The 143625-nt window shown below is 39.2% G+C and overlaps 8 protein-coding genes across 14 annotated transcripts; 5 read left to right on the top strand and 3 right to left on the bottom strand.

Moving 5' to 3' along the window:
• Positions 1-31297: 31297 nt before the first annotated feature.
• Positions 31298-39649, top strand: LOC122020128 (CLP protease regulatory subunit CLPX1, mitochondrial-like). The gene is made up of 13 exons (XM_042577891.1): positions 31298-32231; positions 34139-34200; positions 34381-34481; positions 34619-34698; positions 36168-36218; positions 36806-36880; positions 36956-37033; positions 37601-37657; positions 38481-38551; positions 38634-38733; positions 38837-39004; positions 39072-39194; positions 39290-39649. Exons 1-13 carry the CDS (start codon positions 31386-31388, stop codon positions 39512-39514), a joined length of 2037 nt encoding a protein of 678 aa, XP_042433825.1. The 5' UTR covers positions 31298-31385; the 3' UTR covers positions 39515-39649.
• A 100-nt stretch (positions 39650-39749) lies between these two features.
• LOC122020129 lies at positions 39750-63162 on the bottom strand. Its single transcript, XM_042577892.1, has 2 exons — positions 63012-63162; positions 39750-40197 (listed from the first exon to the last, which is right to left on the bottom strand). Exons 1-2 carry the CDS (start codon positions 63095-63097, stop codon positions 39990-39992), a joined length of 294 nt encoding a protein of 97 aa, XP_042433826.1. The 5' UTR covers positions 63098-63162; the 3' UTR covers positions 39750-39989.
• Positions 63163-89638: 26476 nt separating this feature from the next.
• LOC122018504 (uncharacterized protein ycf45-like) lies at positions 89639-94878 on the bottom strand. 2 transcript variants are annotated; one of them, XM_042575841.1, is made up of 10 exons: positions 94618-94877; positions 93758-93820; positions 93529-93606; positions 93343-93418; positions 93198-93264; positions 91649-91721; positions 91269-91553; positions 90604-90747; positions 90032-90082; positions 89639-89919 (listed from the first exon to the last, which is right to left on the bottom strand). In XM_042575841.1, exons 1-10 carry the CDS (start codon positions 94816-94818, stop codon positions 89848-89850), a joined length of 1110 nt encoding a protein of 369 aa, XP_042431775.1. In that variant the 5' UTR covers positions 94819-94877; the 3' UTR covers positions 89639-89847. The 2 variants fall into 2 exon arrangements, with proteins under 2 accessions (XP_042431775.1, XP_042431774.1); XM_042575840.1 differs by having other exon boundaries at positions 93198-93418; positions 94618-94878.
• A 167-nt stretch (positions 94879-95045) lies between these two features.
• LOC122018503 (protein FAR1-RELATED SEQUENCE 5-like) lies at positions 95046-99976 on the top strand. 5 transcript variants are annotated; one of them, XR_006121795.1, is made up of 5 exons: positions 95046-95270; positions 95969-98211; positions 98288-98369; positions 99291-99421; positions 99541-99976. XR_006121795.1 is itself a non-coding variant. In XM_042575838.1 (5 exons), exons 2-4 carry the CDS (start codon positions 95997-95999, stop codon positions 99395-99397), a joined length of 2457 nt encoding a protein of 818 aa, XP_042431772.1. In that variant the 5' UTR covers positions 95046-95270; positions 95969-95996; the 3' UTR covers positions 99398-99421; positions 99541-99976. The 5 variants fall into 5 exon arrangements, 4 of the variants coding, with proteins under 4 accessions (XP_042431772.1, XP_042431768.1, XP_042431769.1 ...); XM_042575838.1 differs by having other exon boundaries at positions 98288-98422; XM_042575834.1 differs by having other exon boundaries at positions 98288-98427.
• A 368-nt stretch (positions 99977-100344) lies between these two features.
• LOC122020429 lies at positions 100345-104208 on the top strand. The gene is made up of 5 exons (XM_042578352.1): positions 100345-100583; positions 101681-102465; positions 103095-103435; positions 103733-103802; positions 103870-104208. Exons 2-5 carry the CDS (start codon positions 101813-101815, stop codon positions 103931-103933), a joined length of 1128 nt encoding a protein of 375 aa, XP_042434286.1. The 5' UTR covers positions 100345-100583; positions 101681-101812; the 3' UTR covers positions 103934-104208.
• A 783-nt stretch (positions 104209-104991) lies between these two features.
• On the top strand, positions 104992-110498 carry LOC122020706 (auxin response factor 7-like). 2 transcript variants are annotated; one of them, XM_042578713.1, is made up of 15 exons: positions 104992-105178; positions 105277-105951; positions 106467-106582; positions 106666-106761; positions 106862-106918; positions 107106-107258; positions 107339-107423; positions 107723-107813; positions 107917-108081; positions 108385-108504; positions 108574-108649; positions 108786-108954; positions 109155-109651; positions 109799-109989; positions 110066-110498. In XM_042578713.1, the coding sequence occupies exons 2-15, from the start codon at positions 105915-105917 to the stop codon at positions 110259-110261; spliced, it is 2049 nt and encodes a 682-aa protein (XP_042434647.1). In that variant the 5' UTR covers positions 104992-105178; positions 105277-105914; the 3' UTR covers positions 110262-110498. The 2 variants fall into 2 exon arrangements, with proteins under 2 accessions (XP_042434647.1, XP_042434648.1); XM_042578714.1 differs by lacking the exon at positions 104992-105178 and having other exon boundaries at positions 105918-105951; positions 106467-106568.
• On the bottom strand, positions 110483-111493 carry LOC122019360 (phytolongin Phyl1.2-like). The gene is made up of 2 exons (XM_042576833.1): positions 110931-111493; positions 110483-110576 (listed from the first exon to the last, which is right to left on the bottom strand). Exons 1-2 carry the CDS (start codon positions 111491-111493, stop codon positions 110483-110485), a joined length of 657 nt encoding a protein of 218 aa, XP_042432767.1.
• An 11478-nt stretch (positions 111494-122971) lies between these two features.
• LOC122020576 (beta-1,2-xylosyltransferase XYXT1-like) lies at positions 122972-124938 on the top strand. Its single transcript, XM_042578551.1, has 4 exons — positions 122972-123195; positions 123273-123329; positions 123414-123470; positions 123585-124938. Exons 1-4 carry the CDS (start codon positions 123030-123032, stop codon positions 124760-124762), a joined length of 1458 nt encoding a protein of 485 aa, XP_042434485.1. The 5' UTR covers positions 122972-123029; the 3' UTR covers positions 124763-124938.
• Positions 124939-143625: the final 18687 nt, after the last annotated feature.

Genomic DNA, 143625 nt, shown 5'->3' with positions numbered 1-143625 from the left:
CTCAACTAAAGACTCCAAATGAATCATTTCAGACTCCCTTTCTTGGTAAAATGTAAAAAACTCTTTCACCTAAACGTATTCTGCAACATATTCCTGAGCTTCCGCCTATTCAGGAAATTGCTCAGGAACTTGTTTAGGAATTTTCTTAGAAATTGATTATATAAATCCCTCAGTAATTTGTTGATCTATATGCTCTACAACATCTTCTAGGGAAGCATTTGAGAGCAGATATGTCTCTAGATCCAATGGACTTAAATCAATAGTTATTTGCACTGCATGTAGTTTTGCAATCCTAGACTTTATTGTCCCCACATGCATGGGAGCCTGACCACTTCCATCTGCATATTCGTGGAAGGGGATGTTGTCTGTAAGGATCCATTATTCTAACATGCTCATGCATCCATACCTGCAATATAATAAAAATGGTTAAATTTAAAATTTTATGCATAGAATATATAAATCTATCATCAAATTTAAGAACTTACAGCAAGGAGATGTGCAAACCCTTTAAGGATGGAAGCTTGATTTCCCTCAAGGCCCTTTGACTTCAGCCTCTGTAAAAGCATCACACCAATGATCCCCAATTGTGGGCTCATATAGTCATATATAGCCTTACACTAATTACACCTATATAAATTCTCAAAATCATCTAGACAATTAATTAGTAATTGTACTAGTAATCTAAATATACTGTTAGTAGTAGTAAATAAAACACAAATAAAGAAATACAATATTAAAACTTGACAACAGAGAGTATCAGTTCAACAAATGAAGGTTGTTTGCTAATGTTGATCATCTTATTCTGTAGCTCCTTCTGTGAACACTCCACATTGTTGGTGCAATATTCCTAGGCTAGAATCTTGATGTTTGAATTTTGATGTTTGACAATACATGGAGATTGCAAATGCAATCGTCCATTTGGAAAGATTGTTGATATAATTCCCCTCTAGTCAAGGTTGACCAGTTAGATGTGAAGAAGAGTCAAGTAAGTCAAAGGGTTGACTGGATACTTGACTGGGAAAGTCCTAATTGGAGGTTAGGAAGTTGAAAAATCCTGGTGAGTGAAGCCAGGTAGTTGAGAAATCTTGGTGAGTGAAGTCAAGTGAAAGACCTAGTGAGTAAAGCTAGGTAGTTAGAAAATCCTAGTAGGTGAAGCTAGGTGAAAGTCCCAAGTGAAGCTGGGCATTGGGAAAATCCTGGTTAGTGAAGCCAGGTGAAAACCCTAGTAAGTGAAGCTAGGTGAAAGTCCTGGTGAGTGAAGTCAGGTAAATGGGAAGTCCTAGTAAGTGAAGCTAGGCAAATGGAAAGACCTGATGAGTGAAGCCAAACACGTGGAAATTCTAGTGAGTCAAGGTTGACCTGACACCTGGTATTGAGAAGTCCAAGTAAGTCAAAGGATTAATCGGATACTTGGCACAAGGAAAACCAGATGAGTCAAGGGTGACCGAACATCTGGTGAAAGGAAATACAAGTGGGTCATGGAGGACCGAACACTTGGCACGAGACGGTAAATCTAAGTGGGTCAAGGAGGACCTCACTTAGTGATCAGAAGTCCAACGAGAAGTTGGCAAAGAGAAAGTCCAGATGGGTCAAAAGTTGACCAAACACTTAGCGATCGTAAGTCCAATAGGGAGTTGGCATGGAACTAGGAAGTTCGGGCGTAATAAACTTCCGAATGCCATAACTTTTGACCCAAATATCGGATTGTTAGAATGTATACTAAAAGCCTAGCTTTTGGTATAAAACATTTATCTAGAAATAAGAATCACATTGGTCAAATGTCTACATTTGTGATAAATGTAATTGTTCAATTAATATATATTGTAGATAACATGGTGTGTGGTGTCACACATAGAAGATCATGCTATCAGTACCTTATAAATTATAAACAGTAGCTCACGACCAAGATGGAAAGGAACAAACCATTGGAAGGTCGTAGTGTAATTAGATATTAGTTTATCTTAACTATATAATTACACTAGTACACTTAGAGTGTATTGAGTAAGACCATTTGAGGTCGTTCCTTTTATACTGACTTTATAAAGGAACAAAGACCTCAGTTATTATGAAAGTGTGTGCTCTTAATCCTAATATAATAACAAGCACATATATTTGATATTTATTTCTTTAATTTATCAATGGGTGAGATTTAGTTCAATAAATCAATAAGCCCGATAAGTTGGGAAATGATATCACTTATAGTGTGTGTTGTTGATTATAGAAGGAAACTGTGTCCTAGTGATCTAGGTTGAGAATGTCCCCAAGAGGAGCTCATAAAGATTGTCATGTTAAACCCTGCAGGTGGACTTAGTCCGACATGACGATGAAGTTGAGTGGTACTACTCTTGGAGCTAGATATTAATTAAGTGATTTGTCAGTAACTTACTTAATTAGTGGACATTTGTTATCTTAAACACAGGGAGACTAACACACTCATAATAAGAAGGAGCCCAAAATATAATTTGGGATTCGTGCGGTAGTTCAATAATAGTTCTTTAGTGGAATGAATTATTATTGATAAAATTAAGTTGTGTGTTCGGGGTGAACACGGGATGCTTAATTTTATCAGGAGACCAAAACCAATTCCTCCTCTCGATCCCTATCGTAGTCTCTAGTATATAGAGATTTATACCCACCGCATACCCACCTTCTTACCCATCCAATGGGGTCGGCCAAGCTAGCTTGGAACCCAAGCTAGGGTCGGCCAAGACCAAGTGGATGAGCCATGTAGGTGGCCGGCCAAAGCTTGGGTCCCAAGCTTAGGTGGCCGGCAACTAGAATATTAAAAGAATTTTTTTATTAAAATTATTTCTTATGTGGATATCATGATTTAAAAGAGAGTTTAAAAATTAAAATTTCCTTTTATAACTTTCTACAAAAGATTAAGAGAAGAGATTAATCTCTTTCCTTATTTCTAGATTAAAAGGATGGTTTTAATTTTTATTAAAAACTTTTCTTATTTGTAAATCATCCACATGTTTAAAAGAGAGTTTAAAATTTTGAAATCTTTCCTTATTTGTTGATTAAAAGGTGGATTTTAAATTTTAAGAAAACTTTAATTTTTAAACATGTTCATTATTTAAAAGAGAGTTTAAAAATTAAATAATCTCTTTTATAAGTTTCTACAAAAGATTAAGAAAAGATTTGATATCTTTCCTTATTTGTAGATTGAAAGAGATTTTAATTTTTAGAGATAACTTTCTTTTTATCCACATATTTAAAAGAATGATTTTAATTTATAAAATTTCTTTTTATTAACCAATCATGAAAGGATAAAATTATTGGAAAAATTTTATAAATTTCCGGAAGCAAATAAGGAAGTTTTAATTTGTGTTTAAAATTTTATTTGCTTGGAGATTTGTATAATGGCCGGCCATTGTAAATTGAGAAGAGAAAAATTATTTTTAATTAAATTAATTTTCCTTTTCATGGCAAAAGAATTAAGGAAGTTTTTATTTAAATTTTCTTATTTGCCAAGACCAAGGATTATAAAAGAGGGGGTAGAGGTGCCTTCATGGATGAACAACTCTATTATTTTTCTCTCTCTTTTCTTCCTTGGGTGTGGCCGGCCCTTTCTTTCCTCTCCTCTCCTTTGTGTGGCCGAAACCTTCTCATGGTGGAGATAGCTTTGGTGGCCGGAACTAAGAAGGAGAAGAAGGAGAGAAAAGAAGCCTCTTTTCTAGCATCCCTTGGAGCATGGTGGTGGTGGCCGAACCTCTTCATCCTAGGAGAAGTTTTGATGGCCGAAACTTGTAAGGAAGAAGAAGGTGCTAGGTGGTTCTCATCTCGGAAGATCGTTGCCCACACAACGTCCGAGGATAGAAGAGGAATACGGTAGAAGATCAAGAGGTCTTTCTAAAAGGTATAACTAGTAATTTTTCTTTCCGCATCATACTAGTTATTTTTGGAAATAATACTAAATACAAGAGGCATACGATTCTAGTGTTTCGAATTTGTTTTCGATATAGTGTTCTTTTGTTTTTCTTTTCCTTGTGATTTGATTGTTCTTTTCGGTTGACCTAAAGTTATTTTAGGAAATTAAATATTAGCTTTCCTTAAAAGGTTTTGTCTAGTCGGTGGTGGTTGCTCCCATATCCAAGAAGGCCATGTGCCTCGCCACGTCAGTACTGGGAACCAATTTTGGAAATTAATATTTAATGGAATTAATAACTTAGGTGATTTGGATCAAACGTGTTAAGTTCCGCAGGAGATCCAAGTCAAAACCTAAAAGAACAAATAGATTAAGTTTTGGATCAAACGTGTTAAGTTCCGCAGGCCATTCAAAAATTTAATTTAAAAAACACATGGTAGCTAGGAAAAGGTTCAGACCTTTGTACAAAATTTTTGTACAGTGGAACCTCTAGGTTTTCCGAGTAGCAACCAACAATTAGTATCAGAGCTAGGATTTTGCCTCTGTGTATTTGGTATTAGTTTAATTATGCACATGTCATACATAATTTAGGCAGGATAATAGTAGGATGTGCTAACTTTGTGGATGCAGGATCCAACTATTATGGCTTATAGTTATTATGTGTGTGATTGGACCCTTGGACATGTCAAGGGCATTTATTGTGTGTGCATGATTGTATTATAAAATACAGCAGGAGCTGTATTTAGTTTTATTAGGATTTTATTTTTGATCTAGTTATATGTACATTCCTTTTATGGAATATAGGATCGATGGATGTAAATTTTATTTTATGTTCGATCTAGTTTACATGTACATTCCTTCGAGGAATATAGGGTCAAAATGTAAAATTCTATTTATGTCGCGGATCGAATCTTGCAAAGCGTGGAACCTTCTAAGGACCAGAGGCGTAGCAGAACTAGGAGCAAGATGGATGCGACAGCTAGACCCGGTGGCAGTGGCCAAATATGGCAGCAGCTTGGGATGACAACACACGGAGGCAACAAGAAATAAAAGCCATAATAGTTGAAAATTAGATTTTCTATTTATTACTTTTATATTGTGCTGTGTGTGCATGTTAGTTTACATATTTAGTAGGCTAGCATAGTTAAAATTCCTCATTTATAAATAACTAAGTGGGAGAGGGATTTTTAAGTAAATCCCATGGTCTCCATTACTGGTTTGTAAGTGATGCAAATAAGCTTGCGCGTTGGCTCTGAGTGCCTTCCTCCATAACGGATGAGCTTGTTTGTGGATCACTAGAACAGACTTCCATTTTTGGATGACTATAGGAAGTTAATTAAGAGCGTGTGATCTTCCCCAACGGAAGGGCATAATCTTATTAATGGACTTAGTGTCAAGTAATGGTATACACTTAGACACATCTAATAGTATCCTCCCCATCGGAGTCACTGCTATTATTTGTGTGACCAAATGATACCAACTATTAATTTTATTTGTCAAAAAGTTAGGTTGACAAGATAATAAAATTAATGGGTTAAAACCCTCCTTTTACAAATGTTGAATTTGTATACGTCCACACTAACGTGGCATGCAAAATTCACGGTGTTTGAGGTGTTGGTGAATTTAAATAATATTGTTTGAGGAATCAATGTTATTTTAAATTCAAAAAGTTTTGACCAAATATTTGATCAAAGACAGATCAACTATTAATTTTATTCGTCATAAAGTAAAGTTGACGAGATAATAAAATTAATGAATAAAATCTCCTCTTCAATTTTGTATACGTTCACACTATCGTGGCATACAAAATTCATGGGGATTTTTAGAAGTTAATCTTGACCAAATATTTTTGTGATTCTTAGGATTTAAAATGTTTGTCAATCACCTAGTAGTCATACTATAGAAAAGAATTAGTAGTCCCAATTGTAATGATTGGAAATAGGACTTGGACATTAAGGTAGACTGTCTTCTTAGAATTAAGAACAATATAGGTGTATTTAATTCATTAGTTGAAACATGTTTAGTTGTATTATCTACCAAAACCTGGAGTGTAGATACAGATGCCATTAATCATGTTCGTAATTCATTGCAGGGTTCCAGGAAACCCAGCAACTAAATGAAAATTAAAACACCGTCCACATGGGCACTACTGTAAAAATGGTAGCTGTTGTAGTGGGAGATGTTTATCTTTTGATAAGAATAAAACATGGATTTTTGAGTAATTGTCTTTACGCACCAAGTTTAGAAAGAACTAGTTTTCAGTTTCTAAACTATTCAAAGAACTTGATATTCTGTCTCTTTTAATAACAAAGTTGTTATTAAGAAAGAGAGGGAAGTTATCTGTTCTGGTACGTTGGTTGGAAATTTATAAATCCAATAACTCTCATGATGCAACAAATGGAAATTAGTAACACATCATTAAGAGAAAGTAACCTATGGAAATGAACCAATTATATCTTTGGCATCTAAGGCTAGGTTATATTAACTTGAGTAGGATTCATTGGTAGCTGATGAACTTTTGGGTTCATTAGTAGTGGAAATTTTTCCAACTTGCGAGTCTTACTTGGAAGGAAAAATAACCAAGAAGCTTTTAAGTCTAAGGGGTATGGAGTCAAAGATATGTTGAAATTGGTTCATTCTGATTTGTGTGATCCTATGACTATCCAGACAAGAGGTAGTATTGAATATTTCGTCTATTTTATAGATAACTATTCAAGATACAAATAAATTTACTTAATGTACCGTAAGACTAAGTACTTTGATTAGTTCAAAGAGTACAAGACTGATGCGCAGAAATGTTAAAGTAAAAGTCACTATGGTAAGATCGTAGTGGCAAGTACCTCTTGGGAGAATTTAGGAGTCACTTATCAGAAGTAGGGATTCAATCCCAACTAACTGCACCTGGTACACCCCTACAGAATGGTGTAGTAGAAAGAAGGTATAAGACTCTTATAGAAATAAGGAGATTGATGATGAATTACCAAATTCATTTTAAGGATATGCTCTGGAAACGGAAGTGAACATAGTACCTTCCAAAGTCATAACTCTCTACTCATATAGAATTGCTGAATAAGCGTAAGCCTATTTTGAAGCATATTCGGATTCAGGTAGTCCAGCACATATGCTGAAGAGAGACAATGATAAGTTGGACAGGAATTCACTTGTTTGTGGGTTATCCTAGAGAAATGAAAGTAGGTTTATAGTCTTAAAAATCATAAGGTCATTATTAGCATCAATGATCGATTTTTAGAAAAGGACTATGTAATAAATCACGTGCCCATAAGAAAATTTGTTCTTAAGGAAATAATAAAAGACATGTCTAATCTAGTACCAACTGTACAAGATGAGATGCCACAAGAAAACTGCATCACGTATCACAAATGATACACAATTGCAGATAGTGCCTCGTCATAGTGGGAGGGTTGTTAGGCAACCTAAAAAGATTCATGTTTTGGGAGAGTTTTTGGACTCGATCCCTGGAGGACATGAACCTGATCTCCGGATATATGACGAAGCACTTCAAGATAAAGATGCAGCATCTTGGCAAAGAGTAATGAATAAAAGAATTAGAATATATGTATTCTAATAAAATCTGGAAGCTTGTAGAACCACCAAATGGTGTAAAAGCCTTTGGGTGTAAAAAGGTCTATATTAGGAAAAGAGGGATAGACAGGAAGGTAAAAACTTTCAAAGCAATGCTTGATGAAAAAGGAAACTTTTTCACTGGTAGCCATGCTTAAGTCTATCTGGATTCTTTTATCTATTTGGCAAGTGGATGTCAAGACAGTATTCCTTAATGGAAGTCTTGAAGAAAGCATCCATATAAAGCAGCCAGAAGGGTTCATTGCAAAGGGCTAAGAGCATCTTGTGTGCAAGCTCAATCAGTCTATGGACTGAGGCAAAGCTTCAAGGTCTTGGAACATCCGGTTTATCAAAGTAATCCAGATCTATGGATTTAGTAACCGGATAAGTCTTGTGTATACAAAAGATGTGATGGAAATGTGGTGGTATTTCTTGTACTATACTTAGATAATATTTTTGGTAGTTGGAAACAATATCAAAATGTTGTTAGAAGTAAGGGTATGGTTGTCCAAACAATTCGATATAAAGGACTTGGGAGAATGTATATATTCTTGAGATCAAAGTAATAAGGGATCGCAAAAAAAGAATATTTTACTTATCCCAAGCTTCATACATTGGAAAAATCCTTACTCGTTTTAAGCATACAAAACTCCAAGAAAGGTTTCTTACCTTTTCAGGATGGAGTAACTTTATCTAAAGATATGTCTATGTAGACATCAAAGGAGATAAAGGAAATAAAGGCAGTTCTTTATGCTACGGTTGTTGGAAGCCTAATGTATGCTATGCACGAGATCATAAATCTGTTTTGCCAAGGGCATAGTTAGCAGATATCAAAGAAACCCTGGACAAGGACAGTGAACTGCAGTAAAGCATATATTGTAGTACCTTAGAGGCACTAGAGATTATATGCTAGCTTACAAGGCAGTTAATTTAGTCCTTGTGGGTTGCATGGATTTTGACTTTCAATCGGATAGGGACAATAATAAGTCAACCTCGGGGTTTTGTGTTTACTTTAGGAGGAAAAGTCATAACTATGGAAGAGTGATAAGCATAGGTGTTTTTCTGGACTCCACCATAGAAGTTGAGTATATGGCAAGCCTCTGAGGTAGCCATAAAAGCTGAATGACTCAATAACCTCAAGATAGACTTAGATATAATTTCTGGTTTGTCCAAAGATTATTACAATTTATTGTAATAATATTGGTATAGTAGCAAACTCGAAGAAACCATAAGTCTATAACGCAAGTAAACACAATAGAGCGTAAGTACCACCCAATACGAGAAATCGTATAAACGAGAAGAAGTTGTTGCCGCCTAGATTGCATCAGATGATAACCTAAGGTCCTTAAGGCAAGAGCTTTTTGAAAGGCATGGGAATCAGATGTATGGCAGCAAATATGACAGCTTAGTCTTTTAGTATAAGTGGGAGATTGTTAGAATGTATACTAAAAGCCTAGCTTTTGGTATAAAACATTTATCTAGAAATAAGAATCACATTGGTCAAATGTCTACATTTGTGATAAATGTAGTTGTTCAATTAATTTATATTGTAGATAACATGGTGTGTGGTGTCACACATAGAAGATCATGTTATCAGTACCTTATAAATTATAAACAGTAGCTCACGACCAAGATGGAAAGGAACAAACCATTGGAAGGTCGTAGTGTAATTAGATATTAGTTTATCTTAACTATATAATTACACTAGTACACTTAGAGTGTATTGAGTAGGACCATTTGAGGTCGTTCCTTTTATACTGACTTTATAAAGGAACAAAGACCTCAGTTATTATGGAAGTGTGTGCTCTTAATCCTAATATAATAACAAGCACATATATTTGATATTTATTTCTTTAATTTATCAATGGGTGAGATTTAGTTCAATAAATCAATAAGCCCGATAAGTTGGGAAATGATATCACTTATAGTGTGTGTTGTTGATTATAGAAGGAAACTGTGTCCTAGTGATCTAGGTTGAGAATGTCCCCAAGAGGAGCTCATAAGGATTGTCATGTTAAACCATGCAGGTGGACTTAGTCCGACATGACGATGAAGTTGAGTGGTACTACTCTTGGAGCTAGATATTAATTAAGTGATTTGTCAGTAACTTACTTAATTAGTGGACATTTGTTATCTTAAACACAGGGAGACTAACACACTCATAATAAGAAGGAGCCCAAAATGTAATTTGGGATTCGTGCGGTAGTTCAATAATAGTTCTTTAGTGGAATGAATTATTATTGATAAAATTAAGTTGTGTGTTCGGGGTGAACACGGGATGCTTAATTTTATCAGGAGACCAAAACCAATTCCTCCTCTCGGTCCCTATCGTAGCCTCTAGTATATAGAGATTTATACCCACCGCATACCCACCTTCTTACCCATCCAATGGGGCCGGACAAGCTAGCTTGGAACCCAAGCTAGGGCCGGCCAAGACTAAGTGGATGAGTCATGTAGGAGGCCGGCCAAAGCTTGGGTCCCAAGCTTAGGTGGCCGGCCACGAGAATATTAAAAGAGTTTTTTTTATTAAAATTATTTCTTATGTGGATATCATGATTTAAAAGAGAGTTTAAAAATTAAAATTTCCTTTTATAGCTTTCTACAAAAGAATAAGAGAAGAGATTAATCTCTTTCCTTATTTGTAGATTAAAAGAATGGTTTTAATTTTTATTAAAAACTTTTCTTATTTGTAAATCATCCACATGTTTAAAAGAGAGTTTAAAAATTTGAAATCTTTCCTTATTTGTTGATTAAAAGGTGGATTTTAAATATTAAGAAAACTTTACTTTTTAAACATGTTCATTATTTAAAAGAGAGTTTAAAAATTAAATAATCTCTTTTATAAGTTTCTACAAAAGATTAAGAAAAGATTTGATATCTTTCCTTATTTGTAGATTAAAAGAGATTTTAATTTTTAGAGATAACTTTCTTTTTATCCACATGTTTAAAAGAAAGATTTTAATTTATAAAATTTCTTTTTATTAACCAATCATGAAGGGATAAAATTATTGGAAAAATTTTATAAATTTCCGGAAGCAAATAAGGAAGTTTTAATTTGTGTTTAAAATTTTATTTGCTTGGAGATTTGTATAATGGCCGGCCATTGTAAATTGAGAAGAGAAAAATTATTTTTAATTAAATTAATTTTCCTTTTCATGGCAAAAGAATTAAGGAAGTTTTTATTTAAATTTTCTTATTTGCCAAGATCAAGGATTATAAAAGAGGGGGTAGAGGTGCCTTCATGGATGAACAACTCTATTATTTTTCTCTCTCTTTTCTTCCTTGGGTGTGGCCGGCCCTTTCTTTCCTCTCCTCTCCTTTGTGTGGCGGAAACCTTCTCATGGTGGAGATAGCTTTGGTGGCCGGAACTAATAAGGAGAAGAAGGAGAGAAAAGAAGCCTCTTTTCTAGCATCCCTTGGAGCATGGTGGTGGTGGCTGAACCTCTTCATCCTAGGAGAAGTTTTAATGGCCGAAACTTGTAAGGAAAAAGAAGGTGCTAGGTGGTTCTCATCTCGAAAAATCGTTGCTCACACAACGTCCGAGGATAGAAGAGGAATACGGTAGAAGATCAAGAGGTCTTTCTAAAAGGTATAACTAGTAATTTTTCTTTCCGCATCATACTAGTTATTTTTGGAAATAATACTAAATACAAGAGGCATACGATTCTAGTGTTTCGAATTTGTTTTCGATATAGTGTTCTTTTGTTTTTCTTTTCCTTGTGATTTGATTATTCTTTTCGGTTGACCTAAAGTTATTTTAGGAAATTAAATATTAGCTTTCCTTAAAAGGTTTGTCTAGTCGGTGGTGGTTGCTCCCATATCCAAGAAGGCCATGTGCCTCGCCATGTCAGTACTGGGAACCAATTTTAGAAATTAATATTTAATGGAATTAATAACTTAGGTGATTTGAATCAAACGTGTTAAGTTCCGCAGGAGATCCAAGTCAAAACCTAAAAGAACAAATAGATTAAGTTTTGGATCAAACGTGTTAAGTTCCGCAGGCGATCCAAAATTTAATTTAAAAGAACATATGGTAACTAGGAAAAGGTTCAGACCTTTGTACAAAATTTTTGTACAGTGGAACCTCTAGGTTTTCCGAGTAGCAACCAACAGTAATGAGGTGATTTCAGATGCGAAACGAAACTCATTTCAAGCTCTATACATTTTTCTACTTGCCAATCGATTGACTAATCAATTAGGGGGTTCAATCGATCAGCCAATTGATTGGTTGGCGTGATTTCGTACAGAAACTATCTTGATTGATTGAGTAATCGATCAAAACTTTCCTGATCAATTAGTTAATCAATTGGGAGAGTTTCTAAGTGAACAGTGAGCTTTTGAATCGATCAATTGATCGATTAGGGGGCAGGAAATCACACGATAAAGGTTGAATCGATCGGGCGATCGATTTAGGCGTTTTCCAGAGAGCACAGAGGAGCTCTGAATCAATCAGTCGATCGATTCAGAGGCTCCCCAATCGATTGAGAGCTATTCAATCGATTGAGATCCTACTGTTGCGTAGGTTATAACCGTTGGCGAGCGTCTTCTTCGGGTGCTTCTTCTCTAGCATAAAAAAGCGATGATTCACGAGCTTCTCCACACTTTCATAGCCAATTCTTGAAGGCTCTTGGAAACAAGTGTAGTTACACTTCCAAGGTTCAACAGGCAACAACAAGTAAGCAAGAAGAAAGAGTTTTCATTTGTATCTTTTTATTTTCTTCTTGTGGGTGTTGTATATTGTTATGTGAGTTTGTACGAGGCTTCTCCGCCTCCGGCTGTGACTGAGAATGAGTGTTATGATTAGTGGAGTGTGTGTCGCGTGTGGATCCTTGGATTAGTCACCTCTTCTTGAAGTGAATACCAAGTAAATCTCATGTGTTAGCGTTGTAAGTTTGTTTCTTGTTCATTCCGCTGCACATCATCACCAAGAAGCAAGCAACGAGATGCGCGATGAGCTATTCACCCCCCCCCCCCCTCTAGCACCAAAACGATCCTAACACACATTACTAAAGTGTTGAAGAAATAGTTGGGTAGCAGCTGCATGCTATTACAAATTAACTTCGTCACCTTGGTATGGGAGTCCTAGAATCAGTGAAACATCTTTTCTTGTGAAGCTAATCTCCTTATTATGAAAGATAAAACATTTCACTTTAATGTCCCAATTATTAAACATATTTTGTATAATGCTTCGGATATTTACAATTTCAGCCATGGTTATGGCCCAAGCAAATGGACTTACATTTATCGACTCCATCCGTTGGTCGTTTACATCTAGTGATGATAAAAAAAAGTCTTAAAGTGAGGGTAATTACTTTTCCAATACACTTTGTTATGATATGCACGGGAAGTAGAAGTTCTCTGGCTCGCCATTTAATTTTGTCAAACAAATACAACATATCTTAGTGATAATCATTTGGCTTTATTACAATGTTGTTAGTTTTCAACAATAATATGATACATTACAATGTTATTTTTTAACTATAATATGATACATTACAATGTCTATTAGTTGGCTAGTTGCTACAATGTGATTACTAGCTACTACGACTTGGTTACTGATCACATTATAGCAGTTATGGTCAAGTAATTGCTGTAATAATGAGAAGTTAGTATGGACTATAGGGTTTACCCACGTTGCAACAACCATTAGAGTTTAACTACATTATAGCACCTACTGTTGAGCATTTGCTACAACGTTATAACCTTTTTTAAAAAAACCTCTATTCCCTAAAAGTAAATCTTCAATCTGAAGACCTATAATCATTCAACACCATTGTAGCAGCTAGGAGATGAATCAAAATTCTAAAAAATCAAAACCCTAAACAAGAGGAGAAGAATCAAAACACTAAACCCTAATGAAATATTTATGATGGAGGCGAAGCTTCGGAGGAGAAAATGAGTCGTCGTAGTGAGGTTGATAAATAAAGACATTGTAGGCCACCAATCTACTTTAAATGAGAATCTTTTGAAATATTTGTCTCACTCCCGGTTTAGGGGTTAAAACTTTTGCCAAAACCATGAGGGTAAAATGGTAATTGCATAATATAATTTTGCTTTCACACCATGTATGATAATATATATTAGGATTTTAGGGAATTGGTATTTAAATTAAAATGACTTATCATCGAATAAATTATGAGAAATGATGTTTGGCAAGTTTCCTGTAAATTATATAACCAAAAAAATGGTAAGAAAATTTTGTTTGGAGTGTTAAAGTAGCTGCTACAATGTATAGCAGCTAGTTGTCAAAGTAGCTGCTACACGTTGTAGCAGCTAATTGTCGAAATAACTGCTACACGTTGTAGCAGTTAGGGATTTTATATGGTAGTATAAATCCTAATAATATATATTAGGATTAGAGAGAATGACAACTTAAATTGAAATGACTTACCATCGAATGAATTGTGGAAAGTTGAAACTATAGGATCGAAAGCGCTAGAGGGGGGAGGGGGTGAATAGCGCTCGTGGCTTTCATGTCGTTTTAAAACTATCAAGTAATACGCAGCGGGAAAAAAACAATGCAAACACCAAGATTTACTTAGTTCGGAGTCTATGGCGAATCATACTACAAGGCCCGTGATCGTTAATCGCTTTCGGTGGACAATCACTATAAGTTCAAAAATTCTTTACAATTTGAAGTATAATATTAAAGCAGTAATAAAAATTATACCAATAATGGAAAACAGTAGACTTAAAGCTTCTGGTCGTCAGAGTCTTGTTACAGATTTGTCGGATCAATTTTTTAGCAGAGCATGGAAGGAAGATTGTGATTTCGAGTTTTGTCGAAGCTGCTGCTCAAATCTACCTTAAGTAGGTTGTTAAGGGCGCCTCCAACCGCATGGAGGGTGCCCTCAACCCCGAGTCAAGCACACGTGGATAAGCTCCGTACTACCCGCTGTTTATCCACCCGAGGGTGCCTCCAAGCACCATGGAGGGCGCCCTCCACCCAGCGTTGAGGGCGCCTCCTGCTTTGCTACGCGTACTCTTCAAGCATCACACCCGAGGTGCCAGCTCCTCGGGTACTATTCATCCTAGGTTTTAAGGTTTTTTCACTCCCTGCAAGATGTGTTAGTTCAAAATATAAAACATATCCTACGAAACAGAGTTTAGCACAATAATATAGAAATAATAAGTCATTTTGACAGCCTCTGGACTGTCCGGTTCTGACTTTGATTTCTATCCGGAAATCCTAAGTCGAACCGAAACTACTCTTTCCTCACCGGCTAACGCGTCCTCACCTACTCCACTCAGGAGAGTTTACCTGTTGCCAGATAGGTCCTCCAGACTGACTGGACTTTTGTTCAGCGCCCGAGACTACAGGATTTTCTGCTGGGTGTTCGCTCCATGACCCATCCAGTCTTTTCACCTGATCCGCAACCACCAAGACTTTCCACCTAGAGTCCCCGACCCTAGGGTTTTTGCCCGAAGTCTTCGACCCGCCAAGACTTTCTGCCTAGGGTTACCACCCCCCTAGGTTTTCCATCTGTCTAACCGCAGTTAGGATTTTTGCCTAATTACACTTAGGACTTTCCTGCAAACTCATTCAAACACATTAAACCACAAATAACCTTAACTTTAAACTCTTTTCCATTATCAAAACTTACGTTCGATCGTCGACTGCTTTCCGCACTAACAATCTCCCCCTTTTTGATTATGACAACAAAGTTCAAAGTTAAGTAAAACACAATAAGAGTATAAATGCGTACAAATTAAAAGGATGTAATATTAATCAAGTAATTACCACAAATTGAACAAATTAAACAAATTTTTAACTCAGGATGTAATTACTTAACTTTCACTTTCCTACCCCTTGTCATATATAAAAAATATTAAATAGAGAAAAGGATGTAAAGATAGGAAATTTGTAGCTCCCCCTGAAAGGTAGCTCTTTACTTGAAAGGTATAGTTTTGCAAGAAGAAGCAAAAAATTTGAAAAAGACTTTAACTAAATATTAAAAATAACTTAGTTTAAAGGAATTTAAACTTAGGTAAGTACAAGCTTTAAAAGAAGTTGATTAAAAAACTTAGCTTTAAAAGTACTTTAGTACTTAGCTTTAAAGGTTTTGACAAAACTTAGTTAGAAGTACTCAACTTAAATAAAGATTCTGATAAAAGCTTTAGCTTAGTCAAGTATTTAGTAAAAAAACTTTTGATAAAAATACTTTTGATAAACACTAAGCTTAAAAACTAATTTTAATTCAACATTAAGTTTAAAAATAATTTTAATTCAAAAATTGATATTAATTCAACATTAAGCTTCAAAATAATTTTAATTTCAAATAAACACTAAGTATAATAATAATTTTGTTTGAACATCAAGTTTAAAAAAAAAACTCAGCTTAAATTTGTACTAAGCTTAAAAAATAATTTGTTTAAACACGAAAAATAATTTCATTTTAACACCAAGTTTGAAAATAATTTAATTCTAACACCAAGTTTAAAAATGACCAAGTTTTAAAAATAATTTTAACAAAAACACTTTTTTTTGAAAAATACTTTTAAAAACATGAACTTGGCTTAATTTGAAAATTTTCTTTTACTCCCCCTTGATTAATGCCAGTCAATTTTTAAAAAAAAAAATTAAAGTCCTAGATGTTGGTGCAATATCCCTTAGGTCAAGGTTGACTGAGTTGACCAAGCTTGAGTCTTGGTCACAGTTTCGATGTTTGACAATATATATAGACACAATGGACAATGTCGGTGCGGTTGTTCATGTGAGGAGATTCTGATCAGGGACTGATCAGTGTGGATGAAGAAGAGTCAAGTAGGTCAAGGATGACTGGATACTTGACTGGGAAGTCCTAACTGGAATATTAGGTAGAATAAAATCCTGGTGAGTGAAGCCAGGTGAAAATCCTAGTGAGTGAAGCTAGGTGAAAGACCTGGTGAGTGAAGCCAGGCAGAAGAGAAATCCTAGTGAGTGAAGCTAGGTGAAAGTCCTGGTGAGTGAAGCCAGAAGGAAATCCTGGTGAGTGAAGCCAGGTGAAAATCCTAGTGAGTGAAGCTAGGTGAAAGTCCTAGTGAGTGAAGCTAGGCAGATTGAAAGTCCTGGTGAGTGAAGTCAGGCAGAAGAAAGACCTGGTGAGTGAAGCCAGGCACGGAGAAATCCAGATGGGTCAAGATCGACCAGACATCTGGTGGAAGTCCAAGTAGGTCAAGGGAGTGACCGGATACTTGGCACGAAGAGAAAAGTCCAAGTGGGTCAAAGGGACTGACTGGACACTTGGTGGGGAGTCCTGGCAGGTCAAGGGAGTGACCAGATGCTAGGCATGATATACCAACAGGTCAAGGTTGACCGAATGTTGGTTTGAGAGGCTTGGGACTTGGTTTTAAGGTAAAAACCAAGGGCTGGATCGATCAGTGGATCGATCCAGGAGCTGGATCGATCAGTGGATCGATCCAGGCTTTTCCCAGCGAACAGAAAGCCTCTGGATCGATCCAGATGTCCCAATCGATCATGGATCGATCAGTGGATCGATCCAGAGGTCCCAATCGATCAGCCGATCGATTGGGACGCTGATGGTTCGCGCGATAAGCGCTGGATCGATCCGTGGATCGATCCAGGTGTTTTCCCAGAGCACAGAGGCGCTCTAGATCGATCCGTGGATCGATCCAAAGCCTCCCCGATCGATTGGGAGTTTTCGAATCGATCGGGATCCGACCGTTGCGTCGTATTTGAGCTGCAGGCGTGCGATGGCTACGGCATCTCTTCACCGATTCATTTCAGATCTTCACCAGCTTCTCCACAGCTCTTCTCAAGCTCGAGATCGCCAATTCTTGAAGGCTCTTGGAGGTTCTTCCAAGTCAAGAGGCGGATCAAAGCAAGAAGAAGAAACTAGGGTTAGGGTTTTTGCTCTCATTGTAAGCTTGTATTTCATTACCTTTCCCTTTCTTCTTGTATTGAGTCTTGTAGGGCTTCTCCGCCCTTGGTAGTTACCATAGAGGAGAGTTTTATTAGTGGAGGATGTGTGTGTAGGTGTGGATCCTTGGACTAGTCACTTCTTGTGAGGTGGATACCAAGTAAACCAACCTTGTTAGCGTTGTGTGGTTTGTTTCTGTATTTTCCGCTGCGCATCTTTGAAGAAACAAGCAACGCCGAGCAATGAGCCAACGACGAGCTATTCACCCCCCCCCCTCTAGCTACTTTTCGGTCCTAACAAGTGGTATCAGAGCGAGGACGCTCTTCACCGGAATCATCGTCGGAAGGGTCAAGCATAACAAGAAGAGCTAGAGGGTGAAGAAGTTGAAGCAAATTCATCAAAAGTCAAAGATTTCAAGAAGCTCAACTTCAAGATGCAATTCCAAGATAGACTTGGATTTGACACAAGGGTGGCTCCACCGTACACATCCACAAGCTTCGATTCTTGGAAATCAAGAATCGAAAATTTTCTTATGATGGAGATAGAGCAATGGTTTGCTCTAATGGAAGGCTTCAAAGCTCCAACAAACTCCAAGGGCAAGCTTCTCAAGAAAAGAAAATGGAGCTTGGAGCAAATTCAAAGGAGCGAGGCCAATGACAAAGTGACCAAGCTTTTGGTCAATTTATTGCCAAGCACCATCCTTTGCAAAATTGGAGAATTTGAAGATGCAAAAGAATTATGGAGTAAATTGGCCAAGCTTCATGAAGAGATCCCCTCCACTGTACAAGAGCAAGAAGAATCCAGAGAGGGTGACTCTTTGGAGCAAGACCAAGAGGAGGACTCCGAGGTTGAGAGATGCTCAATCTCCGAAGAAGAAGTCCAAGAAAGAGCTTCATCTTCAAGGGAGTGCAATGAAGAGAATAAGGAGGGAGCATACTCCTTGTTCCATATACAAGATGATGAAGCCTCCACCTCTAGGATTGAGGGGGAGTGTAGATCAATGAACCCGGAGCAAGAAGAGGCCTCCACATCCGGGTCAAGTGAAGAAGAAGAAGACGATGCCACCTCCACAAGTCAAGTCAAATCTATTGGAGGAGTATCATCTTCGGTTCAAGAGGAAGCTTCTACCTCCGGATCCAAAGGAGAAAGTGTCATCCCTACACAAAAAGGTATAAACATTTCAATTAATAATAAAAATCATATTATATGCTTTGAATGTAGGGAACATGGGCACTACAAGAGCAAGTGCCCCAAATTGGCCAAGAAGAAGGGTCAAGTGACACAAAAGGGCAAGGAGAAGCCCAAGGAGACCATCCCCGGAACAAAGAAGAACAAGGAGCACATTGTGTGCTTCTCTTGCAATCAAAAGGGGCATTACCGAAGTCAATGCCCCAAGGGGAAGAAGATGGTCAAGGCTCATGGAGGAAGCTCAAGTCAAGGGGGAGCCCCCAAGGTAAAAAGAAAGGTAACTTTCATTGAGTCTACTCCTTTAAATTATGGTAAAAAGCATGATAGTTCTAATTTATATCATTTTAATGCTATTTACCATGAAAATAGGAAGCATGATAGCATTAAGGAAAAACATATAGCTTTTCATGCTAAAACTACTACACCTAAGGCTAGGAATGTAGGTAAAAGTATAGGCAAGAACTCTAAGGATTTTAGCTACAAGCCTAGAAACAAAAATGCTCATGGATGTAATAAAAATTCAAAATCTAAGGATTTAATGATAGAAAATCAAGTCTTGAGGTCAAGGCTTGATAAAATGGAAAAGACCCTAAAAAGGATGGAAAATACCCTAAAAAGATGGAAAATATCCTAAAAGGGCAAAATGAGCATAACCTAGGTTTAGGGGTACAAAAGCCATCCAATGACCATAGAGGTTTGGGATACAAACCCAAAGCTAAAAAGGATGTGCCTAGTTATCATAGGGTTCCATATAGTTATGGAACAAACCCTAAGTCTAGAGGTCAAGTCAAGGATACAAGGGAAGATATCCCTAGAAGTATCTTTGCAACCAAAGTGACTAAGACTTCTAAGAAGTCTAAGAAAGTCACTAACAAGGTCACAAGGAGGCTATCCCTAGAGTTGACCTAGAAAATGTGACCAAGGCTTCTAAGAAGCCCAACAAGGTCACTAGGAAGGTATCTAGGGAAGTTATCCCTAGTGAGTACCTAGAGCATCCAAGGAGCACCAATAGGTATTGGGTTCCTAGGAGCATCTTCTCTACCCCATAGAGGGGTTAGAGAGTGTCAACTCCGATTAAAAGGGTAGTTAACCCAACTTTGAGGAAATTGACACTCAAGAAGCATTTTCAAAGTTTTTGTTAGCCTTTAAAAATGAAATGGAATTATTATTTACTCCTTGAAAGAGTAAAATGTGCCTATTGGGTGAAAATTTGATTCTATCTTAAAATGACATAAATTGGGAAAATCTAGAGAAATATCAAGTTGGGATTTTGGTATTCTCTTAGAAATTTAAGGCAATCCGGGCCTTGATTTATGTGATTATTCTTGAGGAAAAATGGAATATGCCAACATTTGAGAAATATGCTTAATTTTAAGTGGCATAAACAAATCAAGAGAAATAGAAATGTCAATTTAGGTTTTGGTATTTCTTTGAAGCATTTAGGGCAATCTAGATTTAACATTTTAAGTTAAAACAAGTGATATATTTTGGGTTAGCTAAGTGGTTAAGGATACTTAGATAGGTAATCTAGGTATATTTTATTTATGCTAAACCTTGCCATGATTATTTGCCCATCATATGTCATGACATCATGTCTATTTTTGCATTTATGTTTTATTATGAAAAATCCAAAAATACCATGTCATGACATTCATACATCATGTAGTCATAGGAATCTTTCTTTTGATGTATGTCATAACATCATCATGCATTATTTTATTTCCCTAAAATTAAGGATAAAAGGCATTAATCAACATTTGGTTACCAACAAATGGTACCAACAAATTGATTATTAACAAGTGACATCCTAGGTGGATGTTTAATATTTTTAAAATGCCTAGATAGATATGCATGATCCCTAGAATAGGGTAAAACCAAAATCTCACATCTCACAAAGACCTATAAGATGACTTGTATGTGTTTTTATGCACAATAGATACAAGTGAGATGTTAGGAAGATGAACAAAACTCAACATGCTGATTTAGTGCATTTCCTTGAGTTTTAAGTTCATCAAAACACATAGTTATGTGTTTTCCCATCATTGGGAAAGCTAATGTACAAGTTATGTGCATTAAGCCCAAGGAATGTGATGGGATATTGGTTTTGAAAATTATTTTAAAATGCTTTTGAAAATCTTGGTGAAGGCTATCTTTTGATAGTAATCACCATTGAATAGTTAGACACAAACTTGAAGAAGACACTAAAGTTTTAGCAAGTTTTCAAGCTTGTGTCAATCTTTGAAAAATATGATGTATTTTCATAGAAAACTATTTTTCCATGATAAAGTATGCCCTAAATAATGTCTACACGAAATTTCATGATTTTTAGATTTTTGTAGAATTTTCTAGGGGTTTCTGAAGTTGACTGAATTTGAAATTCAGCAACTATCAGAGCTCCAATCGATCCATGGATCGATTGGAGTTCCTGAATCGATCTGTGGATCGATTCAGAAGGCAATTCTCACGAGCAGAAGCTCGCTGGATCGATCAGCCGATCGATCCACACATCCTGAATCGATTAGTGGATCGATTCAGATAGGTTGAATCGATTGGAACCCAACTCCAATCGATCTAGGATGCTGATTTTGGCTGGGAAGGCCTGATTTCAACACTCTACACCTATTTTAGTCAATGTAACCATTCCTAACCCCTCAAGACACGTTTGTATACCTTTATAGGGTGTTTTCATGTTGAAAACAAGGATGGATTGGTTAAAGAAGACTAAATTGAAGTTTAGGTTGAGGTTTGTTTCAAATTTTGAATATTTGAACCTCAAAGCTTCTAAATTTGGGTTTCCTAAAGGATTAGGGATTCCAAGTCATTGTTGGTGCAATGACAGAAGTTACCACCATGTCTTTAGGGGGAGGGACTCTTTAAAGGCATAAAAATTATTTTTCATGAACCTTGGAAGGTGGTTAACCTTCCGTTAAGTGGATAATGCTCAAGGATGGGCATTTGCCTACATTGAGGAAGAATGTAGGGTTAAGCATAAATGAAGGGTATGGGATCTTCATTTGGGTCATTAGACCATGTTAATGCTCCAGGGTGAGTATCGGAGATAATGAAGGGTATGGGACTTTCATTATTGTGTTGATCACAATGAGTGAAGTTGTGAACAACGATGAGCAACTCTTCAGGGGGAGAGTTTTCAACAATGGGGCATTTGCTGAAGTGTGCCCAAAAATTGAGTGATGGGTTGATGTGTGCTCAAACATGGGTTGATGTGTGCTCAAAGATGGGTTGATGTGTGCCAATAGGGGGAGAATGTGTGGTTAAGTTAGGCCTTCATTACCTATGGGGGAAGTCATAGGGGGAGAATGAAGGGAACCAACATTCATACTTTGGCATGAATGGAGTTAAGGTTATGGGATTAGCTTAACTCAGAATGGTCCAAACTTAAAGGTATTGTCAAACATCAAAAAGGGGGAGATTGTTGATGCAATATCCCTTAGGTCAAGGTTGACTGAGTTGACCAAGCTTGAGTCTTGGTCACAGTTTCGATGTTTGACAATATATATAGACACAATGGACAATGCCGGTGCGGTTGTTCATGTGAGGAGATTCTGATCAGTGTGGATGAAGAAGAGTCAAGTAGGTCAAGGATGACTGGATACTTGACTGGGAAGTCCTAACTGGAATGTTAGGTAGAAGAAAATCCTGGTGAGTGAAGCCAGGTGAAAATCCTAGTGAGTGAAGCTAGGTGAAAGACCTGGTGAGTGAAGCCAGGCAGAAGAAACACCTGGTGAGTGAAGCCAGGCAGAAGAGAAATCCTAGTGAGTGAAGCTAGGTGAAAGTCCTGGTGAGTGAAGCCAGAAGGAAATCCTGGTGAGTGAAGCCAGGTGAAAATCCTAGTGAGTGAAGCTAGGTGAAAGTCCTAGTGAGTGAAGCTAGGCAGATTGAAAGTCCTGGTGAGTGAAGCCAGGCAGAAGAAAGACCTGGTGAGTGAAGCCAGACAAGGGGAAATCCAGATGGGTCAAGATCGACCAGACATCTGGTGGAAGTCCAAGTAGGTCAAGGGAGTGACCGGATACTTGGCACGAAGAGAAAAGTCCAAGTGGGTCAAAGGGACTGACCGGACACTTGGTGGGGAGTCCTGGCAGGTCAAGGGAGTGACCAGATGCTAGGCATGATATACCAACAGGTCAAGGTTGACCGAATGTTGGTTTGAGAGGCTTGGGACTTGGTTTTAGGGTAAAAACCAAGGGTTGGATCGATCAGTGGATCGATCCAGGCTTTTCCCAGCGAACAGAAAGCCTCTGGATCGATCAGTGGATCGATCCAGGCCTTTCCCAGCGAATAGAGAGCCTCTGGATCAATCAGTGGATCGATCCAGAGGTCCCAATCGATCAGCCGATCGATTGGGACGCTGATGGTTCGCGCGATAAGCGCTGGATCGATCCGTGGATCGATCCAGGTGTTTTCCCAGAGCACAGAGGCGCTCTGGATCGATCCGTGGATCGATCCAAAGCCTCCCCGATCGATTGGGAGTTTTCGAATCGATCGGGATCCGACCGTTGCGTCGTATTTGAGCTGCAGGCGTGCGATGGCTACGGCATCTCTTCACCGATTCATTTCAGATCTTCACCAGCTTCTCCATAGCTCTTCTCAAGCTCGAGATCGCCAGTTCTTGAAGGCTCTTGGAGGTTCTTCCAAGTCAAGAGGCGGATCAAAGCAAGAAGAAGAAACTAGGGTTAGGGTTTTTGCTCTCATTGTAAGCTTGTAAGCTTGTATTTCATTACCTTTCCCTTTCTTCTTGTATTGAGTCTTATAGGGGTTCTCCGCCCTTGGTAGTTACCATAAAGGAGAGTTTTATTAGTGGAGGGTGTGTGTGTAGGTGTGGATCCTTGGACTAGTCACCTCTTGTGAGGTGGATACCAAGTAAACCAACCTTGTTAGCGTTGTGTAGTTTGTTTCTATATTTTCCGCTGCGCATCTTTGAAGAAACAAGCAACGCCGAGCAATGAGCCAACGACGAGCTATTCACCCCCCCCCCCTCTAGCTACTTTTCGGTCCCAACACTAGACTCCAAGTATGAGTAACAAAAATATCTACTTTCAGACAAATGTTTAACATTTAGTTACTAACTGTTTACCATGAGGTAGCAACTTTCACTTAGTTAGTCAAATTAAGTAAGTGTTCCAATTAGTTTGACTAAACTTGGATAACTTAATTTGATTAATTTGAGTTTGGTATTTATTGTCCAGACTTATGTTGATGCACAGATATTAGCATTCTGAAGTCCAGGCAGTACCCTATGCATCTCACACCATTCTAAGTATTTTTCATACTTAAACAAGGTAATCCTAATGTGCTTGTGAGATGCTCTAGCTGAGACCTAGGGGTACATGCTTTCTAGGGGGTAGAGAACTAGGTTAAGGCCAAATTTTGAAATACTAATAAAATTAGGATTTTAAAAATAGTTTTCCTAGAAGTTTAAAAAAAAAACTTGAAAGCATTTTTGAAAAGTAAAAATCCTAGTCTATTAAGCATGTTCATCAAACAAATCAAAACAAACTATCTATAGATAGAATGTCAATCATATACAATGTATAGGAATGTATATAGTCTGATCAAGTCTGATCATCGTAAGTAGGTGGTGGTAATGGTCGCTCAGGGGCCCGTAGAGTCTGAAGGATTTGCTCAAGTCTGGTAGTCATGTCATCCCAAAGAGCAGTCATCTCCCCCCAGAGTGCGCTGAAACCATCCGAGACGGACCGCTAGAACTGCGTGGAGGACTCCTCGAGACGAGTGAGTCGATCCTCAACGGACAATGAAGTCAAGGGTTGGGTCGAGGTCGAGGTCGAGGGCTGTGCTGGAGAAGGAGGATGCCCAAAGATCTCTGCATCCATAAGCTCTAACCACTCCTCACCCTCAGCTGGGACGTAAAACTCATCTCCCGTGGCTGGAGCAGCTAGCTGTGGCCCACCTCTCTAGGCTAGGATCCTCTGAGCGGTAATGTCTATATGCACAAAGGCTAACTGACATTGATCGAACTCGTCGTATGGACTAAGGGAAGTAACCCTCCCTTGGGTCGCGTCTATCTCTAAGGTCGAAAAAATATATGTCAAGATATGACAATAGGGCATGTGGACCTCGAGTCTAGTGACAAGATCGGGTGCACGTATAATGTTATGAAACATATGTAATGCTATATCTATATCTAAATGCTGACAGAGGGCATATAAAAAGAATGAGTGAGAAGGTCACATCGTCGGAATGTTCCGAGATACGATCGGCAAAATGCAGGCAGTCAGGACCTAATACATGATATAATCCTGGACCCTAAGAGAGAGTAACCTGAAGTCAGTCACTACAAGTGGTCTCTCTTTCCCAAAAAGATATATATAGATAGTATCTAAGATAATATGGGAGTAGGGTCCACCAAATGGCACGTCCCTACTAGGATAACACAAAAATGAACATGTGGATGGCCCAAGTCCTAGACTAGTGCATAAGAGGGTGGGAGAAAACTGAAAATCCTTTCCACCAACTCTAGTGGAGTAAGTCAGATCATCTACTCTATCTAAGTTGTTATAAAATTGAGCACACAAGTCGTGATTAACTGCATGGCTACAATAAACCAGCCTATCTAGCTAGTAATGCTCAATCATCTGGGTAATAGGAGTACAATATTTAGCAAAAAAGGATATGCTCAAATATCTATGCTTTAATGGAGAAAATGTATGCCTAATGAACTCTAGCCTATGCCGCTCAGTAGGGAATCTAGCATCGGTGGATGGGGTACTATTAGAAGCAGGGTCTATGTTCCATTTTTTTCCTATTTTTATGCACGCACACATAAAACAATGCACAAAAAATAAATATAGAAGCAATATAATGAAATGGAGTATACCTAGGAGGCATCTTGAGGTGTTAATAGGGTTGAAGGAGAGAAAATCGGGCTGAAAGGGTGCCTCGACATGACTTGACTCGAGAAAATGATACAGACAGAATGATCTCTGTACGCTAGAAAAATCGGTGTTGAGGGCGCCTCCAACCACATGAAGGGCACCCTCAATGCGTTATGGGAGGCGCCTCCTATCAGTGGGAGGCGCCCTCCATAGCTTTTGGCGAGAAAATTCCCGCCGCTCCTGAGGTCGCCTCCTTTCATTTGGAGGTGCCTTCGGGAGGTGTCCTAAGATGTTTTTTTTTAATTTAAGTTAAGTTTTAGGTTTTTAATTAAGTTTAAGTTTAATTTTAAGTTAGATTTAATTTTTAAATAATTTTAAGTTAGTTTTAAATAGGTTTAGTTGAGTTAAGTTATATTAATTTGGAATTAAATTAGTTATGTTAAATTAATTAAGAAATTAAGTAGATTAAATTAAATTGAATTGATTTAAGTAAGTTAAATTTAAATTTAATTTGACTTGAATTGATTTGTTATAATAAGAGTTATTAATTGTTATCATTAATTGAATATTAGATTAATTTATTAATTATTCGATTACTAGATTAATTAATTGATTATTAATTTATTAGATTAATTAGATTTATTAGTTAACTAGGTTAATTAATTAAAGTTTTACTTAAGTCCATCTCACCCTTTTCTAAATTATCAATCAGGGAACCTTATAGGTTTTTGTGATATGGTTAATTTTATCTTTGATTTAGGTTATTATCTAAGAATTGAGTTATATTTGAGTTCGACTCAGGTTTTTCAATTAGTCGATTAAATATTCATTTTAAATATTGGCTTCCAGGTTGTGGCGAGACACTAGGTCTTCTTAGGTATGAGATCGTCCACCACTTCTAGACAAAGTATTTCAATGAAATTGGATATTTAATTTTTCTTTTTTTAAACCCCTAGGTCTAACTAGTCAAATGTAAATCATACCTAGGTCCTTATCTAGCCTAATCTAAGCATGTATAATAAAAGCAGTAAAGGCAAGCATCAAACAATTTATTTATAAATAAAGATGATTTTTTTATTGGCTCCCCCTGGATTATAGCCTCGATAAGGTCTATCAAGGTAATGGATCTAATCATTGGGGATCCAATATTGTCCAAGTCCAACTTGATTAACCAAGTTCGACTTGGGTACCCATGCTTGGACTACTTTTCTATTTGTTCTATTTATAATTGATAAATAAGACTTGTATTTTTGTTTAGCCTTAAATCCAAGTTCGGATCGGTTGTAGATGACTCTCTGTTTTCCAAGAATCGGATCAAGATTCTTGGAACCTAAAGTGAACCGTTACAATGTGTCCTTTAGTTCCTTGACTTGATTTTTTAGGCTAGAATTATCTTCCTCAAGCTTTTGAACATGAGTTGAGGTTCCAGTCTGAACAAGGTTAGTCAAGGAGCTAGGGTTAGTTACTTCTTTAAGGGTTATTACCTCCTTTTGAAGTGATTTGACCGAATATTGGATTTAGATAACTTGCGCATTAGATAATTAACTAAATTATGCAATGAACTTCTTACAGTGGGGTTAGGACCTTCGAAAACGGATATGGATCCATGGCTTCTCTTAGACTCAGCTTCCAATTCGCTCTCGGTTTTCGATTCGTCGACTTGTTCCCAGGCCGTAAGTGCAAGGAAGCTCGTCTATTCAAGCTCTTCGTCGGAATCTTCTAAGGAAGATGCATCCCACGTTGCTTGCAGTACTTTCTTCTTCCTTTGCTTCTTTGCTTCCTTTTGGTTTGGACAGTTAGCTTTGTCGTGTCCCTTTTGGTTGTAGTCGTAGTAGGTTACCTTGAACTTCACTTTCGGACTTGATTGTACCTTCTTGGACTGAATCACCTTTTTGATATCCTTCTTTGTGAATCCCTTCTTCTTTTTGTAGAGTCTGCGTACTAGGTTGACGAGTTCGACTGCTATCTCATCGTCGTCATCTTCTGAGTCCGGTTCATCTTCGGACTCGAGTTCAATCTAATGCTTCTTTCTAGCCTCCTTTGTCTTGCTTGTACCTACAATCAACGTAATACCTTTCTTGGACGGATGTGCATTAGTATGTTCGTGTAATTCAAATTCAGAAAATAATTCATCTAATTTAATTAACGACAAATCCTTGGATACTTTGTAGGCGTCTACCATTGATGCCCACAATCTATTCCTCAGAAAAGCATTTAGTGCGTACCTTATTATATCTCGATTCTCCACCTTCTGTTCGATCGCGTGGAGGTCGTTGAGTGAGGTCTTGGATACGTGTGTGCAATTGACTTGCCGATTCACCATCCTGCAATTTTATGTTATAAAGTTTATTCAAAAGTAGATCTCTTTTACTTACTTTAGTATAGGAGGTCCCTTCATGTAGCTCAATTAGCTTCTCCCACAAATCTTTGGCACTTGCAAATGGACCAACTCGGTTCAGCTCTTCCTTTGTTAGCCCACATTGAAGAGTACATGTAGCTTTGGCCTTGGCCTCAACCTTCTTTATTAGACTTGAGTCCCAGTTCTTGCATAATACTGGTTTTCCTGAGTCGTCGAGTGGGAGTGAGATGTTGCTTTTGATGATCATCTACATCTTGAACTGGGTTTGGAGGTAGGACTCCATTCAGCCCTTCTAGTAGCCAAAGTGTTCGCCGGAGAAGAGTGGCGGGCGAGCTGTGTTGTAGCCTTCTTGATGGGCCATTGTAGCAAAAAAAATTTTGCACGCAAAAAAATGAGTAAACTTGTTCCAAGACTTGATCTTGGATTAGTAGTGCAGGATTTAGTAAAAATAAACTCGAGCGGTGGTTGCACCGACTTCGAGAAACTAAAAAACTCGATTGATAAAATAAATCAGAAGACGGTAATTTTACCGATTCCGATTAACTTCGAAAAATTTAAAATTACCACGAAAAAATTAGTTGAATGGTGGTTTCACCAATTCGAAGCGACCCCGCTCTGATACCAATTGTAGGTTCGAAAGCGCTAGAGGGGGTGAATAGCGTTCATGGATTTCACATTGTTTTAAAACTATCGAGTAATACGTAGCGAAAAAAGAAACAATGCAAACACCAAGATTTATTTGGTTCGGAGCCTGTGACGACTCCTACTCCAAGACCCGAGATCATTGATGGCTTTCGGTGAGCACTCACTACAAGTTCGAAAATTCTTTACAATTTGAAGTACAATATTAAAGCAGTAATAAAAATTATACCGACAACGGAAATCAGTAAATTTGAAGCTTCTGGTCGTCGGAGTCTTGTTACAACTTTGTCAGATCATTTTTTGAGCAAAGCACGGAAGGAAGATTGCGATTTCGAGTTTTGTTGAAGCTGCTGCTCGAATCTACCTTAAGTAGGTTGTTGAGGGTGCCTCCAACCGCATGGAGGGCGCCCTCAAGCCCCGAGTCAACCGCACATGGATAAGCTCCACACTGTCCGTTGCTTATCCACCCGAGGGCGCCTCCAAGCACCATGGAGGGGTCCCTCCACCCAACGTCGAGGGCACCTCCAACACCCCCTGGAGGGTGCCTCCTACTCTACTGTGCGGACTCTTCAAGCACCGCACCAAAGGTTCCTCCAAGCTCAATGGAAGGCGTCTCAGGTACTATTCATCCTAGGCTTTAAGGATTTTTCACTCTCTACAAGATGTGTTAGTCTAAAATAGAAAGCATATCCTGCAAAACAGAGTTTAGCACAATAATATAAGAAATAATAAGTCATTTTGACAGTCTCCGGACTGTCCGGTTCTGACTTTAGATTTCCATTCGGAAACTCTAGGTCGAATCGACGCCTACTGTTCCCTCACCGGAGAACGCGTCCTCACCTACTCCACTAAGGAGAGTTTACCTGTTGCCAGACAGGTATTCCAGACCGACTGAACTTTTGCTCAGCGCCCGAGGCTCCAGACTTTCTACTGGGCGTTCACTCCACGACCCGTCCAGTTTTTTCACCTGGTCCGCGACCACCAGGACTTTCCACCTAGAGTCCCCAACCCTAGGGTTTTTGCCCAAAGTCTTTGACCCGCCAAGACTTTCCGCTTAGGGTTATCACCCCCTAAGACCTAGGGTTATCACTCCCTAGGGTTTTCCACCTACCTAACCGTAGCTATAACTTTTGCCTAAGTACACTTATGACTTTCTTGTAAACTCATTCAAATACGTTAGACCACAAATAACCTTAACTTTAAATCCTTTGTCATTATCAAAACTTAGGTTCGATCGTCGGATGTTTCCCACACCAACAAAAACAACTTAAATTGACAGGTTTGCTGCAAAATATATAACAAAAAAATAAATTTTATAAAAAAAAGGATTATTGACATTTTAAGATTGTACGTTCAAAAGCTCTTATTGCATCTTATTTACTCTCGAAGGATTGGTGTATAGTGCCCTTAAAACGATTAACTTGTATAGATACTTCTATCCAGGTGTCATCAATGTCCGACTAACGCCCAATAAAGATAACATATGTTTTTCCTTATATTAATTAAATAGATTATTTAGAATCATGTATAAATAATATATTTGGATTAAAGCTAATTACAACTTAAAATGCAACGACTTACCAAGTAGTTGCTACACGCTGCAGTAGTTAAATGTCAAAATAGTTGATATAATATATAGCAGCTAAATGTCGAAATAGCTGCTACAACTTATAGCAGCTAAATGTCAAAATAGTTGCTACACGCTGTAGTAGCTAAATGTCCAAGTAGCTTCTACAACGTAGACAAGTAGCTGCTACATGTTATGACAACTAAATCTTGATAACATATTAGAATTAGAGGGAATTATAACTTAAAATGAATGACTTATCATTAATTATGAAATGTGGAAAATGATGTTTGACAAGTTCCCTGTAAATTATATAACTAAAAAATTGTAAGAAAATATTGTTTGGACTGTCCAAGTAGTTGCTACACGTTGCAACATCTAGGGCTTGTATGTTGTAGAATAAATCTTAATAAAAAATATTATACATAGCTGAAAACAGACAGTGGAATAGAAATACTTGCGATCGAGAATGGAAATGGGTGTTAAGTAAAATAGCATTGGCTATGTTTGCGGTGGCAGTTTGGGGAGCTTCCAACCAGCTCAAGAACAAGCATGCACTACTTAACTTGCAACATCTTTGCTTTGCTTACCGACAAGAGGGAGATGGAGCGGAAGACGGTGGCGAAGGAAGGAGCGAGAGTGAGGGAAATTTAGATTTGGAAAAATCGAGAGATTAAAAGTCGAGGGAGGGGTTTTGAATAGAGGACGGAAGGGGAGATATGATAAAAGAAGTTTATAATGTAAAGAAATTAAATTGACAACGTCATATAAGCATGTCGCTCATGATCGCCCAAGAAGTTTCAGGCAACATATCATTTTTATATATAAGATTTGTTATGTTGGATGATATACGTGGATGATGTGCATGGACATCTTTCACGTATGGAGACATCTCTACTGATTTAAAACATCTATATGCATCGCCCGTATATGTATCGTCCAGCATAATAAATTTATCTCTTTACTAATAAGATTTTATTTACATGGTTTAGAAGTTGAGTTATATTATTAAATATAAAACAAAATTTAATTTAATTTTGTTTATATATAGAGAGAGAGTATACGGCGTAAGATTGATTTGGAATAACAAAACCTTTTATTTATTTATATATATATATATATATGTGTATATATATATATATATATATAATTGTTTAAATTTGTTATTCCAAGATATTTTTTGTTGTGGTTGTCCAGAGTAGTTTTTAAAAGAGGGTGCTATAAATGGAATACGAACGGGCGCACCACGTTAAAGAATCGGTGGCTGGGATTATCGTCTACAACCACATCAAAAACAGAATGGTGACAGCATGTGCTATTGGAATTGTAAGGTCATAGCTATAAGTTCACACTGGAGGGGATCCTTCACTTATCCATCCCACCTCGTTATCTTTTACCCTTACGCAACGCTCACTCCATCGTCGCCGTCGCCGTCGCCTCTCTCTCTCACCTCGGAAGCGTTGGGATGTCGGGGGTGCTCCGATGGAGAAAACTCCGCGATGCAGCTGTGCGGGCCGCCAGCAGCGAGATCTCGGCTTATGCCTCCGATACCGAGCCCGTATGCCGCCTCTCCCGCCGCCGTCCGGCCTCCGACTTCGCCGCAGACGATCGGCGTCGCCTTCTCCAATCGTCCCCAGCAGTCGCCTCCCCGCACCGCTGCCTGGGCCTTTTACGCCAGGATCGGCACAAGTGGGACGGCGGAGCTGACGAGTTCCGCACGCGGCGCATCCGAGCCGAGGCACAGTGCCCTCGCTGCTCCCATCACATGGACATCCTTTTCTCCAACCGATTCCCTTCCTCCGTCGCCGGAGGAAGCTTTGGAGGAGGGTATCAAGCCCTCAATTTATGCCCTAGCTGCAAGACTGCTTATTATTTCCGCCCTCATAAGCTCGTCCCCCTTCAGGGCACCTTTGTCGAGATCGGGCGCGTCCGAGATGCCCAACTTGCGAAGGGAAGAGGGGAGCACGAGGAAGATGGAAACCGCGTAAAGACCCCATTTTTGGAGGTGCTCAGGTCGTCCTTTGCTGGGGAGCCTCCGGAGAATTGGCCACCGATGCCTGGGCCACCAGAGAGCAATGGGTTGGCGGTGCACACACCACCAGGGCCTCCGTTTCCTCCTAACTTAAATGTCGTCAGGGTGTCCGGTCCTGGTGGAAGCGGGGGAGGAGGCGGATCGGGCAGTGGCAGTGGCAGTGGGTTCAATGGGAAAGACGGCTGGGGTGGGTCGAATTTGGGAAAGGACTTGCCCACGCCAAAGGAAATATGCGAGGGGCTTGACAAATATGTAATAGGGCAGGAGCGTGCAAAAAAGGTACAACTTTTATCATTTCTTATTTCGAGACAGTATACTTAATTTGAGAGCCTTTGTATAATAACGGTGTTACAGGGGTCCTTGTTAATGAAATTTGGCAAATTGTTACTTTAGACCACTTATTTCATTTAAAAACCTTCATGGAATTGGATTGGCATAATGATAGAGCTTTGGGAATATTTTACTTTGGCCCTCGTGTCTTTAGATTCAGGTGTTTTTTTTTGGTTTTATCTTCTTTTAGTTATTCTTTTTGATTATGAGTTCCAAAGCTAATATATCTCAATCCTGTTATACTAGAAGTAGCTTACAAGTAGAGTGTGAATAGTTTATGAAACTATGAGGTCTTGGTTGCTACATCCTTTTGATTTAAATTTATAGATTATTTGGAGTTAGCTACATGGATCTTGATTGCTCTGTTGAGCTCTATATCAGACTATATCATTAACATTAGTACTATATAAATCAATTAAATTATTATTAGTACATTGACTTGTTTTTATCTAACCTTTACACTTCCCAAATCTAATTGATTCAACTAATCCATGTAATATTCTGACTGCTTTGTACATAACCCCCTTTTCCTTATATTCTCTGTTTTACCATCTTTGGGAGTGACACCTAATTGCTCCCATATAATAGTTAAAAAAAAAAAAAATTCTTGCAACCCACTCGTCTATCTTATTCTTAGCATTTTCATCTATGTTAAATTAATTTGCTGTCTGAGCTATTTCCAAACAGCTAAGATTCCAAAAAGAGCATGTAGGCAATATATGATGATCCACTATATAGTGCATATGTTGTTTGTGGAGACTTATGCAAGGGCATATACAATCAATATTAAATAAATCCAAAAATATTTATATTTATAAAAAAAGATTAGCATACAACCAATAAAGTATATTTATCGACACATTCAATTCATATTTCCACACAAAGAATAAAATATGTAAATCTTATGATGCTAAACACATAAATATAACAATAGTTATTAATCAACAATGTGACAAGATCTTATATAGTTAACATGTAAAGTGTTTATCACTTACAAAGTTAAGTATAAAATTTACTAATGAAACCTAAGGCGGCTTACAGTTTTAAGTCAATTTGGTACATTGCAAATTAGTTTGAATGATTTCTTGCTGCATATGTAGACGGCATATGCTATATATAGTCCCCTTCAAAGTCTACTTGTGTTACTTTCTAAAATGACGCTAACAATCCAACACTTTTTATCAGTTTTAAAAAAAATTTGTAGTAATTTTCTTTTAACATAAGAGGGGCACAACAATCAAACTCGACTCTATAAGACCTTAGCTTAGCTTAGCTTAGTCTAAATTTCTTTTTCTAAAGATCTGTCCATTTATAGCTTTAGTCTTGGTCATTCTTTTTGTTGTCTTATTCGCACTTTAGTATGTAGCACTTTGTGGCTAAGCCCTCACTTTGCAATTTGTTTACAGATTATTCTCTCTTTTCTTTATCATGTCACTAAGACAATCTACTTCCCTTCTTAAACTCATTTTTTTTCCTTATTATATATGCATTTATTCAAAATCAAATCTAAAGCTTTATCCTAAAATTTGATTTTTTGGGGATTCATATGTATTATTATGGTGTATTTAGTTACATATTATGCTCATCTTAATAATATTTGGCTCCTTTCCGATGACTTTACAAGAACTGAATCTAATACTAATATCACATCCCCTATGTATTTCATTACATGGAGTCATCTTTCGCAGTTGCAAAGATTTTGCAACAACTGTTTGTCCATTCAAAAAAAAAGAAGGGATCCCTTCTGGGGAAGAAGTCCTTGAATGAACATTGAACAATCTTCTATGCTTCCCAATATTTGGGAATTTTATTGTGTTTCAATATGATTGTCCATTATATTCTAATTCACAATTCAGGTGCTTGCTGTTGCTGTTTACAACCACTACAAAAGGATACATCATGCTTCCTTACATAAAGGGTTAGTGGTGATGTGTTACTGTTTTCTCAATCAATGATGATCCCAGTTTTACTTTTATGGCTGATGCTGACTTCAAAGTTAAATGAACCAGATGTTTCTCATTAGCTTAAGTAATTTATTGCAAGTTCTTTGATCCCATTCTCATGCTCATCATGAGCTCAATGCTTTTATGATGCCCAGTTCTGGAGCTGACTCAGAGAATTGTGAGACAGATGATAACGATGAGGACAATGTGGAGCTTGAGAAAAGCAACGTGCTTTTGTTGGGACCTACTGGATCAGGTTTGAAGTTAGCTGGTTCTGATTTTCTCTCCTTTGAAAAAGAAAACAACTTGTGTGGGCATTTTCATAGTCATAGCATTTACTAGTCTTTTTGGTTTGTATGACCTCTCCATGTACTGGCACATTTTATTGGACAGGAAAGACATTACTTGCTAAAACTTTGGCTCGCTTTGTTAATGTACCATTTGTCATAGCAGATGCAACAACATTAACACAGGTTAGTTCTTTTCTTTTGATTTATATGTTTCACTGCTAAGTTCATTTCAAAATGTTGATTTTTGTGATCAAACTTATGATGTTATTGTTGATCTTGTTGCAAAGTTTCTATTTTTCTTTTTCTTTCGTGGTCGATATTTGTGATTGGTTAGCATGCTTGTGGACACATATACTGCCTCCATACCCATGTCGAACATTGAGATTGAAACAGATGCAATAGTAACACTTAATTCAACAACACTAACAATCAAGCCTTATCCTACTAGATGGGGTTGACTAATAGTAACACTTAATTCACCAAAGAAAAATTTTATTATGAAGAAGATGATGATCATATGGGGATTGGCTCTCTTCTAAAGTTTCTAAATAATAAAAATTGGAAAGTTATTCTTGGAAATAATAAATTTTATACCTATGTACTTGATCAAACATGACATGAATTTCCTATTTTCTAAACAACACAAATACACAATTACCAAATCAAGAACTGCCTTCGGTAACTTATTCTCCTAATGAAAATGATCTAACAAAAAATACTCTTACAAAGTAAATTCTAAAATACTTTAAAATTAAATTTTAATTTGCATCATTCTCTCCCTACCAAGAAAACTTGACTTCATTGAGTTAACAACATCATAATTTATTTTGTTGATCCTTAAATAGTTGCATCCTTGTCTTCCATCAAATCCTTGAAATCTCGTGCGTGAGAGAGGAAATAATAAGATTAACTTGCTATCTCTCTAAAGTAATCATGGTGTTCTTGAATGATTGTGCTAAGGAGAATGAGAATGCAACACCAAAACTTACCTAGTATAATTTGTGGCAAAGTTAGCATGTGAGGGGGAAGTTTGAATGTCTTCCAGTGAGATAGCAAATTCTATAAACTAAAAATTTAACTAATGTTTAAATAAGTTAGCAAGTTAAAAAATAATCATGGAATATATCTCTTATTTTTTAAATAAGACAATTACCAAATCAGGGACTATCTTAATTAACTTATTATCCAAAACAAAAGTATCTACCAAAAAAAAGAACTCTTACAACCCAAAAAACTTAAAAGTAAATTTCCTAATTTACACCACTAATGCCCCTATTGCTCATGAGTGAAACTTTTTAGATACAACTGCACAGACAGCTCCACACTTGTCTCTAACATAGCTTGTCAGCATAGTAAACTGAAGTTCTGAAAATCTTGGTGAGTGGTATGTGTAGTTGCCAACAGTAATATATTCTCATTATCTTGACTGCTTAAGGGGTATTATATGAATGAGAATTTCTTACTAGTTAATAAGGAAATCCTTGTTGGTTTTTGAGCAACATACTACAAAGCTAGAATTTTGTATTTTTGCATCATCAAGCAGATAATTGACATAGTTTTGACAATTGAGAAATTCATGATCTGGATAAAAACTACAACACTTTTCTGTTTAGTTTAATTTATGTTATCTCAAAATTTTCTTGTCCTTGCAGGCAGGATATGTTGGAGAGGATGTAGAATCCATACTGTACAAATTGCTTACGGTTTGTTTGTCTATTTCATATAAGACCCTTTCTTATTGATTTAGTGTATATTAGACTGATTTATTATTTTTATTTTTTTTATTGTGGGTTTAAATTAACTTAATCTATCAAACAAAATGATAATATAATTAAACAATGCTTTAATTTTATAGAATTTAAAAGTAAAGCATGCCCAAGTTTATATGAGAAGGTCGCATACGTTTGAGCATTTTATCTACAAAAATTAAATAAATTATGGGTAAATTATTATGAAGTGAAAAAATTATAACTAAAACTAAAATTTAAAATTAAAGATTTCAAAAAATTTTAATTTTAAAAATTGATCAAATTTATGTATATTAAGTAAGCTCCGGTATGGCTCGTTCCTTTTAGATGTATGATATTGAGATGTCTTTTTTCCATGACTATTGATCACAAGAAGGTAAACTGAACTGAGATTTGCATGATTGCTAGCCGCACTGTCTCACACAGAAAAACTGAGTTTCTTGTTAAGGTTGTCGTGATTCTTGATTGTTGGTAAAATGAAAATTTTATCACCCACCCCTCTTGTTTTTTTTCCTTAAGTTTTGTGTTGGGGTAATTTCCAGGTTGCTGAGTTCAATGTACATGCAGCTCAACAAGGAATAGTTTACATCGATGAAGTTGATAAAATAACTAAGAAGGTTAGATTTCTGTGACCAATTTGCTGAACTATACATTTAGATCTCATCAGCAATATCGACATTTATTATATACAGGCTGAGAGCCTAAACATTAGCAGAGATGTATCTGGAGAAGGTGTCCAACAGGCTCTATTGAAAATGCTAGAAGGAACTGTAAGGCATTCTGTTCTTTGTGTTTATTATCTTGTTACCAGGGAATTTACAAACTTTAGGTTGTTTACAAGTTATTTAAATCCTATCATGATTATGGTAGGCGACAGTAAAAAGGGTTTTCATTAGCTTGATCAAGTTGCAACTTAATTTTTTATATTAAAACTAAGCTATGCCATCCTTTTTTCCAATAAATTGAGTTCTTTTATATTTTAGCCTTCCTTACTCTATAGTCATTATCTTATTTCTTTTATCATGCATTATAATTGGTACATCCAAGTGTTTGACACAAGGATAGACTTGTTTTGCTAAGTCTTGTTTAATCATTTGATGTTCCTAGTTCACATGTGAAATAAAATCTTAATTAGAATATTCAAGTTTGCTAAGAAACCTGTCTTTTTTAGACGGAAATTATTTCCTCCCAATAGGGGAATTTGTTTATTATAATTCTTATTAGTCCTAGTATATCTGAATTTTGAAAGAAGAAATTACTTGGGATGCCAGATTGTGGGTTTTTTATTTAAATTTACTTAATATAATGTTCATTGACATCAGAAATTATTTTTTCAGATAGTCAATGTTCCAGAAAAAGGAGCTCGGAAGCACCCCCGAGGTGACAACATTCAGGTGTGTAGGATTGATTTACCTTCTGGTTACTAACTATTAACTTTTCTGCATGTTCTTTAGTTGTTTGAGTTCACAAGATTATTGATCTATTGCAATGTCATTCGGATTTTCTTGGTAAATTCCCTGTGTATTGTTCTTGTTAGCCTGAAATCAATAAACTAGTCTTAGAGTTCCCTACTATCCTTCACTTTAGGAAAATGATAATGTTGTTGGTACCATAATTATGTATCTTCACCATATTGTTTTTGTGTATAAATAAATAGAAAGACGTCCTTTTAAATTATGCCATTATATATTAATTATAATATCTTATGAACAATTAAATTAATTATTTTGTTGTCATACACAATCGTTGAACTATTACATTGGATTCCTATTGTATTCATTGTCATTTTGTAACTTGTGTTTTTTAGACCACCTCTTTGTGTTTGCCTCTCAACTCTACTTTATGCTCTTCGTTATAAAAAATAACATAACATTTTTGTTTAGATTATATATTTTATTAACTTTAAAACATTTCATATTGTACTTTAAAATAGATTATGGACATTGTTTAGGATGTAGACAAACAAGTAAAAAGGTTTTGGTGAGAAGTGGTTATTAACTCCTAATTATTGCTAATAAATATATCGTACTCATTTTCATTTTCTTTTTTAAAAAAAGATAATATATTTGTCTACTACATTTAGTTTCTTATCAAAGTCTTTGGTTTGAATATGACACTTTCATTTATTGTTATGCAATCGGATCATTTATAATTCAATAAATTAGATAATTTTTTTGTTAGCTCATTTGTAAATTTGCTGTCTGTTTTTTTGTGCAGATAGATACTAAGGACATTCTTTTCATATGTGGTGGTGCTTTTATTGATTTGGAAAAGACTATTTCTGAAAGGTACTTTGTTTTAATTTTCTTGTATTCTTCTCATTTTGCTAATTTTAAGTTGAACGATAATTTTTTTTATATATATAAATAGACGACAAGATTCGTCTATAGGTTTTGGAGCACCAGTACGAGCAAGCATGAGAGCTGGTGGGATCGCTAATGCCACTGTAACATCTTCCTTATTAGAATCAGTAAGCATATTCTACATAATTTCAAAGTTTCTTTCAATACCTCATTTTATTAGTAAAGTTAAGATTCAAGGCTAATTTCTTAAAACCCTAATTTTTTGCATAGGTTGAGAGCAGTGATCTCATAGCATATGGGTTGATTCCCGAATTTGTTGGACGTTTTCCGATACTGGTTAGTTTGTCAGCTCTGAGTGAGGACCAACTTGTTCAAGTGCTGATGGAACCAAAAAATGCCCTCGGTCGACAGTACAAGAAATTGTTTAGTATGAACAACGTAAGTTTTGCATGAACTCATTCATTTTTTCCTGAGGAAATCTGCCTAACTTGCATAAGTATTGTAGGTCAAGCTACACTTTACAGAGTATGCCCTTAGGTTGATCGCGAAGAAAGCAATGGCCAAGAACACTGGCGCACGAGGTTTAAGAGCTCTTTTGGAGAGTATCCTTATTGAGGCCATGTTTGAGGTACGATCACTCGATCAGTAAGCATGAAATACCAAAAGAGTCCTAGTATTTCATTGTATTGTTTTAACTTAACCCACTTGATTCAACGATCGCAGATTCCTGATGTCAAAACTGGGGATGAACGAATTGACACAGTGGTGGTGGACGAGGAAGCGGTAGGTACCGTAGAGAAATCAGGATCTGGTGCCAAAATTTTGCGAGGAGATGATGCTCTGGAACGATATCTTTCTCTGAATAAAAGAACTGATTCTGCCACAGTGGTTTTAGAGGGTGAATTGGAAGGAGAATCTGAGCTTGAATCTGGAGCCATGAGCATGTGATGCCCCATTAATGGCCATGAACTGTAAAAAAAAAAAATCTTCGCCATTTACATTGGATCGAATTTTATCCTTGTATACAGAATAATGCTCTCATCTCAACCTGAAGTAACAAAAAAATATAAAACCCTTAGTTCATATCTTCATATTGCAGAAGTCATCCATAGAACATTTGAAGAAAAAACCATGTTCTTTCTTCTTTGATCGTGTGCGGCTATAGAGTTTGGACTTCGACCCATACAGATCAAACCACTTAAACTATGTTTTGTTGATAATCATTCATCATCCTGGAACAACTTGATTGAACCCTCAACCAACTCAGGCAATTTGACCTAGCCAAATTCCTTACTAAGATCTGAGCGAGTCCATAGTAGTTTGACAAGCACAGCATTGATGATTCATTTATCTCCAAGACTTTAACATCAAGAGAAAGTACTAGTACTAGACATTTATAGACTCAGTTGATGGATGCCGGAAACTATTCGAAGTTATAATGCTTGTCGATGGCTACTGAGACATCCCAAGTGCACTTCATGCCTTTGGGGAACTCCACCAAATCACCTGCCTCAATCTCCACAAACTCATTTCCATGGCCTTCAGGGTACACCTTTACTTTTCCCTCTAGCAGATAGCAAGTCTCCTTAGCTGTGTATGTCCATGGAAATTTGCTGGGAGGGCATCCCCATCTATATATTATACATGAAAAAAAAAATATCACTATGAATGGTAACAATTCCAAATGCCAAAAGCCACTAAATATTACTATGCAAAAAAATATATATACATATATGAAAATGGAAATTTGATCGACGAATAAGAAAGTTATAGCACTCGTGTCTCACTTTTAGAAACCTTATTCTTAACTGGAGATTAATTTTACTACATATTTCATAGAAGCAAACATACGGCTAGCAACTGTTTCTCACGATATCTTCATTTTCCAGTTCTAGTTTTTTCGACTGTCCATATGCAAAACACCCACGAGATTGTGTCGCTTTCCTTCCACTTTATGCCGCCGGAAAGTGTTTACTTGTTTTATGGTGCAACTAATAAAATTGAGTTAAATAATCTTTCACCAATCACATATGGCAATCTTCAAACATATAGAATTATCTTATTTCCATATTTTGAAAGCATTGATAGATGAAGTATATTGTATAGTTGACAAGATGTAATAATCAGGAGTATTCTACATTTGAGCTATCAATATTTAAAAAAAAATACCATCAAGACCATTGCATACTAGATTTTGGTCTAAAAGCGATGAAGATAGTTGGCTGGGAATGTGGTTCTGCTGTTGACCAAATGAAAACTCCTCGCTGTCCTGCGTAACACAAAACGCGTTAGTGTCAGACCAAGGAAGGAGTTCCTAACGTTGGCCCTCCGACGTTCAAGTCAGTGACTGATTTATGAGGAGGAATAGTGAAAAAAACTGTAGTAGCGAGCGTGTAAAATTATAGAGCGTCACATACCTCCGTCTGTAGATGTAGACCCCTTTTTATAGTGTAAGTTGTCTCTATGCACGCATCTCCAAATATTTACACGATTTCCAAAGCACTACTAAGAAAGGACAAGTCATAAAGTGATTTTGACACATTTCCTTAAATAAGTCCGTAAATCTCTATGATTTGATACACTGGAAACTTCAAAAGCGTGATTTGTCTAAGGATATTCTCTGTCTTTTGTGGCACAAACGTCAAAACAGAGTGCGAAACCATTGGGCTTGGGGCCGACAACGGACCAACCGGCGACCATTCAAGAGGGTTGACAGCTCAGCCTTGAAGAAAATGAGCAGTGACCCAGTCTACATTCGACTTATCCAGTGGCTTCACAGGAACGTTGTGTCCAACTTACAGCCTCGATCGGTAAAGCAGTTGGTCGAGTTACTTAATACTTAACAATGAGGTTTACCCGCTTGTCCCTGGTTGAGGCACAAAATTCAACCGATCGGAAGGCCCGGTTGGCCAGGTTCTCACTACTCTGTGCACTATGCCTACACGTAAGAGGATCCGCGCTCAAGCTTCGAAGCCCGGTTGACCACTCGTGCCCAACCGCAGTTCTAGGCCCGATCGGCCACGCAAGCCCGATCGGCCACGCAAGTCCGACCAACAGTTTAAGGCCCGATCGACTACTTGAGTTGTTTAGGCGCCCCCCTGATACTGTTGGTGATATTGATCACCTCTTGACTTTGACTGTCATGCCAGCCGATCTTCCCTGCCTTTTGGGGGGGTCCACCCTTATCACTATATCACAAGCCTCTCCTCCAAGTCTAGTTGAAGGAGACTGCAAGTCGGACTGACTAGGTGTTTGGTATTATTCGTAATCCTCATTTCCGGCAGGCATTTCACTTTCTTAGCTGTCAATCGACTTGAACCATTGTCCTTGTCTATAATTGCTTCGTGAATTCTTTATTCCTGGACCGAGGAATTTGTAGTATGGTGCCGCTTAGCTCGAATGCCAGCGGTACTTAGTTGTTATCGCCCTATGCTTCTTCTTTTTCCCGGACGAGCTCCAATTCTCCACAGTGCCCTTTTATTAAGACTGACATCATTCTAATCTCTCGGAAATCGAACAAATTCCCTATAATTAAAGCAAGGCATACCGAGCATGTTTTTTCATCATGAGCCTGCTAATTGCTTCCATTCCTCATAAATGCACCTTTGATTCACCGCCATATGTCACACTCTCAAGCCGTCGAATATTCGATGTGATAGCCGATTATTGGGATTCGATGTGACAGCTACCTTTATAAATTTGACAGCCCAGATTAAATCTGGCCTTTTTATGTCCTTGATCGGACGACCTCAAGTAACTAACGATAGGGTTTTTAAGGCCTTCGTTTTTCTTTACATTGCAGCGTTTTTTATTTTGCCTTTACCTTCTTTCTCGTTCCCTACTCGTCGCTGATGATTAACTTTCAATAAGTTCCATCTTCTTTTTTCCAACTTTTGATCTTCATTTCCTCATGACCTCCCCCCCCCCGGGGTGTCCCCGGCTTGTGGTACACCTCCACTTCATCCGACTTCAATGGCGATGAAATAGACTAGATGAAACTTACCTACCACATCCCCTCGACCAATGCCCATCATCACACATCTCCGAATAGCTTTCTCATTTTTTTTCAGGATCAACTATATATCGCCCTCCGTTTTCCAATACACCCCTTTTTTTCTGAAGTTTGTAGATATTTCCACATCCCTTTACAATAACTAGTACCTAACTCCTTTAGGTTGTGTGTGGGGTTGTAGTGTTGTTTCGTTTATACAGAATCCCTTTACTCCCACGCGTTTTTTTATTATTTTTATTACCTGAAACAATCTGAGCCACGGGTCTTTCTCTTTCAAGCCTGAGTGGGCGTTGTATACTTTGATAAAATACCTTCGTCCAATAAGGGCAGGAAGTCCCATTACTTCTATCTCCGACTCCCCGACCGGGCAACCTTCCTAACCAGCTGGCAAATGGAGCTACCCAACCCTCCCGAGCTGGGTAAATATAGGTGGAAGCTTGTCTACCATGAAGCCGCTGCTTAGCTGACCGGACTAAAATATCATATACATGAGTTACTGCTTAAGGGCGAGCTATACATGTTTAGGTAGAGTCTCATTCGCGCTCGGTTGCCCGACTCCTTCGGTGAGAAATTCTTCCCTCTATTATTTTTAGATCTAACTGATTTCTTTTTCTTTTTTGCAGCTAAAGTGATGTGGAAGACTTTGCTAAGCAACTCCACAAAGTTAACCAATGAGAAGCTCGAGGTCCGTGGAGCAGCCGAGCTGGAGAGCCACGGGCTCTTGTCGGTCAGAGCCTCTGAAGGGCCCATCGGCGAAGGAGCGAGTCGAATGGCGGGGAGCGATGTCGCCGTTAGCACTAAGGAACTGCCTCCAAAGTTCAAGCCCATAGAAGTTCCTTTGGAGTTCACAACTTCCACCAAGCCTTTGCAACAACGTCAGTGCCACAAAAGACTCTAAACGGAAGCCTCCAGCCGATCAGCGACATTCGCTCAGCCAAGCTCTGTTGCAGTGTCTACCGTGCGACCACCTTCCGAGCGGGGAGAAAATTCTACCTCTGCCATTCCCGAGAGAGCAGTTGGTCGACCAACTCCCACCTCCTCCGATCGGACTCCTTCCTTATTTGATTTGCGACCGATGTTAATTTTGCGCAACCGATATCTTATTTGATGCCTCCGCCAGCTGACCCAGCGGCCCTTCTTTCCACCATACGTTCCATTCCTTTGGCCAAATCCAAGAGCAAGTCCAGCTTAGAGCCCATTGGCTCGAGTACACAGGTGAATTACTACCGTACTCAAGTTGCCTATAGACGAATGATGTCATCCGAACCCCAACGAGCCACACTCCCCCGAGCATAAGATTAGAATCCAAGGTCCCTTAGCTCAAACCTGAGCGGACGCCAGAGCCCAAGCGGCGACAAGCTCCCCAAATGAGCTTGCTGATCGTTTTAGCCAAAATTCTACTGAGGTACGCACATTTAGTATTTAAACACATATGTTTCTCGGTCGGCTCCACTTGACCTTCTCTATTTTATTAGTTTTTGGTGGAAGGCTTAGCTATGTGCCAGAGGATGGCTCAGCTAAGTCACGAATATAAGCAATTGTCAGATACAACCGGGGGGATGGATGCACCCTAAGCTTCATTCAGGCGACTTTCTTTAGAGGTGGCTCAGCTAAAGGAAGACCTAGAGAAACAATCTGAGCAGCTTTTGGGGTCCGAGTGGGTGCTCACCATGAGCAAGAATCATGACCAAGTCATCCGACCCAAGTGACTAATGAAGCAGTCTAAGAATTATGAATCACGGGTCAACTCAACCAACACCAAGAAAATCAAGGTCATTGAAGACTTGGATATCAAGAATTGGCCCGAGCTCTAGCCAAAAAACTTGAGGAGGCGGAAGCTGCTTTGCTTACTGAACAAGTTAGTCGAACGGTTGAGCAAGCAGGCCACGAGCTCCAACTTGGGGAGCATCAACAAACAATTGCTGAGAAAATTGCTGAGCGAACAACACTTAAAGAGGAGCTTGAAGCCACTCAAGTGGAGATGACTAGGGGTGTAATCGAGCCGAGCCGAACCGAATTCTTGAATGTTTGAGTTTGGCTCGTTTATAATCGAACCGAGCTCGAGCTATATTTAACGAATATATTCATAGCTGACGAGCTTATTCGAACTTTTATCGAGCCCAAACGAGCTTAATAAATATAAATTATAAATTTAAATATTCATTAAAAATTAAATTATATATTTAGAGAAAATTATAATATTCTTATTAAAATTTATAATTTTATTTTAATAAATCAATTTAATAAATTTATCTATATGTTTCATATAATAGAGTGAAAAATCTATAAATTATTATTTTTTATTTAAAAGTTAATTCATGAACTTAACGAACATGTTCACGAGCTAACGAGCCAAATATTGAAACTTGAGCTTGGTTTGTTTATCTTAACGAGTCTCGTTAAACGAGTTCAAACGAGCTTTTATCGAATCAAAATTCGAATATCTCATGAACGGCTTGGTTCATTTACACCCCTAGAGATGACTAACTATAAAGCATATGAGTCCGGTTGGCTAGAAGCCTACAAGGTCGAATATCTTTGCTCTAGAAATTTCAACCAGATGCTAGCCAATCGGACCAATAAGATGTTTGGGTATGGCATTGAGAGGACCCTCACGCAATTGAAGGATGGCAACTATTTATCTACTGAGGTTCCAAGACCTTTATCAAGTGCCAAAAAATCTTGGACGTTATCCCCAACGATGCCTTTGTTGATTTTATGTAGTATCTTCTTTTAAGTCATTCAGTGAATTTGGTAAAGATTTAACAACTTTCCATGCTGTGTATGTATTGTTCCTTATTTTTGAACTTTTAACTTCTGAGTGTCTTAGCTTTTAAACGTATTCTTCAGTTTCCTTGGCCTTGGATTTTTTGGTTTACTTGAGTATTGTCATAGAGAGCCTTTATCGCAGTGATTTCCCTAAGTTCTGGAAGATCTTCAGCACTTGGTTGTAGAAGCAAGTTTACTTGTAACTCGGCCGGTCAGCTCAACGGTTTAAGATTTGGGTGTGACGGTATGCTCACTTATAACTCGATTGATTGGCTCGAGAGTCTAGAATGTGGACGTGAGAGTAAGTTCACTTATAATTCGGTCGATTACTCAAGAGTCTGGAACTTGGTTATGAGAGCAAACTCATTTATAACTCAGTCACTCGGCACGAGTCTGGGACTTGATCGTGAGAGCAAGCTCATTTATAACTTAACTGCTTGGCACGAGAGTTTGGGACTTGGTCGTGAGAGCAACCTCACTTATAATTCGGTTGCTCAACACGAGAGTCTGGGACTTGGTCGTGAGAATAAGCTCACTTATTACTCAGTCGCTCAACACAAGAGTCTGGGACTTAGTCATAAGAGCAAGCTCACTTATAACTTGGCTGCTCAGCACGACAGTCTGGGACATGGCCGTGAGAGCAAACTTACTTATAACTCGGTCATTCGGCATGAGTTTGGGGCATGATCGTGAGAGTAAACTCACTTATAACTCGACCGCTCGACATGCGAATTTGGAACTTGATCGCGATAGCAAGTTCACTTATAACTCGGCTGCTTAGTACGAGAGTCTGAGACTTGGTCATGATACTGAACTTACTTATATCTCGGCACTAGGACTTGATTGTTTTCCCCTTGAATCTGTTTGCATTCATTGAATATAAAATTTTACAAATTACATAGATTCAATTTAAACGAACCATTAAGCCTGGTAGGGTTGTAAATGATTTGCGCTCCAAGGTCGATCAAAGTTTCTTTCGTCTGAATCCTATAGGTAGTAGGAACTAGAGCTGAGATTCTGCATCACCTCGTATGGCCGGTTCCAGGGCAGCTCCAAATTGCTAACGTTTTTAACCAGCTTAACTCTTTTCTATACTAAGTCGCCAACTTAGATCTCGGGATAGCCCATCCGATTATAGCTCTGTTTCATTCTTTGTCGGTACGTTGTTAGTTGAGCGGCAGCCTTGTCTTTGATTTCCTCCACTAAGTCCAGCTTCATTAGACCCGATTGGCATTCTCTTCGTCACATAATTGTATCCAATCATATCCAATACCGACTTCGACGAGTATAGTCGCCTCTCCTCCATATACTAGACGGATCAGAGTTATGCCTGTTCCTGTCTGGAAGCTGAGAAGACGAACTTGCCGGTATGACGTGTCTGGAGGGTTGACCGCATCCTCTTGATCCGGTGGTGAGCTGTCCTCTACGTTGATCAGATCGTCAGAAGTCCTCCTCCGGTCAACTGTACCTGTATCCAGCGACCGGGTTCCCCCGGTCTCTGGTACCTCGGTGCTCGAGGCGAATCCCACAGACGTATAAGTAACCGCATAATAGTATAGCAATAAAATGAACAGATACCGAGTACGAGAACTTACCCTGGCCCAGGGGGGCGCCCTCGGATGGATGGATGAGCTGGTCGAGCTACTGATCAAGTCGTCGCAGCCCAGGCGGCATGTAAGTCAGAATATGTCCTCGGCTCACAGGCCGGGCTACGGCACACACTAACGGCTCCTAGGCCGGCTGGTAAAATGTCTCACCATCATAGCAGTAATACAAAGAGCAGAACATCATGGTTCGATGGCCGGAAAACACAATGGATGTCTAGAAACACCGCGGAGGGCGGGATCTACACCAAAAGCAGTGGAGACAACAAATGTACAGCCGTCGATACGGACTGTCAGGACGCCGGAGCTAGCTGTGGGCCCGTCGGAAGGGGCAGCGGCGGCTGCCGGCGGCTGTGGCTACCGGTGGCAACACCTGCGGGAGGTGGCAGCGATTGCGGGAGAAGGCGGCAGTGGTCCGCCGACGGCGGTGCAGCGAGGAAAAGAGAGAGTAGTGAGAGGGGCGGCCTGCGGCGGCTCCGGCGAACTGAGGCAGCTCCGACGGCAGCATCTCGAGGAGAACAGAGGCTATGCCGACCACCGGAAGAGGTGAGGAGGAGAAGAGCAGTGGTCGGAGACCCGCAGCCGGCCTTGCCACCTGCGAGGAGCGCGAGAGAGATGAAGAAACCCCTCTCTCCTCTCTGTTGGCAGCCGAGGTAGAAAAACGAAGGAGAAAACACTCCCCGGCGGCGGCGTGTCCAGCCGTACTGTCGCAATGAGGTGGAGGAGGAGGGTGGTGACGACGTCGCGAGGCGGAGGAAGAAGAGCGGCGGTGGGTTGCTCCAGTGGCGAAGTCACAAGCGGGAGATGGAGAGGAGGAGATGGAGCGGCCTGTGGCCGGCGTCGGCGCCGACGAGGAGCCCGAGAGGAAGAAGGTGACTCCATTTCCCTTGGCGGCGGCCTCCTGTTCCTCTCACGAAAAAAAACCCCCTTTCCTCCCCTGTCAACAGTGCTTATATGCACTAAAATCCCTAAAGCCTTCTCCTTCCTAATGACACAAATGCCCCCTTTCCTCTTCTTAATTCCTTTCATGTCCCAAACTACATCCGGATCAATGCCCATAGACTCCCGAGGTGTGGTGCGATGAGCCCATAGCACACTCGGGAGTTCATCCACTCAGCTTCCTCCGAGATGATCGAGACGGGTTTTGAGTCCGCTAATCATCTCTTTGTTAGTGACTTCCACCTATGCATTGCTTTGGAAATAAGCCACGGACGTAAAAGCCTATAGTATGTCATAGCTTGAACACCATTCTCTGATACCCCGCCTTTGGAATTGTCTTCGATTATCAGAAACTATCTTGTAAGGAATGTCGAATCAACACACTATATTTTGCCATAGAAATTTAATGACCATATGCTCCGTTATTTTAACGAGTGGTTCCGCTTCCACCCATTTAGAGAAACAATTAGAGCCGTCAATTTGGGTTAAGCTCGTTGGATTGGCCCGCCGCGTCAAATAATTTAATTGAGTTGGGTTAAAATTTTATCAACTCAAGCCCGCCACGAGCCGACCCGCCTAGGCCCGCAACCCGCCCAAGTCAGCCCACGACGGGCTTAGATTGGCTCATGGGTTGAGAAACACATACTTTTTTTTGGTAGGGCAAATGTAGCATGAACATAAGTGCATTTCATATCATAGGAGATGATCAAATTCGATTGTTATATTGTTTGAGCAAATCATTAAATTAAATAAATATATTTATTAGAAATTTAATTGTGGATATAAATAAATTTTTAACGAGATTTTTTTCTACAAACAAAATTTTAACAACAAATCAAATACATTATACATGCCCGAAGAAGAGATTTATTAATTTCATATCAATATTCCTTCATGTCGTCGGACAACAACAGCGATTCCTCTCATCGTGGGGGCCTCGACACTAATGGCGAGACCTCGGCGATGACGACGAAACCTTGCCACCGGCAGGCATGTCGGAAAGTAAGGCCAGCCAACGGCGAACGCTAACGGAGTGCGTTGGTCGGAAGCTGAGGCTTCTCGTCACCTTGTCGTCGGAGAAGTTGGTAGAGAACTTGGAGAGGATGAGATAGACGAGAGTATGAACCAGAGAGAACAGCGCCATCTTCGTCAGCACGTCGAAGTTGGAGAAGAAGTCGTCCATCACTCAAATTAAGTGATTAAAATCATAGAGTAAATTAACGGAGAGATTATTGAGATCAATTCAAGGTAGGTATTTTTTTTTTAAATCATCTCCTACAATAGGCGCAACGGTAAAGTTGTTGTCATGTGACCGAAAGATCACGGGTTTGAATCCTGGAAACAGCCTTTTGAAAAATCAGGGTAAGACTGCGTACAATGAATCCTTCCCCGAGAACCCGCATGATGGGAGCTTCGTGCACCGCTGCCCTTTTATCTCCTACAATAGGCATTTTTTAAAAAAGCATCTCCTACAGTAGGCATTTTTTTTTAATTTTTGATCGGCCTGCGGGTTAGTCAGCTTAACCCGCAACCCGTCTTAGATTGGGTCGGATTGGGAATTTTCCAATCCACCAAGATGACGGGTCGGCCAGCCCCGCCAAATGACTGGTCTGTCACAGGCCGACCCGCCCTACCATGAGTTGACCCATCTGAACAGCTCTCGACCCGTGGTGGGCTTGGGTTGGCCCGGGGGTTGAGAAACACATATACCTTCTTTTTTGGTAGGGAAAATGTAGCATGAACATGAGTACATTTCATACGATAGGAGATGATTGTTGAGACCCTTGGCTATGGATTGCGTAATGGGACTATTTACCGGCTGGTAGGCAGGATCAACCTTCGTCTTCTTCGTTTTACGACCTTGACGGCCTATGGTGGTAGGGGGATTTGAGGCTCGAGGAAATTAGAGAACCTCTCGATTTATGGATTTAATTTCTTTTTTTGTAAAACTCAATGATAATCTTTATTGCATTATTTCAACCATTTAAATACAACTAAGACGTTCCTTCTAGACGAAGGAAGAAGACAATCCTTGAATAAGAAAGGTTTTATTCTAACCAAAAATAAAAGATACTAGACTCAATTCTACTTATAATAAAAGATACTTGACTCAAATAAAATCAATTACTATAAATTATTATAGCAGAATCAATTCTCTTGATTTACACCATCCTTTCTAAATCTGTCGTGCGTGTATCTCTTATATTTGATGGGTTTCAGATTCTCTTTTGTTGTATGGGCTCGGTCCATAACATTACTCCCTCCCTGAGAAACGGATTTGTCCGTAAACACGAATGATGGGTAACGTTCCATGATAGCCACTGCATATTCCCATGAAGCCTCGACAGGGGATAAGCCCTCCCAATGAACCAGAATTTGGGAGTGTCCACGATGTGAGCGATAGTCGAGAACCACTAAAGGAGAAGGAATGTAATCTTCCTGATTTATGGGGGGAAGAGTGGGGACACTAGGGATGCTACCATGATATTTCTTTAAAGAGGACACATGAAAAACGAGGTGGATCTTGACGTGGTCTGACAATTGGAGTTTGTAAGCAACATGACCCACACGGTCAATGATTTTAAAAAGCCCATAAAAGTGAGGAGATAGTTTTGAATGGTTCTTGGACGCTAAACTTACTTGACGATAAGACTGAAGCTTTGACAACATCATATCACCTATCTCAAACCGTACCTCCCGATGGGATGAATCATATTGAAGTTTCAAGTGATTTTGGGCAGCAAAAAGGTTTCCTCGTAGATTCTTCAGAAGTTGTTCCCGAGTTTGTAGCTCCTGATCTACTGATTCAATATGAGAAGTACAAACCAAATATGATGATAGGCGTGGAGGCGATCGCCCATACATGAACTCGAACGAGGTGACCTTGAGGGACGTGTGATAACCAGTATTGTAACAAAATTCTCCCCAAGAGATCCAATATACTCATTTCTTTGAAAATTCTCCCATAAAGCAATGCAAATGCATCTCAATAACCATGTTCATGACTTCGGTCTGGCCATCCGATTGGGGATGGTAAGCGGACGAGAAACAAAGTTGCGTCCCACTAAGGCGAAATAGCTCCTTCCAGAAAGAACTAGTGAAGACCGTGAAGCTTAAAAATGTTATCAAAGAAAACTTGAGCCACCTTCACAGCTGTGTATGGGTGTGATAAAGGGATGAAATGGGCATACTTAGAGAAGCGATCCACAACAACAAACAATACAATTTTACCCTGAGATAGAGACAACCCGTCAATAAAATCCATGAAAATGTCCGACCACACTTGGTGAGGGGCAGGCAAGGGTTGTAGTGATCCCGCGGGCTTCAAATGTTCCACTTTATTGTGTTGGCAGATTGGACATTCACGCACAAACATGTGAACCTACTGTTTCATCCCGGGCCAATAGAAATCTCGTGTAATTCGACATAATGTCTTCTGATATCCTTCGTGAAACTCATTATGTATCATGGTTATTATTTTAGAAGTGAGAGGAGATGTAGCAAGGAGATAGATTCTGCCTTGAAGAATAAAAGTCCTTCCTTGTACTCCATACAACCTTCGCCTCGCTATGACACCTGAATAAGGTGCTGAATTTCCGAGGAAGTAGAGTATTCAGATTGGATGTCCTCTGTTAAATTTAATTTAGCCATGAAGATGGCGGTCAACTGTCCATTATTGTTGTCACGACGTGAAAGTGCATCTGCTACCACATTGTTTTGGCCTGCTCGACCTGCTCGATATTCGATAAGAAAATCAAAACCTAGTAGCTTACCAATCCAGTGTTGTTGAGACGAGTTGGTAATCCATTGTTCTAATAAAAATTTTAGATTGTAATGGTCAGTTCGAACTAGGAACTTGTGTCCCCAAAGATCAGCATGCCAATGACGTATAGCTTTGGCCAATCCGATGAATTGTTTCTCATAAACAGGGAGCTTCTTGTGTCGTTTGGCCAAAGGACGACTAAAAAAACAATAGGGCGTCCTTCTTGCTGTAAAATTGCACCGATCCCCATATTTGAGGCATCACAATCCACCACAAATGGTTTTGAGAAATCGGGCAAGGCAAGTACCAGTGTGGAAGTAAGGGTGATCTTTAGCTTTTGGAATGTCAATTCCGCCGCCTCATTCCATTCAAAAGAGTTCCTTCGCAAGAAGCTAGTTAGAGGGGGAGCCAACTGTCCATATCCTTCGACAAATTTACAATAGTATCCTGTGAGCCCTAGAAAACCATGAAGGGCACGAAGAGTAGTGGGTTGTGGCCAATACAGAATTGCTTCAATTTTTCCATTATCGATGGCAACCCCTGAACGAGAAATGATGTGACCACGATAGGCAATTTCCGTCCGAGCAAATAAACACTTACAATTTTTTAGGAAGAGGTGTTGCTGCTGTAATATCTCAAAAACGAGCTGCAAATGGTGGAGATGTTCCTATCAAGAAGTACTGTAAACCAGTATATCATCAAAGAAAATTAGTATAAATTTTCTCAGAGAATCGTCAAAGATATTATTCTTAAGAGCTTGAAAAGTTAAGGGGGCATTGGTGAGTCCGAATGACATTACTACGAACTCAAAATGACCATGGTGAGTGCGAAAAGCCGTCATAGAAATGTTGTCCGGTTGCATTCGGATTTGGTGATATCCGGATCTGAGGTCCGACTTAGTAAAATAAAAGGATTCATGTAATTCATCAAGCAATTCATCAATCACAAGGATAGGAAATTTATCTTTAATTGTCTTTTCATTGAGAGCCCTATAATCCACACAAAAGCGGCATGTGTCGTCTGCTTTTTTTTACCAGCAAAACTAGCGAAGAAAAAGGAGATGTGCTTTGTCTAATCATGCCCTTAGCAATCATGTCATTGTGTTGATGCTCGATTTCATCTTTTTACGCATGGGGGTATCTATAAGGACGCACCACGATAGGGTTGGTAGCACTTACGAAAAGGTGGAAGGTCGTTGGGTTCCTCAAAAATTGCAGCATACTTTTCGATAATATGTCGTTTTTCATGAACTTTTGGAAGGGTACCTATTGCGAGAGAGGTCACTTCTGCTGTTAGAGTAGCACCCGATCCTTGTAAATAAATGGTGTTGTCGGTATGTTGAAAGCTCATGCACATCTGGGAGAAATCCCAAAGGATGGGACCAAGGGTGCAAAGCCAGTTAACTCTCAACACTGCTCCAATGTCCCCCAATGGTAGAATGAAGAATTCTACATTAAATTTGTGATCATCCAAATGGATTAATACATTGTGGCAAATACCAAGGCATTGTAGTTGTCGCCCATTAGCTACTGCCACCCAGAGCGCAAGACTTTTGTCAAGCCCAAGATTGATGCAAGTGCTGAATTTAATAAGTAATGAGTACTTCCCGGGTCGATGAGGACTAGCAAGGGGGTGTGGTTAATTCGTCCTTGAATCCGCATGGTTTGAGAAGCACGGATGCCAGTGATCACATTGAGGGAAATTTCAACATCCTCGACGTGATTCTGTTCATCATAATCTTCTAATCCCTCAAGCCAAAAAAGACGTTTGCAACGGTGATCGGGAATGTAAAGTTCGTCGCAATTAAAACAAAGGCCCTTGGCACGCCGTTCTTCCATTTCCGTTCGATTTAATCGTTTGATAAATGGTTGCTTCGGTGGTAGGACGGGGGTGCGCCGCGGTGTGACCGTTGATTCAAATCGTTTGGAGCGGCGTTCATAAAGACGAGCAAAACTCATAGCCGAAGTGAGATCTTCTGGGTGGTGAAGCTCGACTTCCACAGCAATGTGATCTTGGAGGCCACTAATGAATATTTGCACTACTTGTTCTGAGATTAAGGAACTCGCTCGTGCCGCCAATTGTTCGAACTTTCGCTGGTAGTCTTCCACGGATCCTGATTGTTGAAGTTTTGCAAGCTCGCCCAATTTGTTGTTACGAATAGATGGCCCAAACCTCAAATTACACTGATCTTTGAATTCCTCCCATTGAATATGAGGTCGATCACGTTCGAGTTTGATGAACCATAGTTGGACATCTCCCTCAAGATGGAACGAGGCGAGGCCCACCTTTTCTTCCTCCAAAGCGCGCTGATGGCGAATAAAATGATCGCATCAATTGAGTCATCCCAAAGGATTAGACTCACCATCATAACGTGGAAAATCCAGTTTCGAATATCGTAGTATATATGAGGATCCCTCCTCATGACCATGATACCCTTTCTAGCGGTGCATTTGTGGATCGGCATGATTGCTGCTCTCTTCACCTCGATGGTTGTTATACGAGTGTAGATTAGAAAAGCTTTTCGACAATTCCTCTAGTTGAGCATGGATGAGCTGCTGTTGTTTTTCATTGGAAGCTTTGTCCTCTTGGTAGATTTTGAGAAACGCATCAAAACATTGTTAAAGTGCTTATGAGTCACCCATTATGATGGGACACCAATTTGTTGAGACCCTTGGTTATGGATCGCGTAATGGGATGATTTATCGGCTGGTCGACAGGATCAACCTTCGTCTTCTTGGTTTTACGACCTTGACAGCCTACGGTAGTAGGGGGATTTAAGGCTCGAGGAAATTAGAGAGCCTCTCGATCTATGGATTAAATTTCTTTTTTGTAAAACTCAATGATAATCTTTATTGCATTATTTCGATCATTTAAATACAACTAGGGCGTTCCTTCTCGACGAAGGAAGAAGACAAACCCTGAATAGGCTTCTCCAGCGCCGGCGGACTTAAAGAACTAGCCAACTTGATCAGCTTATCCGCATATTGATTATCTGCTCGGAGAATTTTTCATATTATCACCTCTTGGAATCTTGACTTCAACCTTTCAAACGCCTCAACATACATTTTCAATCGTTCATTATTTATTTCAAAATTACTGAGAGTTGTTGGGTTGCTAGTTGAAAATCCGAATAAATGAGAACCCGGGTAACCCCCACATGTTTAGCCGCCTGCTACATACCGGCGATCAAAGCTTCATATTTTGCTTCATTATTAGTAGTCTGATAATCCAGCCGAATGGACAGTTACATTCTGTCTTCACACGGTAATATCAACAGGATTCCAACTCCACTGCCCTATCGAGTGGACGATCCATCAACATAAACTTTTAAGGTTTCATTTGGCTCGGGACTTTACATATCTGTCACAAAATTAGCTAAGGCTTGCACTTTGATAGTCAATCGGGGTTGGTATTGTATATCGTATTCACTTAACTCCGTGGCCCACTTGATTAGCCGTCCCGACGTCTCCGAGTTGAGAACTCAGCCCAACGTGCTGTTAGTTAAAACAATTATAGGATGAGATAAAAAGTAAAGGCATAACCTCCGAGTGGCTAATATCAGTCCGTACACCAACTTCTCAAAAGGAGTATAACAACATTCAACATCTTTCAATAAATGACTGAAAAAGTACACTAGTTGTTGTTCATGGTCGTCCTACCGCGCCAACGCCGATCCGATAGCCCATTCAATGGAGGATAAATATATCCACAGTGGCTCGTTGTCAATGGGCTTCACAAGTACAGATAAAAAATATAAATAACTTTAGTTCTTCCAGCGCTTTGTCGCACTTGGCATCCCATTGAAATTGATGGCTCGGTGAATAATAATAACAACAACAACAACCAAGCCTTTTCCCACTAGGTGGGTCGGCTGTATGAATCCTTTTACGCCATTGAGCTCTATCTCCTATTATATCATCATCTATATTTAAATAAATTTTATCTTATTTTATTGTTGCTAACCAAGTTTTTTTTTGTCTTCCTCTTCCTCGTTTGATATGCATGTTTATCATAGTTTCGCATCGCCTAACTGGAGCATTTATTGGTCGTCTAAGTACATGTCCGTACCATCTTAAACGTCTCTCGGAGTTTGTCCTCAATAGATGCAACTCCGACTTTCTCTTTAATGCTCTCATTCCTTATTTTGTCCATCTTCGTATGTCCACACATCCACCTTAACATCCTCATCTCTGCAACTCTCATCTTATGCTCAAACATAGCAGGTCTAACAGCGATTTTATAGAACTTACCTTTAAGTTTAAGAGGTACTTTACGGTCACATAAAACATCCGACGCTCCCCTCCATTTCATCCATCCTGCTTGTATTCTATGTAAGACATCTCTCTCAATCCCTCCGTCATTTTGTAAAAATGATCCTAAATATTTAAATATCTCGGTTCCGGACAACTCGTCCTCTCCTATCTTAACAATTGTTTCATTACTTCTAATATTGCTAAATTTAAATTCCATATATTCTCTCTTTAATCTACTAAACTTAAAATCTTTCCCTTCTAGTGTTTCCCTCCAAGATTCTAGCTTAGTATTTACTCCTTCACGTGTCTCATCTACCAAAATAATATCATCTGCAAACAACATGCACCACGGTACTGTATCTTGAATGTATGCAGTGAGTTCGTCCATAATTAGTGTAAAAAGATAGGGGCTTAGGGCTGATCCTTGATGTAACCCTATCTTTATTGGAAATGCTTCAGTTACTCCGCCTGAAGTCTTTACTTTAGTCGTTACATCCTCATACATATCCTTAATTAGTTCAATATATGTTACGCTAACACCTCTTTTTTCTAAAATTCTCCATATAATTTCTCTTGGGACTCTATCATAAACTTTTTCTAAGTCAATGAATACCATATGTAGATCTTGTTTTTGCTCCCGATATTTTTCAATTAATTGTCTAACGAGATGTATAGCTTCTATTGTCGACCTTCCAGGCATGAACCCAAATTGATTTTCTATCACTGTAGTCTCCTTCCTTAATCTCTTTTCTATTACTTTTTCTCAAAGTTTCATAGTATGACTCATTAGTTTAAAACCCCTATAGTTTGCACAATTTTATATGTCTCCCTTGTTCTTATATAAGGGAACTAGAGTACTTATCCTTCATTGATCAGGCATTCTTTTCGTTTTCAATATCATGTTAAATAATTTTGTAAGTCATTCAATACCTTGTTTCTCTAAGCACTTCCATACCTCTATCGGAATATCATCTGGTCCAACGGCTTTTCCATTGTGCATCTCATTTAAAGTTTGTTTTACTTCTGAAATTTGAATTCTACAATAAAAATTAAAATTTCTATACTCATTTGGCCTAATTAAATTACCTAAGTTAAGTTGGTCACCTAAATCTTCATTAAAAAGTTGATGAAAATACTTCTTCCACCGCTCTTTTATTTCTCCATCATTTACTAATACTCTATTACATTCATCTTTAATACATTTTAGTTATTCTATAAATATCCCTTTCCCCTTCTTTTGTATCCAATTTTTGATATAACCGTTCAAAAGTTTCATTTTTTGCTTCACTCACTACTTTCTTAGCTTTTTTCTTGGTTATTGTATATTTTTTTAAGTTTTCCTCGTTCTTACAAATATATAATTCTTTATAAGCTATTCGTTTTTCCTTCACTTTCTCTTGTACTTTCTCATTCCACCACCAAGATTCTTTACTTAGTGGTGCATGTCCCTTTGACTCACCGAGTACACTCTTAGCTACTATTTCCAACTTTGATACCATCTTATCCCATGTTGTATTAAAGTCATCGTATATTTCAACTCCTATATTCTTCTTAAATATATTTTGTTTTCCATCCTTTAACTTCCACCATTGTATATATTTTTCTTCTATTGATACTATGTTTGAGACATATATCCAACACTACTACCTTATATTCAATAGTTAAGCTTTCTCCCAGGATGACCTTACAACCGTTACAAATCTTTCTATTCCTCTTCCTAACCATAAGAAAGTCAATTTACGATTTATTATTCCCACTTTTAAACGTGACCAGGTGTCTTTCTCTTTTCTTAAAAAACGTATTAGCTAATATAAGGTCATATGCTATCGCAAAATCTAATATAGTTTTTCCTTCCTCATTCCTCGTTCCAAACCCATAACTCCCATGTACTCTCTCATATTCCTCATTTTTCACTCCGACATGCCCATTTAGATCACCTCCTATTAAAATCATTTCACTTGGTGGAATATTTTGTAATATTTCATCCAAGTCCTCCCAAAACCTTGATTTGGTAGCTTCATCTAATCCTACTTGTGGTGCATATACGTTAATTATGTTCATAGTTTCTTTCGCCACTATTATCTTAAGGGCTATAATTCTATCCCCTTTTCTAACTACTCCTACAACTTCATCCTTTAACAAATTATCGACAATGATACCCACTCAATTTCTTGTTTTACTTTTTCCAGTGTACCAATGATGGCTCGGTGAAGTATCTTGAAAAATGGAAAACTTCGGTTGGACGACTTTAAGATGAATCGGGAAAGAGCGGTAATTCATCCGGTCAGGCGCTAAGCCTCCTTTAGATTGCGTGGTGGGGGCATATCTTGGAGGGCCTTTACTTTGGTAAGGTTGGCCTCGATTCCCCGCTCAGTCACGATATAGCCGAGGAAGCGCCCACCAACTCGGAGGGATTTTATTAGAATATCATCAACATATACCTCCATCTTTCTGCCAACCTGCCTTCAGAACACCCTGTTCATAAGCCTTTGGTATGTTGGCACCGATTCTTTAGTTCGAACGGCATGACATTGTAGCAGTAGATTCCATCCGCCGTAATGAAGCTGACCTTATCTTGATCCTCCTTAGCGAGCAGGACCTGGTGGTATCCATGATATACATCCAGCATGCATATAAACTTACAGCCAATAGTAAATCCACCACTTGATCAATGCATGATAGAGAATAATAATCTTTTGGGCACACCTTGTTCAAGTCTCTGAAGTCCACACAGACCACACTTATTCCCCAGCTTGGATACTAATACCATGTTCGCAAGCCAGCTTGGGAATTGTACTTTCTGTATGTGCCCAGCTTCAAGTAACTTGTCAACTTCCACTCAAATAATTTGATTTTGTTCTACTCCAAAATCTCTTTTCTTCTGTTTGACCGATCGGGCTTCTGATCAGACGTGGAACGGTTTTCTTTAACGGGCTCAGATCGACGACGATGAAGGTAGATGCCTCCGATCGGCTGGGATGAATTTACACTTCTTTTTCTTCATAGACCAAAGTGAGGAGCCTCCCGAATTGCATTGACCTACAGCCGTTGAGCCTTCCGAGCGGCCCGACACTCAGTTTTCACAATCTCCACGTAGCATTGGTGTACTACGAGCTGATCACCCCTAACTTCGTCGACCGAGTCGTTGATTTTCTAACAAAATATGGAGACAGCCAGGAACTCGTTTAATGTTGGTCAGCCAAGTATAACGTTGTAAGCCGAGAGAGTGTCCACCACAATGAAATTTGTTCGGCGAGTCCTCATGAGCAACTCCTTTCTAAGAGAGATGGCCGAACTTGGTCGATCAGCTGGGTGTTGTCATTGGTTGAAGCTCATCTTTGTTCATCTGAAGCTGGTCAAACACCTTCTTGAATATTATGTTAACCGAGCTACCCGTGTCAACAAAAGTACGATGAACTTTGTAATTAGCAATCACTACCTTAATAATTAAAGCATTATCATGGTACATTTCTATTCCCTCTAAGTCTCGAGGACCGAAACTAATCTCTGCTCCTTGTGCTTTCTCCTTACTGCACCCGACTGCGTGGATTTCTAGTTGTCGTGCATGTGCTTTTCTGGCCCGGTTGGAATCACCGTCGGTCGAGTCACTCACTATCATGCCAATATCACCTCGAGCCGCATTGTCATGATTTTCCTCCTCTCGGGTCGATACACTCGAACGGGCCTCATGTTGTGTCGCCAAGCGATGGTAAGTGCAAAACATCGACGTCCACTGTTGGGCCCTGTAGATCTGGTCCGATCGGCTTCCACGTGCTAGACCACATTTGGTAGAGACTTACGTTGTTGCTATTAAGGGCCCAATCAGGGCCCTTTTGGAGGCAGATTGTTGTTGGCCACTCGAGGCTCGAGAGCGACAGCTGCCTCAGGAACCACCTATTTCTTCCGAGCGGACTGAATTTCTTTCACGTTGATGTATTTTGTGATTTGTCCGAGCAGATGGTCGAAATCTCTCGGACGCTTTCTGATGAGGGATCGAAAAAAATCATTATTTGTAAGTCCCTGAAAAAAAGGCACTTACCAAAATTAAAAATTTCCTATGTGGTCGACGGAATGTCTATGGCCACTTGGTTGAATCTTTTGATATATGTCTGTGGCATGTCTTTAGGCCCTTGCCTGAGCGAGAATAAATTCATTGTCGTCTTCTGTTGGCCACTCGGGGCTCGAGAGCGACAGCTGCCTCAGGAACCACCTCTTTCTTCCGAGCGGACTGAATTTCTTTCATGTTGATGTATTTTGTGATTTGTCCTTGCAGATGGTCAAAATCTCTCGGAGGCTTTCTGATGAGGGATCGGAAAAAATCATTATCTGTAAGTCCCCGAAAAAAGGGCACTTACCAAAATTAAAAATTTCCTGAGTGGTCGACGGGATGTATATGGCCACTTGGTTGAATCTTTTGATATATGTCCGTGCCGTTTCTTTGGGCCCTTGCCTGAGCGAGAATCAATTCACTGTCGTCTTCTGATAGTGACGGCTGCTAGCAAAGTGTTGAACCGCTCGGAAATCTTTGAAGCTACAGATGGACCCGACCAACAATCTTTCGAACAATCTCTGCAAGGAGCCTCATAACAAAGTGGTGAGGAATACTCGACACTTAACTCCATTTGTATACTGGTGGAGCATGGCTATATTCTCAAACTTTAGCAAGTGATCTTCGAGGTCGGATGCTCTTCCATATTCTCCGATTGACAGGGGTCGGAAATGGGCCGATAATCTGTCATTTAGGATTTCTTGGGCAAACAGCGTGTCGATTCTCTCGGAAGAACCACTAACTGTCGATTCCTTGCCTTTTCGATTATCCCGGGCGGGCACATTTTTGGAAGACGATTCCTGTGACTTATCCGCCAAGCCCAGATCATTGTGGGGCGTCCGAAACAATGCTCGGTGATAGGCAATCGGGGAATGCGGCGTTGGCGACAGGCAAGTAGCATCTTCTTGTGTCAAAGTCACTGTAGTAAGTCGTCTAGCATCTTCCACCTTCACGTCTCGAATGCAGGTGAAGTTCCCACATACGACATCAAATATGATTCTGTCTAAAAGCGGTAAAGGTAGTTGGCTGGGAATGTGGCTTTGCTGTTAACCAAACGAAGACTCCTCGCTATCCTGTGTAACACAAAGAGCGTTAGTGACGGGCTTGGGAAGGAGTCTTCGGCATTAACCCTCCAACACTTAAGTCAGTGATTGGTTTATGAAGAGGAATAGTGAAAGAAACTGTAGCAGCGAGCGTGTAAAATTAGAGAGCAACACATACCTCCTCCTGTAGATGGAAATCCTTTTTTATAATGTCACTGTTATCTCTATGCACGCATCTCCAAGCCTTTACACACTTTCCAAAGCACTTCTAAGAAAGGGCAGGCCATAAAGTGGTTCTGATACCTTTCCTTAAATAAGCCCGTAAATCTCTATGATTTGATAGGCTAGAAGCTTCAAAAGCGCAATTTATTTGCAGGAAATTCTCTGTCCTTCGTGGCACAAACTTCCAAAAAAGAGTGTGAAACCGTTGGACTTGAGGCAACAATGGGCCGACCAGCTACCATTCAAGAGGGCTAAAAGCTCAGCCTTGAAGAATATGCCAGTGAGCCAATGGCCCAATCTATATTCGACTTATCCAATGGCTTCAAAGGAGCGCTATGTCCGACCGACCTACAGCCCCGATCGGCAGAGCAAGTTGGTTGAGTTACTTAATACTTAGAAATTTGGTAAGCTTGTCCCTAGTTGAGGCACAAAATCCGGCCGATTGGAAGGCCTGATCGACCAGGTTCTCGCTACTCTGTGCACTCTGTCTACATGCAAGAGGATCCACGCTCAAGCTTCGAAGCCCGGTCGGCCATTTGCACCCAATTTGCAGTTCTAGGCCCGATCGGCCATGCAAGTCTAACTGACAGTTCAAGGGTCGATCGACTACTTGAGTTGTTCAGGCGCACCCCTACTACTGTTGGTGATATTGACCACTACCGCCACGTCAGCCGGTCTTCCTTGCTTTGACCTGCTTTTTGAGGATCCACCCATATCATCATATCACATACAAAATCCTGAACGATTGATTCACGAAGATCCTCAAATGACTGCTAAGGCTAGTAAGTCCTTAAGAAGCGCAGCGATAAACTACATGATTGAAACTGAAAGGAGTTTGATGAACTAAACAGGGTAATATTAGTAATTTCCTTGGCATGCATAAGTCCACTACTTATGCCTAAGATCTAAAATCATGTCAAATAGCACCTAAAGTAAGACCTCCATGGAAATTTCTCAACTTGTTTACTTGTGATCGTGAAAAGTCAAAAGAATGCCATAATTTCCAAATGCTCACATCATTTGAAATGCTGAAATGCTTAAGTTGGGCTTCAGAATTCTAGAAGCTTGGATCGATTGAGGCCATTGATTGAGGTTCAATGGGTCATTGAAGGATCACAATTCTAGGAAACCCCAACAATATGAAATATAAACTTAATTTTCTATGACTCTGAAGTGTTAGTGAACTTCCATTTCTGATGTTGCCATCCTACTGAAGTCACATCATAAGAATCTCATTGTTTATTTCAATCCTCCACAGTACCATTGTGTATCAAATGCTTGCATCCACATCAATATTCCAACTAAGGTGGAATGATTCTTGATTCATAACTCCCAAAGTTCAACAAAGTGGCCCCAGAAAGCTAGCCATTAAGGCAAGATAACAATTCAAATAGAATCAGCAAACTAGCCAACAGAGGGAAGGTGATAGTTATACATTACAAGCATAGCCAATCGACCCTATTCCAACATATCGATCTACAGCTTGATTATAACTTAAATGAAGTTTAACACTGAAATTTCTTTCCCTTCTCTCCATCTAAATAGGAAAAATCTATGTCCAAGCATTGTTTTTTCAAAATCCATAATGATGTTCACCATGTCAATCATTCATCCTTAAAAGGTTAGACAAATCTCATCACCCTTCCCGATCTTCAAGCTTCATCTTAACACTAATCAAAACATATTCAACGGATCTATAAATAAAAAAACATTTTTCTAGGTCGAACTAAAAACTATTGAAAACACGAGGAAGATGAAAAGAAACCGCGATCGAAAGAGAGGATTCATTTACTTTGGCCATTGCCTGACGCCGAGATCAGCGATCTTGGATTCGTGCGGGTTCTTCTCGATCTTGATCCCCAATTTCTCCGTCGCCATCGTCTCCCACGGCCTCTGCGCCTCTGCAGTCCTCGGCGCTGTCTAACCACAAGGGAAGTTAATAACCTGACCAGCCTCAAATGTTCCGTGTCTTTGCAAGTGGACGCCGTCGATGAAACTACCAGTGAAATAGACGGTCGTGATTATTTTCAAAAAATATTTTCGATTTTTCTATAATTTTTCTTAAAATACTCACTATATGTTATTTTATTTTTAAATTTTATTTCTTTATGTTTCAATTTAAATTGAATCATATTATATATGACATTAATAAAAGATAAAGACATTTTTAAAAAGATATTAAATTTTAAGGATATGAAATAATTTATATTGTCCACATATAAAAAAATTAAGGAAAAAAAACTATGTTTTAAGACGCCCCCAAATTAAAAGAAACATTTAAGCATTATTTTTCCAAAAAAAATTAAATTAAATTGGACACTCCTCTTGTAATTTTATCTCAAAATTATACTTTAATCCAATGTTATTATAAAAGCTATTAGATAATTTCTGCAACGTATAGAAGTTAGTAAATAACTACTATAACGTATAAAACTTATTCAATAACTAGTAACTTCTACAATGTGATTAGGGTACTTTAGAATTTATATCATATAAAAGTTATTCAATAGTATTAGGTCACTTCGGGAGCTAGAGGGGATGAATAGCTCGTCTTGCTCGCTCATTCACTTCGTCGATATTGGTTTTGCAACGGATAAACTCAAAACAAGCTCTCAATACTAATAAGTAGGATTTACTTGATATTCATCTCAAGATGAGGTAACTAATCCAATAATCCACACCGAGCACACTCTCCACTATAAAATATACTCATTCTCGGAACAATCCGGAGGTGGAAAAAATCTCTACAACTCAAGAACAAGAAATACAACTCAAAACAAGAAATAAATATACAAATACAAATGAAAAATCTTTTTGCTTGATCTCTTGTTGCTTGTGAATGTCTCTTATAAGTTTGGAAGTACAGCAACACCTCAGCCCTAAGCTTCCAAGAACTGACGGAGAAGATGGAGTGAAGAGTTCTTTTGTTTGAACTTATCGTCACCTTTATATCTGAGTTTTTAGAGCTCATAATCGATTGTTCTTGTTCCAAATCAATTGTCACGTCAGATCTCAGTGATCACAGCCGTCCAAAGCTCGCAACCTGCGCAACGGTCATATCTCAATCGATCGGTTGATCGATTGAGCGCCTCTTGATCGATTACCCAATCGATCAAGAATGCCTCTATGCTCTCACTGTGCTTCGCAGAAAACTTCTCCCAAGATTGGGAAACTCATTGTTCGTCACGAAGAAATGCTCTCAATCGATCACCTAATCGATTGACCCCTTCAATCGATTCAAAAGCTCAATGTTCATTCACAAACTCTCCCAATCGATTGCCCAATCGATTGAGAAAGATCTTGATCGATTACCCAATCGATCAAGACATTTTACACATTTCTTCATCAACCAATCGATTGACCCCCCCCCCCCCCCCCAATCGATTGGTAAGTAGCAAAATATGTAGAGCTCTAAATGAGCTTCGTTTCGCATCCAAGATCATCTTATTTCTATATCCAAGTCAAAAGTTATAACTTTCAGAAATTTGTTACGTCTGAACTTCCTCGTTCCATGCCAACTCTATATTGGACTTATGACCGCCAAGTGTTCGGTTAACCTTTGACCCACCTGGACTTTCTCTTTACCAACTTTCCGTTGGACTTTTCAATTACCAAGTGTGGTACTCCTTGACCTACTTGGATTTTTTTTTTGTCAACTTCCCGTTAGACTTTCAATCACCAAATACGGTCCTCCTTAATCCACTTGGATTTTCTTTTTGCCAACTTCTCGTTGGACTTTTGATCACCAAGTGTGGGTGTAACAACCCAAATTTCCTCATTCCGAGTCCTAATAGTAATTAAAAATATTTAGAAATATTTTAGAAATATTATAGAGATTTTTAGAGTATTTTTATGTAATTTTTGGAGTTCGTTTGGTATTTTTACCAAAAGAAATAAGTTGCAAAAATAAAGAGGTTGAGCCGAGGTTCGAACCGGAGACCTCCGGTTAAGCAAATCCTTAAGTTGTCTCGGATGACCAGGAACCCAGCAGGGTCATGTTGATCAAGTATATAGCGAAATAAACTTAAGCAGTAATAGAAAACAGAAAATATTAAGTATAAAAGAGTTTCGGGTGAGATTCGAACCCGCAACCTCCGGCCCAGTCCAACACTTAAGCGAAGCGCGATGGCCAAGCGCCCAAGCGGGCCGTGCTGAGCAAATATCGAGCGAAATTAATTTAAGCAATAGTTGGTAACAGAATACTGGAACTATAAAGGGAGAACTTAGGGATTAATTTCCCGTGACCTAAAAACCTCTTCTTCTCCTCTTCTGTATGCGACGGCGGGCTCGGGTGGAAAACAAAGGGAAGCTAGGGTTTGTTTTCCGGCGGTCGGCCAAGGTTCAATCCGAGAAGTTCTTCCAGTTTCAAGATCCTCTCATCGAGGAGAGCTCGTGGGCATGAGGAAGAGCCGAAATTCGAGCAATCTAAAACCCTAGCAGCCCTTTCATTCGGTTGTGAGTCTAAGAAACCAAGGTAAGTGCTTCCTCACCTGCAGTAGAGTAGTTTCGAATTCATGTTAGCTTCTTCTTCTTGATTTTCGTAGCATGTTTGTAAGGAGGATTGTTTTGTGCTTGCTGCTGTGAACCCTAAAGAAAGAAAGAAAATGATTAGTTTAGTTTAAGCATGTGGGTTGGATTTCCTTCAAGCCTTGTAATTAGTATTTGTAGATTTCGGATTCTGTTATTAGGCAATGAACATATAATAGTTTGGATTAATTTTGAGCATGTAGTTTAGTTCTTCCTTACTGTTTGATTTGGAGCTGCTGTGTAGTTTTCTATTTGGGATCTTAACAGGTAGGATCGGTTCATGTAAGAACCTTGTAGGTTTCAAGCTTCAGCAGGTTTAGTTTTGAATGGCTAAGTGTAACAGTTCGTGTTCTTTTGTTTCCTTGTCGTGGCATTGAACATGAAGAAGGATTATTGTTTTTTATTCGTTTTAGTATGAGATAGTTATATGTTTTTAGGTTGCTTGTAACCTTAAACAGATTTAATTTTGGTGTAGAACTATTGAGCATGAACATTCTTGCTGTTGGTTTCCAGTAGCTAATTTCTTTCAAGTTGCAATGGGTATACACTGCTGCATGGTTTGGTGAGCATGCCGTGGGGTTTCTTTTAAGTTTCAGCATGTTCTTTTTTTTAGTTTTGAATGCATGAGTGGTTGATTTCTTCAAGTGCTATAATTCGAACCCTAGATTTCAGTTTGTGCTTATGACTTTGTTTTTTTTTTAGTTTAGAACTTGTTATTTGATATCTCAGCTGTAGGCTTCAGTTCCATAATTCTTGTATCTAGAGTCAATTGTTGTAAGAACAACTTCTTGTCTTGCTCCGGATTTTGTACATATATAGTTATGGATAATTAAAGATAAAGGAAGACCAAGGTCTTAATTTTGATCCCAAATCCCAGCAATTGAGGATCAGCAGCACGCCAAGTGCCCGAAGAAATGCCGAGGCATTTGTTCTAAGAGTTCTAAATAGATAATAAGTATTTTATTTTTAAGAGGATAGTACTTGACTTCCGAGGTTGTCGTTAAACAAATCCAGGTGACCAATTCCGAGGTCTTGGCCCTGGTAAGACCAAGGTATTTACCCTTATAGAACTGGTGGCTCGCTACCTCAGTTTTACTAGGGAGCGCGCAATGGTACTATGCATGCGCCCAAGAGAGAATTGATTATTATTTTGAAGTATAAAAGTATAAGTTTTTAAATAAGTGAAATAAGCTTCACATAAGTTTAAAATTCAGCAAGTTAAGTTTCTTTTATGCTAGCATGTTATTTAGAATTTCATACTGTTGTTAGATGAGCATGAGCAGCTTTACATATTTAGCATTTTAGTACGTTTATTTCCTTTGCTATTAGATGAGCATGTGTAGTATTTCCTTTAAAGTATTCAGTTTTAGATTTATTTCTATTCACATGCATATTCGAGTTTTGTGAGTTAGATAGCGCTTACTAAGCAATTTTGCTTATAGTTGCATTTCCTCTTACTACAGATAAAGGAAAGGAAAAGCTATAGCGAAAGAAAGCGACAAGGAGGTGCAGATGGATGTGTGATGTTTGGACTATAGAAGCCTTGGGACTTAGTTTTAAAATTCATTGAGATTTTGTATTCAGTATGTTAGAACTATTTCATTTCATGTTGCTGGATTTGGCTATTGAATACTTATTGTTTTAGAACTCTCCCTATTAATTGCTATGTACAATAGTTTCATGATTTGAGTTGTAGTACTATTGCATGCATGTTTAGTTTAATAGATATGTGTTTAGCATGTTCAGATTGATATGTAGTTTTAGATGTGAGCATATGCTTGAGTAGTATGATAGGATGAGTTATTTATATTTTCCGCTATTACATATTGTATGCTTTGAGTTCATATGTAGTTTTAAGTATAGATATTTTCATGTGAGCAACATTAGTTAAGATAAGTTAGTAGTCCAGTAGCGCTCCACCCTCGCAGTCTAGTAGGGAGGAAGGTGGGGTGTTACAAGTTGGTATTGTCGTTCCTATTCTCCAGCATCACACATCAACACCAACCTTGCCGTCTTCAAGTAAGAATGTATTTATACTTTCTTTTATGTTTTCCTTTATTATTTATGTGCAGTATAGAGAAATGTTTAGAAGTACTGCTCACCTGTAGTAAGAGGTGTTTTCCGTTGATTTCTCGTCGTAGAAATATTGTATGTGCAGATTTCTTTTGTGTTCTATGCATGATTGTGTGTTACCTAGTTAGTTTCACTTATAGATGCATATGGAAAAATACCCTATCAGTATTTTGAGTTTAAGAAAAGCATAAGAAAGATAAAGAAAAGAAAGAAAAAGGCCAAGGCCTTAAATAGATCCCAAAGTCAAGACTTTAGAGATTTTGGCACACAAGGTGTTTGTTAAAATGCCAAGGCATTTAAAGAAGAAGTAATTAAGATATTTTACTTAGAAAAGCCAGAAATAGCACTTAAAGTGAGTAGTGGAACTCACCGGCCACAGACTGGTGAAGAGCTGGTCAGTAGGGCATTAGTCGCTGAGCACTATCTAGACAGCATCAAGGCACAACAAAAGCAATTCAAGCCAGTCAAGATAGAGGACAAGACAACATGGAGTCAGAAACCTAAGGCAAGCAAGCAGAACTGAAAGGGCAAAGATAACAAAAGGAAACGATGGAATGCAAGAGGTAGCCAAAAGAGAGGTCAAACAGACAAGCAGGCCAAACTCTCTCCCTGTCCTAAATGTGGGAGACTGCATCCAGGAGCCTGTCTTTTGGGTTTGACTGGATGTTATTTGTGTGGTCAAGAAGAACACCTGGCTAAGGCGTGTCCTAACAAGCTCAAAGCGCCTCAGCAATAGGCAGCACAATACGGGAACAAGCCTCAGTTATACTACATGCTTGCAACTTTGGACGGACCTCAGCTCAGTCAAGGAAGGTTGGAAGCTCCACCAGTTCCAACCAGTGCCAGAGTATTCTCCCTCACTAAAGAGGAAACTGCTAGTGCCTCCACGGTTGTAACAGAGAGCATGAACTCCAAGTTCTTAACAACTCTACTTTCTGGGGAAGTCATGGAGTCCAACCAGTGGCTTCAGGCTGTACCAGTCGGAATTTCAGACCGAGAGCCATATGTCGATCTAGTAGTCCTTACGATGCAAGATTTCGATGTCATTCTGGACATAGATTTTAGAGCGTTGAACAAAGTAACAGTTAAGGACAAGTACCCATTTTTCAGGATAGATGACCTATTTGATCAGCTAAAGGGGGGTAACAGTATTCTCTAAAATAGACCTGCGCTCTGGGTACCATCAGTTGAAAGTGAGAGGAAGTGATACACCCAGAACAGTTTCTAGGACCAGATATGGACACTACGAATTTGTAGTCATGCCATTTGGCGTGACTAATGCACCTGCGACCTTCAAGGACTTTATAACAGGTCTTCCAAGGACCACTAATGAGCACAATACGATATGAGTGATAGTGGATCGAGAAGTTAAGAGACTAAGGAACAAAGAAGTACCACTAGTGGAGGTCATTTGGCATCAGAAGTGCAAGGAAACTACTTGGGAGCGTAAGGACAGTATGAGACAGAGATATCCGGAGTTATTTTAAGTTCGAGGACGAACTTTTTATAAGGTGTGGAGAATTGTAACAACCCAAATTCCCTCATTCCGAGTCCTAATAATAATTAAAAATATTTAGAAATGCTTTAGAAATATTCTAGAGATTTTTAGAGGATTTTTATATAATTTTTGGAGTTCGTTTGGTATTTTTACTAAAAGAAATAAGTTGCAAAAATAAAGAGGTTGAGTCGAGGTTCGAACCGGAGATCTCCGGTTAAGCAAAGCCTTAAGTTGTCTCGGATGACCAGGAACCCAGTAGGGCCATGCTGATCAAGTATATAGCGAAATAAACTTAAGCAGTAATAGAAAACAGAAAATATTAAGTATAAAAGAGTTTCGGCTGAGATTTGAACCCGCGACCTCCGACCTGGTCCAAGACTTAAGCGAAGCGCGATGGGCAAGCGCCCAAGCAGGCCGTGCTGAGCAAATATCGGGCGAAATTAATTTAAGCAATAGTTGGTAACAGAATACTGGAGTTATAAAGGGAGAACTTAGGGATTAATTTCCCGTGACCTAAAAACCCCTTCTTCTCCTCTTCTGCGTGCGACGGCGGGCTCGGGCGGAAAACAAAGGGAAGCTAGGTTTGTTTTCCGACGGCCGACCAAGGTTCAATCCGAGAAGTTCTTACAGTTTCAAGATCCTCTCGTCGAGGAGAGCTCGTGGGCATGAGGAAGAGCCGAAATTCGAGCAATCCGAAACCCTAGCAGCCCTTTCATTCGGTTGTGAGTCCAAGAAACCAAGGTAAGTGCTTCCTCACCTGCAGTAGAGTAGTTTCGGATTCATGTTAGCTTCTTCTTCTTGATTTTCGTAGCATGTTTATAAGGAGGATTGTTTTGTGCTTGCTGCCGTGAACCCTAAAGAAAGAAAGAAAATAATTAGTTTAGTTTAAGAATGTGGGTTGTGTTGGTGCAACCTTAGGTCAAGGTTGACCTGGTTAATCAGACTCGAGTTGACTTGACTCGAGTTGTGTTTTGATGTTTGACGAGTTATGTTTGACAATGTTTGACGTGAACAGAAAAGTTGTATCTTGATGTTTTACAAGGATACAAGCTTGGGAGATTGTGGGTGCAACCCGTAGTCAAGGTTGACCTGGTTGACCCGAGGTGAGTTAACCTGACTCAGAAAAGTCCAAGCAGGGAGCTTGGCACGGGAAAAGTCCAAGCAGGGAGCTTGGCATGGGAAAAGTCCAAGCAGGGAGTTTGGCATGGTGAAAAGTCCAAGCAGGGAGCTTGGCACGGGAAAAGTCCAAGTATGGAAGCTTGACACATGGGAAGTCGGAGAGGGCTCGGTAGCTCGTTCTCCGGACTGTGGTCAGAGAGGGCTCGGGAGCTCGTTCTCTGGACCACATGGGAAGTCGAAGAGGGCTCGATAGCTCGTTCTCCGGACTGTGGTCAGAGAGGGCTCGGGAGCTCGTTCTCTGGACCACATGGGAAGTCGGAGAGGGCTTGGTAGCTCGTTCTCCGGACTGTGGTCAGAGAGGGCTCGGGAGCTCGTTCTCTGGACCGGATGTGGAAAGTCCTGGTGAGTGAAGCCAGGCAGACGGATAAGTCCTGGTGAGTGAAGCCAGGCAGTGGGAAAGTCCTGGTGAGTGAAGCCAGGCAGTTGTGAAAACCCTAGTGAGTGAAGCTAGGTGAAAGTCCTGATGAGTGAAGCCAGACAGTGGGAAAGTCCTGGTGAGTGAAGCCAGACAGTTGGAAAGTCCTGGTGAGTGAAGCCGGGCAGATTGGAAATCCTGGTGAGTGAAGCCAGGTGAAACCCTAGTGAGTGAAGCTAGGTGAAAGTCCTAGTGAGTGAAGCCGGGCAAAGGAAAATCCAGATGGATCAAGGGTGATCGGACATCTGGTGTTGAGAAGGTCAAGTAGGTCAAGGGAGTGACCGGATACTTGACACGAAGAGAAAAGTCCAAGTGGGTCAAAGGGATTGACCAGACACTTGGTGGGGAGTCTTAGCAGGTCAAGGGAGTGACCGGATGCTAAGCATGATGTACCAAGAGGTCAAGGTTGACCGGATATTGGTTTGGACTTGGTTTGGGTAAAAACCAAGACCTGGATCGGTCTGGAGACCGATCGAAGCGATCGATGTGCCTGTGCTACTTTGATCGGGAGAACAGGAAGGGACATCAGCTGATCGGTCCCGGGACCGATCAGGGACGCTGAGGTGGGCATCTGTCCAGCCGATCGAGGTGATCAGAGCATCAGCACTGATCGGTCCCCGGACCGATCAGTCAGCTCACAGAACGATCGGTCTGGCCCTAGCCGTTGAGAGACATCGGCTAGATTCTTCTGCTGTCTTTGGCCTCTGTTCTTCTCGCAGGTGGATGCAGGCTATAAAAGGGCTGAGGGCTTCTACAGTGGATTCTCTCTGATTCTTCTTCTGGTTCGAAGCTTCTGCTTCTTCTTCTTCGCTGTTGTGATTTGAGCTTTGCTGAGCTCGCTTCTGCTTGAAGCTTCGTGTGAGCTTCATCGGCTGGTTCTGCTGTTGTAGGCGTCTTGTGAAGCTGCTGCTTCATCCGGGACTTCAGTCGACGAGAAGGCAAGCGAGTATTTGTACATTCATTGTGTATTTTGTTTTTGCTCTTCTTTGTATTTCCATATTGCTGTTGCAAGCTATTGTGGCGAGGTTTCTCCACCCACAAGGAGTATTTATTAGCCGGTTCTCCGGGGACTCATCCACCGACGGATTGATAGGGCTCGTCCACCTTACGGACACGCCGAGGAGTAGGAGTATCATCTCCGAACCTCGTTACATCTTCGTGTTGAGGTTTGCTTCTCCTTTTTCGTTTCTATTTGTTATTTCCGCTGCGCTAACCTTGATTTGTAGAAAGAAATGAGCAATTCGGGGGCGGCTATTCACACCCCCCCTCTCTAGCCACGACCATCGATCCTAACAAGTGGTATCAGAGCAAGGTCGCTCTTCGTTGGATCAACACCCGGGGGACCACGAGCTAGAGAATGGAGTTATTTGGAGAAGACGTCACAATTCCACCTTTCTACGATCGCGATGACTTCGCGTTTTGGAAGGTAAGAATGAAGTACTTTCTTATGACTAACCTAGAAAATTGGAGGTGTGTGCAATTAGGTTTTACTCCTCCATTGGATAAAGAAGGAGAACTTTTGGAGAAGAAGAAGTGGACGAAGGAGCAAATCCACCAATCAACCATCAATGATGAGGTAACGAAAATCATTGAATTTTCTTTACCTAATGATGTTTTGTGTAGGATAGGTGGATATAACGATGCCAAGGAGTTATGGAATAACTTGGCAAAGTCCATGAGGAGAACTCCACTTCAAGTCATGAAAAGGAGTCAAGTGAGCCAAGTAGCTCACCTCATGGAGGCATGGATTTAGAGGTTGAGGGCTACTCAACATCTAAGGAAGAAGAGGAGGAGAGTTCTTCTTCAAGATCGGAGCAAGAAGAAGAAGCTTCTATCTCCGAAAGGGATGAAGGAGAGAGCGTTCATCCATCCTCAACTCTAGGTAACTCAAGCCATTTAGTTTCTAGCAAATTACACATAATGTGCTTTGAGTGTAGGGAATTTGGACATTACAAGAGTAAATGTCCAAAGAGGGTTAGAAAGACTCCACCGGCGCCAAAGGTCAAGGAAGCCGGAGTCCCAACTGTTGGTTGCTACTCGGAAAGCCTAGAGGTTCCACTGTACAAAAATTTTGTACAAAGGTCTGAACCTTTTCCTAGCTACCATGTGTTCTTTTAAATTAAATTTTGGATCGTCTACGGAACTTAACACGTTTGATCCAAAACTTAATCTATTTGTTCTTTTAGGTTTTGACTTGGATCTCCTGCGGAACTTAACACGTTCGACCCAAGTCACCTTAAGTTATTAATTCCATTAAATATTAATTTCCATAATCGGTTCCCAGTACTGACGTGGCGAGGCACATGGCCTTCTTGGATATGGGAGCAACCACCACCGACTAGACAAAACCTTTTATAGAAAGCTAATATTTAATTTCCTAAAATAACTTTAGGTTAACCGAAAAGAACAATCAAATCACAAGGAAAAGAAAAACAAAAAAACACTATATCGAAAACAAATTCGAAACTCTAGAATCGTATGCCTCTTGTATTTAGTATTATTTCCAAAAATAACTAGTATGATGCGGAAAGAAAAATTACTAGTTATACCTTTTAGAAAAACCTCTTGATCTTTCCCATGTGTTTTCAATGTGGGCCTATGTTTGCAACCTTGCAACCCCAACAATCCCCCCCTCAAACAAAGAACCATAGGCTTCCCATGTCTGATCCTCGACCCACCAGGTCTTCCTGCCCCTCGGTCCACCCGACCTACTAGGACTCCTTACCTAGCCGCAACTAGGACTTCCTGCCTAGTGTCTGGTTCTCTTGATCCGAACATAGGAACCCCCACTTTCTTTGTTCGAGGTCAATATTATACTCACATGGCTCAATCAGATCATAACTCTTGTGCACAGTCGGCGGTTAAACCTTCTGGCAGTCCGGGCTCTGATACCAATTGTAGGATCGAAAAGAATTTAGATATCTCCACAATGATATGATATTGTCCACTTTGGGCCTAAACCCTCATGGTTTTGCTCTTGGGCTCTACCCAAAAGGCCTCATGCCAAATGGAGATATCTTTCTCTTATAAACCCATGAACCAAAACATGGCCGGCCCTAGCTTGGTCTCCAAGCTAGCTTGGTCGGCCCCCTATAGGATGGGTAAGAAGGTGGGTATAAGTGGGTATAGTACTCTATAATTAAGAGGCTACGATAGGGATCGAGAGGAGGAATTGGTTTTGGTCTCCCGATAAAATTAAGCATCCCGTGTTCGCCCCGAACACACAACTTAATTTTATCAATAATAATTCATTCCACTAGAGAATTATTATTGAACTACCGCACAAATCCCAAATTACATTTTTGGGCTCCTTCTTATTATGAGTGTGTTAGTCTCCCTGTGTTTAAGATAACAAATGTCCACTAATTAAGTAAGTTACTGACAACTCACTTAATTAATATCTAGCTCCAAGAGTAGTACCACTCAACTTCATCGTCATGTCGGACTAAGTCCACCTGCAGGGTTTAACATGACAATCCTTTTGAGCTCCTCTTGGGGACATTCTCAACCTAGTATCTCTAGGACACAGTTTCCTTCTATAATCAACAACACACACTATAAGTGATATCATTTCCCAACTTATCGAGCTTATTGATTCATCGAACTAAATCTCACCCATTGACAAATTAAAGAAATAAATATCAAATATATGTGCTTGTTATTATATTAGGATTAAGAGCACACACTTCCATAATAACTAAGGTCTTTGTTTCTTTATAAAGTCAGTATAAAAGAAACGACCTCTAATGGTCCTACTCAATACACTCTAAGTGTACTAGTGTAATTATATAGTTAAGATAAACTAATACCTAATTACACTACGACCTTCAAATGGTTTGTTCCTTTCCATCTTGGTCGTGAGCTACTGTTTATAATTTATAAGGTACTGATAACATGATCCTCTGTGTGTAACACCACACACCATGTTATCTACAATATAAATTAATTGAACAACTATATTTATCATAAATGTAGACATTTGACCAATGTGATTCTTATTTCTAGATAAATGTTTATACCAAAAGCTAGGCTTTTAGTATACATCCTAACACCAACACGCAAGGGCAAGGAGCACGTGGTGTGCTTCCAATGCAAGCAAAGGGGACATTATCGGAGCCAATGTCCGAGGGGGAGGCAATCTCACAAGGACAAGAGACCGAGCACATCGATAGGGGGAGCTAAGGCAAACCCTAAGGTAATCTCTAAGGCTCATTCTTGCAATTATAGTAAGAAACATGCTAGTAGCCTTATTGCTATTTTCAATAATAATAAGCATGATAACTATAGTAATCGATACACGTGCTTAGGTGCCAAACATGTTAGCCTAGATAAGGACAATACTAGGAAAACCAACCCTAGAATTAACTCATCTAAGGTTAAGGAAAACCTAGGTAGGAATCCCAAAACAACTAGACATATGCCTAGGTATACCTCAAAGAAAAATGAAAAATTAAAAATTGAGGTATTAGAGAAGGAGAATCAAGTCTTGAGGTCAAGACTTGATACTTTGGAAAAGGCTCTTAAGAACTTGGAGAAGTCATCTCTAGGGTTTAAGGGTCAAAAACCAATGTCCAAGGACAAGAAAGGTTTGGGTCATAAACCTAAGTCCCAAGTGGTCAAGCCCACTTATCATAATGTTCCATTCGATTATGGAACAAAATCTAGGGCTAGGAAGACCATCACCAAGGTCACAAGGGGAGTCACCCCTAGAGTGGATCTTGATGAGTCCCAAATGGCCAAGGCTTTAAAGCCTAGGAGGGTCATTAGGAGGGTTGCTAGGGAAGTCATCCCTAGTGAATATTTAGTGAACCCAATGAGCTCCAATAGGTATTGGGTTCCTAAGAGCATGATTCCATCACGCTAGATGGATTAGAGTGTGTCAACTTTACTTGAATAGGTAGTTAACCTAATCATGGCAAAAGGTGGCACTTTAGGATTTTTCAAGGTATAATCAAGCCTTGAAAATGAAATTAAGAATTATTCCTAAGGTGATTAGAATGTGCCAATCAAATTTGAGGAGTTGTCTAGAGTCAATCTAATTGGCACATAGTGATCTAAAAATCTTTGGTATAAGATGCTAGGTCTATTACACTTAGGAATATAGAATTTATGGCAAAATGATCGAAATTATCAAAAATGGCAACTAAAGCTAGAATTAGGTATTTTCTATACCTTTACATGTTATTTGCCATATATTGTTTGCCATATGCCATGTCATGACATCATATTTAATCTATGATCATTTGAAATGTCATGATAATGCTTAGGTTATTTATATGTCATGCTTTATTTAAGTTTCATACTTTATGTCATGACATCATGACATTGGCACATGTTATTATGTATGATATCATTTTATGTCATGTCATCATTTCTTGCATTTATAATCAATGAAATTGATTTAAGATTAAAAACACATTTTGATATGAAGATCAAATTGATGTTTAGAAAATGCATGAGACCTTAGCCTAAGATAACCTAAACCCATATCTCACATCAAAATTGACTTGGATGTGTTTGATACACCTTAGATGTGTGTGAGATATTAGGATGATGAGTTAGGAACAAGGTGCATAGTTCTTGTACCTAGATGAGCCTAATTCAAAATTGGAGATCATAGGGAAAGCTTATGTACAAGTCATGTACATTTAGCCCAGAGATTGTGGTCCTAAATTAAATGGTTTAAAATCATTTCAAAATTGATTTGAAAAACCTTGATGAAGCTTTTCTAGTGATAGCATTCATCATTGAGCAAGGTGATACAAAGATGACTTAACTTTGAGCTATTTCAAAGACTTTTGAACTTTGTATCAAGATTTGAAAATGGAAGTTATTTTCATAGAAAACTATTTTTCCTTGATAGTATATGTTATGAGGAATGTATCCTCAAAGTTTTATAATTTCTGGAATTTTCTGAAATTTTGTAGGGGTTTCTGAATTTCGGAAGGAAATTCAGAAACTGATATCAGAGGTTGTGGACCGATCAGAAGGGAGTCTGATCGGTCCAGGCAGTTGTGGATCGGTCACTGTGACCGATCCAGGGAAGATCTGATCGGTCAGGTGACCGATATGCTGTCTGAAATTTCTGAAATTTCAGCAATGAAGTTGGTGTTTTGGATTTCTAAAGGGTTGAAACTCTCCAAGACATTGTTGGTGCAATGGTCAAGGGGGAGTTGACCTTTAGGGGGAGTTTTACCTATTAGTCAAGGGGGAGTTGACTTTTAGGGGGAGTTTTTACTCCTAAAGACTTGAGTGATATAGGATTATCACTAAGTTAATTGTTGACCTTAGTATCAAGGGGGAAATTAAGGGTTTCAATGAAAGGTATGAGACCTTCATTAGAAAGAAACTCTTGACCTTGATTCACTCTTTTTGATGTGTGTCAAAAAGGGAGAGAGTGTAGGTTTGAGGAGAATGGAGAATGTCTAGAGGATGTTCAGGGAAGAACATTGGAAAACCTAAGTTAGGTTATCGGGTTAACCTAACTTGATTATGAGTTTTGTCAAACATCAAAAAGGGGGAGATTGTTGGTGCAACCTTAGGTCAAGGTTGACCTGGTTGACCAGAGTCGAGTTGACTTGACTCGAGTTGTGTTTTGATGTTTGACGAGTTATGTTTGACAATGTTTGACGTGAACAGAAAAGTTGTATCTTGATGTTTTACAAGGATACAAGCTTGGGAGATTGTGGGTGCAACCCGTGGTCAAGGTTGACCTGGTTGACTCGAGGTGAGTTGACCTGACTCGGAAAAGTCCAAGCAGGGAGCTTGGCACGGGAAAAGTCCAAGCAGGGAGCTTGGCACGGGAAAAGTCCAAGTATGGAAGCTTGGCACATGGGAAGTCGGAGAGAGCTCGGTAGCTCGTTCTCCGGACTGTGGTCAGAGAGGGCTCGGGAGCTCGTTCTCTGGACCACATGGGAAGTCGGAGAGGGCTCGGTAGCTCGTTCTCCGGACTGTGGTCAGAGAGGGCTCGAGAGCTCGTTCTCTGGACCACATGGGAAGTCGGAGAGGGCTCGGTAGCTCGTTCTCTGGACTGTGGTCAGAGAGGGCTCGGGAGCTCGTTCTCTGGACCGGATGTGGAAAGTCCTGGTGAGTGAAGCCAGGAAGACGGATAAGTCCTGGTTGTTAGGACCAAAAGTAGCTAGAGGGGGGGGGTGAATAGCTCCTTGTGTGTGCTCGTTGCTCGGCGTTGCTTGTTTCTTCAAAGATGCGCAGCGGAAAATACAGAAACAAATCACACAACGCTAATAAGGTTGGTTTACTTGGTATCCACCTCACAAGAGGTGACTAGTCCAAGGATCCACACCTACACACACACCCTCCACTAATAAAACTCTCCTTTATGGTAACTACCAAGGGCGGAGAAGCCCTACAAGACTCAATACAAGAAGAAAGGGAAAGGTAATGAAATACAAGCTTACAAGCTTACAATGAGAGCAAAAACCCTAACCCTAGTTTCTTCTTCTTGCTTTGATCCGCCTCTTGACTTGGAAGAAACTCCAAGAGCTTTCAAGAACTGGCGATCTCGAGCTTGATAAGAGCTGTGGAGAAGCTGGTGAAGATCTGAGATGAGTCGGTGAAGAGATGCCGAAGACAACGCTTGCCTGCAGCTCAAATACGACGCAACGGTCGGATCCCGATCGATTCAAATATTCCCAATCGATTGGGGAGGCTTTGGATCGATCCACGGATCGATCCAGAGCGCCTCTGTGCTCTGGAAAAACGCCTGGATCGATCCATGGATCGATCCAGCGCTTATCGTGCGAAGCAGCAGCGCCCCAATCGATCCACTGATCGATTGGGACCTCTGGATTGATCCACTAATCGATCCAGAGGCTTTCTGTTCGCTGGGAAAAGCCTGGATCGATCCACTGATCGATCCAGAGGCTTTCTGTTCGCTGGGAAAGGCCTGGATCGATCCACTGATCGATCCAACTCTTGGTTTTTGCCCAAAACCAAGGCTCAAGCCTCTCAAACCAACATCCGGTCAACCTTGACCTGTTGGTACATCATGCCTAGCATCTGGTCACTCATTTGACCTGCTAGGACTTCGCACCAAGTGTCCGGTCAATCCCTTTGACCCACTTGGACTTTTCTCTTCGTGCCAAGTATCCGGTCACTCCCTTGACCTACTTGGACTTCCACCAGATGTCTGGTCAATCTTGACCGATCTGGATTTCCTCATGCCAAGTATCCAGTCAATCCTTTGACCTACTTGGACTTCCCAACACCAGATGTCCGATCATCCTTGATCCATCTGGATTTTCCCTGTGCCTGGCTTCACTCACCGGGACTTCCAATCTGCCTAGCTTTACTCACTAGGACTTTCATTCTACCTAGCTTCACTCACTAGGACTTTCACCTGACTTCACTCACCAGGACTTTCATTCTGCCTAGCTTCACTCACTAGGACTTTTACCTGGCTTCACTCACCAGGATTTCCTTCTGCCTAGCTTCACTCACTAGGACTTTCTCATGGCTTCACTCACCAGGATTTTCATACTGCCTAACATCCCAGTTAGGACTTCTCAGTCAAGTATCCGGTCATCCTTGACCTACTTGACTCTTCTTCAATCAACCTTGAATTGTCAAACATCGAAACCCAAACCAAGACTCAAGCTTGGTCAACCAGGTTAACCTTGACCTGAGGGATGTTGCACCAACAATCTCCCCCTTTTTGATGTTTGACAATACCAACACTATCACTTACAATACCACATGTAAGTTAGGCTAATCTCATAGCCTAAACCTTCTTCATGCCACTAGATAATGAATACATAAGTTAAGCCCTTCATTCTCCCCCTAAGAGGGCAAACTCCCTCTAGGTGATAAAAGCCTAACTTACTCCCTTTCATTCTCCCCCTATTGGCACACATCAAACCATGCCCCATTTTTGGGCACACATCAACAGATTCACTTGTTGAAAACTCTCCCCCTGAAGAGTTGCTCATCGTCGTTCACAACTTCACTCGTTGTGATCAGCACGATAATGAAGGTCTCATACCCTTCATTAACCTTTACCCTACATTCTTCCTCAATGTAGGCAAATGCCCATCCTTGAGCATTATCCACTTAACGGAAGGTTAACCACCTTCCAAGGTTCATGAAAAATAATTTTCATGCCTTTAAAGAGTCCCTCCCCCTAAAGACATGGTGGTAACTTCTGTCATTGCACCAACAATGACTTGGAATCCCTAATCCTTTAGGAAACCCAAATTTAGAAGCTTTGATGTTCAAATATTCAAAATTTGAAACAAACCTCAACCTAAACTTCAATTTAGTCTTCCTTAACCAATCCATCCTTGTTTTCAACATGAAAATACCCTCTAAAGGTATACAAACGTGTCTTGAGGGGTTAGGAATGGTTACATTGGCTAAAATAGGTTTAGAGTGCTGAAATCAGGCCTTCCCAGCCAAAATCAGCATCCTGGATCGATTGGAGTTGGGTTCCAATCGATTCAACCTATCTGAATCGATCCACTGATCGATTCAGGATGTGTGGATCGATCGGCTGATCGATCCAACGAGCTTCTGCTCGCGAGAATTACCTTATGAATCGATCCACGGATCGATTCAGGCACTCCAATCGATCCATGGATCGATTGGAGCTCTGATAGTTGCTGAATTTCAAATTCAGCCAACTTCAGAAACCCCTAGAAAATTATACAAAAATCTAAAAATCATGAAATTTCGTGTAGACATTATTTAGGGCATACTTTATCATGGAAAAATAGTTTTCTATGAAAATACATCATATTTTTCAAAGATTGACACAAGCTTGAAAACTTGCTAAAACTTTAGCGTTTTCTTCAAGTTTGTGTCTAACTATTCAATGGTGATTACTATCAAAAGATAGCCTCCACCAAGGTTTTCCAAAAGCATTTTAAAATAATTTTCAAAACCAATATCCCATCATATTCCTTGGGCTTAATGCACATGACTTGTACATTAGCTTTCCCAATGATGGGAAAACACATAACTATGTGTTTTGATGAACTTAAAAACTCAAACGAAATACACTAAATCAACATGTTGAGTTTTGTTCATCATCCTAACATCTCACTTGTATATATTGTGGACAAAACACATACAAGTCATCTTATAGGTCTTTGTGAGATGTAAAAATTGGTTTTACCCTATTCTAGGGATCATGCATATCTATCTAGACATTTTAGAGATATTAGACATCCACCTAGGATGTCACTTGTTAATAAGTGTTGTTAAATGCCATTTGTCCTTAATTACAAAGAATTAAACTTAATGCATGATTATGTTATGGTATACATCAAAAGGAAATAATTTTCAAAAAAAAAATATCCTATAACTACATGATGTATGAATGTCATGACATGGTATTTTTGGATTTTTCATAATAAAACATGAATGCAAGAATAGACATGATGTCATGACATATGATGGGCAAATAATCATGGCAAGGTTTAGCATAAATAAAATATACCTAGATTACCTATCTAAGTATCCTTAACCACTTAGCTAACCCAAAATATATCACTTGTTTTAACTTAAAATGTTAAATCTAGATTGCCCTAAATGCTTCAAAGAAATACCAAAACCTAAATTGACATTTCTATTTCTCTTAATTTGTTTATGCCACTTAAGATTAAGCATATTCCTCAAGTGTTGGCATATTTCATTTTTTCACAAGAGTAGCACATAAATCAAGACCCGAAGTATCTTAAATTTCTAAGAGAATACCAAAATCCCAACTTGGTATTACTCTAGGTTTTCCCAATTTATGCCATTTTAAGATAAAATCAAATTTTCCACCATTAGACACATTTTACTCTTTCAAGGAGTAAATAATAATTCCATTTCATTTTCAAAGGTTAACAAAAACCTTGAAAATGCTCCTTGAGTGTCAATTTCTTCATGATTGGGTTAACTACCCTTTCACTTAGAGTTGACACTCTCTAACCCATTTATGGGGTAGAGAAGATGCTCCTAGGAACCCAACACCTATTGGTGCTCCTTGGATGCTCTAGGTACTCACTAGGGATAACTTCCCTAGATACCTTCCTAGTGACCTTGTTGGGCTTCTTAGAAGCCTTGGTCACATTTTCTAGGTCAACTTTAGGGATAGCCTCCCTTGTGACCTTGTTAGTGACTTTCTTAGACTTCTTAGAAGTCTTAGTCACTTTGGTTGCAAAGATACTTCTAGGGATATCTTCCCTTGTATTCTTGACTTGACCTCTAGACTTAGGGTTTGTTCCATAACTATATGGAACCCTATGATAACTAGGCACATCTTTTTTAGCTTTGGGTTTGTATCCCAAACCTCTATGGTCATTGGATGGCTTTTGTACCCCTAAACATAGGTTATGCTCATTTTGCCCTAATAGGATATTTTCCATCCTTTTTAGGGTCTTTTCCATTTTATCAAGCCTTGACCTCAAGACTTGATTTTCTATCATTAAATCCTTAGATTTTGAATTTTTATTACATCCATGAGCATTTTTGCTTCTAGGCTTGTAGCTAAAATCCTTAGAGTTCTTGTCTAGACTTTTACCTACTTTCCTAGCCTTAGGTGTAGTAGTTTTAGCATGAAAAGCTATATGTTTTTCCTTAATGCTATCATGCTTCCTATTTTCATGGTAAATAGCATTAAAATGATATAAATTAGAACTATCATGCTTTTTACCATAATTTAAAGGAGTAGGCTCAATGAAAGTTATCTTTCTTTTTACCTTGAAGTCTCCCCCTTGACTAGTGCCTCCTTGAGCCTTGACCATCTTCTTCCCCTTGGGGCATTGACTTCGGTAATGCCCTTTTTGTTGACACAAGAAGCACACAATGTGCTCCTTGCTCTTCTTTGTCCCGGGGGTGGTCTCCTTGGGCTTCTCCTTGCCCTTTTGTGTCACTTGACCCTTCTTCTTGGCCAAGTTGGGACACTTGCTCTTGTAGTGCCCACTTTCCCTACACTCAAAACATATTATATGATTTTTATTTTTAATTGAAACATTTATACCTTCTTGTGTAGGGATGACACTTGTTCCTCCATTTGATATTTCTTGAATTTTGGAGGTGGCACCATCTTCTTCTTCTTCACTTGACCCGGATGTGGAGGCCTCTTCTTGCTCCGGGTTCATTGATCTACACTCTCCCTCAATCCTAGAGGTGGAGGCTTCATCATCTTGTATATGGAACAAGGAGTATGCTCCCTCCTTGTTCTCTTCATTGCACTCCCTTGAAGATGAAGCTTCTTCTTGGATTTCTTCTTCGGAGGTTGAGCATCTCTCAACCTCGGAGTCCTCCTCTTGGTTTTGCTCCAAAGAGTCACCCTCTCTGGATTCTTCTTGCTCTTGTACAGTGGAGGGGATCTCTTCATGAAGCTTGGCCAATTTACTCCATAGCTCTTTGGCATCTTCAACTTCTCCAATTTTCTCCAAGATGTTGCTCGGCAATAGATTGACCAAAAGCTTGGTCACTTTGTCATTGGCCTCACATCTTTGGATTTGTTCTTGGCTCCATTTGCTCCTTTTGAGAACTTTGCCCTTTGAATTCCTTGGAGCCTTAAAACCTTCCATTAGAGCAAACCATTGCTCTATCTCCATCATCAAGAAATTTTCAATTCTTGATCTCCAAGAATTGAAGCTTGTGGATGTGTATGGTAGAGCCACCCTTGTATCAAATCCAAGTCCATCTTGGAATTGCATCTTGAAGTTGAGCTTCTTGAATTCTTTGACTTTGATGAATTTGCTCCAACTTCTTCACCCTCTAGCTCTTCTTGTTATGCTTGACCCTTCCGGCGATGATTCCGGTGAAGAGCGGCCTCGCTCTGATACCACTTGTTAGGACCAAAAGTAGCTAGAGGGGGGGTGAATAGCTCCTTGCGTGTGCTCGTTGTTCGGCGTTGCTTGTTTCTTCAAAGATGCGCAGCGGAAAATACAGAAACAAATCACACAACGCTAACAAGGTTGGTTTACTTGGTATCCACCTCACAAGAGGTGACTAGTCCAAGGATCCACACCTACACACACACCCTCCACTAATAAAACTCTCCTTTATGGTAACTACCAAGGGCGGAGAAGCCCTACAAGACTCAATACAAGAAGAAAGGGAAAGGTAATGAAATACAAGCTTACAAGCTTACAATGAGAGCAAAAACCCTAACCCTAGTTTCTTCTTCTTGCTTTGATCCGCCTCTTGACTTGGAAGAAACTCCAAGAGCCTTCAAGAACTGGCGATCTTGAGCTTGATAAGAGCTGTGGAGAAGCTGGTGAAGATCTGAGATGAGTCGGTGAAGAGATGCCGAAGACAACGCTTGCCTGCAGCTCAAATACGACGCAACGGTCGGATCCCGATCGATTCAAATATTCCCAATCGATCGGGGAGGCTTTGGATCGATCCACGGATCGATCCAGAGCGCCTCTGTGCTCTGGAAAAATGCCTGGATCGATCCATGGATCGATCCAGCGCTTATCGTGCGAAGCAGCAGCGTCCCAATCGATCCACTGATCGATTGGGACCTCTGGATCGATCCACTGATCGATCCAAAGGCTTTCTGTTCGCTGGGAAAAGCCTGGATCGATCCACTGATCGATCTAGAGGCTTTCTGTTCGCTGGGAAAGGCCTGGATCGATCCACTGATCGATCCAACTCTTGGTTTTTGCCCAAAACCAAGGCCCAAGCCTGTCAAACCAACATCCGGTCAACCTTGACCTGTTGGTACATCATGCCTAGCATCTGGTCACTCCTTTGACCTGCTAGGACTTCGCACCAAGTGTCCGGTCAATCCCTTTGACCCACTTGGACTTTTCTCTTCGTGCCAAGTATCCGGTCACTCCCTTGACCTACTTGGACTTCCACCAGATGTCTGGTCAATCTTGACCGATCTGGATTTCCTCATGCCAAGTATCCAGTCAATCCTTTGACCTACTTGGACTTCCCAACACCAGATGTCTGATCATCCTTGATCCATCTGGATTTTCCCTGTGCCTGGCTTCACTCACCAGGACTTCCAATCTGCCTAGCTTCACTCACTAGGACTTTCATTCTACCTAGCTTCACTCACTAGGACTTTCACCTGGCTTCACTCACCAGGACTTTCATTCTGCCTAGCTTCACTCACTAGCACTTTTACCTGGCTTCACTCACCAGGATTTCCTTCTGCCTAGCTTCACTCACTAGGACTTTCGCCTGGCTTCACTCACCAGGATTTTCATACTGCCTAACATCCCAGTTAGGACTTCCCAGTCAAGTATCCGGTCATCCTTGACCTACTTGACTCTTCTTCAATCAACCTTGAATTGTCAAACATCGAAACCCAAACCAAGACTCAAGCTTGGTCAACTAGGTTAACCTTGACCTGAGGGATGTTGCACCAACACTGGTGAGTGAAGCCAGGCAGTGGGAAAGTCTTGGTGAGTGAAGCCAGGCAGTTGTGAAAACCCTAGTGAGTGAAGCTAGGTGAAAGTCCTGGTGAGTGAAGCCAGACAGTGGGAAAGTCCCGGTGAGTGAAGCCAGGAAGTTGGAAAGTCCTGGTGAGTGAAGCCGGGCAGATTGGAAATCCTGGTGAGTGAAGCCAGGTGAAAACCCTAGTGAGTGAAGCTAGGTGAAAGTCCTGGTGAGTGAAGCCGGGCAAGGGAAAATCCAGATGGATCAAGGGTGATCGGACATCTGGTGTTGAGAAGGTCAAGTAGGTCAAGGGATGTTGGACTGGTGAGAAGAGTCCAAGGGTTCGCGTGAATGAGGGACAGAGGGGATCGGGAGGTTTTAAGGGTTAAGATGGGTGTACAGTGAAGAAATGATCGGACGGTTGACCGATCAGAAGGTATCCGACGACCCTGATCGGTCACCAGACCGATCAGGGAACCTCCTGATCGGTCTGTGGACCGATCAGAAGGTGATCCGGAGCATTCAGCGAAGCTGATCGGTCCCCGGACCGATCAGGGAACTTCCTGATCGGTCTGGGGACCGATCAGCATAGAGCCTGATCGGTCCCCACGACCGATTAGATCAGCCCCAGACCGATCAGGGTGATGCCTGATCGGTCTGGCCCTAGCCGTTGAGAGACAATAGCTAGATTCTTCTGCTGTCTTTGGCCTCTGTTCTTCTCGCAGGTGGATGCAGGCTATAAAAGGGCTGAGGGCTTCTACAGTGGATTCTCTCTGATTCTTCTTCTGGTTCGAAGCTTCTGCTTCTTCTTCTTCGCTGCTGTGATTTGAGCTTTGCTGAGCTCGCTTCTGCTTGAAGCTTCGTGTGAGCTTCATCGGCTGGTTCCTGCTGTTGTAGGCGTCTTGTGAAGCTGCTGCTTCATCCGGGACTTCAGTCGACGAGAAGGCAAGCGAGTATTTGTACATTCATTGTGTATTTTGTTCTTGCTCTTCTTTGTATTTCCATATTGCTGTTGCAAGCTATTGTGGCGAGGTTTCTCCACCCACAAGGAGTATTTATTAGCCGGTTCTCCGGGGACTCATCCACCGACGGATTGATAGGGCTCGTCCACCTTACGGACACGCCGAGGAGTAGGAGTATCATCTCCGAACCTCGTTATATCTTCGTGTTGAGGTTTGCTTCTCATTTTTCGTTTCTATTTGTTATTTCCGCTGCGCTAACCTTGATTTGTAGAAAGAAACGAGCAATTTGGGGGCGGCTATTCACACCCCCCCTCTCTAGCCGCGACCATCGATCCTAACAGGTTGGATTTCCTTCAAGCCTTGTAATTAGTATTTGTAGATTTCGGATTCTGTTATTAGGCAATGAACATATAATAGTTTGGATTAATTTTGAGCATGTAGTTTAGTTCTTCCTTACTATTTGATTTGGAGCTGCTGTGTAGTTTTTTATTTGGGATCTTAACAGGTAGGATCGGTTCATGTAAGAGCCTTGTAGGTTTCAAGCTTCAGCAGGTTTAGTTTTGAATGGCTAAGTGTAACAGTTCGGGTTCTTTTGTTTCCTTGCCGTGGCATTGAACATGAAGAAGGATTATTGTTTTTTATTCTTTTTTAGTATGAGATAGTTCTATGTTTTTAGGTTGCTTGTGACCTTAAACAGATTTAGTTTTGGTGTAGAACTATTGAGCATGAACATTCTTGCTGTTGGTTTCCAGTAGCCAATTTCTTTCAAGTTGCAATGGGTATACACTGCTGCATGGTTTGGTGAGCATGCCGTGGGGTTTCTTTTAAGTTTCAACGGGTTCTTTTTTTTTAGTTTTGAATGCATGGGTGGTTGATTTCTTCAAGTGCTATAATTCGAACCCTAGATTTCAGTTTGTGCTTATGACTTTGTTTTTTTTTAGTTTAGAACTTGTTGTTTGATATCTCAGCTGTAGGCTTCAATTCCATAATTCTTGTATCTAGAGCCAATTGTTGTAAGAACAACTTCTTGTCTTGCTCCGGATTTTGTACATATATAGTTATGGATAATTAAAGATAAAGGAAGACCAAGGTCTTAATTTTGATCCCAAATCCCAACAATTGAGGATCAGCAGCACGCCAAGTGCCCGAAGAAATGCCGAGGCATTTGTTCTAAGAGTTCTAAACAGATAATAAGTATTTTATTTTTAAGAGGCTAGTACCCGACTTCCGAGGTTGTCGTTAAACAAATCCAGGTGACCAATTCCGAGGTCTTGGCCCTGGTAAGACCAAAGTCTTTACCCTTGTAGAACTGGTGGCTCGCTACCTCAGTTTTACTAGGGAGCGCGCAATGGTACTACGCCTGGGCCCAAGAGATAATTGATTATTATTTTGAAGTATAAAAGTATAAGTTTTTAAACAAGTGAAATAAGCTTCACATAAGTTTAAAATTCAGCAAGTTAAGTTTCTTTTATGCTAGCATGTTATTTAGAATTTCATACTGTTGTTAGATGAGCATGAGCAACTTTACATGTTTAGCATTTCAGTACGTTTATTTCCTTTGCTATTAGATGAGCATGTGTAGCATTTCCTTTAAAGCATTCAGTTTTAGATTTATTTCTATTCAAATGCATATTCGAGTTTTGTGAGTTAGATAGCGCTTACTAAGTAATTTTGCTTATAGTTGCATTTTCTCTTACTGTAGATAAAGGAAAGGAAAAGCTATAGCGAAGGAAGGCTACAAGGAGGTGCAGATGGATGTGTGATGTTTGGACTAAGAAGCCTTGGGACTTAATTTTAAAATTCATTGAGATTTTGTATTCAGTATGTTAGAACTATTTCCTTTCATGTTGCTGGATTTGGCTATTGAATACTTATTGTTTTAGAACTCTTCCTATTAATTGTTATGTACAATAGTTTCATGATTTGAGTTGTAGTACTATTGCATGCATGTTCAGTTTAATAGATATGTGTTTAGCATGTTCAGATTGATATGTAATTTTAGATGTGAACATATGTTTGAGTAGTATGATAGAATGAGTTATTTATGTTTTCCGTTGTTACATATTGTATGCTTTGTGTTCATATATAGTTTTAAGTATAGATATTTTCATGTGAGCAACATTAGTTAAGATAAGTTAGTAGTCCAGTAGCGCTCCACTCACGCAGTCTAGTAGGGAGGAGGGTGGGGTTTTACAGCGGGCCTTCTTGATCCATTTGGATTTTCCTCGTGTCTATGTTTACTCATTAGGGTTTTTCACCTGGTTTCATTCACCAGAATTTTCCAACTACCTACCTTCACTCACTAGGGCTTTTCATCTATCTTCACTCACCAGAATTTCCCAACTGTCCGGATTCACTCACCAGAATTTTCTAACTGTCTGACTTCACTCACCAGGATTTTCCAACTGTCTGGTTTCACTCACCAGGATTTTCCAATTATCTGTTTTCACTCATCAGGACTTTTGAGTTGTTTGGCTTCACCTACCAGAACTTTTGCACTAAGTATCCGGTCAACACTGATTTACTTGGGTTTTCATTTCCTGCCAACCTTCTCGTTGGACCTGCCCTTTCCTAACCTTCAGTTAGGACTTTCCAGTCAAGTATCCGGTCAACATTGACCTACTAACTCTTTTCACATCAAACTGGTCAAACCTTGACCAGAGAAGAATTGCACATACAATCTCTATATATTGTCAAACATCAAACTCACACATTACGACTCAAGCTCGAGCCAATTCAAACTTAGTCAAACTGGTCAATCTTGACCTAGGGAAATTGTACCAACAAATAATTACTACAATATATAGAAACTACCCGTAGCTACTACAACATATTTAAAGTGAGTTTATAATTTAAGATTTATACCATATAAAAACTATCTAATAGCTACAATAATATATTGAAGTTATTTAATAGTTATTATCCATTAACTACTACAATGTGTTAACTATGAGTTTAAGGTTTAAAATTTAGAACATATGAATAATATTATATTAAAATATTATTTATAAATTTGTTAAAAATATGTAAATTTCATTCAAATAATTTTAAAATAATTATAAAAACTATTTTAATATAATATATTTTTAAATATCCTAAACTTAGATTCTAAATTCACACTACCTATGTTATAGAATTTACATAAAATATGTTATAGCATATTTTAACAGCTACCGAATAGTTTAAATACATTATAAAAACTTCCTGACAATTATTGCACGTTTGAAAAGTTATCCAATGACTTTACAACACGCTGGATCAAGAGATAATTTTGAAATAAAATTATACGAGGAAACATCCATTTAATTTTTTTTTTAAAATAATTTTATAAATCTGAGACACCTTTTGATTTTCGCCCCTATTTAAATGGAAAATAACAAGAATTTTGAACCCAGTGAGGAAACAAACAAAGGTTATCCCAAATTCAAATGAAAATGAAAATCAAAATTAAGCACAAAATAAGTAACCTTTATACACATCATCATCATCGACCATCGATAACAACCAAATCTTTATCCTACTACTAAGATCATTTTTTATTTGTCCATACTTGTGCACAATTAGCCATTATCCCTAGTTTGGACAACATGCTCTAGCAATACGCAACGATGCTTGAGTGGCATTATATACCATCTCCGTCGTATGTTTTCCATCTCTCTACTACAACTTTGAACTCATCATCTCTCTTCCTTATCTGAAAACCAAAAGGATGTTTGCTGGTGATTCCAAACACATCACGGCAGGAAGAGTATTGTAACTATACCGAAAAACAAAAGCTTTTGCCAGTTTTTTAATTGAGCTTTTACCTCGACCAATGGCTTCTTGCCGACAAGCAACATATCGACACTTCTTTCTGTCTGTGGAACAAAGAACCGTGAGTCATTATATGCTTCAACATTGACAAAGCATCTAAGGGTGCGCATTAGAAAGGATGACTAGAGAAAAATATAACAGGCATACAGATTATGATTTAAATTTTCTTTAGAAAGTTATGTTTGGTTCACTTTGGAAAATTACAAACGAATGCTCCTGGTTTGCTTTGAAAGTTTGCTTAGTAGTAACCCTGCCAACCGAGGTATTCTAAGCTCTATCTCAATACAAGTCCTACAAGAGACAGTTTAACAAGTTCTCGGCAACAAGGCAGTCGCACTAAGTCAACATTTCTACTAAGTTTTCCATCTTTGGAAACAATTAAATAAGCACACTAAAGACTACATGAAACCTATGGTCATACAGAAAACCTAAAGCATCGATTCCCTGGCTCCTTACAAATCATTTTCTGTTCCTATAGTTCTATGTCCACTCATTCAAATTTGATGCAATATGTTTATTCGCAAAGAAAGTGCTTGGCAAGATTGTCTAGGGGAAAATGGTTTACCCGATGAGTGACCCAGTAGTTTCTCTCCCTCATTTCAATCAGGAATGGAAATGTTGGTGGAGCTTTCCTCTCAAGAATGCTCTTTTGACTACATCTAGCTCTTGCCTCATCGTCTCCTAGTGTAACTGTTTCCACTCCGCCGACCTGAAAAGGAATAGAAGCAATTAAGCAAACCAAGCAAAAAGAGACCAAAGAACAAAGCTAAGAGAAAATTACACAAACGAAACTAGAAAAACTAACAAAGGACAAGGCAGATAGTATTGCAGTCATGTTGCCTTGAGACATAAACTTATTTGAGCTCGCCAGTTCGGTTCAAATCTGAGTGATCTCACAGAACTGGCATATGAGCTTCTGTTGGTAATGTCCACACAATTTGAACAAGGACTTCAACAAATCCAATAAGCACAGCAATACAAGCAAAGATGATGTAATAAAAGATTGTCGATATCATGCTAGCTAGTGCCATCTTTGCTTGTCATACAGATTAAATCTCTCTCGCACAACAGTTTGTTTCATAAATATATCTTCACTGTGGAATATGGGCAGAATTTAATACACATTGAAAGTAAAGCAGCACAAGGTTCACTAAGGTCTAATATATGTAACATTCTCCAAGGTCTATAAGCAATGTTATCACATTTAAATTAAACTTTAGTACTTCGTACCAAATCAGATAGTGTAGGATTCTTTATTATATTTGCCAATCTGTCTCCATGAGCAGTACCAATAAGCATGACTCCTCTTTCTGCAATCGAGCGACAAGCAAGTGCTTCTGCTTCTGTACCAATTTCATCAACGATGACCACCTCAGGCATGTGATTCTCAACTGCTTCAATCATGACCCTGTGCTGCATTGATGGTTCTCGAACTTGCATTCTCCTTGCACCACCTATTGCTACATGTGGAATATCGCCATCACCTCCAATCTCATTGCTGGTGTCCACAATTACCTATCCTAATCATCAACCAAGTGATGAAAAACTTGACCCAATATGCAATGGATATGGAATTTTTATCAAGCACATGAAAAGCAAGTAAGACATACCACTCTCTTGTGGAGTTCATCAGCTAAGACACGCGCAATCTCTCGCATGACAGTAGTCTTACCAACTCCAGGTCTGTATAATAGAAAATTAAGGATAGCAATCATGTTAATTTGCATTTCCAGTATCATTCAAGAACCAGCTGATGCAGTTCAATATGCTTTTAGAAAAATTCATTTTAAATTAAAAAATTTCTATATGCTTTTAATTTTCAAGATTTGTTAAAATGTTTAATATAGGTTAAGAGTTAAAATCAGACCCTTTATTTTTTTTAATTATAATTTCAAAGATAAATATATTTTTTTTCTTAAATGACTGGTGTTATTTTGAGAATATAAAAGGTTCAGTTAATAATAATATTTCCCTCCTCATTTGTTAAGAACTGAATTTTGGTAGCACAATTTGTTTGTGCTGCATCAAGTTGTATACTATTATGGCATGACTTTTATTGAAGAACGAGTGTGATTTGCCAAATTCACACACTTAGTGGACCCGTAGAACATATTAGTGGAATTATCACAATATCAGCAATTGGTACATTCCAGAACCTACCGAATATTGGTCTCAATTGAAATGTTAATGTAAAGAAACATACATTCCACCATTTTAACAATCGACGAATTTATAATGCTAAAATATGTACTTACATGTAGAATACCCATCATAATTTGAAAATTTATGCAGGAAATGTGATATTAGCAAAGAACGTAGGTTGTGATTCGTTAATACTTAGACTAGAAATCCCCAAGAAATGCAAGTTATTTTCATTTACTTTGGTAGTAGAGAATGCTTGGAGTCAAATTATCCTTGATCGGGAAGAATGATGAGGTTCAAAATTTAGAGATCAGTTTCAAAATTTCATTTTAAATTTTAAAGTTTAAAAATTCTATATGTTTTTAATTTACGAGAGTTGTTAAAAAGTTTATTATGGGTTATATATAAAATTAACTCCCTATAAAAGCTAGTTATTATTTTAGAGATAAAATAATTTTTTTCTTGAATGACTTGGTCTAATTTTGAGTCTATGGAGGTGGGATCCCATATATTTGATCATTCTTTTAGTTAACACTATTATTTTTCTTCCTTGTTCATTGAGAATTGAGTTTTAATAGCATGATTTGTCTGTGTTGCATTACCAACCCATACATATTGATGTATCAAAAGAGTTTTATCAGGTAATATTACCTAGTAAATGCTCTCATGACATGTAAGGAATGATTATATTCTATCTATCCTGAAAGAATCATAATAATATAGCTGGCACGTTAATCCATCACGCTAAAAGATTCTTTTAGGTCTTCTATTCTTCGCTATTTTATTGTATTGTTTTGACCTTCTCCTTTGTGAGAACAATTAGTTCCTAGTTATAGGGATGTAATTTCTTTCACCTTCACTTGATCAACTCTCACTTTTCATAATTGAAAGTTTAATTAGTTTGAAGGAAATAGCATGCAAACACTGCCAAAGTTTAATGCAAATTGCATAAACATTCTTTACCTTAGTACTTCTCTTCCTAACTTGACTATCTTACTCTAAAGACGAAATAAATACCTTCCTAAGAAGAGGATGCTCTCTTTGTACTCCAAGAGATCACGCACCATGTCAACATGACCACTAACTGCTCGACCAACTCTACATGTCAATCCAACAATGAGTCCTTTTCTACTCCTTATTGCAGATATCCTATGTAATGTACCTTCGACGCCAGCTCTGTTGTCTCCTCCAAATTCCCCAACCACATTTTGTGCTTCTTTCAACTCCTCCAGTGAAATCTTGCACATGGAGCATAAGGGAATTTAAGTTATGCATAACAGAGTATTAGAATATAATATAAAAAAACTAGCATGTAGCAAAAAAAGAATTGATGAGTTACTAATATCACCTCTTTGTCTCTTAGATACTTCCCACCGGGTTCTCCAAGGTAACGTGCTTCAGGTCGGCGACCCAAATCCAATATAACCTATTACAAGATGGGTAGAACAAAATTCAATATAAGCAACTCTGCGGTTGTTCTAAAAGTCCCAAAGAAAAATTATTACATAATGAACAAAATTTAACACTGAGACAACTGACAAATGATATAATGGTCTAGGTGAAGAATGCACTGTTACCTCTAAGAGTTGATCTCTTCTTGGCTCATTTTGCAGATTTTCTCGCAAATCTCTAGGTAAAACCTGAAAAATATGAGCCACAGAGTGCTTATTCTTGCAAAACAATAATAAATGTAAACTAAAGTTCATGATTGTCACACAATTTAATCCAGAATTCTATATCAGAGCTAAAGACCTTATACATAACTCTGAGAAGATTTAAATAAGATAAACGACCGTAAATGTGATTGTTAGACATTTGACTAGGTTATGCTGGATATCTGACCAATAAACTTCCAATAAGGTTAGATCAAACATGTTCATAAACAGTGTCAGAACAGTCAGGAATAAGCGTGTTTATAACTATTGTCAATTACAGTTAAATTAACTGATTAACAAATGCCATTTAGTAAAAATATTCTATAAAGCCAATGGAATCAAGCAATGTAAGCAACTATTAATGATGCAAGCACATAGACATATACTAACGCTATTACAACTTTTCGAATCCCTCTTCCTTGGAAGGTCCTCTATAAAAGTCCATGCAGTAAATGAAGTTTCCATTCAACTCCCGGAAACCTCTCTCTTTTTACTCAGATTATTATTTCGCTAGAGTGTCGGACTGCAACCTTCCGGGTCGATTTTTTTCGGCATCCTCAAATCACCTCTGATAAACTCAGCATCCTTCCGCCTTTTCTCAAGGACCAGCACAACCCTAACATCATCGATAATCTAAATTTCCAGCCTTCTAATCTAACATAAAGGTTAAATTTTTCGTACGCACTTGCAGAGCTCGATCCTTCATAGTTGTCTTCGCTCCCCCTTTCTTAAACGCAAGATAGAAAAGGCAAAAAAATCGTGTAGGAAGAGAAAAAAATGACCTGCAGAAGAGCCTTGAGATCGTCCTCGACCACCACGAATCCATCCTCTGTGGCTCCGGGAACCGAAAAACGTCGAACTCGAAGATGATTTCTCTGCGGAGTAGGCAAGAAGAGGGATAGATGTGGCCTAGTAGAACTGTGCACGGAATCGAAGCGATTGGTATGGAATCGAGGAGGAGGATGAAGTGAGAGCACGCCCATTTCTTGGCTGCTCGAGAAAGGAGCCAAGGGATGCGGCTGCGTCCGCGAATGCGGGGGGCGGAAGATATTTTTCAAGGGGTAAGTTTACGAAGTACCCCAACAATTAACAAAAATGTGCTAATTCACTCCCAAATTTATCAAATATATAATTTACAAAACGAAAATTGGACAATATACCGGATCTTTGTAGAGGATATAACGGCCGTTATCTTCATCGCAGATAGGAGAATCCACGTGGCTTGCGATGCGCCGCATTCCGATGCGAGGAGGCGACACTTCGCACGCGTCCTGAGGCAGGGTAAGCTAGCACCAAATGCTGCGTCGGTCGCAGCAACCTCCGATCAATCCAGCGCCGGCGCCGACGATCCCGCTCGGTCGTCCATCTCCCTTTGTACCTTCCCCGACCCTAATCCGGTCTCCCCTCTTGCGGCTCGAGGCGGTGGCGATCGCCGGTAACTGCGCTGTGTCATCCTCGCAAAATTAGGGTTTTTTTTTGTGAGGCTGAAAAAACATTTTCCAGGATTTTTTTTCCCGATTTACTTGTATTTTATAGTATTTGATTCGTCAACGAATCTATTGGTTCATCTTTGCATACTGCTAAATGTTTCTCCCTAAAGGTGGCGCTCAGGTTTGAACGTCTAAACCCTACTAGACCCCAGTGTGCCATTCAGTAAGGAAAAGTTACAGAATCATCTCAAGTTTTATTCGCACAGAGAGAATTTTAGTTGGGTAAGAGTAGGAGTGAGTAATGACGAGTGGAAGCACAATTGATTACGTTCGAGAGTTAACTCCAAATTTCCTACAATTTTTTCTTTGTTTTTTTTGCCTTTTCTTTCTAATGACGTAAAGTTTATAAACTAACGTAACTACTTAAAGTGGACATTTTCGTAATATTGAATCTTACTGAAAGTTCCATAAGCACCTCTGGATTAGTAAAAACTAGAGAGTCTTTTGTTTGCTATATAAATTTAACTATGATACATTGGATGGTGAAAATTTCTCCATGGTGGTTCATTTTAATCTAGTAATTAATCTTGTCGTAGCGCTGTTGTGTTAGTGTTAGGCTAAATAATTGTGTGATCACTATTTTTATTTTCTCTGTGTGTTCATCATTTCCTGTAGGGTTCTTATCTATGTATCTGATCCACAGCTAGATTCGAATAGTGTGTTCCTCTCAAATGATGGATCATGTAAAGCAAGCAGAACATGCTAGAGAAGAGGATAAATCTGCAAATGGATTCACTAGAGATGATGATATTGTTGCAGATGATGAGCTTCATAACAGTAAAGCCCCACATGAGGTGATTAGGAAAGAAAAGGAGCAATTAGGTGAAATTATCTCAAAAGATAAATTGGAGCCAAGAGTGGGAATGGAGTTTGATGATGATGAGCTAGCATACCAGTTTTATAATGAATATGCAAGACGGGTTGGGTTTAGTATTCGGAAGCAACATTTGACCAAAAACAAATGTGGTCAGGTTACATTTCGCAGATTTGTTTGCTACAGAGAAGGTTATTACAGAAACCGTCCCTTTGATAAAGATGCGAAGATTCTGAGAACAGATGGAAGAACTGGTTGCAATGCACACATAGGTATCAAACGCTTAAAAAGTGGAAAATTTTGTGTCCACCGTTTTGAGCCAGAGCACAATCATGAACTTGCATCATCCAAAAAGGTTCACTTGCTAAGATCACAAAGGCAGGCAGATGAGTCTCAAAATTCCCGAGCACATTCTGCAATCCTGACTGGAATTTCACCCAAGCCAACTCTAGATCTGTTATCTAACAATGTTGGACCTACTCAACCCAAAAATTACTTTAATGGGTTCCGTCAACACGAAATGAAGTTAGGAGATGCAGGAGCAATAATGCACTATTTACAGAAGAAGGCTGCTGAAGACCAAAGGTTTTTCTCGGCCATTCAACTTGATATGGGAGATCAAATAACAAATGTGCTTTGGGCAGATTCAAGATCAAAGATTGATTATGAACACTTTGGCGACATTCTGTGTCTCGATGTGACATATAAGCCAAATGGATATGATAGGCCATTTGTACAATTCCTTGGGGTGAACCATCACATACAAACTGTCATTTTTGGTGCAGCTTTTCTGTATGCTGATACAGTTGAATCTTTAAAATGGTTGTTTGAAACCTTTAAGGAGGCAATGAATGGAAAGGCACCTCAACTAATTCTAACAGATGAAGATGCTGCCATTGTCAAAGCAATAGAAGAAACCTGGCCAAACACAACATATCGGCGCTGTGCTTGGCATATATACGTGAATGCGGTTAAGAACCTGAATTATGTTTTTCAGGCCACCCCGAGTTTTGCAAATGATTTTGGCAAATGTATCTATGACTGTGAAGATGAGGATGAATTTCTAACAGAATGGCAAAGGATGTTGACACAGTATAATCTCACCAGTAATGCATGGTTATCCAAACTTTTTGAAGATAGGAGAAAGTGGGGATTGATTTATGGAAGGGACTCATTCTCTGCTGACATCAAAAGTGCCCTGAGAAGTGAGCACATGCACCCCATTTTGAAAACACACCTAAATGCTGAGAAAGATCTCCTTTCCTTTTTCAAGGTTTATGAGAGGCTAGTTGAAGATCGACGCTACAATGAGCTACAAGCTGATGTCCATGCTAGTCAGTCAATGCTAGAAGTTCCTCTTTCACGATTGCTGAAACAAGTAGCATCAATTTATACCCCAAAGGTATATGAGATGTTTGTGAAGGAGTTCAAGTTATATGTGGATTGTGTCATAGAGAATTGTGGGAATGATGGAAACCATTATGAAGTTACTAATCTGGAGAAACAAAGTAAAAGTTATGTTAGGTATGATTCGACAGAAGATGCACTTAAATGTAGTTGCAAGAAGTTTGAAGCCATTGGTATACTTTGCTCCCATGCTATGAAAGTTCTTGATTTTAAGAACATCAAGGAAATTCCTCAAAAGTACATCTTGAAGAGATGGAGAAAAGATGTGAAGGATGGGCTATCAATCAGCAGATATGATGGATCAAACGAAATAGATCCTACCATTGCAATTGCAAACCGTTACGCCTCTCTTGGACATGCTTATTTGCACATTGTTGCTAAGGGCTCAAAGTGCCAAGAAGCATATGACATTGCCATTGAAGAAGCACAAAAGATTTCCAACAAGGTGAATTTTGCTTTGCAAAATAGATCCCTTGAGATGAGCTCACCACAATCCTCAGATGATCAACTTCAGGAACTGATGGTAGATGCTATTTGCCCAAATAAGGAAGACGGAAAGCTGAGAAATCAAGGGACAAATTTCTACAAGAACCCCAATAAACAACATAGGCGTCGAAAGGTTCTGATAGCAGAAGAAAGGATAACGAGGAAAAGAGAAAGAAAAGGTTGGTAAACTCATTAATGAAATTTATGAGTTACTAGATCAACAATAATACTTGATAAATCCAATTGGCATTGTAGGGCAATCTGATGATGTATTAGCTGGTTCAGGGACAAGTCCACCAGTAAGGATTCAGCCACATTTGACAGTGTCTAACAATCAGTATGATCCTTGGCCTTCTTTTAGATGTCTGTCATTGCAGTATCCTTCAACTGGTCAGGTGACATCTTGAATCGTGATATATAAACTGAGGCACTTATGTTTTTTTTCCCAGCATTTGCAAATGCCCCTCAATTTTATTAGCAAGGAGAGGAACAAAAAAATGTTGATATTTTGTGTAAGTAGTTAGCTAATTGCTATATTTTTTCTGAAGGCAATCTGATGTGCCCTTCTTAAGGACTTTCTCAAGCCCCATATTATTATAGGTCATTGAATTACTTAAGGTAGTTGATTAGGGTTGTACTTGAGCAATGCTAGGTGATTTGTCAAGCGAAACAAATGGTTCTCATGTAGCCCAAATATTTTACTGTTTTAGGACTTACATAAATCTATAATGTATTTGCGTCCTCTAATTGAAATACAAGATAGTTATCCTAATATGTATCAACATGGAATTACATTGAAGATGTTGCCAGTCATAATAAAAGCAAAATTTTTTAAATTTTATTGATTTCTTATCTGCTGGTTCTATTGCAAGATTATAATTTCTAAAATGGTCTTTAATATGAAACCTGCTAAATTGTGGATCATAGATTGTCTAAACTCTATATTTTTCTACTTATGCATGTGCCTATTAAAGGATGACCAAGAGAAGTGCTTAAAAATTAAAAATTTTCTATTTGCTGCATTGTTTGTTTCCTAGAATGATTGGATACAAAAGATTCACATTTGGCCACATATCTCTGTATTTCTAATCGGTTTGCCGTCTCCAATAGTGTTTGCTTTGCCGTCTTTGATATTGTTCACTTTCTCTGCTACCCAATAGTTGCCTTTTAAATTACTTTATTTATAGGTTACTGTAATAAGAGTAGTTTCTGAAGCTATTCCTCAAGACATTTGATTCAAACTCTGTGTTATTGATAGGAATCTTTGATTTCCAATCCGTCGCAGCCGCCATTTGGTATTATCAATCAGCTGAACCAGAACGAGCCCACCTGTATCATGTTTTCCCAGTCACCAGCTGCGAGTAGTTTTCCAGACGAACCGTCAGAGCAGTACGTGCCTCATATTCTCGCATCCACAACTGTAGCTTTTTTCCGTAAAAATATGCTCATTGCTACACAACTTTATGCTTGTGAATGCTATTGACTGAGTGATGCTTTCTAAATTGCAGTTGAAAATGCCGAACGACATGTACATAACGCCAGTAGGTTTCAAGAAATCATAGAGATTTCCTAACTACCCCTCTTGTTTCTTAAAGAGGAGTGCTGCGACAGTTTGATGCAGACATCGCCTTTTTATCGTGACTCACAGGCTTTTGTTGTAAGATAATAATGTTCCGATGAAGCTTCAGTGTCTATTGTTCAGTGAACTCATGGGACCAGCCTCTTCTTGTTTATAGTATTTTGAATTCGTATGATGTGTAGACTTTTGAAGATGTAGCTAGCCGATGGAGTTAACCGAATATAATCTTATGCTTCAGTATAACTTTGGTTGGCAAGGCAAATTTGGCATGAATTTTTCATGCTGTTTTTTGTTGTATCATGTTTGCATTACTGGAGATTATTTGTGTAATTTCTAAAAATAAATGAGAAAAAAATGCTGATTTAGTTCAATGTAATGGCAGTAAGTGATTTGATTCTAAGAAATTGAGTTAAAAATTGGCGTCGCCCGGGTTCGAACCGGAGACCTTCCGTAACTGAGAGGTAGATTTCCGTTATCTGTTAGTGCGTTTTAGTTATTTTATTAAATATCTATTTCTCCGTTATCTTTGACCAACTGAGAGGTAGATTTCCGTAACTGTCGTCGAATCTTTCACGCTGCTGCTAATTTAGTACCGCTCTTTCAATCTCATCCATTGGTTCTCACAAATACTAATCTAATGGTCAAAACTTTATCTTGGACAAGGGTAGTTTAGGAATTTAAATTAAAATATGCAATATATATATATATAGTTATCTCTTGCCTCGTTGAGGTCTTCCCGACGAAGCAGAGCCCTATTTCGCCTCGTTCTCGTTGTCGAGGGGAATCAACGCCGCCGCCGCGCATGGATTCTTGCAATTTGATCTCCGTTTCCGTGCCGCGCCATCTTGTTAGATTCGCCTGCCGCCCATCAGATCTGCCTTTCGTTGTCCGATCTACGCCATGGTTTCGAGAGATGCGGAACCGGGATTCGAAGTAGCGGGAGAAAGTAACCTTCAATTTCTTTCTTCAGGAGTATGTCTTCTTCTGTATTGTGTTAAAATTTTTTGGAGAAATTGCAAATTGTCTTTCTGCTTTTGGATTTTCGTTATTTATGTCAAAATTGCCTCGCTCTTTTTTGCCCCTTTTTGCTACTTGTCAATTTTGTTACTTTATTCTATTATTAATTCTTTGTAGGATTTGTTAATTTTTGTTTGAACTAGTTTTGATGTAAAGGGGACATCTTTTCAATTCAAGTTTTTCATAACTTCTAGAATACAAAAAGGGGGAAACAAATTCCATGTTCAGAAATTGAGTTTGTAAAATTGAAACTTTATTATTTATTTGCATCAGTTGCTACAGTGAAAAAGTGATATTCGTAGAGATGTATCACATCATGGAATGACTTTAAAACGCAGACTCCGTTTATACAAACGAGCTAAGTAGCACGAGACTGTATTGAGGAGTTTTAGTGAAAGTGCGCTCTGCATGAATGGTTAAGAACACAATTTCAACAAGAATTTAGTTCACCGATACATGAAGTTACGAAAGAAAACACATGATACTCAAATAGTCTAATTGATGTAGCCCCACTAAGTGGTAGGATAAAATCATGAAAGAAAAAACATTTGTTTACATAGCATAACTAAGTTAAGCCTGCTATCACCAAATGAAATTTAATCAGGAATTTATCTCACTGGTTGAAGAATGGAAGGTTTTGTTCTGAAGGTTCTCTCCAATATGCCTATGCAACAGAAAGCATTTGTTTGTTTATGGGTTATCTATGGGCATTTGAGTTGCAGAGTGTTACCTTTTTTTCATAACCTTATTTTGCTTCAAATGTTAGACTCTGGTATCTGTAGTATTAATATTTTTTTTATTTGGTAAAATAATTTGTCTTGGTGAGGTTTGAGTCTCAAGTAGTTGAAACGACAGTACTGTAATTTGCTGATTGCCAATTTAAAAAACTCTATTATCTTCGATGCTCGTCTATGTTCTTTATTTTTATTGTGATTGCTTTATTTTTTAACATCACTATAGAAAATTCCTTAGATACTGAATTATCTTCTGCTTGCCTAGTACTTATTATTGCAATTGTCAATGTGATGTTCAACTATTCTACTTGTTTTCAGATCAAAGATATTGACAAATTGAGTTGGGTTACAAAGTAGTGCAATATTCTCAAGTTAATTCATCTTACTGGGAAGAAGTGTCCAACAACTTTCTTGCATTTTCAAGATTGTGAAACATATTTTGGGTCCAATATGCAGCAGCCTAGGGTTGAAAATCCTGGTTGGGCTGCCTTTGATCGCAAGCATCGTAAAAAAGAATGTGATGGGCCTGAAGAGAATGTGGATGCCTTCCCCTCCCTCTCAAACCTACATTCTTCATTGGCAACAAAAAGTTTGATAAGTAACAACTTCAAGCCCATGAAGCCCTTTACTTTTGTAATTCAACGCAATCTAGAACTCCCACCACTTGAGACTGGCTTCAAAATTGGGGCAAAAACTGATAACGTGTGCCAAAAGTATGCTGATCATCAGGGTACTGCTAAAACTCAAGGAGTTTCTTCTATGAAGCTTCTAATGGATGTCCATACTTGGGCTGATCAGCAGTTGATTGAAGATGTATTATCTGCCGTTGATGATGACATAGACCAAGCTTCTGTCCTTCTTAAAGGCATGGCTTCAACTGATAGTAAAACTGAGGCAGAAGCTGGCTTTTCTGATCCAATCACTCTGATAACGAAAGACAAATGTGAAGAGGAAAGTAACTGCATCCAGAAAGACAGTCTGCTGTCAGATAATGTACATAAAGTATCTATATCAAATAAATTATTCTGTATACCAGCTGAACCTGAATGGGAAGAAGATGATGTCTACTTGAATCACCGAAAAGATGCATTGAAGATGGTGAGGTATAATATTTCAAAGGGTTGATTTTTACTGCTTTACAATGTTAATTTCATAAATGGGAATAAAGATTATGAAAGCTATGACCAGAGCTGGAAAGACCTTAGACAATATAAAAGCCAGATTGTCATTTAGAAGATAGGCATAATAAAATATATGACATGGAAAAGATGCCAAATGCACTTTGGGTAGATGCCAGATACTGTAATTGATTTTGCAATCCACACTTGATGAGAAATTCATGTACAAATGAGTCAACCTCATCTTTGTAGCTTTGTACCTGTTTGGCTGAACAATCTAGTTGTGTGACAAAACACAAATTATTTCACTTGCATACAACTAAAATTTTAAAATATCTAATTGCATGGAATATTTTGAGAAGGCTAAACGATTAATTGAAAGATAGGGCCATGAAATGTTCTAAGGTAGGCTTTAGCTGAGAGAACCATCCATCTACTGATTGTTGTTAGTGTTTTGTTGCATAATCTGAATAATATTTTATTTGTGTGTTCTTGTACAAGTTCTTAGAATCCCAAGGAGTTAGGATGTTTATAAGTCCATCCAAATACTCCAGGAAGTTGGCATTTTGTTATTTTACCTACCTTGTGCATCTTTAAAACAATTTTGATAACAGGGCAGCATCACAACATGTGCGGGCTGCTAGTAATGCATACTCAAGGGGTGATCACGTTTCTGCACGGCATCTTTCGGTGAAAGCTCAAGAGGAGTGGGTAGCTGCTAATAAACTGAACCACAAGGCAGCAGAAGAAATTTTGCTTGCTAGAAACAGCCAGGATGATCGGTGGAAGTTAGACTTGCATGGTCTGCATGCATCTGAAGCAGTGAAGGCACTCACTCAACATCTTCATGTACTGGAATCTGAAATCAGGAACCATCATGCTTCACCTACGCCAAATCCTTCTCTGCAAAGGCAATCAGTGTCACAAAGGCAATCAGTATTACAAGTAATTACAGGTATACACATTAGTATTTGTAAAACCATTCAGCATGTAAGCACATAAAGACACACAGAAGCTTGCAATCAATTTCTTGCCCATATTTTGGATCATGTTTTTTGCATTTTGAAGTGTATATCAATGCTCCAATTCGATCCACTCATCAAATGTACCAAAATCCTGTTGTCAACTGTCATATGCGGACTGCTTCTATATCTTGCCAATCCTATTAGATTCAGTGTGACATAATAACTAAACCACTCATGCCACAGGTTCATTTTGCTTGTCTCAACTGGAAATGCTCATGTTTTTGCAGGGATAGGTAAACATAGCAGAGGACAAGCTTCACTTCCTTTGGCAATAAAAAATTTTCTCACTGAAAACAGGTGAAATAGTGGATACACAGAACTTTAATTTTCTGGTATGTTAAACATCTTTCCGACCATTGTGTAGATATCATTTCAACGAAGCTCGACCCGGTGTATTTGCTGTGCATCCTAAGTTTCGCTACAAGTGACTGCCCCGATTCAATTTGCTCGGTTTACTAAAATCTTAAAGCCCTTCAAGATCACTGAATGAGTTATTTTCCTTGGCATCTGCTTGAAGCCCTTCAAGATCACTGAATGACAACTCTCAAGTTTAGTCCTTCGTTTAGATCAATCACTCTCTAGTTGTTCACTATTCATTGGATGAACTGATTTAATCGATATAATTTTATGCCTGTTCTTCGGGTTCCTGTCATCAACAACTGCTGTAAAGAGTGCCAAACACATTATTTAATATTTTTTAAAACCTCCTTGTTTGTTTGACATTGCATCTTAATTAATACTGATAATTATAATAAGCCTCCAATCATTACCACTGTGCAGTATTGTTTTGGATTTTTGAGCTGACTTATAAAATTATATGATTTTGACACCAAAATAATTAAATAAATAAAGGATAAGTATCTGCATGGCTCATGATCGCCTCCCTGTTCCAATGCCAGTCGCCCACATACTCCTCTGTCCTCATGTCCAATCAAACCCTGAGAAATAAAATAAATAAATAAAAATTGAAGTACGAAAAATACCCTTCATTGGATTTATTTCAGTATAAATAATGATAATAAATAATAATAAAATATAATAATTTGCACTGTTTATCTGCCGCCTGTCGCGTTATAAATGCAGCAAACAAAGCAGCCTTCCACACGCGACCGTGTCCGTGGCATTTCGGTAGTTCCGACCAACTCCCTCGCCCGCGAACCCGGATCCGCATTTCCGGTAAGAGCCTAACGGATCACGTGCGTCGAATATGAGCGATGAATCCGTTCACGGTTCGGGTTTTGTGGGACAACGGAAGGTGGCGCGTTGCAGTGAAGTTTCTTGCAATTCCATAGGACGCTCGCCACGTCGGCTTTCTGGGTTGGGGCCGTGAAGCATGGACGGTCGATGTTGATGATCCGGATCGGTGGCGTGTTGCGCCGTGCACAAAATGTTGCTGGTAGGAGACAGCGTCGCCGGAGGGTTAGTGCAGGGTCTCGCAGGAGCAGCACGGACAAACATGAGGAAGTAATATATAAAAAAATAGTCTCCTTTTCTTCAAGAAAGCCACCTCTTTCCATCACTCTTCTTCTTCTTCTTCTTCTTCTTCTTCGATTTCGCTCTCGCGTTTCTGGGCTCTCCAATCGCAGTTCTCTCAAAAAGGAAGAAGAAGAAAAAAGCGAATGTTCTTGATCAAATTTTGCAACGGTTCGATTGTTGATTTGGAGAAGTGACAGGTTCCAAAGAGATTTTTTTTTCTTTCATTTCTTAAGACGTGATGTTGTCAGTTGAATTTCTTTCTGCTTCCATCGATATGTTCTTTCTCTGTTTGAAGGATGCTCGGAGAAACTGGAGATTTGGTGCTCGGAGTAAAATAAGCTAAGCTGGCTTTTGAGTTCGAAGAATTCCAGACTTGTTCGTCCTTTGGCGATTCAGATCTGTAATAATCATTAAGAATTTGCACCGGAGCAGGTTTCATTTCTGGCGCATAGCGTTCGGTATACACGGAAGAGGCTAAGCGGCAATTAAAAGCCGACTGCTATGGCGTTAAAGGCTGGTCCTTTCCGTTTCTGAGAACGTAGAAGAGGAGCAGTTTTACAGTTTCCTGCGTTTCCCCTTCTGTTGCAGTAAAATAATCAAGACTGGTTCCTCTGATAGGCTTCAGATACGAATTAGGTGTTGCATTCCCTTCGAAGTTATCCAGGTTGGCTGTGAGGGATTTATAGAGGAGGCTAGATTCGGAGCTGGAGTTAATGTCCGGATCAGCGTGCTTTTATGAGTATTTATGCCGTCTTTTATAGTTAAGGCTTGATGGAATAAGAGATCCTGACCAACTTTGTTTCTCCTCCACTTTAAACTCCTTTCCTTGTCGATGAAAGCTTTATGATGGGGTACTGAATCCAGATTGTGCATTGATCTAAAGTTCGATTCCTTTCTGATATAGCTATCGAAGATAGAGTTCGGCGTGTTCTCATGGCTGTGGCGCTTGCAAATAGCTCACCAGGTTTCGGTTAGTTTTACTCACCTGACCCAATATTTAAGTAAGCGTTATGATTGTGTTATGATTATTTCTAAGAACTAAATTTATATGGAAGGTTATCTCTTATTGTTTTCCAATTTATTTTTCTCTCTCTTTTTTTTTTCTCTTGCTTTGGTGTTTTGGTGACGAAACCCTTCTGCAAATTAATTTTTGGTAGAAACTACATAAAGTTTTGAAGTATGATTTCTAATTTTCCTTCTAATTGAATCTGTCTTTTCATCTTTCTTGCTTGATGCCAGTGGCTTTTGCTACCTTCTTATTTTACTTCTAAGTTCTATTGTACTTCATTCTGTTTATTTCTTCTGGGTAAATAATATGCTGTTAGGGTTCCAAGATTAGTTCAATTCTCTAAAGATTTTGCTACCTCTATTTTTATTCCGATGGAAGCAATTTGTTATTGGCTATAGTTGCATCATGAAGTATTCTTCCTAGTGCTACAGTTTGAACACTTTGATGATGTTGGAGTAATTTTTTCCATTCTTCAGGGACTTCTGGTGATGCATTGTATAAGGAATTATGGCATGCATGTGCTGGGCCCTTGGTTACGTTACCCCGTGAAGGAGAGCGTGTTTATTACTTTCCTCAAGGTCACATGGAGCAGGTTCTTGTAATGCTTTTAATTTTACTTTTATCTACTTGCTTCAGTATTTCACACTGCTTTTTCTTTTCACCATTTTGTTATAGCTGGAAGCCTCAACAAATCAAGGGCTAGACCAGCATGTGCCAGCATTCAATCTACCCTCAAAAATCCTATGCAAGGTGGTCAACGTTGTTCTTCGAGTAAGTTCTGTTTTCCATTTGGTTCCTATACTACAGCATTTAGATGCTCTTAACCTAAGTGAGTGCATTCTATTTTCATTTGGATAATTTCACAATATAGGCAGAACCAGATACAGATGAAGTTTTTGCGCAGATTACCCTCTTACCTGAATCAAATGTGAGTCTTTCTTGACTGAGTTTATGTTTTTGTAGAGAATCATACCGTACAATGAATATATAACAAGATGCATATTTTGATTCATCATAAGAGATTTTGATTTTAGTTGCTTTAGTGAGTTGATTTTAGTTGCTTTAGTGCCATTATGTTTCTATTTCTTTGTTAATATTCCTACTCGTGGTTTCAGCTTGGTGAGGTCACTAGTCCGGATCCTACTCTACCTGATCCTGAAAGGCCCATGGTTCACTCCTTTTGTAAGACATTAACTGCCTCTGATACGAGCACTCATGGAGGTTTCTCAGTCCTCAGAAGGCATGCTGATGAATGCCTTCCTCCACTGGTGCGTTGCTACATTATTCATATGTCATCCATATTAACCTTATGCAGTTCTTTCTGATAATTTTGTTAAATCGTTTGTAGGAAATGTCTCAGGATCCACCTTGCCAAGAACTCATTGCCAAAGATCTTCAAGGAAATGACTGGCGATTTCGTCACATCTTTCGAGGTCTACATTATTTTCTATAAATTGCATGTTTATAATCTTTCTCTTAAACTCAAATCTTGCTTTTTCTTATAAAAAGCAAAGCATGCTTGTATACAGACGTGCAGTGTTGTTTTTACAAGTATCAAGTATAGCAAACCACATTTTAGGATTAAAGTAATTTTGCTTAGTCAAAATTCTCGACTTTAGTAGGTTGTACGTCATTTGTCACATTGACTAAATATTTTGTTATCGCACTTAACCATTTGAATTACTAATCTCTGAAATGAAGCTTACTACTCTATTATGTACTTCTCTTCCAGGTCAACCTAAGCGCCACCTTCTTACAACTGGTTGGAGTGTCTTTGTTAGTTCAAAGCGATTGGTAGCTGGTGATGCGTTTATATTTCTAAGGTCAGGAAATCGTTTGTTTAGTTGATTATGTTCACTTTAAGATGCTAAATTATAGCACTTCTAATTTCATATATGAAATGTCATCTTTGCACATTAATGGCAGAGGGGAAAACGATGAACTGCGTGTTGGTGTCAGAAGGCTCAAGAGACAGTTAAATAACATGCCATCATCTGTCATATCCAGTCATAGCATGCATCTTGGAGTTCTTGCTACAGCATCCCACGCAATCACTACGGGCACTCTTTTTTCTGTCTTCTATAAGCCACGGTAAATTGCATACTCTCTGTTGTTTTCTGCTTCCAAAAGATCTGCTAGCTTGATGTCCATGTTCTTCTTGCTATTTTTTTTTTGTGAATACTCCATTGCACAATTCTCTCTGTAATTTTGAACGCGTAGTGTGAAGTTTGGAATTTTTCATTTTCTTCATCTAGTTTGCTATTTTCCTTCTCTTTTCATATTCTTCATCATCTAGTTTCTAATTTCCAATACATCTGAACTAACCCATTTATCTTAAGTATCAACTTGTATTTCTTGATCGAACAATTAATAAAGATGAGTGCAATGCTTTAGAGTAAGCCAATCTGAATTTATCGTAAGCCTGAACAAATATCTTGAGGCTAAAAACCACAAATTGTCTGTCGGGATGAGGTTCAAGATGAGATTTGAGGGTGATGAGGCTCCTGAAAGAAGGTACTGAAACAATTTCTCGTTGATTCTGGCATTTACTATTGTTAAGCTAATTTCCACTTCATGATGCAGATTAAGTGGTACTATTGTCGGTGTAAATGAGAAGGCATTTTCTCAATGGGAAGATTCAGAATGGAGATCATTAAAGGTAAAGGCTTCCTGATTTGAGTAGTAAAAGTACGATCCTAACTGAAACTTTGTAAAATTCTTTTTTGGTTGGTGTAAAACTGCTTGTTTTACAGTTGCTGAGATCCTTTAAAAACATGTTTGTATTTTCTGATTAGGTCCGATGGGATGAGCGATTATCAGTTGCCCTTCCAGAGAGAGTGTCTCCTTGGGAATTAGAGCCATTCGTCGCAGCTATTCCTCCGATCTCCCAACCATTTCAGAGAGTCAAGCGTGCACGACCACCGGTTTCACTTCCTGTTTCATCTGATGTATCGTCTGCGTCTGGTATGGCTCTCCTTTAACTGAATCAAAGATCATTTATGAGTTTTGGTGATTTCAAATATTCCCTTTGAGCCTATTAACCTAGATGTGGATTTGTCTTCCCTAGTTTTTTTTTATTGTATCAACATTTAAGCAACTCACATGTTGTTCGATTCCCTGCTAATAAAATTGAACGTGTTATTCTCACTGTTACTCATATATAGGTGCATGGAAAACGCCATCCCAGACTACCCAAATGTTCTCTTTCTCAACTTCGCAAAGAGTTTCGGAGCTATATTCACCATCTAAACCAATCACTGTGTTCTCACCTGTATCTAATCCTAATTCTGTTGGACTTGAAACAAAAAATTCTCCGACCGTTGCCAGCAGCCTCATGTGCCGGCCAGTCAGACCAGAAACTCAAAGTGATGCCTTGTCGGCAAGCAGCAATAAGGATTCATGTGATCGAAGGCAGGAGACTCACAAAGGCTGCAGGCTATTTGGTATTCACCTAACTGAAGGGCGCGGAATAGAAGTAACATCATCGGTTCCAATCGTTGCCGGAGCTGGGGCGGACAAGTCAATGACATCTTTGGAAGTAGATTCAGAGCAACAATCACAACCATCTGCTGACCAATCTGGCACACCTACAGTCACCAGTGAGACCGATAAGTTGTGTTTGAGGGAGATGCAAACCCGGCAACTCAGGAGCTGCACCAAGGTTATGGAATTTTGTTCCTCCCAATTTGATGCCTTCTCTTGATTCCTGTATTACCATGCTTTATTGTCAATTCGAAACTCTGCTTCTTCTGCATCGACAGAAGTTTGGAGCTTAAAATCGGTAGCTGAGACCCCTTTCTTTGTGCAGGTGCACATGCAAGGAATGGCAGTTGGCAGGGCAGTGGACTTAACCAGATTATCCGGATACGATAAACTTGTACATAAGTTAGAAGATATGTTCAATATCAAAGGGGAGCTTACCGGTGCACTCAAAAAGTGGGTAGTCGTCTACACAGATGATGAGGACGACACAATGATGGTCGGCGATGACCCCTGGCTGTAAGGCTCCACAATTTTCTTAACTTCATCGTGCACTGTGCCGTCGTAATTTGGATTAACAAACATCTGTATGCAGTGAGTTCTGCAACATGGTGAGGAAGATATACATCTACACAAGTGAAGAGGCCAAGAGACTCTCTCCCAAGAAGAAGCTGCCAATGATGGATGAGGCCATCAAGCTTGGCTCAAAGAAATCCTTGCTCGATGCTGATGCGGACGCTGGTGCTGATCAGAGCAACCTCGAAGACGGCGACACTGGTGGTTATGCTTAGAATTGCTGATTTGTGCTCACTCAGTGGAAAAAACCTACCAGTTTTTGTTAGAAAGTTTGGTCACTAATTGTGTGTATCCAACTTGGTTATTAGTTTTCTTTCTGCTAGAAATGTAGAGGTGAAATGGCTTGTGCCTGAGCCATGCTTGATTAAATCACCACTTTCTTTGTTCTTGAACCTTGACGAATGGAAACGAATGGAATGGAATGGAATGCCCATCTTTATCCATAATCTTCAGTCAACTCCATGAGGTAGATTTGAATCTTTGTAATAAGAGGTAATGCAAGATGTTTGAAGGTTTCGTAAATTTCATAACTGAAAAGAAATCAAGAAATTGAGGTTTGAGAATTAATACGATAGATTATGAACAAAAATCAAGTCGGATTGACGCTTTGCGGAATCGGATAGAATATGTTCATGGAGATATTTACAGCAGGTCAAATTCAACCAGCTGGTTCTGATTGAACGATATCTACAAGAAAAAAGAGACGTTTTGGGGAGGAGCAGATCCAAAAGATACATGAACAAGGTGCTTCAGATCATCGCCGGCAGTCATCAATCCGCCAAACTCGTTAAAAATTGCATCTTTTTTTTTTTTCAGATTGAAGGCGCGAGAATGCCGACGGGAAGCATCAAGAAACGCATTGGAAACCTTCGCAGATCACTAACCAGATCGCGAACATCGCGAGACAGAGCAGCACGTCGACGGCGGCCACGATCTTCAGCTGCCGCCACCACAACTTCCGAGCGCGCTGCTGCGCCATGAGCCTCAAGCTCAAGCTCTGGCTGAGAGAAATCACGCCCCCAGCCGACCCCGGGAACTCCTCGATCTTCAGAGCCCCGTCGTCCTTCGACCCGTTCCTCGATTTATCGCCGGATCTCACCCGGAGGACCCAGTTGAGCACCTCCCCGTCGATCTTGTCCTTCCTTGGCGCATTCTTGTGGGCGTCTCGGAGGCGCTCAAGGAAGGAGAGCATCCCGGCGTTGCCGGAGCCGGCGGCGTCGTCGATGGCGAAGAAGGTGAGGCCGTCGCGCATCAGGAAGCCGAACGTCTTGTTGCCTTCGGTGTGGGAGTGCCACACGTGGTATCGCTTTGCGTTGCGGAGCCAATCTTGGGCGAGCGCCCGGAGGTCCTCGCCGCCGCCATTGTAGAAGTGGACGAGATCCTGATCCTTGGAGATGCTGAAGAAGACGATATTGCCCGGCCGACGCGAATTGGGATCGGAATCCATTGCCGATGAGGAATATTGATTAGGGATTGGAGAGGAACGCTGGAACGGGCAGGAAGAGGGGAGATTCCCGGCGATCCCACGAAGAGAGGAGAACAAAAGGGATCGCTTAAGGATCGGAGCTGCCTGCGAAGCAAAGGCTGGAGAATTAACCGTTGGAAGAAACGGAACGGATACAATTAGGACATTTAATATTTAATGCGACTTAAACGTGCATAACGGTATCGGTGTATGTTATAATCGACATGAAGATTGTAACGGAACGGATTTATTTTATTTTATTTAAGACTGAACTGGCTGGGCATGGGGTTTTCCGTTCACGGAGGTCGTCGACAAAAAGCGCCGCTTCCGAAGGAAGGGGCACCCGCCGGCGCCGCCAGGAACAAGCTGTTGCTGACGCTGCTGGCGGAGGAGATTCGCGTTAATGGCGATGGTTTTTGTGGATTCGAAGGTTTAGGTTGAATCTGTGTCGAACCAGTCACAATCGGTTCGGTTTAGTTGTCACATTACGGTTTATCGCATAAAACGCCTTCCTTCTCCCAGCGCAAAAAAGCACCGACCGATCCTTCGTCTTGCCCTCGCCGCTCTGGTTCTTCTACGGTTATCGGCGCTCGTTCTTCTAAAGGTGATTTTTTTTTTTAAAAAAAAAATTGCATCTACTTCACTATTTTGAGAGAGATTGATCTAGTTCGACTAGATTGTTGGTGGTTATATAATATGCTCTTGATCTCTTCCTTTCTAATGTAATTTATCGATTTCGTTCTAGAATCTGTTAGATCTTGAGCTTTGACTATCTTATTCATATTTTTTATTAATTGCTGTGCGATTTGTGGTTCGAGAAAGTGTGTTTTTATTCCTTTGAATCCGTGCATTTTTTGTTTGCTCCGAAAGGAAAACGAAGCAATGCAGTATTAATTCAATATTAGTGTCTCGAGCTGGTATCTACTCTTCACATACACTAGATGATTATTACTAGTTCCATCAAACTTAAGATCGCATATCTGTCTCGGGAACGCTTAGGAGAGAAGTTCCTTGCTAGCTGCAGAGGCATTAGCCACGGGCTTTAATATGAGTGATAGATATAATGTTTCTTCTTTATAACAGGAGGAAACATGTGGTCAAGCATTATGCACAACCTCTTTAGACTGACAGTTACGGGATAACGGCAGGTGAGCAGCAAGTGTACAGTGGCCTATGAGAGTAAAGAAGCATAAGTGCCATCGCAAGGTGGTGCGCTTCTACTATGCTTGCTTTGGCTTCCGAGAGCCCTATAAGGTTCTTTGCGATGGCACTTAATCCATCACCTTGTCCTAAATCGCCTCACCCCTATTAATGATGCTGTCGCTCATCTCTTTGGAGTTCGAGTTCTCCCCTTCACCACTAGGTTTGAGTTGTTTCTTTCATTTGATATTTCTTCTTTTCGTTCTACCTCTGTTTGTGGCCCAAAAAAAAAACAAGTTTGTTCCTATATAAGTATATATATGTTTCTCTTGTAGATGCATTATTGGAGAGCTTAGAAGCCTTGGTGAATCCCATCACGAGGCCCTTGAAGCCGCTCAGCAGCTCATGATGGCGAGGTTTGTCTGTTTGATATTCTTCCTCACATGCCGCATTGGTAAAAATAGGTTTCTTATCTTTCGAGAATTCTACATATTACTAGTTAAAAGATTGTTGCTATGCAGAAAGAAGCATGAGAAGAGGATTAACACCACGGCCTGCATTGAGTCAATTGTTGGAGAGCCAAATTCGGAGCATTTCTTTGTTGCTACCCAAGATGCAGATATGAGGAAAAGGTTCCAGGAGGTGGTTCTCTCTCTTTTCTGTCTTTTATTTCAAAACTTGTATAATGATTTTTGGACCTGTGTACATGATTATGATAGATTTATTTGATCGACCTTGATGCTAAAGAGCACACTTATTCTGTGTTTCACCAATTTCATTAAGTCAGAGTCATGCAGCTCTTTAGGGGTTGATACCCAAGATGCTACTTATCAGAAACATCATTTCTATTGGTTCCCCGGACTTCTCTGAGAATGACTTAGAATTGTGCTAGTTCAATCCACAAATGAATACTTGTTGTGTTCTGCTTGAATGAAACTTTTGCAGCTACTAAATTGCAACTAGTTGGTTACATGCTGAGAAAGTATGTTTACATCTCGGAGAAAGTCAAAATGGACATCCATTGTCAAAAGGCATGGATAAATTTTAAGGCCCCATTTAGTTTTTGTATACGGGTTGAACATAAGGACAAAGGTTATCATACCCAGCTTGACTTGTAATTCGTATTATTTTGTGAAGGCTTATGAAACTAGTCTTGAGGCTGGAAGTACAAAATTTTATTTTTCATATAAAGGTGCATCCTTTATATATGAGTTTGTACAGAACTCCTATGCCAATTTCCAGAGGATCATAGCAAGAGAACAAATCCAAGCTTGTTTATGCTTAAAGTTGACTATGCTAACATGGGCTTGTAACAAGATTACTTCTATTCACCTCTACAGTAGTACATTTCCAACCCTTTTTTTCCTTGATATGCTTCTTTCTGCATAGCTATAATTTGCTGTGATTGTCAATATTAGTTCCTTTATAGGCGATGCAGATGAAACACTCCTCGGAAGTGCTTGTCCTAAGAAAAGAATGCTAGGTGTATCACAGAGAAGTCAATTTATACGAAAGAGAGCAAAGGTTAGCTTTGGCATAAATGTTCTAATGAAACAAGTACTAGGCAACTTCCTCATTCATAGTTATCTCATCTTAAGGTTCATTCATTATGATCCAAGTTCTTATTCAACTAATATGTGAAATTTATAGAAATTATATTAGTAATTTAGTCTGTTATTATTAACATTCTGCAAATGACTATTCCAGTCTCTCTTAGTTTGATACAACATTTCAGTCAGTCTCGGTGAACACCCATTCCAAGCTTAAGGCAGATGCTTACCATTCTATTAGTAAATAGCTTCTGTGACCTGTAGGCGCCTATTCTTGCATGCTTGGTGATGTGGACGCCGAGGTGGGCACCGCTATAGTTGGAAACAAATTAGTTACTGCTTAATTAGCTACTGCTATAGTAGAAATAAATTAGCTATTGTCTGATTAGTAGAACATAAATAATGGCCTAATTTAACTACTACTATAGTAGAAATAAAAAATGGCCTAATTAGCTTTTCTATTTTTGATTCCTTGTTTTCTTTATGGGTTGGTCTTTCCTAAATCGTATCATGTTTGACTTCTTATATAAGGAGTGTTATTATTAATAAAGAGAGGAAGAAAATATGAGTAATTTGGACTCTGTCTAGGACGAGTCTTTCCCCTCCCTTCCCCCTTACATGTTGCATGACTAAGTACGGATCCGGATCTCAATCTATAGCTCGATCCTGCACTTGGGACCATAACAACTTGGTATCAGAGCCGATCACGAGTGACACAGATCCTATCACATCCAAACATGATGCCTTCATGGAAAGATTGATCTCGCAACAACAAGTTTTCATGAAGCAAATCATCTTTAACCAACGTGGACTAGAGGAGCAGATGGTCGAGTTATATTGTATTGTTCAAGATACAAGACGACAGCCGGTGCCCACCGCAAACAACCCTATTAGCATGGAGTATGGCCCTTCCAAAGCCTCGGAGGTTAAACCTAAACCACCAATTAGTGGCACTTTGTTCCGCGTACTCGAAGATGGAGTTCCCCACCTATTCTGGAGAAGGAGATCTACTGGGTTGAATTAAAAGGTGCAAAAAATTCTTTGCTAACCAAATGACCATAGAAGCTGACAAGGTTGGCCTTGTTGCCTTCCGCTTGGTAGGGGAAGCCAACTTTGGTTTGATCAGATGGAACAGGAAGAGCCAGATATAACTCGGAAGCAATTCAAAAACCATTGTCACATCCTCTTTGGGCCGACTATGAACAACAACCCTCTGGGAGAGCTAGCAAATCTAAAGCGGGCAGGCTCGGTAGAAGACTACCGGCGGCAATTCCAGTCCCACCTCGCTCGGACCTCGGACCTCGGACCTCTGACCATAACAACAGGTTGACTTGTTCATTGCAGGTCTAGTCGAAGATCTCTGTATCGACATTGAACTGTAGAAGCTTGAAAATCTAGGCGTTTCAATGAATATGACCAGGACATTAGAACAAAAGCAGTGCTTCCATCAAGACGGGGGGCTGCTGTGCACGAATTGGGGCGGGACCACAACCAAGCTCAACACCAGCAGTGGAGGCCCTCCTTTGGCGAAGACCAAGACAACGGGGGACATCAACAAGGAGACTCCACTTGTTTCATTCTTCAAGCATTTGACTCGCATTAAGATGGTAGAACGGAGAGCCAAGGGCCTCTATTTTAACTGTGATGAGTCCTACTCCACGAGTCACAAGTGTAAATGTCTAATGATGACAGGGAAGGTGAGGAAGAGGGGGAAGTGGATTCGGAAGTTTTCTTCCATGCTATTAGTAGTGTTATACCCCACTTTCGAGCTTGAGGACAAGATCAATATTGAGGAGAGTGATGATGTGGACGTCGAGGTGGACGCCTTTGTTCGACGCTGCGATAGTTGGAAGTAAATTAGTTACTGCTGCTAGGCACTAGCCAGCCACACCGAAAATATGCTAGTTGGCTAACTTAGGTGGCCTTGGTGCCTAGACAGGAATAGGCTTTGTATTGGCCTTAAGTTTTATAAGCCTAAACCTTGGTCCAACAAGAAAATTGGTTTGTTGGCTTGTCCTAGCGGTTAGCACCAAACTTCATCTTCATCGCAAGGTTTAAAATTTTGACCCGTGCCCAGGTTTCAGTCTTGGACCGGAACGATACGGTTTCGGTACCGTGTCGTACCGTGCCGATACAGTTTCGGTATTTTTTAAATATAAAATATATTAATTAAAAGATAAAATATTTAACATAAATATTTTAAAAAATGAGCAATATAAAAAATAATCTTTAAAAAGGGAAAAGATATGAAAATAGATAAATAAATAAATAAAAATTTTATTATATTTTTTAAATTAAAATAAATGAAATATAAATTAATTAGATAATTTTATTAGGATTTAATAAAGTCTCTTTAGATTAGTTCCATCATAGGTAGGAGTTGAATAAAATAATGAACCTAAGTTTAATTTAAAAATATCTGAAATCCGACACCACTCGCAAGCTCGCGCAACTTCGGCATTATCGGGGGGTTGCATGACCCCTCAGCCATGGCCACGGGGTCGCGCAATACGTCGCAGTTGTCATGGGTCTAGTGCCGAGGTCGTGCCCATGCCAGTCACTGAGCGAAACGAGATGTTTCGCTCGTTTCGACCATCTTGGCACGACACTTTAAACCATGCGTCATCGTACTGAGTAACCATCGCTGAAGAAGTCAGAGCAAATGAAGAAATCCACATTTATGAGAAATCAGAGAGTTAAAAGGCTAGCGAAATCAATTTGAAGAAAAATTTGTTGTCTAATCTTTCCTCAACTGAGTGACTTGGAAGCGATTGAATTGAAGGTTGGCCAAAGCCTCATCATTTGGAAACATCATTTCATTAGACAACCCCAAAGAAGCTCTAAAGTCAGAGAACTTCACGAGGATGACTTTGCATCTGAAGAAGAAGAGGAGGATCACAATGATGATATTGAGTTGTGTCTGATGAAGAACAAGTTGTTGAAAATTATGGAGAAGAAGTAGAATAAATTTGTAATATTTTATTAATTGTGTAATTTTGAACTCATTTTAAATTTGATGTTATTGTGTTGGAGATATAGAATGTGATTTATTATGTAATTTATATTGATACCGTGGAATCCGCCTAACGGCTCCTAGTCCCCGCCTAAGCGGCCTAGGCACTAGGCGCTGGTTTGTCGCTTGACTAGCGTCTGGCGAATTTTAGAATCATGGTTCCTGCCTAATTAGCTATTGCTATAGTAGAAATAAATTAGCTATTGCCTAATTAGTAAAAATTAAATAATGACATAATTTAACTACTGCTATAGTAGAAACAAATAATGCCTAATTAGCTTTTTTTATTTTTAATTCCTTGTTTCTTTTATGGGTTGGTCTTTTCTGAATCGTGTCATGTTTGATTCCTTATATAATCAGTGTTATTATTAATAAAGAGAGGAAGAAAAATTGAGTAATTTGGATTTTGTCTAGGACGAGTCTTTCCCCCTCCCTTTCCGCCTACGTGTTGCATGACTAAGTACGGATCCAGATCTCAATGTGACTCGATCCTGCACTTGGAACCGTAACACTTAGCTACTTTTGCTAATGGCAAATAAAGTTGATTGTTTCAACTACTGCAATGATGCCCATGTAACTAGCAAATATTGAACTGGCTTTGAGAAATCCTCAATTTTTTAGAACTGTTATTAATTTAATGGTTTTTTTTTGTGACATGACGGCCTACAGGATTGGCAAAGTAGTAGTTCCATTTTTTTGTATCTCCTTGTCATGTCTATGAGAAACATCCATTTGTTAATTAATATTATGTATAGCAGACATACTCTAAATGTAAATACTTTGAAGTTGTTAAGGTATGTTATGTTAACTTACCCTTTCAAATACACTCCATCTCCTCTTGCACCTAAATAATTTGAAGAATTATGATTGACATCGTTTATAAAAGGTGAGTATGAAATCTAAACATTGACCACTAATGAATTATCATTTAAAATTAATAGACAATATTAGTAGAACACTACAATTTATTCAAAATGACTATTATGAAGGGTCGCTGGGACAGTTTTTTTAGAAGACTCACCTAAAGAGGATGGTATATTGTGTGGCAGACTGCTAATAATGGTATTTTTCATGTTGAAAACAGACTATAGACCGTCATAGGATCCTTAAATTATGATTATATGATTTTCATGTGAACGTTTCCTTGGTATCAATTTATCATATTTTGGCTTCTTTACACCACTAATGGTGTGGGTGTACTAATTATTTTCAACAGGGCCCAAATCCACTCTCATGCAAGAAGAAAAAGCCGAATGATGATGCTTCTATCACGAAGAATCAGGTGATTATGGATCTACCTTATTTCATCTTTGCAGTTCTTCAATTTTAGATCTTGTTTCTGTGCCTTTTCTGACTTGTTTTGCTGGGTATGTGGGTAAACGTAAGGAATAGCTGTTAGTAAGAAGAAGAAAAATGATGTTTTTATCTACTTGAAAGACGTCCCACAATACCCTACAGGAGTATAGTATAAGTTATTCGTTTGTATCTCTCTTGCCCCCGCCCCATAAACTTAGATTATATCAAAGTTAACATTTGATAAATTTAACACTGACAAGCATTTTGAATAGATTTAGAAGAAGAAAAAAATACATTTGGGAACACTTTAACATCTTAAATATTCAATTTAAATTATATCAAAGTTAAGATGGGATAGATTTGTGATTTTACAATGTAAGATGCATCTTGGTAAATTCAAATCAGCAACTTTTTGGTAAAAATCTAATAACAGATGAAGGATGCGAAATTGAGAACTAACACAAATGCCATCTGCACGTTTCTGTTTTCACTTTCTGTTCTTGCTGCTCGAGTTAAGAGTTTCCGTGTAGGTAGTTACATACACAATTTATGCAGTTGATCCACAAAATTTAACATGATCCGATTTCTGATTCATGCAGGATGGTGGCAACGCTGCTGGTGCTACGAAGAAGAAACGGATCAGAAAAAGAATAACTAAAGGTGCAAACAAGGTAGATGCTTCTTGAAGCTAAATTATCGCGGAGGATGAAACCTAACAAAAAGAGTTTCTGGACATGAGTAAGAATAGCAGGAGTTGAGAGAGCTGATATCTAAACTACAGTTTCAATTCTGACTTGTTAGATGATATGTTTCTTTCCCTTGGTGATTCGGAACTCTGTTCACCTCCTCACTTTCATTCACAGACAGGTTAGGTTAGCTTCGGAGGGTAGTCTTTTTGATAGTGTGAATGTATTCTAATGATTCTGCCTGTGCTTCGACAAACAAATCAGGTTAGTCAGTTCAATTTTTGAGTTAATTAGTAGAACTCTTGTTCCTCAACTGTTCTCAGAAACTTTTCTACTTCAGAGAAATATCTGTTGTTGTGTGCCGTGAAGTCACAGTTTTTGTAGTTTTTTAAGTAAAAATGTATATTTTTGTTTATGAATCCTTTTTTGCAGTTAAAAATCAATTGGTCTTTAATCAAAAGCAATCTTGGAAGTATTGCAAGGTCAAGGTATAATTCCATCTATTTGACTTTCGGTTTCACTTATCATGCCAACCTAAATTTCACTTAACATTCCAACCTAAACTTCTGATACCTGTGACCCTAAAAATATGTTTTTTCATCTATAGTCGAAGAAAATATTTTATTATGAATGAACAAAGGAAATGTTCATGTATAGAATTATAATTATTGATACGGATCTTTTTCAAGAATATTTTGTTATAATAAAATCAAAAACAATTTGGATCATTCAACAAGAATGATTCTGGAAGAGGATTTGTTTTTTATAGAAAGAAGATATTGATGAACTTCTCTGAAATGGTTTTATGTGATTTAACTAATTGTCTCGATGATGAAATATCATTAATAAATTGGGATTTTTTTTATAACTTAGGTATTATTAGTTCTAGCTTCTAGAGGTGGGTGGCTTTCTTGATTCTCCTATTGGGTAAATCCGGAAGCGTAAGAAATCTATTAGACCACATGCTCCAATTTTCAAATGCGATGGTGAACTCTTGGTCAATCTTGAGTTTCGAACCTTGTTTAACTTGATGATCGATTAGGCCATGTTGTTGGAGATCAAATCTCCTTGTCCATATTTTATTTTTGTGGATCAAGAGATAGATCACATAGAATTGTAGTGGGATTGTGATGGTGATCCAGCCGTAATTGATTGTGATCTCTTTAAATTCATTGTCTTCTTAAATTATAGTTTAGGTCGGGGCGGGTGGTCGGAGGTCGTCCAAAGGCCGTCAATAGTGGGCAAGTGATCAAGTTGTTGGTCACCAAGCAAGGGTGGTCTTCGGGCGACATCCGACCACTCGTCCTGATTTAAATTATAATCTGGAGGGACGGTAAACTCAAGGAGGAATCACAATCAATTGTGGTTGGATCGTCATCACGATTCGACCGTAATTCCATGTGATTCATCTTCTGGTCCACAAAAATATGGACTAGGAGATCTCACCCTTGTTGTTGTGCCGTGCTAATTACATACAATCATGGATATTACTAGTCCCGCCCTCATGGGTTGGCGTAGTTTGTTGTGACAAAAAGGCGAATACGCTCGTCCCCAGCGGTCAATCCGTCTCAGGGTTAATATGGAGGAAGTAAATCATGGACGATTACTAGTCTTTAGAATAGTGACTAGAACATAAAGGAGGTATTTATCTCGGCTTTGTCGAGATTCGAATCCCAGATCTCATTGTGACAACATCTCATGCGTTAGCCACTAGACCCATCCGAGGAGCCGGGTTGGCGTAGTTTGTACTAGTATGGATAATTGTTTTAATAAGTCAATCTTAGGGTTATTTTTTAACGGTGTAAAATATTTTATTGGGTGTCTGATTTTTTCATATAAAAGATTATTATATTAAGATAAAATATTTTTTGTGATTTATTTACATGTATTTTGTAATTGGACATACAATATTAAATTTTTGCATGTATTTTGTAAGAGTTGTGATACTCATATAGAATTTTCATCTAGAAAATTCATCTAGATAGACACATAAATAATGGGACCCATCATTTCACTTTTTGTGGGCCCATCATTTATGTGTCTATCTAGATGAATTTTCTAGATGAAAATTCTAGATGAATATCATTTCTCATTTTGTAATAGGGCCTACAATACTAAATCAACTAAATCATTTAGGATGAATAATTTCTAAGTCCGGCTAACGTGAAGAAATAATTTTAAAAAATGAAATACATAGATAATTCTGTATTAATCGATATCGAATAAATCTAGTTATTTTTTATTTTTTTTCCCCATCCATCTTGTTTCAAGACAATTGGAAGGAAGATAAATGAGCGACGTCTCATTAGATAATAGAGATTTTATTTCTCATAGATTGTTTCTTCGGAGATTTAATCCTATTTTCATATGATAATCATATATTCGAGTATCAACTTGGCGTGGATATTAAAAAAACAACCTATGCTGATAAACAATGTGCACACAATTCTAGCTTTCCATTGGGATTGAAGCGTAAAACTAGTTTTTGATGACGACAATAAACAGTCTGAATATTTAAAATTCTCCATTCTACTACCTCTACGCCACGGCATGACCAAAAAGATACCCTTAAATCTAATTTGTAACTGTCAAATCTAGTCAAAAAAAATATTCTTTCCCCAATTTTTTAGTAGATTTAGTTGCAACTCCCAGACTAAACAAAATGGCATCAAACTCAATAATAAATCTGCACATTGCACCATAAAAATAAATTTTTAAACTAAAGTTAAATTAGCTGAGAATCTAATGTTTAGTCCTGGTACTAAATTAAGTGTCTGTATTTAATTGGTAGCAAAAGTTAAATCATCATCTCGCCCCTTGTCCAGAAGGAAAGTAAATCAGGGAGATTTCATTCAACAATAACAGTATATGTAAAGAGAGGTTGAGATAACAATGGGACATTTCACATGGGCTAAAAATCGATCCTAAGTTTATTGGCAGTAATACTTTTATATGAACCAACTGCGTTATTTAATGATCTTTATGTTGGAGTATCACATCCAAGAAAACTTAGAGAATATTTGGTAGAGCTCCTACTATCTTAACTTCTAACTATACTTACTTTTAAGTGTTTGTGAATGTCTGGTTCAATTTTTGTAACTTTTACTTAAAAGTTAGAAGCAAAAATTTGTTTTTTTTCTATTTTTTTTTGTTTATGGTCTAAAATTAAAAATTGACATTTATATCTTTAATAAATTTATCATTTTACATAATTACCACCACATTTTTTTACCTTAATAAATTTATCAATTTACATAATTATCACCATGATATTTATTTTTTAAATAATATTTTATATTTTATATAATTTATATTTCTAGAATTTGTTATACATATTTTTTATATATTTATATAAATTTTATCATTTTTTATTTTTATTTTTATTAATTTTATATATTATTTCATTATAAAAAAATTAATTTTGATACAATATTTAAAAATACTAATTAGATAATTAAAAATTATATTTAGATAATTAAAAAAGATTAATTTATATAATTTAAAGATATTATTACCATTTAACTAAAAATTAAGTTTGAAAGTAATTATTCACCAAGTTCTTCAATTTTACTTTATATTAACTTTTATCTTCTATTTCCAAACACTTCATAATTTAACTTTCACTAACTTCAAAATAATCTTTATAAGCATTACTTTTGAATAAATAAAAGCTCTCACACACACTCCATTAATCAAAGTAAGGATCACAAGGTTTTAACTAATTGGTCAACTTAAATTCCTAAGCTGACCTTGTCTTCCAGTTCAAGTATCACATCCTTGTCTCAATCATAGATGATTTCTTCTCGTTCTTCTTCTTCTTAACTTTGAGAGAAATGAAGAAGCAGCTGTGGCTGGGGAAGAAGATGAAGATTGCAGTAGCTTCGTATCACAGAGGATTTGATCTTCTGAGTCTGGGAGTTGGAGTTTTCATTGGATGCTTTATTGTCTCGCTCACCTTTCTCACCATGCACAGATCTTACATGCTTTCTTTTCCATCTAGTATGTTCTTAGTTTTCCTTCTTTTTTTTTTAATTAAATTTGTTTCTTTTTTTCTTACATTGTTGTTGGTTTTTCAGTGGCTTCTCAGGTGTCAAAAACAGCAGATGCATGTTCTTTGATTTCTCAACGGATTGGTGAGCTAAGAAGATGATGAATGTTCCTACTGTTCTATGCTTGTTCTTATTGTTCTTCTGTTTTTCTTCAATTTTGTGGCGCAGAGCCCAACGGCAAGCCGAGGATTTCTGATGAACTTTCAAGCAATGGAGTTGCTTCAGGTGAAGATTTCAAACCTTAATCAAGAACAGATTTTTGCGGGAAAAGATCGAGATTTTTGTTTCAAAATTCGATTTTGTGGCACGATTTGATCGAAAAATTCGATTTTGCTCCAGAGGACGACGGCTTCGAGACGCCGATGTGCGACACGTCGAGCCACCGGTGCGATCTCTGCGACATCTACGGCGACGTCAGGATCGTCGCCGGCGGAGACTCCTCTCCGTCGGTGCTCCGTGTCTCGGCCTCCTCTCAGTCCGCCGGGCGTCGGCCATGGCAGGTGAAGCCGTACGCTCGGAAGTGGGACCGCAGCGTGATGCGCGGTATCAAGCCCGTCGACGTCCGCTCCGCTGCCGCCGGTGGCGACGCGCCGCCGTGCGCCGTCTCCCATTCCGTCCCTGCCGTTGTCTTCTCCACGGGAGGCTACGTCGGCAACTACTTTCACGATTTCGCCGACGTGCTCGTCCCTCTGTTCCAGTCCGCGCGTGAGTTCGACGGCAAGGTCCTCCTCGTCGTCTCCCGCTTGAATCTGTGGTGGATGGCCGGAAAGTACGGCCACTACTTCCGCCGGATCTCCAAGTACGACCCCATCGACCTCGACAACGACGGGCGCGTGCACTGCTTCAACCGCGCCATCGTCGGCCTCCGCGCCGACGAGGACCTCACGATCGACCCGGGGAAGTCGAGGGCGGGGTACACCATGGCGGACTTCCGCCGCTTCATGAGCTCCACCTACGGCCTCAACCGCCGGCACGCCGCCAAAATAACAGAGCAAGCGGAGAAGAAGCAGCCACGGCTGCTGCTGATCACGCGATCCAAGAGCAGAATGTTCATGAACGCCGGCGACGTCACCCAACTCGCCGAGCAGCTCGGATTCGAGGTGGTGACGTCGGAGGGCGAGCACGACGTGGCCAAGTTCTCGCGAGTTGTGAACTCCTGCGACGCCATGGTCGGCGTGCACGGCGCCGGGCTGACCAACATGGTGTTCCTCCCGGCGAACGCGGTGGTGATTCAGGTGGTACCCTTCGGCGGGCACGAGTGGATCGCCACCACGTACTTCGGGAACCCGGCGAGGGGGATGGGGCTCAAGTACTTGGAGTACACCATTGACGCCGACGAGAGCACGCTGACGGAGATATACTCCAGGGACGATCCGGTGTTCAGGGACCCGCCGGCGATCCACAAGCTCGGGTGGGCGAAAATGGGGGAAATTTACTTGAATAAGCAAAATGTGAGGGTGGATTTGGGAAGATTTAGGCCTGTTCTTGAGAAGGCTCTTGAGCTTCTCAGGGAGTAGAGGTCGATCAGCCAGATGAACGCAGAGCAATTAATTTCCAGATAATAGGACAATGATTCTCATTCTGATTCATATTAAGAATCAAACGTCCCCTTAATGTTATTACAAATAAGGGCTTATGAGATTATATGCCGCCCTTCGATTAAAAATAATAAAAAAAATATGCCACCTAATAATTAAAAAAAATCATTTGATTTTTTTGCTCTTTAATTTTTATCCTTAGGTTAATTAATTTTCAAAAATATTTGAAATTTGTGTTCTATTAATATTTAGCAAGTTAATCAAGAATTTTTTTTATTGTTTAAGGTTAGAAATTTAAAAAAAAATCAAAATCAAAAGCCGTCCAAATTAAAAAAAAAACATCATATTTGCATGTCTTTTATCAAAAATAAAATAAAATTAAATGGACACTCCTCCCATAATTTTATCTTGAAATATTCATGAATTTAGTGATATTGTAGAAGCTCCATATTAAGTTTATATACTCAAAATATTAATTTGAAATATAATGACTATCATAGAGTTTACATGTTTATTTTGCTCATTGAAATATTATTTTAATCAGATTATTATTTGGAGAAGTAAAATCAAAATGATATAACGTTATCGTCATAAAAGCTAGTAATTAACTTCTATACATTGTAAAAGCTAGCAATTAGCTTTTATACGTTGTAGAAGCTACATGCTAATTTCTACATGGTCTATTGTGATCAAATAATATTCATCAAAATGTAGTAATTGTCATGAAATCTCTATTGTTTATTTTACTCGTTGAAATATTTTAACCAGACTATCACTGAAGAAGTAAAATCACATATACAAAGTCATTATTCTAAAAACTAACAACTAGCTTTTACAAACGTAGAAGCTATGCTAGTTGCTAGCTTCTACACGTTGTAGAAGTTAGATGCTAGTTTCTATAATAGTGTAAAATCTAGTTGCTAGCTTCTAGGAATAGCAATTTCCTTTGAACCCAATAGAGGATTGATATTCGATCCGCATAAAGAAGAGTATGGAGGAACTATCAATATATGATATCCGATCCGAATAAATTATATATATATATATATATATATATATATATATATATATATATATATATATATATATATATATCAAAATTTACTATTTTTTTTGATATTAGAAGTAGAGTATATAAAATATTTAATCTATTTTTTAAATTATATTTTTTTAATATGATATTAATTCTAATATGCTTTTGTTGATTAATGATAGTTGGATGGATATAAGAAAAATTATTGGTATAAACATATCTCATTTTTTAATAGATATGAGTATGAAGATGGATATTCGATATGTTGGAATAAACAATTTATTGTCGGGAATTTACGGTGTATTAGTTGAATTTAAACTATACTGAATTAAATTCAACTTATAGTCGAAATGACCTGAGCGGATAATCTCAGGCTGCCAGCAGGGACTGATTTCTGTTATGTGCTGAATAGCTGACTGAGTCGCTGAGCGAGCTGATCAGCCGAGTAGCAGGTCTGTATTGTCGAGCGGGCAGATCGGCTGAGCTGCAGGTCTGTGTTGTACAGCGGTAGATCTGCATTGCAGAGCGACAAGTCTGTGTTGTAGAGCAGCAGGTCTGCGTTGCAGAGCAACAGGTCTGTGTTGCAGAGCGACAGGTCTGTGTTGCAGAGCGACATGTCTGTGTTGCAGAGCGATAGGTCTGCGTTGCAGAGGGACAGAGCTGTAAGTCTGCGTTGCAGAATGACAGGTCTGGTAGATCTGCGTTGCAGAGCGGCAGGTCTGGCAGATCAACGTTGCAGAGCGGCAGGTCTGGCATATCAAAATTTACTATTTTTTTTATATTAGAAGTAGGGTATATAAATATTTAATCTATTTTTTAAATTATATTTTTTTAATATGATATTAATTCTAATATGCTTTTGTTGATTAATGATAGTTGGATGGATATAAGAAAAATTATTAGTATAAACATATCTCATTTTTTAATAGATATGAGTATGAAGATAGATATTCGATATGTTGGAATAAACAATCTATTGTCGGGAATTTACGGTGTATTAGTTGAATTTAAACTACACTGAATTAAATTCAACTTATAGTCGAAATGACCTGAGCGGATAATCTCAGGTTGCCAGCAGGGACTAATTTCTGCTATATGCTGAATAGCTGACTGAGTCCCTGAGCGGGCTGATCAGCCAAGTAGCAGGTCTGTATTGTCGAGCGAGCATATCGGCTAAGCTGCAGGTCTGTGTTGTACAGCGGTAGATCTGCATTGCAGAGCGACAAGTCTGTGTTGTAGAGCAGCAGGTCTGTGTTGTAAAGCGACAGGTCTGTGTTGCACAGCGACAGGTCTGTGTTGCAGAGCGGCAGGTCTGTGTTGCAGGGCAATAGGTCTGCGTTGTAGAGCAACAGGTCTGCGTTGCAGAGCGATAGAGCTGCAAGTCCGCGTTGCAGAATGACAGGTCTGGTAGATCTGCGTTGCAGAGCGGCAGGTCTGGCAGATCAACGTTGCAGAGCGGCAGGTCTGGCAGATTAGCGTTGCAGAGCGACAGGTCTAGCAGATGGTCGTTCGGATTTTGAGTTGCAGATCGATGTCTGCGATTGACACAGTTTCCTTGAAACAGATTCGCCCACCTATGGCTGTGCTTTGAGGCTTACTATGGTCGTCTGTTTCCTAGGATACAACGGTTGAACGTGATTCCCACCAAACACTAGTGGTCATGGCGAACTGAGTGACACCCAATTTCTATTGCAGGCACTCTGCCGAGCAGGAGTTGCACTACAGAGGAGGAGGGGAACGAAGGTGGAGAGCTTATGCTTATGTTGCTGTGTGTCCTCTGCCTATGATCGCAACCTCCTTATATAGGAGCTCAGATCAACAACAACGTTATGGTCAATTAATGACCATTACTCGCCGAGCAGTGAAACACCCACTGATTCACTCATTATCACTCGACCATTTTGATTCTGCATTAATCTTGAATTTAATGCATCCGTTACACAGCATCAAAAGATTTACGTGGAAAAATTTTGGTTGTTCCACTTGGGCAAATTTTTCCCCTATCGGTCCGGTATTCGACACGCGTAGGTCGTGCCCGCACACGAGTCAACATGGTTCAGTGCAATCCGGGCCTTAGATTTGTACCCTCCTTGCGCACCCAACGTGAGAGAGAGCCTCTCTCGTGCATTTGTTCACATTCTCAATGCATGTGAATCAATATAAACCAACCAATATGCCATGAAACTCCCAATGTGGGACTAAAGTCTCATTCACAATGGAGCTTTTATCCTCTTCCATCTCTTCTCCATTCACACATATTCAACAATCCCCTACATGAATGGAGATAGGGTATGTGATAGCATTCAACAGTTGAGTCAAGTACAGGATAGGTAGGTTTTACCCTTTGAACCTTCCCTCGTGAAGATCTGGTTGCTTACTGGCTGATAGTAGACACGATGTCCTTGAACTATTCTGTCGTCTGTGTAAACAGTGGCAAATCTCACCCAAGACTCTTCATGATACAAGTCAGTTCTCATGAGTGTGTTTGTTCTTGGCCATAAACATGTCTGGTTCTGTGAGAAACTCTAAGAATTGTGCCTCCAATTCTCTTCGAAGCGGCCCCACTTCTTTCTCACATTGGTGATCCCTCAAAAGTTGCCATATACTCTTCTTGATCATTAAAAGTCCATCGGCTTACCCTGGTCTAGTCACTGTTTCATTGGGATATCCCCTATAGTGTGTCTAGTCAGTGCAGATTAGTTGTCCCTTTGAACCTAGTTCTTGGGATTTCCAGTCAGCATAGGTTCACTACAAGAAATTTGGAATTCAACAACACCTAATAGACAACGATTTTTTAAAAAACTGTTGTCTTTTTTCTTTTTAACAATGGTTTTACGAAAAACTGTTATTGTTGACTATTTTTTCTTGAAAAAAGACAACAATTTTTATAAACTGTTATGTTATATATGTTAAAGATAACAGTTTTTTAAATCTGTTGTCTATGAACTTATTTTTTTTTTATCTACAACAACAATTTTAATTAACTGTTGTTTATTCACTACAAGAAATTTGAGATACAATCACACCTAATAAACAATAGTTTTTAAAAAATTGTTATTTTTTTTCATTTAACAATGATTTTATTGAAAACCATTGTTGTTGGATATTTTTGTTTTGTAAAATACAACGATTTTTAATAAACTGTTGTCTTATGTATGTCAAAAATAACAATTTTTTAAAATCATTATTTTTGAGATTATTTTTTTGGTACAACGGTTGTTGATAACTATTAATATTGTTTGTATAGTAATAGACAACAATTTTATTAAATTGTTGTGTATGTATATGTTTTGGTGTCTAAGACGACGGAAACTATTTTATAACCCTAACTTTTTTTCCCCACCTCCTCTCTCAGTCGCGCGTGACTGTTTTCACCGACGCCTATCGAAGCCACAGATGCCTTTGTCGAACTCTTCTCCTCCGTCTCCTCTGCTACTCACTTTGCGACTGCACGGGGCTCTTCCCTTCCACTGCTCTTCCTTCTCCCTTCGCCTTCCCAACCATCTCACATGGCCTCACTACCGCTAGAGCCCCATCATCCGACGGAGCACGACGCCTTCCTTGTTGCCGCCGCTCCTTCCCAGAGCTCTCAGGTGGGTGAGGGTAAGGTATTATCCTCTCGATCCTCCTTGCTTTTCTTCGTCCCCCTTGGTAATTCTTCACCTTGTCTGTCGTTGGTTTTCCTACTTCCTGTTGTTGGTATTCTAGGTGATTCGAACTGTGTGCCTTGATGTGAATGATTTTTTTGCTCATTGATTTTATTTTTCCGATCCTCCTTGGTCCATTATTTTGTAAGGTCGAAGGCCTCAATTTTTTTGTTCTCTTAAACAACCCCAGTTTTTTGATAAATTTTTAGATAGCGTAACTTTCATTATCCTGCTCGATCTCTTCATCTCTTATATGTAGTGTTATTCATAGTTACCCTTTTTCATTTTTCATGATTTTCAGCTGTTCATTAGCTTTTCCTTTAAGATCTCACAGTTTTATGCATTCTAGTGATAGCATTTTATTTCAATTGTATGCAGATCTCTCTATAGTTGGTTTTGTTATGGAAGCCAGTCCCAACCATGGTCATTGTTGCCAAGATATTCTTTGCAGGTTTGCTTGATACTGTATTTTTAACTCCCCATTTTACGAGTGTTAATGTATCATGGAAACATTTTCCACTTTCACAGTTGTGAACATGTGTACCAGAGATATTCAATTTTTTTTTCTAGAGATATTCAATTTTTTTTCATCATTCTTTTCCTATAACATGTTTTGGAGATTAAGTCTCATCAACGCGCTTTTTCTTATGTGAACTAGAGATATTAAAAAATATATATCATTATTTTTTCAGTAACATGTTTTGGGGATTTTAATTAGTGTCATAGATGTTGGTTGCTACTCGGAAAATCTATTGGTTCCACTGTACAAAAATTTTGTACAAAGGTCTGAACCTTTTCCTAGCTACCATGTGTTCTTTTAAATTAAACTTGGATCACCTGTGGAACTTAACACGTTTGATCCAAAGTTTAATCTATTTGTTCTTTTAGGTTTTGACTTGGATCTCCTGCGGAACTTAACACGTTCGATCCAAATCACCTAGGTTATTAATTTCATTAAATATTAATTTCCAAAATTAGTTTCCAGTACTGACGTGGCGAGGCACATGACCTTCTTGGATATAGGAGCAACCACCACCGACTAGACAAAACCTTTTAAGGAAAACTAATATTTAATTTCCTAAAATAACTTTAGGTTAACCGAAAAGAACAATCAAATCACAAGGAAAAGAAAAACAAAAGAACACTATATCGAAAATAAATTCGAAACACTAAAATCGTATGCCTCTTGTATTTGGTATTATTTCCAAAAATAACTAGTATGATGCGGAAAGGAAAAATAATAGTTATACATTCTAGAAAGACCTCTTGATCTTCTACCGTATTCCTCTTCTAACCTCGGACATTGTGTGGACAACGATCTTCCAAGATGAGGACCACCAAAGCACCTTCTTCTCCTCCTTGCTAGGTTCGGCCAAATCAAAAGCTTCACCAAGGATGAAGAAAAACACCAACCAAACTCCAAGGGATGAAAGCTTTCTCTTCTTCTTCTTCTTCTTCTCCAAGTAGTATCCGACCACCACAAGAGCTCCAAGCAAGAGAGGGTTTCGGCCACCACAAAGAGGAAGAGATGGAGAGAGGATGGCCGGCCACAACACCAAGGAAAAGAGGGAGAGAATAATAGAGGTTGTATCTCATGAAGGCACCCCAACCCCCTCTTTTATATTCCTTAGCTTTGGTAAATAAGGAAATTTAATTACAATAAAATTTCCTTAACTTTCTTTGACATGAATTAATTAAGAAAAATTAAACAAAATTTCTTAAAACTCCATGTCTTGGCCGGCCACATCAACAAGGGCAAACAAAGCAATTTCAATCGACAATTAAAATTCCTTATTTGTCTTTGGAAATTTTAAAAAATAAAATTTCCTTTTAAAATCCCTTCATGGTTGATAAAAAAAAATTTCTATAATTTTAATTTTTCAACATGTGAATAATTTACAAAGAGAAAAAATAAAATATCTTTCCTATCTACAAATAAGGAAAGAGATCTAATCTCTTTTCTTAATCTTTTGTAGAAGAGATATTTTAATTTTAATTCTCTCCAATAAATTATATCTTCCACATAAGAAAAATTTAAAATTAAAATTCTTTTAAATTTAATGGGGGCCGGCCACCTAAGCTTGGGTTCAAGCTAGGGCCGGCCACCCATGAACCAAGGCTTGGCCGGCCCTAGCTTGAACCACAAGCTAGCTTGGCCGACCCCCTTATCATGGGTATGAAGGTGGGTATAGGTAGGTATAGTACTCTATAAATAAGAGGCTACGATAGGGACCGAGAGGAGGAATTGGTTTTGGTCTCCCGATAAAATTAAGCATCCCGTGTTCGCCCCAAACACACAACTTAATTTTATCAATAATAATTCATTCCACTAGAGAACTATTATTGAACTACCGCACCAATCCCAAATTACATTTTTGGGCTCCTTCTTATCATGAGTGTGTTAGTCTCCCTGTGTTTAAGATGTCAAATGTCCACTAATTAAGTGAGTTACTGACAACTCATTTAATTAATATCTTCATCCAAGAATAGTACCACTCAACCTTATCGTCATGTCGGACTAAGTCCACCTGCAGTGTTTAACATGACAATCTTTATGAGCTCATCTTGGGGACATTATCAACCTAGATTACTAGGACATAGTTTCCTTCTATAATAAACAACACACACTATAAGTGATATCATTTCCCAACTTATCGGGCTTATTGATTCATCGAACTAAATCTCACCCATTAATAAATTAAAGAAATAAATATCAAATATATGTGCTTGTTATTATATTAGGATTAAGAGCACACACTTCCATAATAACTGAGGTATTTGTTTCTTTATAAAGTCAGTATAAAAGAAACGACCTTTAATGGTCCTACTCAATACACTCTAAGTGTACTAGTGTAATTATATAGTCAAGATAAACTAATTCCTAATTACACTACGACCTTCCAATGGTTTGTTCCTTTCCATTTTGGTCGTGAGCTACTGTTTATAATTTATAAGGTACTGATAACATCATCTTCTGTATGTGGCACCACATACTATGTTATCTACAATATAAATTAATTGAACAACTACAACTAAATGTAGACAATTTGACCAAATGTGATTCTTTATTCAAAATAAATGTTTACAAAAACTTAGGCTTTCAGTATACACTCTAACAATAGATGCACTATTTTTTTTCTGGCCTCTAGTTATTTAGTTTGCATGTGTTACTCCTATATCCAGTTTAGCCAAGGCAAGGCTTGGGTCTTAGCTTTTCGAGTCTTTTGTGTTTACATGTTTGTTGGTTTTGACCCACATCCAATTCCTAGTTTATGGGTAATCTAAAATTAGTAGCCAAACATGCAAAGTGTCAAAATATTTCCATCCATCTTGAGGGAAAAAACCCTTGTATGATGCTACAGTACGTTCTTATGAATGCACAATGCTTCATTATTATAGCTCCTTTTGATTTGGTCAAATTTATGGTGACTTTTAACTATAAGAATGCCTTTTCTGATTGTCATGATTTGTAAATGCTATAGAGACTTGGCATGGAATCCTAATTTTTGGTTTTGTAGATGTTCATCAATGCTTTTGATAAAGCTGCCAACTTGGATGTTCTAGACCACCCAATTCCAAACTTCATCTACTACATGGTATTATATTGTTTTGTATTGATAAACTGTTTTGTCTCAGTTTTTCTGGTTTTGAACTATGTCATCAGAGATATTTTTTCTCTCAGTTTACTGAGCTTCTATGTTAGTTGCTAACCCTTGCTTGATTGCAAGTATTCATGTTCCTTGAGTAACTCTAAGTATTGACCTTCATGTTTATTGTTTTACAATTTTTAGTTGTTTTGTTTTTACATACATGTTACTACCAATTATGTAAATCAAACTTCTCGTTTATAATGAATCTCAACAAGCTTCTGTTGTTGAGGAAAATGATGCAGTGTTCATTGTTGGTGCAATCATGCCCTGGAAGTTTCAATGTGTTGACAATTATTTAAGTTTAGATTAATACGTTGGATCTAACATACAGTGTGAGTTTGCAGGAGAAGTTCTTGCAGGTCGAAAGACCGGATACAAGGCAAGAGAAGTCCAAGAAGGTCAAGGACCAGATTCTTGGCAAAAGAATCCTTGCAGGTCAGAAGACCAGATGCAAGGCAAGAGAAGTCCAAGAAGGTCAAGGACCGGATTCTTGGCAAGAGAAGTTCCTGCAGGTCATAAAGCTGGATGCATGATCCCTCACGTATCAGAAATCGATTTAGACACGGCTGTGAGGCAGAATACCTCTGGATCGATCAGTCGATCGATTGGAAGGAAGCCAATCGATCGACCGATCGATTGGGAAGGTTCTGCGCGAAGCACAGAGTGCTTCTGGATCGATCAGCCGATCGATTGGGGAAAACCAATCGATTGAGCGATCGATCCAGGAAGCTTCTGTGCGAAGCACAGAATGCTTCTAGATCGATCAGCCGATCGATTGGGGAAATCCAATCGATCGAGCGATCAATCCAGGAAGCTTTTGTGCGAAGCACAGAATGCTTCTGGATCGATCAGCCGATCGATTGGGGAAATCCAATCGATCGAGCGATCGATCCAGGAAGCTTCTGTGTGAAGCACAGAATGCTTCTGGATCGATCAGCTGATCGATTGGTGAAATCCAATCGATCGAGCGATCGATCCAGGAAGCTTCTGTACGAAGCACAGAATGCTTCTGGATCGATTAGCCGATCGATTGGGGCAATCCAATCGATCGAGTGATCGATCTAGGAAGCCTCTGTGCGAAGCACAGATTTCCCCTGGATCGATCAGCCGATCGATTGAGGTTACTCAATTGATCGGGCGATCGATTCACAGAGCTGTGATTTCACGAGCAGAGGTCTGAATTGATTCAAGAACTGCGTCGATCGATTCAAACTCAAGTGAAGCAATCTAAGCCGTTGATTGTGACACAATGGTTTCCAACGGATACTTATGAATCAATCCAAATATGACTCCGATCGATTCACGACGACGGCTACGTGAGAAACGGCTAGTTTTCTCAACGTTTAAAGGCATGGAAGAAAAAGAAAAGAGATAAGAAAAGAAGGAAATACTGTTCCATTGCTCTCCAGGGTCTCAACTCTCTCAAGTGCTTAAGATCTTCAAAAGTGCTCAAGTTTAGAATCTCCCTCTCGCTACTTTCTCAAATCTCACTCAGCGAAGAAGAAGCCTTTCTAAAGCCTGTAATCTTTCTTTTCTTCTTCATTGTGGTGAGTGTGATCCTTTACTTTGGAGAGGGAGAGTTGTAACCGTGTAAGGTTTCTCCACCTTCGGTGTGATTCCGAGAAGGAGGGTTTTGATAGTGGAAGAGTGTGAGTGGTGTGGATCATTGGACTAGTCACCTCCTTGGGGAGGTGGATACCAAGTAAATATCCGAGTTAGCATTGCCTTCGAGTTTCCGCTGCGCAAAATCAAGAAAACGAAGTGAGTCATTCACCCCCTCCCCCCTCTAGCTCAACCGATCCTAACAAGTGGTATCAGAGTATTGGTTTGCTTTTGAGGATTCATCACCAAGAAAGCACAAGTTAAAGAGCTACAAGATGTCTTTGAAGGAGGGACATAGTACTTCATGACCACCATTCTATGAAGGCAGTAATTTCGCGTATTGGAAGAGCCGCATGGAACACTATCTTATGACCGAGATTGACATGTGGTTCTCAATCACGGAGGTATTCACGGTGCCATCCAAAAATGGAAGAATGCTTGAATCATCAAGGTGGACTGTTGAACAAAAAATGAAGGCTCAAGCAAATGCAAAGGTGATTGTGACTCTTCAATGTGGATTAAGCTCGGAACAACTCAACAAGGTTGGACCTTTCAAGAGTGCCAAGGATTTATGGGATAAGCTCATTGAGCTAAATGAAGGCACTAAGGATTCAAGAATTGCAAATCGAGATCTTTTGATAAACCAACTCCAAAATTTCACAATGAAGGAGGGAGAAACGGTAAGTTCACTACATGGGAGGTTCAAGGAACTCCTAAACGGTCTTCATTCAGTTGGAGAGAGTGTAGAGAACCGAGACCTCATAAGGTATGCTTTAAAATCCTTCCCAAGAAACTCATTATGGTCATCCATGGTGGATGCCTATAAGGTATCAAGGGATTTGTCAATAGTAAAGTTGGATGAATTATTTTGTGAACTTGAATTACATGAGCAAGCTAACACAAGCCACAAAGAGAAAGGTATAGCTTTGGTTGCAGGTGAAAAGAGCAAAAAGAAGCACAAGGAAAAGAAAAAGGAGAAGAAGGAGTCATCTTCAGAATCTGAACAAAATAGTGATAGTGATAGTGATGAAGAGCTATCATCTAGTGAAATGATAAACTTTGTTCGAAGAATGATGAGACATTCAAGGAAGTTTGACAAAAAGGATGTCAAGAAGATTTTCAATGATGAAAAGAGAAAAGGTAAATCTCTTGTGGATACTAAGACTAATACTGATGTTATTTGCTATGAATGCAAGAAAAAGGGACACTACAAAACAGAGTGTCCAAAGTTGAAGAAGCAAGAGGAAAAGATCAAGAAAAAGAAGAAAGCTTTAAAAGCCACATGGGATGACTCATCATCAAGCTCATCGGAAGAAGATGAAAGGAAGAGCTCTAAGCACATGGCTCTCATGGCCTTAAGCCATGTTGAAGATAGTGAAGATGAAGATAGTCATGGAGAGGATGTGGAGTCTTCAAGTGAGTCATTATCTAGTGATGACGAGGTAATTTCTCCCAAGCTTGATAAGATGTATGCCACCATTGCATGCTTAACCAACGCACTAGCTAAATCAAAAGGGAAGGTTAAGAAATTGCAAAATGACTTGAAATCACTTAAAAATGAAATTGTATCATGTGAAACTTGCATGCTTCATGAAAATGGAAAAAATGATTTTGATGATCTTAAAAAGGAAAATGTATCGTTGAAATTACAAGTTGATGATCTTAGATGTGCTCTAGAAAAATTTACTTCAAGCTCAAAGTATTTAAACATGATTCTAGGAGCTCAAAGGGGTGTGTACAACAAAGCGGGACTAGGTTTTAAATCACAAGATAAGGAAGTTAAATTCATGTATCTAATTAGTAGAAATCATGCTTCAAGAGTTAAGTTTGTTCAAGCTTGGGTATCCAAGCAATTTGTTATTGATGCTACCGGACCCAAGGTTTGGGTACCAAAACATTTGGTTTATTGTGTTTAAACAGGCATGTGCCGAGGGGGAGCATCCAACAACATGGTTCGTAGATAGTGGATGTTCTAAGCATATGGCGGGGGACTCATCAAAATTTTCATCATTTAGACACAAAAGTAAAGGTACCGTTTCTTTTGGTAATAGTGGTGAATTAAAAGTTATAGGAATAGGAGATATTAGAATTTCGGAAAAATTTGTAATAAAAAATGTGCTATTAGTGAAAGGTATGGCCTTTAATCTTTTAAGTGTTAGTCAACTATGTGATTCAGGTTATGGAGTTGAGTTCAACTCATCTCAATGCCTAATCAAGCATAGTGAACTAAACACCAATATTCTCATAGGCCATAGAAGAGAGAATATTTATCAAGTTGAACTATTTGGTGCTACTAATGTGTTTGCTAAGTGTCTCATGGCCAAAGAAGAGGAGATGTGGCTTTGGCACCGGAGACTTGCTCACACCAACATGAAGAATATCAAAAACCTTTCAAAGAAGGAGTTGGTGCAAGGATTGCCAAAGTTAAAGTTTCAAAAGGACAAAATATGTGATGCATGTCAAATGGGTAAGCAAACCAAAGCTACTCATAAAGGTAAAAATGTTGTAAGTACCTCAAATGCTTTGGATCTCATTCACATGGATTTATTTGATAGTAGTAGATATATTTTGCTAAATGGTAGTAGATATTGCTTTGTGATTGTGGATGATTACACTAGATATACATGAGTGTTTTTCTTGAAACATAAGGATCAAACTCTAGATACCTTGATTGCTTTTTGTAATAGAGTAGAAAATGAAAAGGCCCATAAGATAAACAAGATAAGAAGTGATCATGGAGGTGAGTTTGAAAATGATAGATTCACAAATTTTTGTATAGAAAAAGGATATAAACATGAATTTTCCACCCCTAGGACTCCTCAACAAAACGGAGTTGTTGAGAGGAAAAATAGGGTTTTGCAAGAGGTCGCTCGGAGCATGTTAAATGAATATTCACTTCATAGTTTCCTATGGGCCGAAGCAATTAATACGTCATGTTATGTGCAAAATCGAACATTAATACATAGGTTTCTAGGAAAAACACCTCATGAGTTGTGGTTTGGTAAACCACCTATAATTAAGCATCTTAGAGTGTTTGGGTGTAAGGTCTATATTCTAAACACCAAAGATCACTTGGGAAAGTTTTCCGCTAAGGCGGATGAGGGGATCCTTGTAGGTTACTCAAGTCATAGCAAGGCGTATCGAATTTACAACAAAAGATCAAAATTAGTTGAAGAATCACTAAATGTTGTCTTTGAAGAAAATCCTTCTTTGAACTCTATAAGAACAAACAATGAAGAAATACGTTTTGAGTTAGAGAAATTAGCATTGGATGGAGTAGATCATCAAGGAGAAGAAAATTAAGAAAGTGATGGTGAGAAAAATGAATCTTTGCCACTTGAACCTGAAATTATAATAAATCAAGAATCAAGACCTACTAGGATTCATGTAAATCATCTCTTAGATCAAGTAGTAGGAGACATCACTCAAGAAGTGAGAACTCGATCTTACTTTAGAAATGAAGGAAGCCAAGTCGCCTTGATATCTCAAATAGAACCAAAAACCATTGATGATGCATTGTTTGCTCCCGATTGGATTTTAGCAATGCAAGATGAACTATCTCAATTTGAGAGAAGTCAAATTTGAGATTTAGTTCCTAGGCCTACAAACAAATCGATTATTGATACAAAATGGGTCTTTAGAAACAAACTTGATGATAAGGGGATAGTTGTGAGAAACAAAGCTAGATTGGTTGCTAGGGGTTTCAATCAAGTAGAAGGGTTAGACTATGATGAAACTTATGCACCCGTAGCAAGATTGGAGTCAATTAGGATGATGTTGGCATTTGCTGGTCACAAGGGGTTCAAATTGTACCAAATGGATGTAAAATCAATATTTTTGAATGGTGTTATAAAAGAAGAAGTATATGTTGAGCAACCACCGGGGTTTGAAAATTTGGAGTGTCCAAATCATGTATATAAACTTAAAAAGGCTTTATATGGGCTAAAACAAGCTCCCTGGACTTGGTATGAACGATTGTCAACATTTCTAGTATGAAAAGGGTTTCATAGAGGAAAAATTGATCCCACTTTATTCTTGAAAAATAGTAGTAATGATATGTTTGTGGCCCAAGTATATGTTGATGACATTATTTGTGGTTCTACAAATAAAGATTATTTAAATGAATTCATTAATCATATGGAGAGTGAATTTGAAATGAGTTTGATTGGTGAATTGACATTTTCCTAGGGTTACAAATTAAGCAAACAAAAGAAGGCATTTACATTCATCAATCTAAATACGTCAAAGAGCTCTTTAAGAAATTTGGAATGGAAAATGCAAAGGAAATATCTACTCCCATGACCACTAGTACTAAATTGGATAAAGATGTTGAGGGGAAAGAAGTTGATTCCAAGGTGTATCGTAGTGTTATAGGGAGTCTTCTCTATCTTACGGTTAGTAGACCCGACATACTTTTTGCTGTAGGTATATGTGCACGGTATCAATCTTGTGCCAAGGAGTCACATTTAGGTGTCGTTAAGCAAATTCTTCGTTATCTTAAGGGGACTCAAAATGTTGGTCTTTGGTATCCTAGAACCGAAACTTTTGACCTAGTGGGCTATACCGATCCTGATTATGCCGGATGCAAATTGGATCACAAAAGTATGAGTGGCAGTTGTCAATTTCTAGGGTCCTCTTTGGAAAGTTGGTCAAGTAGAAAACAACATTGTGTAGCTCTTTCCACAACCAAAGCGGAATATATTACCATGGGAGAGTATGTATCACAATTATTGTGGATGACTCATACTCTAGAGGACTATAAACTTACTTATAACAATGTTCAAGTTCTTTGTGATAATGTGAGTACAATCAACTTGACCAAAAATCCCGTTCATCATTCAAGAACGAAACACATAGAAGTTAAACATCATTTTATTCGTGATCATGTCACTCGAGGTGATATCATTTTAAATTATGTTGGATCAAAATCAAACTTAGCCGACATCTTCACTAAACCTCTTCCCGAAGTTGAATTTAGCTTTCTTAGAAGGGAATTGGGAATGTGTTGTATTGATTAAATCACATCCTCCATGATCACTTCATAGGTAGAGTTCTTTAAATTTTATTCACCTTAACATTGCCTCTCACAAGAACATAGGATTGTCCTCTTAATATGATTTAGATGGGGTGAGAGGTTAGGGACATTATCTTGGTCATGATGCTTGTTATGATGCATTATTTTGGTTAAGAAAAGTGGTTTTCATATGAAACATTAATTTGTCCAATCATAGGGAAAGCACGTGTACAAATCATGTGCACGTTGCCCTATGATTATGATTGGAAATTTTTAAACTCACCATAAGCACCATACTTATTTTTGAAACCTTGATAAGACTCGCTCGAATCATTGATGTTTTCAACAATTTTTAATTTTGTGTAAATCTTGTTTAGGGAGTGTCACTTTTTGTCAACCTTTATTTTTCCTTGATAATATGAGACATAATAGTGTTTACACCAAGTTTCGTGATTTTTAGAGGAATATACAATTATTTGTGCATTTCCAAAACTTGGATCTGAAAGGTTTTTAGAAATGCAGAAATATCAGACTTCCCAATCGATCAGTCGATCGATTGGGAGGTTCACATTTCACTCCAGAGAGCATCTGAATCGATCAATGGATTGATTCAGATCGTTTGGATCGATCAATGAATCGATTACGACGCACTTTCGTTTAACCACAGAACACGTACTCGAGATTTTCACAGAAGGCATTTTAATCGATCAATGGATCGATTTATCCCGTTTGAATCGATCGTTGGATCGATTGAGATGCCTGTTCAAATTCTCACAGAAGCGTCGTGAATCGATCGACCGATCGATTCACTTGTTCTCAATCAATCGGTCGATCGATTGAGAATTTAAAACCCGTCTTAAACCCCTAAATCCACTGGTTCTCGAATCGATCCGCTTATTATCATCTCTTCCTTTTCTTTCTCTCGACCCTGTCTTGCCCTAGGCGATTTTCCAGGCGACTCTTTCGTCTGCCTAGCTCGTTCACTCCGACGTGTTTCTCCGGCAAAGGGGAGCTCTTCCACTTCTCTTCTGGTTCTGCTCCTTCTCTCTCGACATACTGGGCAGCCTCTCTCCCTCGTCTCCGCGTCCTCACACACTATGCGGTCTCAAAACCCTAACCCTAAGTAATTTCTTTGCTCTCTTCTTTTTTTTTTTTTGGGTTTTTGCTCCTATATTTGACCTAATCTATATGTGTCTTGTGTGTCTTTGTGCATTATCCCTCATTCATTGCATTATCTGCACTGTCCTTACATATTTGCATATCTTTCCTTGCATTTTTCTGTTGCACTACAAAATCGTTTGACACCTCTTGTTCTTTTTCATTTCCTATCCCACAGAAAGAAATAAAAGGTTCGTGAATTGGGCGAAGGATCGTCCGTACCTCCATCACGTCCTCAACCTCCTACTGATCCGAGGTTCCCTAATGCTGCATTGCAGCAAGCCTTTAGCAAAAACACCTTCAAACTTATAACCCCTAGATCAGTTGATTTGCAATACTATAGGACATCTTGTTTTGATACCTATAATCAGTTCAAGCATTATAAACTTGACTCTTTGTTAACCTGTGAGAGGGATGTCGATGTAGGTCTTGTCTCCGAATTTTATAATAATTTGCACACTTCTGATGGTGTAAATTATCGCACTCGTGTTGCGAAACGGAGCTTAGACTTCTCCTATGAGATTCTTCGATCTTTTCTTGACTGTCTACCATCCAACAATGATTTTATCTTTTATCCCACTCTTCCCGATGAGCTGCCTCCACCTTTTGAGCATATCAGCATTGCATCCACGCATCAGTTTCTTTTTAGTCGTCCTTGTCCGGATGGGCCAAATGCTCAAATCACTAAATTTTCTTCGCTTGAGTTGTCGGCTGAAAACAACGCCTTGTTTAAAGTGATCATCAACTGCCTTTTCCCTATTGTTTCTCGTGCCTTAGCCGCTCTGCGACCTCCTCACATGTTTGCCCTCTATGCCATTCGTCATTCCCTTGACATCAACATCGCTCTGAACATCTTTCATTGCATCATTCATTTTACCCAGCCCGTGCAGCAGACGATCCACATGCCTTTCGGGCATCTTATCACAGACTGGTTGGAGTCCCAGAAGATAGATGTCTCCCAGGGACGGCTGGAGCACATGACTGTTGCTTATTCTCGGATTTCTTCCCGCTCCTTCACGAAGACGGGCTTAGTTGGTGGTCCAGCGGGAGTTCGATGGCGCGATGGACGTGCTTTTGGTGAGGGACCCAGGGCTCGCCGCAGGGGGGATGCACAGGCATTGGTTCCTACGGCAGATGATGCTGAGGAGGATATCCCCGAGCCAGCTTCTCCGACATTCGAGGAGACTGTCGACACTCGCCTAGAGGAGCTGACCATGGAGGTAGCCGACCTGCGTTCCACGATGGAGACCATGGTCCATCGACAGACTTCGATGCAGGTGATTATGGATACCTTAGTGGATTTAGTGAGCTCCTGGGTGACGGGTCATCCGTCTTAGTCTATTCCATCCACAGCTCCCGTTCCCCATGCTGAGGATGCTGCTGGTACTGACTCTGCGGCGGTTCCTGCTCCAGCTACTACGTTTGCTCCTGTTGCTGCTGCTGCTGATCCCCCTCCTTCGGGAGATGAGCTCATCGAGTTTTATGTCTCTTTGTGATATGTTATTGTACGTCTTATGGATGGTTGTTATGGAGTCCTTATGTGAACTCTATTTTATTTTTGGATATATGATATGCTACTTGTTCTCCCTTTTCTTTTGTTTCTACAATTCACGTGGTTATATTTTGTTGATATCTGTGTGGTTTAGGGGGAGTAATCCTTGGGTTTATTGTGTTTGCTTAGTACACATTTTGAGGGGGAGTTCTGTTTTTTTTGATATTTGACAAAGGGGGAGATATATGTTGAAGTTCATGCTAAATAAAATTTAAATTGAAACTTAAGCTTACTGTGTATGCTCATACTTACTGCTTATGTTTAACTCAGATGATTTTCAGTGTTGTTGCAATCATTATTTATCATTGTACTATTATGGTATATTGGAAATTGGCCTAAACTTAAATAGATTATCAAACATAAAAAAAGGGGAGATTGTTGGTGCAATCATGCCCTGAAAGTTTCAATGTGTTGACAATTATTTAAGTTTAGGTTAATACGTTGGATCTAACATACAGTGTGAGTTTGCAGGAGAAGTTCTTGCAGGTTGGAAGACTGGATGTAAGGCAAGAGAAGTCCAAGAAGGTCGAGGACTGGATTCTTGGCAAAAGAATCCTTGCAGGTCAGAAGACCGGATGCAAGGCAAGAGAAGTCCAAGAAGGTCGAGGATCGGATTCTTGGCAAGAGAAGTTCCTGTAGGTCATAAAGCTGGATGCATGATCCCTCACGTATCAGAAATCGATTGGAAAATCGATTTAGACACGGCTGTGAGGCAGAATGCCTCTGGATCGATCAGTCAATCGATTGGAAGGAAGTCAATCGATCGGTCGATCGATTGGGAAGGTTCTGCGTGAAGCATAGAGTGCTTCTGGATCGATCAACCGATCGATTGGGGAAATCCAATCGATCGAGTGATCAATCCAGGAAGCTTCTGTGCGAAGCACAGAATGCTTCTGGATCGATTAGCCGATCGATTGGGGCAATTCAATCGATCAAGTGATCGATCCAGGAAGCCTCTGTGTAAAGCACAAATTTTCCCTAAATCGATCAACCGATCGATTGAGATTACTCAATCGATCGGGCGATCGATTCACAGAGCTGCGATTTCACGAGCAGAGGTCTGAATCGATTCAAGAACTGCGACGATCGATTCAAACTTAAGTGAAGCAATCTAAGCCGTTGATCGTGACACGATGGTTTCCAATGGATACTTATGAATCGATCCAAATATGACTCCGATCGATTC

The sequence above is a fragment of the Zingiber officinale genome, chromosome 9A (genome assembly GCF_018446385.1).
Source record: "Zingiber officinale cultivar Zhangliang chromosome 9A, Zo_v1.1, whole genome shotgun sequence".
Lineage (NCBI taxonomy): Eukaryota > Viridiplantae > Streptophyta > Magnoliopsida > Zingiberales > Zingiberaceae > Zingiber > Zingiber officinale.
The sequence above is the reverse complement of the archived record's forward strand: the minus strand, read 5'-3'. Positions and strand labels throughout refer to the sequence as shown.

Coding starts and splice junctions, on each gene's coding strand:
- LOC122020706 (XM_042578713.1), top strand. CDS start 105,915: ATGGCTGTGGCGCTTGCAAATAGCTCACCAGGTTTCG. Junction 108,082..108,384: donor TCTGTCTTCTATAAGCCACG/GTAAATTGCATA, acceptor GCAATGCTTTAG/AGTAAGCCAATCTGAATTTA. Junction 108,650..108,785: donor CAGAATGGAGATCATTAAAG/GTAAAGGCTTCC, acceptor TTTTCTGATTAG/GTCCGATGGGATGAGCGATT.
- LOC122020128 (XM_042577891.1), top strand. CDS start 31,386: ATGTCGGGGGTGCTCCGATGGAGAAAACTCCGCGATGCAGCTGTGCGG. Junction 37,658..38,480: donor CCCGAGGTGACAACATTCAG/GTGTGTAGGATT, acceptor TTTTTTGTGCAG/ATAGATACTAAGGACATTCT. Junction 39,195..39,289: donor TTATTGAGGCCATGTTTGAG/GTACGATCACTC, acceptor CAACGATCGCAG/ATTCCTGATGTCAAAACTGG.
- LOC122020129 (XM_042577892.1), bottom strand. CDS start 63,097: ATGGCGACGGAGAAATTGGGGATCAAGATCGAGAAGAACCCGCACGAA. Junction 40,198..63,011: donor GGCGTCAGGCAATGGCCAAA/GTAAATGAATCC, acceptor TATAATATATAG/ATGGGGATGCCCTCCCAGCA.
- LOC122019360 (XM_042576833.1), bottom strand. CDS start 111,493: ATGGATTCCGATCCCAATTCGCGTCGGCCGGGCAATATCGTCTTCTTC. Junction 110,577..110,930: donor CTCGCGATGTTCGCGATCTG/GTTAGTGATCTG, acceptor ATTTCTTTTCAG/TTATGAAATTTACGAAACCT.
- LOC122018504 (XM_042575840.1), bottom strand. CDS start 94,818: ATGGGCGTGCTCTCACTTCATCCTCCTCCTCGATTCCATACCAATCGC. Junction 93,821..94,617: donor ATCTCAAGGCTCTTCTGCAG/GTCATTTTTTTC, acceptor CATATTTTTCAG/GTTTTACCTAGAGATTTGCG. Junction 89,920..90,031: donor GCAAGAAGCCATTGGTCGAG/GTAAAAGCTCAA, acceptor TTTGGTTTTCAG/ATAAGGAAGAGAGATGATGA.
- LOC122018503 (XM_042575834.1), top strand. CDS start 95,997: ATGATGGATCATGTAAAGCAAGCAGAACATGCTAGAGAAGAGGATAAA. Junction 98,212..98,287: donor GAGGAAAAGAGAAAGAAAAG/GTTGGTAAACTC, acceptor TTGGCATTGTAG/GGCAATCTGATGATGTATTA. Junction 98,428..99,290: donor AGTATCCTTCAACTGGTCAG/GTGACATCTTGA, acceptor TGTTATTGATAG/GAATCTTTGATTTCCAATCC.
- LOC122020576 (XM_042578551.1), top strand. CDS start 123,030: ATGAAGAAGCAGCTGTGGCTGGGGAAGAAGATGAAGATTGCAGTAGCT. Junction 123,196..123,272: donor CATGCTTTCTTTTCCATCTA/GTATGTTCTTAG, acceptor TTGGTTTTTCAG/TGGCTTCTCAGGTGTCAAAA. Junction 123,471..123,584: donor AAGCAATGGAGTTGCTTCAG/GTGAAGATTTCA, acceptor ATTTTGCTCCAG/AGGACGACGGCTTCGAGACG.
- LOC122020429 (XM_042578352.1), top strand. CDS start 101,813: ATGCAGCAGCCTAGGGTTGAAAATCCTGGTTGGGCTGCCTTTGATCGC. Junction 102,466..103,094: donor GATGCATTGAAGATGGTGAG/GTATAATATTTC, acceptor TTTTGATAACAG/GGCAGCATCACAACATGTGC. Junction 103,803..103,869: donor AATTTTCTCACTGAAAACAG/GTGAAATAGTGG, acceptor ACCATTGTGTAG/ATATCATTTCAACGAAGCTC.